At 43.2% G+C, this 136,093-nt stretch overlaps 1 protein-coding gene across 2 annotated transcripts; it reads right to left on the bottom strand.

Annotated features, from left to right (window-relative positions):
* Positions 1-62,577: 62,577 nt before the first annotated feature.
* On the bottom strand, positions 62,578-135,402 carry DNAAF11 (dynein axonemal assembly factor 11). 2 transcript variants are annotated; one of them, XM_044244931.1, is made up of 12 exons: positions 135,294-135,402; positions 126,282-126,449; positions 122,328-122,405; positions 114,127-114,299; positions 111,550-111,752; positions 105,273-105,464; positions 102,487-102,564; positions 96,860-96,925; positions 93,324-93,393; positions 92,109-92,204; positions 69,641-69,726; positions 62,578-63,354 (listed from the first exon to the last, which is right to left on the bottom strand). In XM_044244931.1, exons 1-12 carry the CDS (start codon positions 135,301-135,303, stop codon positions 63,177-63,179), a joined length of 1,398 nt encoding a protein of 465 aa, XP_044100866.1. In that variant the 5' UTR covers positions 135,304-135,402; the 3' UTR covers positions 62,578-63,176. The 2 variants fall into 2 exon arrangements, with proteins under 2 accessions (XP_044100866.1, XP_044100865.1); XM_044244930.1 differs by lacking the exon at positions 62,578-63,354 and adding an exon at positions 77,201-77,318 and having other exon boundaries at positions 69,636-69,726.
* Positions 135,403-136,093: the final 691 nt, after the last annotated feature.

The raw sequence follows: 136,093 nt of genomic DNA, 5'->3' as shown, positions 1-136,093 counted from the left end.
ACACGCAAAGGTTGGGAGTCAAGACAAAGCATGAGGCTTCCAGGGCAAGATATTTGGAGGCACCCATGAATGCAGCGGGGGCCACGTGACGCAGGCTTGCCTAGGTACCAGGCTTATGAACTTAGGGACCATGAGGTGCTTTAAGCATACAGTGATGTGTCCCAGGTGGTTTCAGAAAGGGCTTTCCATGACTCAGTAGGGGGCAGACTAAGAGCGGGAGAAACAAGTTCAATGAGAAGAGCTACAAGACATTGCCCAGCTGAGATGTTGAGGTCTGGAAGGAAAGTGGTGGGGGATCCTGGAGACAAGGGAGGATGATGGCCAGAGGTATTTAGGAAAGATAGCCCCCAAGAATTGGTACCTGGGGAAAAAAAAAAAAGGCAGGGCTGGGTCAGAGGTCACTTGGTATGTTAGTGGTAGAAACAAATTCACCCAGTGCCCTGGCCTCCCTGCGTTCTGACCGTGGGTTCCCGAGGCTGAGCATCCATCCTGTGGCTCCAGTAATTGGCTCCCTGGGCAGTCTGTTCTTTTCTTTCTACCAAATTAAGCTCTTTCTCTCTGGGTCTTGATTGTTAAAACACCCTGTTTGCCCATGCCATTTACATATTCCAATTACCCACTGCCATTTCCCTGCTAATGAGCCCATGTACCTGCTTTCAAGAGCATCTGGCCCGGAGCCTGCTTGTGCGGGAGGGCTGGATGCTGTGGGCAAAGACACTATTCACGGTGTCTTCAGACAAGGAGTGCCAGGGCCATTTTCTCACCTCCTTCCAGTCCTGATGGACTAGATCTTTTTGCCTCATTACCCACCCCCACAGACATTGCGATGCTCCGTTTACCTTAGTGACAAGAAGAAAAGCTCCATGCCAACTGGAGAAGTGCTCGGTGTTCTTACTGCATTCATCAAAGGCCCATTGTACCCTTAGCCAATCACATGCACAGAGCCTATTAGTCCAAGGTCTTCCTAATTTCCATCACTGAATTCTTTGCAGAAGGGAAGCTGATGCCTGGGTGCTAAGTAACTGGGCAGAGGATTATGGGTAGCTGCACAATGATGCCGAATAGGGAAAGCCTATTTTCAGAGAGCGTGCTTTGGGCAAGAATCCTGTCTCTGAAAAATGGTAAGTGTTTGACCCTGGACAGGTTAAATAACCAGTCTCAGTCTCACCCGTAAAATAGGAATGACAACTACCTTGAAGGGAGATTTCAGGAGTGAAAAAGATAACATTTGTAAACCTTTGGCACTTGGAGGTACTCGCTACGTGCTAACTGATATATTGTGAATACTTACCTGTTAATTATCATCAGATTAGAAGAAAAGTTTCAGGTGTCAAGTCCAATGTTGTTCCACCTTTAGTGACTGCCAGTTTATATTCCAGCCCATCCCACATAATATGACAAGACATATAACTAAAATTACATTCTCCTGACATGGTGATACCTTCCAATATGTGCTGTTGCATATTTTATAAGATACTGATTTCAACCTGTATTAGTTTGCTAGCACTGCTTCACTAAACCCCACAGACAGGGTGGCTTAAAGAGCCGAAACTCATTTTCTCACAATCCTGGAAGTTAGAAATCCAAGACCAAGCTGTTGGCAGGGCTGGTTTCCCCTGAGGCCACTCTCCTTGGCCTCTCACTGTGTCTTCACATGTTTTTTCCCTTTGTGTGCGTACCTTGTCATCTGTGAGTCCAAATCTCCTTTTCAGGGACACTAGTAAGATTGGACTAGGGCCATCTGAACATCTTCCTTTTCATCGACCCACCTGTTGAAAGGTCCTGTCTCCAAATACAGTCACATCTGGAAGGACTAGAGGTTAGAGAGTACACATATAAATTTGGGGAGTAGGGGAGCCAATTTGACCCATAACATGAACCCACCACAAAGACTTCACATTCCACTAAGGGATCATGAACCTAACCTATAAAATGTTCATCTGTTTCAATCTCTAGCCACATTCTCTGGTCTCTGCTGAAATACGGTTGGCCAATTGTCTTCCAACGGATGCCTTTACCGTGCTACTGCTCTACCAACCACTTACTGAGTGCATGCCCGTGGCAGGGCCCTGTACTGAGCACCTTTCCTTCCCAGCCTAATTCAGTTGTCAAACCACCCAATGAAGTAAGTTCAACACAAATATACCTTTAAGAACATATGTGGATTGGGGTGCCTGGGTAGTGCAGTGGGTTAAGTGTCTGACTCTTGGTTTCAGCTCAGGCTGAGATCTCAGGATCCTGAGACTGAGCCCTGTGTCGGACTTCGCACACAGCGTGGAGTCTGCTTGAGTGTCTCTCCCCCTCTTCCCCTCCCGTTCATGCTCTCTCTCCCTCTCTCAAATAAGCCCTTAAAAAAAAAAAAAAGTGTGTGAATTGCCCAAATGTGGATGTGTGGATATCTGTGGAATGTATGTAAATCAAAGGATGGTAACTGAGCAAAGACTCAAACCCAGATTTTTCTCGAAAGCCCAGAAGGTGCTATCCCCGTTACTGGGAAGTTCTTCATGGCAAGATGAAATTTTCCTCAGGGAATGGGAAAATATCGTAAGATGCTACAATTCTGGTGTTTCGTGGGAGGGCAGTGACAGTCCAGGGCTATGTGTTGCAGGATCTATGTTTTGGTCCCAGCACTGGCCCGCCATGGCCATTGGCCTTGGAGAAGCTGTGTCAGTTCTTAGACTCAATTTCTCCTTCAGGAAAATGGAAATGTTACTAATATTTTCCTCACATGGTTGTGGTGAGGTTCAAAGCTAACTCTAGAGACCCAAAGGATGTAATGTCACATTACAGGTAGATTTGAGGACCACATTATTATTATTTTTTAAGATTTTATTTATATTTGTTTGGGGCAGAGCAGAGGGAGAGGGAGAGAAAATCCTGAGCAGACTCCACTCTGAGCACAGACTTTGACACATGACGTGATCTCATGACTCTGATCATCATGATCTCATGATCAGAGTCAAATCAAGAGTTGGTTGCAACCAACTGAGCCACCTGGGTGCCTCTGGGGGCCACACTATTACTACTATCCTAACCATTGTTAATCTCTTTGAACCTGATTTCCCAGTTTTACTACCTCTGACTGATATATTAAATATTACAGTCATAATGATAATTTCCTCAGAAGCTTACAGAAAGAAGAGCTCATTTAATACATGTACAACACGACGTTATTTAGAATTCCATTGTTTTGACTTTTCTTTTGATGCTACAAATTGATGAAGAAAAACTGCAAAGACTACATCAGCCTTATTCCTCCAAGGAAGCACCCTGTAAATTTTATCAAACGACCTCACACAGGCTTCATAAGTGGAAGTTCCAGCCAGGATTTGCGAACCATTGTGTTTTGGGGGAGCAGGCCAGTGACCCAAAATCAGTTTCTGGAGAGTGTAGTGCACAGCACCTGCCACCAGAGGGGGCAATTCATAAATGGTAGCAGCAAGTAGGCTTGAGGCCATGGTGGCCAGAAAGAGGAGGAAAAATGGAATTAAGAGGAGGAGGAGACCTCGGGCCACAAACTGTTCCCCATCTCCTAGGCTTCACTGAGGCCACACTTGGACACAGCTCTACTCCAGGAGGAAATTCCGAGCTCTGTGAATCTGTCATTCCCGCCCTTGTGTCAAACTTTCTCCTTGGGTGATACCCCAAACGGTTGTCCTTCTTCATTTTTGGTTGTTGACCATAAGGTGTCTTTTCTGTGAAATAAACAAGAATAAACACCATGTCAAAATAATTCATTAAACATTATATTCCATCTATCATTGTGTGTGCCATATTAGAGCTGTTATCTTCTTTTAACTTAAAATATTTCTCAGAATTCTTTGACCAAAATCATGCCATGACTGTAAGTATTATGTCATTTTACTTTACTTACAAAAGATGCTATTTTACCGCTCCGCAGTATCCCCCCTGCAGCCCCGCCCAGGCATGGTTCTGCAAACCTAAAGGGCTATGCCATGTCCTATTTAAGAAATGTGTTCTTCAACAGACTTTCAGTGCTAGCACTCATTTGACACCACAAGTGAGCATAAAATATCTCCATGAGAGTCCCACCACCACTGACAGATTATGTCACGAAACCAAGCATCAGCATGAGCTCATTTCCAGACTTAACCTTTTGTTGGCCAGAACAGTTTTCTTTCACTTCTGGAAAAGGGGGCAGGTGGTCACAACTGATCTCTACACTTAAAACACTTCTAGTCCTGTGTGTTTGCATAGTGCCTCCCTGTCCACATTTTTTTTCTTTCAGATCTTAGCACAACTTGATATGGATGGAAAATTAGGTGAATGATCACTGTTCAACAAATATTCATCCCCCACAACCTTGGGAGCACGACATTTCCCACTAATGTTGGGCTTGTTCCTATGACTTGCTTTGGCTAATGGAATATGGGCAGAAGTGAAAACTCACCATCTCCCAAGTCAGAGATATTGCACGTTTGAGCTTGCTTCTCGGGAAGTCCTGGCCTCCACTCTGAGAACAGCTTGCTCCAGGAATCTGCTGCCCCCTTCAGTCTGGGCTCCAGAAGGAGAGAGGTGGAGCAGAGCCATCCCACAGCCTCCAGACCCGTGATGGATGAATAAATGCTTATTACTGAAAGCTATTAGAATTTCTGTGGTTTTCTATATTGGGAAAATTAGAAATCAGGAAAAGAGATTACTTGGAGTCATTTTGGTGGAGTGCTGAAAGCCCCCTGGGGATTTTCCGACCTATAGACATCTATACTTTTGACTGATGTCCTGTGAAAGATGCTATTTTACCATTCCACAGGGTTAAAAGTTAACTTGAAAACTGGTATCAGGGCAGATGAATTTTGTGCTGTGGAGATATGATGTATTTGTGTCCTATGGAAAAGATAACCCCAAACTTTAAATTTTATGGTCTGTTGAGTATTAACCTGTTTTGCATTTTTCAGAAAATCCATTTCAGCATTCCAATTGTCCATATATCCCTCTGTTCAAGATCTCCTTCGAACTGGTCTCAACGTCTTACTTATTCTCTTATTAATGAGTTGTATAAAAATCTTTGACATGTATTCAGTTAAACGTGCATGAGAGTTATGTTTTAAGTTACAATGAACTCCAGCCATTGTTACAAAGCATTAGCTGACTGATACACTGGGGTTCTATGTACAGTTTTAGTTATTAATTTGTTGAGCAACTTGGAGAAGACACCCAGCCCATCTAGGCCTTAGAGTCTCTATCTGTAAAGTGAGGGTTTGGGACAGTTCATTTATCCATTCAGTCCTAAAGTTGGTCCTCCCAAGGTCTTGAGGGGGGCCAGGTAAGGGAAGGGAAGTGTTATAAATCCATTTCACAGGTAGAGATGCTAAGAGTCAGAAAGGTTTAACTATTTCATCAAGGTCACAGGATACCTCTGCCTCCCATGTTAGTTCACCATCTGCTGGACCACACCAAAGGGACCACAGATAAAAGGCTTTCAAGAGCTACTATTTAAATTCTTGCTTAGAAAAAAAAGCAGTGTGCAGAGTCTCACAAACTGAATGTGACTCTTTGCTTCACTAATTAGTAGTTGCTTAACTTTGTGCAAACTGATAAATAACATTGAATCTCAGTGTTCTGTGAAATGGGGATAAAAATGTGTACTCTATAATGTGGCTGTGAAATGACAAAAGAAATGATTACTGTCCACTCCAGATCTGACACAGAGGAGGAGCTCTACTCATGCCAACTTGCCTTCCATCCCTTCCAGCAGAGCCAGAAGAACACCAGCTCTAGGGTCAAACCAGCACAAGGCTCAACTCCTGTCTCTGCCACTTTTTGGCTGTGACCTTGGGCAGGTGTTCGATCACCCTGTACCTTCATTCTGCCATATATAAATTGCGAGTACTACTTCTCAGTGCTATTCTGAAGATTACAGAGGTTCTGAGCATGGAAGGGTGCAATTCAGATGCTAGAACCATTGTTCTTGTCATTAATGGATGTTAAAAACATGCAGACAGAGTGAAGGTCAAGGACAACACCAACAAAGACTTTTGTATGGGATTCTGAACAGAACCTGCTTTGCAAGCAGGATTCACATCAACAGGGATTCAGACCAAGGACTATAGATTTGGGGAGTCCTGTTATCAGCTGAAAGGAGCAGAATTACCGGGTGAAAGAACTCCTGCCTCATCAAGAAACTGCGTAAATCCTAATTCCAAAAAATGTTAATGGAAAGTATTATGTATTTATATGCAGTACTAAAAGATTTATGCCAGTCTTAATGGCTGGAGATGTCCTTCAAATTTTCCATCTGCCTTGGAATAGGTCTAATGTGATAACAAACAGGAAATCGGCTGGGCTAAAAGACACGCAGTTCTGTTTTGAACCATAAAATATATGAGGCTGCTGACATTGCATATTAATTAGCTGATCTTTTCCTTTCCAAATTAAGAGCTCAGTTTTGTATTACTTGCACGGACACAGCACTCGGCCCTCTGGTTTTGGATGCAAGGAGATCTCATTCACTAAATATGTTTGGAGCACCTAAATGTTTTTAGGATCTTCCAGGCTTGGCAGGGAACAAGGTAAGACAGCACTTAAACCACGGAACATCTCTCACTATCTAGGAAGGTGATGGAAAAGGATGAGACAAAAGAAAAAAGTGATTGCAGTCGACTGTGGCAGAAATATGGAGGTTTTTCCAGGCTTTTCGAAGGCGTCCGGTGTGACTTTCATCTGGCCGTCCCTGGGAACCGCGTGAACCTCACATTCTGTCTTTGCTTTGGCCACGAGGAGACGGAGAGCTGGTTCTTCTGTGTGCATGTTTGAAAACTCATTTATTGGGGCGCCTGGGTGGCTCAGTGGGTTAAGCCTCTGCCTCCGGCTCAGGTCATGACCCCAGGGTCCTGGGATGGAGCCCCACGTTGGGCTCTCTGCTCAGCGGGGAGCTGCTTCCTCCTCTCCCTCTCTGTGCCTTCCTCTCTGCCTACTTGTGATCTCTCTGTCTGTGTCAAATGGCGCCTGGGGGGCTCAGTGGTTCAATCCTCTGCCTTCGGCTCAGGTCATGACCCCAGGGTCCTGGGATCGAGCCCCACATTGGTCTCTCTGCTCAGCGGGGAACCTGTTTCCTTCTCTCTCTCTGCCTGCCTCTCTGCCTACTTGTGATCTCTGCCTGTCAAATAAATAAATAAAATATTTAAAAAATATATAAGTAAAATCTTAAAAAAAAAAAAAAAAGAGAGAGAGAGAGAAAGAAAGAAAACTCATTCATGCATCTCCCAAACTACTAAGCAACCGCTGTAGGCCATGTTCTCTGCGAGACACCAGAAAGAGTTATAAGCAAAAGAGGCAAAAATTCTGCGCCGGGAAAGCTGGCGCTCAGGTAAGGGAGGCCAACCGCAAACCCGCAGACATGGAAGTAGGGGCTCCGGCTCCTGCCCCGTGTTCCTCAACTGCTGCCGTGGAGCCGGTCGCCCCGAGCGCGCTGGGCGCAGCGACAGCGCTTTCGTTACGCTCGTGGATTGGAGTCAGGAAGTGCGACGCCCCGGGCGGCTGGCCGGCTTCTGCTCCGGGAGGTTAAGGCCCCAGAAGAGGAGACTCGGGGGAGGCGGCGGACCACCGCGGACGCGAGGATCCACTCCCAAGGCGGCTTCGTCCCGGGGGCGCTTGGAGGCTGGGGGCGCTGCCGGCCGGAGCACCTGCTCACGGCCCCCCCGGCACGGTCACCTCAGGGAAGTTGCATTTCTCACGGGGCAGCGCGGTCCGCGGGGTGAGGCAGAAGCTACGCGGCCGTTCGTGACCGGCCTCAGGAGCCACCCGGGGTCGCTTCCAGTGGGCTCCATCGGTTGGAGTCGTCAAAAAGCCCCTCGGACTTGGACGGATCCTGACTCAGCGGAAGAGTGTGAAAGAGTCTGTGACTCGTTTTCACACCACCCACCCCTTTAGGGTCAGTACACGATCATCGTGAAGCGCTTCAGACGAGGGGTCCATTAGACCAGGAGCTCAACCCTGACTCAGCCACCTCTCAGCATTTCCTTACCGCACGTGATTGGATGCTACAGCGCACGTGATTGGATGTTTTGCACGTGATTGGACGCTTCAGTGCACGTGACTGGATACTTTAGTGCATGCGATTGGATGTTTCAGTGCACGTGACTGGATACTTTAGTGCATGTGATTGGATGCTTCAGTGCACGTGACTGGATACTTTAGTGCATGCGATTGGATGTTTCAGTGCACGTGACTGGATGCTTAGGAAGCGTTAGTTCCTGGGCGAGGCGCTGGGGACTCGGTGTTGAATGAGGAAGATGCAGTCCTCCTGCTCCGCGCGCTCGCGGCGGGTAGCAGAGCCGGGTGGCTGCGCTCCCCTCGGGAATGCCATTGATAAGGGCCGTGGCAATGGGCGTGTGGTGCCCATGAGCCCCTAAGACCCTCCTTCTGAGGCTGAACGAGGCTTCGATGCGACCAGTAGCCCGAAGGAACGCCCGGCCGTGCCTTCACACCATCTTATTTTAGGAATCTGGAAACCACGCAGGCTCTGCGGCCCCTCCCAGCAGTGTCTGCTGGTTTCCTTGCCTCCGGTCTGGACTTCAGAATCCGGCAGGTCAGAGAAGCGGTCTCGCGTCCCGGCAGCGGCCGGATCGGAAGTGGATACCCCGGCCCAGGAAGCCCGTCCCCTCTGGCGTCGTGTGACGTCACGCCCCCCACTCCCCCACCCCCGTCACTAGAGTTGCTGAAATGTTGCCTGATCGCTCTGCTTATGGTTGCATCTTGTCAGCCCCGCCCACGGCCTGATGCTGTTCCACCTTTCCTGCCCCGCAGCACTGACCCCTCTAGCGTCCGCGGTAAGGTCCGCGTTAATTCCGCTGCTAGAACGTGAACTCCGCTGGGGCAGGGCGTCTTTGGCTCTCTCTGATGTTCCGCACAAGAAGTAACGGAATAAATGACTGCCTTGGGATTGGGGGGGGGGGCAGAAAGGGATGGGCAGGGGTCTTTGGGAGCCAGGGTAAAGAATTTTATTTTTTCAGGGTGCCCGATGACACAATTGTTAGGCATCTGCCTCCGGTCATGGTCCCAGGGTCCTGGGATGAAGCCCTGCGTCGGGCTCCCTGCTGGGCTTGAAGCCTGCTTCTCCCTCTACCACTTCCCCTGCTTGTGTTCCCTCTCTGGCAGTGTTTCTCCCTGTCAAATAAATAAAATCTTTTTTTAAAAAGTTTTATTTTTTCTTATATCTCTCTGATGCACATTGTAGGATTTTATGACATGAACTGATTAACATTTTTTCTTTTATTCCGGCTGGAATATCCCAGATGGAATATCCCAGATCCGGATGAGATGGAAAAAAGGAGTGAGGGGCCATCTCAGGTGCTGGGAGACATGCTGGTGGTTTGGACCACGGAGGTGATACTGGAGATGATGCGGTATAGACATAGTTAGGGTATGCACAGCAGGGAGAGCTACAGAACATGCAATGGGCTGACTAAGGTGAACAGAAGAAGGATATTGAAGACAACGAGGAGGTTTTTGATTTAAGTAATTGGGTATAATGTGGTGTCACTGATGAGTAAGACTAGGAAGAAACAGAAGGGGTGTGTGGGGGAGGTACTGGGAGGGTGGCAGAAAGTCAAGATTATATCTTGGCCTTGTTAATTGTGAAGGTATAACAGGTATCACCTAGAGAATTCTCCATCTAGAATCTATCTTAATTTTCCTAAGGAAATAATCAAAGATGCCCACCAAGATTCAAACAAGTTCTTTACTTCATTATTTGTAAGTCAAAAAGCTGGATGCTATCCTGATGTCCAGCATTATAAGGCTGGAGGACTAACCATCCTTCAACGTGTTGTTTATGAAGCCTATAATGAGACCAGAAAATTCTCATTTAAATAAATAAATGAATGAATGGGTGAATGTTTATTGCTGTGTATTTATTACTAGTTTGATAAGTGTTAGGAGAGAAATGACCAAGAAATACTCATACTGTAACTCATGTAACTCATGGAAATTCAGAATTGGAAGAAACCTTAGTGGGGCACCATTCCAGAAAACATGTTCTCGAAGGATCAGTGAAGCCTGGAAGGCCAAAAGGTCCTCGCTGAGGCTACGAAACTTGATTCTATTAGCGGGGAAAGACTTGAACTGAGAAGGAGCCATGTCCCAGTCCCTGCTTCTGTTGCTGATAGTCAGGGCTGGGTGATCTTGGGCTCACCCCTGAACCTCTCTGAGCTCAGTTTCTTCCCAGCTGAATAAAACAGTTGCTAATCCTTGGATTCCTTACTTCTCAGAGTTTCAATGGTTTAGATGCCACAGACTTCCTATATAGTATAGAGTATTTTGGCTGGAAGGAGCTGTGGGGTTCCACCTTTCCAGCACATTCATGATGCAGCTGAGGGGCGGAAGGCAGGTGACCTGGCCAAGGGCACACAACTCTTCCCTAAATGTCAGTTTATAAGCTTCAGCAGAAGAGGCTGATGCAAACAGAGGGCATAGAAATGGGGCCACTAGAAGAAAAACTAGTGACAGGGGGAAAAAAATCAATTAACTTTGGTATTAAAACATTCAACCGTAACTTTAATTTCAAAGGAAATATTTCTAGGTTCATTTACGAGGTCCATTAGACAACTGGAAGATATATGTGCGTCAGTCATCAGGATTTACTAAGAAAACTAGGATTCTGTGAAATTTTTGCTTCCTACCTCCTGCTTGCCCCCAACTACCGGTCCATCCTCCGCAAAGGGTGCCCAAAGCGATCATCCAGAACTGCAAATGTAACTATGTCCACACATGTCTCTGCCTTCCATCCCTGCTCAACAGGCCCCCATTTTCTGTGGGGTAAAGACTCGGGTCCCCAGACCTGGCCCTCTCTACCTCCTCCAGCCCCTTCTCTTGCCGTCCCTCTCCCAGCCTTCTGCTGGTGCCTGCCCGACCCTGCACGTGTCAGGGGATATTTCAACCCTCCCAACTGTGCTTGTGCACTTGTCTTGTCCTTGAGCGCCTTTCCTTACCTGGCTGTCCAAGCAAACATCTACTCATCTTTCCAGACTCAGCTGAACAGTGTCCTCTATGAAGTCTTTCTGACCGCTCTCACTCTGGGTTGATTTTTGCTGCCTTTCCCCTTTGTGACTGTTGAAACTGTGCCCAAACATGCTGCCATCTCCCTAGCATAGCAATTCCCTGCATTTATCTCTTCACTTGTCTAGGTCCCAGAATCGACTAAAAGTTCCTTCAATGCTAGGGACTCTGTTATTTCATCTCTGTATCCCCAGGACCTATCAGGATATTTTCATTAACCCACAATACAAATTCATTCAGTTCCTTCTAAGTTCCCTGTGCTCTCTTAGGCACTGGGATGGGGGGAGGTAGAGCAGAGTGGCAGAGACCGTACTCCCCTTCTCCCATGGTGGTAGGGAGTTAATCTCTGTACCTACACATCCAACTAAGGAGCACAGTTGTCAGCCTCTCTTGTACTTATGTGGTCATGTGAAGAAGTTCTTGCCGTTAGGACATGGATGGAAGTGATGTGCTCACATTCTGGGTCACGATCTGAAAGGGGATGAGAGTCTTCCTTCCCCCACCTTTTTCTGCTGGTTTGAGTGTTAACATGATGGCAGGAGCCAGAGCAGCCATGTAGGGTCATGAGATGGAAGCTGCATGCTGAGGTGACAGAACAGGAATTAGCAGTAGGCTCCCATACCATCCCTGAGCTGCCTCTAACCTCACAGGAGAAAGAGTCATTAGTATGTGGCTTGTTTATAATAGTGTATTTTGAGGCTGTCGGTAATTTTGGCTGCTATAAAAAATAATCTGGACTGGGTGGCTGATACACAGCAGATATGTATTTCTCACTGTCGTGGAGGCTGGGAAGTCTAAGATCAAGGCACTGGCAGACTCAGGGTCTGGTGAGGCTCACTCCCCTGTTCCTAGACAGTCGTCTTCTTACTGTGTCTGCACATGGAGGAAGGGCCAGGAATCTCCCTAGGGTTTCCTATATGAGGGCACTAATTCCATCATGAAGGCTCCACTCTCATGACCTAATCACCCTCGAAATGCCCCGACTCCCAATCCCATCACGTTAGGAATTAGGTTTCACCATGGGAATTTTGGGAGGACACAAATATTCAGTCTATAGTCGGCTCCTCTGCAACAGCACCCTACCCTGCTCCTTGCTCATATAAATGGTCGTCTAAAGCGGACATGATCTCTTCGCCGACTGAACACGTGGCTTAACAAGTGAGCAAGTGAATGAGTGAGTGAACAATAGAGTTCAGGGTCTAAGCAGATCCAGCTAGGGAAAAAAAAAATTCTTTGCCACAATAGGCAGATAGCATCATATGCTATGATGCGTACATTCTTTGGAGCTGGTGCGTCAGACAGCGGGCTAAGCGTTCCTGCTTCACGACTCCGTCTGCCTTTCCTTCTTTCTACAAAGCTACTGTGATCCTTTCATTCTCCCTGCACACATTGTCCTTACTCGGTTCCCTCCTCTCCTTTCCCTAAGCCAGAGCTGTAATTCGGGTGCTCATTGCCTCTTACCTAAACCGTGGCCCCAGCTGCTGAACCGGCCTCTCCACCTTCAGTCCTTCCCCAGAGCTGTTGCCATGGTAATTTTCCCCTGGCACAGCAATGATCAAAACCTTTCAGGGCTCCCCATGGCCTTCAGGTAAAAGGCCAGCCTCCTTCAATTAGCTCCAAGCTTTGGTCTCCCGCTCACCGATGCCGTTTTCCTGTCCCACAACATACTTTGCCACCTCCTCTCTGGGTGCCTTTTTCCAAGCCGACCCCTTCCCTAGAAGGCCTTCTTCCTCCAGCTTCACTCCTCTCCCTGCCTATTAAAATCCTACCCTTCTTTCAATATCCAGAAAATTCTTTCTCTTTTTGAGGTGGGGTTTTTTTTGTTTTGTTTTGTTTCTGTTTTAGGGTCATAAGTACTCTGTTCTCTCTGTGGACATTCCCAGCCTGTGGATTCCCTAATACAGCATCTCTCACACTGGGATTAGGATTGGATGCAGGGTGCACAGAGGGGAAAGATAAAACAAGCACTAATGTCACAACAATGACAATAATGTCATTGCTGAGGGCTTTTGCTACGGGCCCAGCTTCTCCCAAGTGCATTAGCTACCTTAGAACATCAGCGGCCTGCATCAGCCCTGGGTGGGGGCGGAGGTAGGGGCTGGGGTGGGTGGGTAGGTACCATCTTCTCCACTTTAGAGACGGGGAAGTCAAAGATGCGAAGAAGTTACCTGCTCAGGGTGACACTGCTGGAACTCTGAATCCAGACCTGACTGCTCACCAGTCACGTGAATTTAGGCAGGTCATTTCAGCTCTCAGAGCGTTAGTGTCCTCACTTCTCAACACAACATTATACAGCCTGACGTTCAGGGTCATGCCCAGAAGAGCTCCTGGGTGTAGGGGGCACTCCAGATGCCCTCCTGTCTGCAGGATTATGGCTCAGAAGTTGTCTATCCATGGCTGTTTCTCTATGCCCCTGTTGATGGTAGGTCCCTGCAAAATGTCTGCTTCTGCAGAGCTTGCTTTGTCTTAGGTGTCACCGTCCTGGTCATACTGTGTCCACTACCTCTCAGTACAAGACACAGTAATGGAGGGACTGAGACGGGGAGTGCCAGCTGTCCACCGATAACTCCCTTCTTTACTGTTACCTTAGTAACAACATTACAGTTTAATCTAACACAGGCATTTGCATGCCTCCCTCGGTGCTAGACCAGACCTCATAACCCAGTTCAGGCCAATGTTCTAAGAGCAGAAGGGATGCCAAGTGCCTCTCCCCCAACCCCACCACCCCTGCCTTCCTGCCCCGGGGGTGAGGGTGTGGCAATGAGTCCTGAGGCACCCTGCAGGTGGGGAGGCGTAATAAGAGTGCGTGAAGACTGACGCCAGACAAAAATTAACTCATGAATTCTTTAAACCCCTGTATTTGGACCTCTGTTGCAGCCGCCAAAACTATACCCCAACTGGCATTGCCCGGTGAGCCCAGGGGAGCCCAGCTGCCCTGCTTGCTGGTCGGGTGACCTAGGGAAGGTCCTTCAACCCTCAGGGCCCAGTTCCTCCATCTCCACGTTGCCACAGCAAGGGCACCCATGCCATGGGGTTGTCCTGAGGATACATGAGGTCCCATGTGCAGGTTGCTTAGCACAGTGCTGGGCACACTCCGAGAACGCAATAAAATGTAGTGATTATTGTTGTTAGAAGTCAGGTAAAATTGTAGCTTTCCAGATACCTACCCTGGATCTAGCTGGGGTGCTGCTCCTGCTCTTGAAATAGATGGTACAGTGATCTCATCCTCCGATGTTTATAGAATCGACTGCCCAAATACGTTTCTCTCCAGTCCCTCCTGCTGGCGTTGTCATGGCCCTCCCTCCCCTAGCCTTGTGTGGAGCGAGGCAGGGCTCATCTCAGTCCCAGCAGGAGAGCAGGGGAAAGTCACACCCCTGTTTCCAAAACATAGCTCTGAAGGGCTGGTGGGTCTGCAGGGTGGATAGTCGGCTCAGCAGGGGCCAGTGCTGGAAACGTGTTCTTAGGGAGAAGCTCCCATGGGGATGCCTGCGTGGCTCAATTCATTAAGCGTCTGCCTATGGCTCAGGTCATGATCGCAGGGTCGTGGGATCGAGTCCGTCATCAGGTTCCTTGCTCAGTAGGGAGCAAGGCTTCTCCCTCTGCCTGCCATTCCCCCTGCTTGTGCGCATGCGCTCTCTCACTCTCTCTCTCTCTCTCTGGCAAATAAATAAATAAATAAGTAAAAACTTAAAAAATAAATAAATAAAAGGGGTAGCTCCCGTAGCTTGGTGCTCTCTCTTGGCACAACACTCTGTGCAGCCCATGTAATCCTCATCCTGCCCTCTGGGATCCGGGCTCCAGATACAGTTACACGGATGTGTAACGGTAAGGGTGAAGGATGTGAAATGATTGGTTCAAGGTCACGCATCTGGACAGTGAAAGACTAGGGTCGTAGGGAATGCCGGAAGAGCTCTCCAGCTTTAATTAGAACAGCTTGCTCCCTGAGGAGGAGAGAGCGCCAGTGTGCAACATTGATTTATTTCGGTTTGGGGGGTAATTCTCTTCTGAATAGTATTTCTGCCCTCTGCTACCTGCCTTTAGCGATGAAGCCCCAAGAGACATCACTGCCCCTGGCATTCCCAATGTGTGCCTCCTGGGTCATCTGATTTCTATCCTGCGAATGCTGCTATCCTGCCAAGCCACAGGCTTTCCCACACCACAGATTCTATTTTGCTCGCAGGTCATATTCAGGTTTAAATAAAAGAGAATCCAGATAGTAGGAATGGATATTTTCTTAAAGAAATAAAAATGGAGTGCTGTATAAATTGTACATCTGTGTGTAGGGCCTCTGGGGGACAGCACTGGGTCCCATGGTTTGCACGCCCTTGTCCCAGGGCCCAGGGAGGGTCACAGGCTCACAACAGGTGAACACAGGAGGACACCGGGGTTCAAAGAGGTCACTCAGGTAAGGTTCTGTGGTGCTGGCCCCATCTGCTACCTTAAAAGCTTAATTACAATCTGTTTCGGATGTGGAAATTGCATCTAAAACTGCATCTGGGGGAGAAAAAGCCTCTGCTGATAAAAATAACAAACAAAAATGTGCCCAAAGCAGTGTTATATTAGAAAAATCATTGATAAGGAATCGAATGATTCTTGGTTCTAAGCCTTGATCCTCAGGAGATCTTAGGCAAATTTCCTTACTTCTCCTTCTTTACCTACCCTCAGAAACTCCGTGTCCTCGTTTGCAAAATGCAAACCCTGAGTCTCAATTTGGAGGATTGTTTTGAAAATTGAGATTACAAGTAGCTGTCATCATTAGCCCACATTCGGAAATCTGGGAGCCCATGTGGGTTCTCACCCTCTCTCCTGGCAGGCCGCACCGTGAAGGAGCAGCAACAGCAACCCACAGATTACACAGCACAGATTCATTTCAGCCGGCATTTCTCAGGATGCTGGCTCAATGTAATGAAGTGCTTGTTAATAATGTAGATTTTTGAGCTTGACCCAGAACCACTAAATCAAAACTCCTGCAGATGGGCTATGAACTTTGAATCCACACTTTGAAGGAACAGCCCGAGTAGTTCTTACGTGTACAAAGGTAAAAATAATCCTGGCTTAGGTGATAGAAATCGATGAGACCTGCGTAACCCAGGAACAGCTCATGTTAAAAAGCGTGATGCCACCAAGTGTCGGCAAAGAAGAAGCGGGACCAGTTGCTTAGAGTTTGCGCTCAAGCTCACGGTGAGCTTACAGTGGTAGCACCGCTGTGGAAAACCATTTGGAGTGTCTCCTAAAGCAAAATGTGCAACTTTTCTATGAAGCAGCAGTTCCTCTCTTATGTATCTACCCAAGAGAAGTGAGTACCTGTGTCCACAAAAAGATGTATCAAAAACCGCCCATGGTAGCTTTACTCCTAACTCCAAACTGTGAAGAACTCAAATACTCATGCACAAGCACATGGATAAATGAATTGAGGTCATGTTCATACCATCGGGAAATATTTTATAAGACTTGGAAAGAAGCCGAGAGACCCTTGGGAGTCCCCCTGGCATAGTGCTGGGTGTCATCTAGGGACCCTTTGAGGGGTCTCTGAGTACTTAGAGTGTGAAACCTTTTATGGCCGATGTGACTTCACAGCTCTGGGGGGATAGAGGAGAAGTTACAGAAAACCAATAGCAATGCAAATGTCTCCTCTTCTGAGCAATTAAAATGATTCCTGTTCACAGCGATGCCCACACATTTGATCTTGACAGTATAAATCTCAGGAAGTCAAATTTTCATCAGAGCCTGTTTTTAATGTTTTCCTGATTCCGTCAACAATTAATGAGTTGAATAAAATCTTTGATACATGGTACATCTACATTTGTGTCAGAGTCAAGTTGTTAACTTTGGGAAATTATAACTTAGATGTGTGCCTAGAGATTATGCAGGTATAAAAGAATAAACTGCTGACGTACACGAAAACGTGGGTGAATCTCACAGATCTCACACTGATGAAAAGAAGCTAAATACAAAAGCGGGCTTACCCTATGATCCCATTGATACAAAGAACAAAAATAGGCAAAACCATCATACGGTTTTAGAAGAGAGAGCAGTGGATTCCTCGGGGGGTGGTGGGTGCAATGCCTGGGAAGAAAGTGTCCAAGGGAATCTTGGTGAAATGTTTGAAATCTTGATTTTAACAATGGTCACATGGGGATGTACATCTATAAAAAATCATCAAGGTGTACGTTAAAGATGTGTTCCCTTTTCCAGACGAAAGCAAAACCTCAAATTTTTCTAAAATGCCAGACATTTTAAGGAAATTAAAAGATGGTACTTAGTCCTCTCGGCCATGATACGGCGTTGTTCTACACTGTGCTGGCCTCCTCGCTGGAGCTGGGTCCAGTGGGAGGTGGGGGAGCCGGATGGCCCCCCAGGGCCCCTGGCTTCCTCTCAGGGCGTCCGCTGGAAAATGTCTCCCTGACCCAAGCCTCCTCTGGAGCCCTGGCTGGTGACTCACTCTGTCACTCTAACAGCTTCATTAAAGCGGCTGAGGGCAGAAATAACCCCACGTCCAGACAGCTGGAAGCAGATAGATGTTACTCATTTTAAAGCTCAGCAAAATGTATTTTAGGGAAGCCCGGAAGAGCTTTACAAGGAAAGTCTGTCAAAAATTATCGCAGGCATCCATCTCCGAAATGGCCCTATCAGCAACATCTTTTATACGAAATCAAATCAAAACAGAGTCTTTGCCTAGAAAGAAAATTTCAACGACATCCTAAGGCTCCTCGTTTGGAAGAATCAATCCTTGACTCCTTCTAGAACATCTGCACCAAGGGATTGTCCAGCTCTCATTACCGACAGGGCAGCCCTAGCCTCTCAATATTTACAACTAAAACTCACTGAGGACTTATTTAGTTGGTTTCATTTCATTTAATCCCTACGACAACCTGGGGAAGTAGGTACTATCCTAATCGCCATTTTACAGATAAGGAGGGGAGATTAGCAAGTCTAACGAACTTGCCCAAACCACACAGCTGATGAGGGGTAGAGCCAGGGTTCATGCCCAGCTCTGCCTGTCGGGGGCCAGAACACAAAACTGCCCTGGGTTCCACTTCCATGGAGGCCAAATGCACCCTCAGATGACTGTTCTGGTATTTAGAGAGAGTGTTCTTTTTTTTTTTTTTTAGGTAAATTTTTTTTTAAAGATTTTATTTATTTGACAGAAAGAGATCACAAGTAGGCAGAGAGGCAAGTAGAAAGAGAGAGAGAGAGAGAGAGGAGGAAGCAGGCTCCCTGCCGAACAGAGATCTGGATGCAGGACTCGATCCCAGGACCCTGAGATCATGACCTGAGCTGAAGGCAGAGGCTTAACCCACTGAGCCACCCAGGTGCCCCTAGAGAGAGTGTTCTTGTAATAAAGACAATCTGTCTGTTAATATTCTCACTTCCACAGACACTGCTGAGATTTTCTGCCTCTACTCTCTGGGACACATAGAATCATCTCTTTTTCTCATACATGTGAGAATATTTCAGAATTTGAAGATGGCCCCCATTGCTCCAGTAATCTTCTCTTAACATGAATTTTACCTGATAACCACAATTTGCCAGGATTTGCCAGAGACTGAGGATGTGGGACTTCCAAGGCTAAAACCTGGATGGTCCCAGCCAATCAGGCAATCGCTCACCCCACTTTTCAGTATGTCATGATGGTGTCACCTGTTGCATACACTGTATTTTTTTTTTTTTTTTTTGAGAAGGCTTGTTCTATATAACGCCCCTATCTGGCAAAACTCTTGTTGCAAATGCAGAAACAACTCAGCTGGCTCAAGCAAAAGAGGGTTTTATGGGTTCACAGAGCTGCAGAACTCAGGAGTTCCAGAACTCAGGACTCAAGCATTTTGAGCAAACCCTGGCTCCTCTCCACCTCTCAGCTCGGCTTCCTTCCATATTATTTTTGCTATCAGCTGAGCTCTGTCCAGGCTTTTATTCTCCCTGCCTGGTGGCCCCAGCAGAAATCCCCTCCTGCACCAAGCAATACACACAGTTTCAACAAAACTGGAAGAACTAATCCTATTGGATTAACTCAGGACACATTCCTGTGCCCAGGAGAAGAGACTATGGTGGTTGAACAGGGCTTGATCTCTTGACTACCTATGAGCCATGGGACAGGGAAGGGGACATTCACCTAAACCATTTGAGCTGATACTAAAAGACAAGTGTTTTCTACAAAGGATATCCTCATGCTGTTGTGAGAAAGAGGGCGAATGACAGCTGGTCAGCAGAGGACAGTGGCTGGCCATGGCACTTCTGCTCGGTGGGTCTCCTCTACCTATTACAACACTGGAATACCTGAAGGTGGCCTTAAGCCCTTGGGGGGTATGTCCCTTGCCCACCTCTCCAGTCTTACCTCCTCTTCTCTGCCCCTGTTAAGTTCAAGACTTACTATCCCTAGCCACGAGATCCCATTTCCCACTTTCTATTTTTGTTCACCTGTTTCCCCCATCAGACTGTTGAGACCCGGGCTCTGTGTTGTGTTTGTCTTCCTTACTTCCTTCTTTACCTTACACATTGGGGAGGGCTCGGCATCTGTTGCGTGAAGAAAGGTTGCTTATTTGTGTTAGAGATTCTTCCTTGTTATCCGATATCCATCCTACCCAAACCAGAATTGTATTCAGCGTGACAGGCACTCAGATAAACAGAGACATCTCCCGGCTTCCTATGCAGCTGGTGAGGCCATAATATGAACTTTGGGCCAAAGATTCAAGTGGAAGTGTCATAGGGAAGTTGGAAAGTTATTTCGAGGAGCTGACCCAGTCGAGAGAAGTGTTCTATTGTTTTCCAACAACACTTGTGCTACCTGCCTGGAACGGGGCTTGGATGTTGCACTTCCGCAGACTCTTGGGTTTTGACACACCTCAAGGATGGAAGCCATTCACTGAAGAAGACAGAGCAAATAAACAGTTGGATCCCTGAGGAAAGTTGGAAGCTACCATTTCAACCCTAGGGTGACTGTACCAGGCATCCTTGTGTGAGGGAGAAATAAGCAAGTATTTAAACTACAATTATTTGGGTTTTTCTGCTGTATTTGTTCTCTACAGAGGACTGTTAGTTGATAACCCATTAAACATTTGAATAAAGAAATACAAGTGTGCAGGTACATGAGCGTATCATTGGTTAAATGATGGAAATGAGATTGCTTTCAAACTGAAGCAATCTACTTTACCACCTAGAACTGCAACTCTTTCAGTTTCCTATTTAGAAGATTGTAAACCGCCAAGACTAAGGATGTATCAGTGCCTATAGTGGGTCTTCTGACTTAAGAGTGCTTGTCTTTGTTGGAGAGAAATGGGTGACCAGGGAATAAGAGCAGGTCAATGGTGGATCTAACTCATTTGACAGAGGGAAGTCTTCTTTCTCTTTTGTATGAAGTCTTTCTTTTTAGAGCAAGACTTAACTTCCTGATTTAGGTTGAGATAAAATCTGACCGTGGTTATCATCCTGAAGGTAATGGGGGTGGGGGGTGCAGATCATGAGAGGCATCCACTTCAGGTGAGGTCTTCATAACATCTCCATGGAAGAGGAGCTTCTTTTTCTTTTTCTTTTTTCTCTTTCAAGGAGAAGGAAGCTACTTCTCTTAGCCACAAGTTTAGGAGAAATTGGGGTTTGCGATTTTCAGTCACATCTGCCCAAATATCCCCATGCCAGGTCTCATGGTCCTACTCCTCCCTTATCATAATCTAGACTTTAACATAGGAATGCTGTCCAGATTATATACGATTTCCTTTGAAAACCTGCATTTGAAAACACTCACATGCTGGCCCTTATTTTCAGCAGTTTGCCCCATGACTGTTGGAGATGAGATACTCCTTTAGAAAACTGCCCTATGGATGGTCTGGCTTTAGTAGCGACTTTAAGTTGGTAATTAATTACTTTTATCATATCTTTCTTATTTTTAAAGCCTCAAATTTCATAAAAAGAGGTCACCTTATGCCATACTCCTCATAATCATCATTGTCCCCATACTGGCCAAACACAACTGCTGTTTGATTTCTCAAGCTTTGCATTCCACCTCAGTCCAATTTATGTAATGTGAAACTCTGGTAATGGTCATGCCACATCATGTAGGAAGATATTATTATTATTGCACTTACCAAAAGCAGTGGTGGTCCCCCTTGCCTTCAGACTCATGGGAAATTCAACTTCAAAACCTCATCTAGAGGGTCTGTTTTCTTGGATCACTTCCAGAACCCATTGTCTTAGCTTGGATTTCCCCAAAGGCAAAGACCTAGGCTAAACTGAATTTGATGGGTGTGTCCCAGGAGAATAAGCAAGAGGCAGGAAGAAAAGGACACAAATGCATGTTGGCCATAGCCTTTCACAGTTGGTGGAGGGTCATGTGGGATTTCTCTGGAGGGATTGTATGGCATCACTGCATCTCGGGGAGGAAGAACAACTGATATATATATTTTTTATTATTTTTATTAACATATAAGATTTTTTTAGTGGACTTCTGCTCACCTCATGTCTCTGTGGTCAAAATCCATCACATAGTGGTATCAAAACACCCAAACATTTGATTAGTGGTTTTTGGCTCCATTGGGCATCCACTGGGGAAGCCAGAGCTGGGATGGGTCTGGCTGGCTTGGACTCAGGCCATCCCCAAGAGGAATCTGCCCTAATGACCATGTTAGGATATGAAACTGTGGCCACAGGGGTTTCACAAATGGGAGTGGCATGAGCTATGAGTCTCTTGTGGACAGCAAACCACAAAGAACCTAAAGCATTGCATGTACGGGGCTGGGGATACCTATGCATTAGGTGTTCTACATCGGCTCCCCTAGACTCCCATTTATTCTTTGCCTCTCTCTGCTCTGTGCCCTGAGGACTGAATTACTTTTTCTACCTTTCCCTATCTCTTTTGGTTGGGGTCAGCCAGTGGGAGACATCAGCAGGAGATCAGAAAATAGAGCAAAGGGTTGTAAAGAATTTCTTCTCCCACTCTCTCCCCAACTATTGCTGCGATTTTAGTGGTAGCTGGATCTCTCCGTGACTGAGTGCCTGTTGGATGACCCTTCTTCCATGCCTCTAGTAACATGGGTTCTTCTCCTTGTCCTTATTAGCTGAGGGTTGGTAACAGCTTATTGTGACCACTACTTGGGTATCTTAACATTCCTCAGTGGTGTCCCTTATCCTGAGCACGACTTTGTACCAGCACCCTTGATTAAGCTGTCTTCAAAATCCTAGCTGAGAGCCTTCTGTTCCTCCTGGGACCATAAGTCTAAACTTTCATTTATCTCATGTTGTTTTTTTATTATTATTAATTTTTGTTTGAACTTTTAAATTTTAAGTTATTGTTATTAAGTTATTCTACAGCACGAAACAATTAGGACACATATCCTTCCCTTTTATGAGTTATGTTTTCTGGCAGGTTGGGATCTGCGTCTGACTTCTACACGCCGTGCTCATTTCCTAAGTATATTTATTTCTCCCATGCTGTATTTGCTTAGTCATTGTGCCATTTTTTTTTCCATTTAGCCCCTGTGCAGATGTCCTATTTCTTTGGTTACTGTGGGGCTGATTATTGACACTTTTCTCACTGTATCTGAATCCCTTTAAATTTTCCTCTAAGGTACAGTGTGAGTAAGGAATGTGTGCTCTCTCCATTTCTCCAACCTAGAAAGGATAGCAGATGCATGTGTGCATGCTCAAGTGTGTGTGTACACACACACACATCATGGAGAGTGTCTCTGAGGTTTTCTCATTCTTTCTGCCTTCCAGAGAAAGCCCCATGTTCTTTACACTTCCTCCTTCCTGCCTGGAATGCAGGATGCTTGTGGTACTAGATGTACAGCAGTAAATGTAAACCTATGAGAATAAAAGCCACATGTTAAAAGAAGGCAGGACAACCAGGCAGAGGGAAACTGGCTCTTTGACAGCATCTTTGAGCCACTGTACCTGTTTCTGGACTTTATAAAACATGAGAAAAATGAATCTCTTTCTTTCATCAGTTACTATGGTAGAATTAGCTATAACTCACAACTGAATACAACCTACAAACAGTGAGATCCTCTCTACATATTCCAAGCTCATTCCTTACAAACCTCAAGGCCTCCCTTCTTGTCCACAGAGCAGGAAAAAGCTTGGTGAATAAGTGCATATTCTGACCCCTAAGCACAACCATGTTGCTCATTCCTTAACTCCATCATTGCATATTTCTTTAATTACCAGGAGAAAGAAGGAGCAGTCATATTTAAGGAGAGGCTAAGACCTAGTGTGCACTTGTTTTTTTTTCACTTGGAGTAAGATTAACTCACCAATAGAGAGAATGAGGCAGTGAAACAATGTATTTATTATTTGTTTAATATAGAGTAAGCCACATACCCTTTCCAAATCTCAGCTTCCCGGTCTGTAAATTAGGAAGAAAACACTGATGCTCACTTTATTTGCTTCCTCTTGTCACTGTAACAAATGGCCACAAGTTTAGTGGCTTAAAACTATACAAACGTATTCGTTTACATTTCTGGAGTAAGAGGTGCACAAGAAGTCGTCTCGGACTAAGTGAGGGTTTGGGCAGAGCTGGCTCCTGTGGAGGCTCGGGGGGAGAATCCACTCCTCATCTCTCCCAGCTTCTCACTCGGCTGACATGCTCGCCCACGTCCCTCCCCTCTCTTCCAGTCTCTGCCTGCCTGCGTCACAGCACCTGCTCCTCCTCTGACGTCAGGTCTGCTTCTACCACCCCACCCCCACGGCCTGCCAGCGTCAAGACTCCCCCGGCTGCCTGCCTGCCTGTGTCCCAGAACTTTCTCCTCCTCTGACGTCTCCCCACCTCCCTGCCTGCCGGCATCACAGCACCTTCTCTGACATCACGGCTCCCTCCACCTTCCTGCCTGCCAGCGTCACCGCCCCTCCTCTGTCGTCACATTTCCCTCCACCTCCCTCTTTTTAGCAAGCTTAGGGTTATGCCCAGGGCCCATCCCAGTCCTCCAGGATTATCTCTTCATCTCAAGATGCTCGGCTTCATTGTAACTCTTGCCATATAAAGTAACATGCACTTATTTCAAGGATCAGGAGTGGTCATTTTTTTGGGGGGGGTGGACATTAATCAGTCTGCCACACCCAGGACCAAAGTAAAGCAGGAGGAGTACAGGAGAGGTCCTTGGAACCTTCAGGTGTCTTGAACTTGAGCCTGAGTGGCCTACCTCCTCAGGGACCCCAGCAAAGTCAGAGAGCATACGTCACTCCCCTCAGCTGTCCCACTCAGCAGTACAGGATGCTGCCCTGAGTCTACTTTGGGGGATTTGACAATGAATTAGGGAAGGTATTAAAGAATAGTGTGGGATGAGTAGGATGGCTGAGGAAGTGAACCGTGGAGGGAAGTCAGGGAAGAAAAGGTGACTTGCCACCTAATGAAGCATGGTCCGTGAGGGACCTATGACTCCTTGCCCATCTGGACCCTAGGGGAGCAGCGTAATCACAGCTGTCCCTTACTGAGCACTGCCTCTGTAATGGGCTTCCCGCAGGCTTCCTGCAGCCCACAAGGGAGCTTGGCTCTCTTGTTCATGAGCAAGGGAATGGACGCCAGATGTGCCCGAGGTTTCCGATTACCTGAGGGAGGGAGGGTGTCAGGGATTGGGATTCAAACCCAGCCCGCAGTTGGGGAACCCCAGGGAAGCTTGCAGCAGACAGGAAGGCAGGGTCCTTGGGGGCAGGGGGGGGACCCACATCTTCAGAATGCCTGTTGTGTGAGGTCAGAGTGGTCAGCATTTCTCCTTGGGAGGGCTCAGCTTCAGAACAGCTCTGGGGATCGTATTGTGGTCCCACTTCCGGAGCAGGAACCCCGGGCCACGATATTAGGCGTACCGCTCTGAGTGGAGAGGAGGGTAAGGGCACCCCTGGATTTGAAAGGAGAGGTAGTCTTGTGGAGTGAGAGGACATGATTGGGTAAGGAGAGTAGTACTCGGGTCAAGTCACAGCCCGGCTCCCGAGGCAGACGAGGCAGAGACCCTTTCCCCCAGGGGCAGTGCCGGCATGGGGGCTGCTCTGGCCAGGAGAGGATGGCAGGACTCCAAGCCCGAGGTGTAGGCTGGTTCAGACAGGATGAATTCCACCTGCCTCGGAGCTTAGAGGAGCAGATGGAGTCAGCCTTTGGGAACAAGGGTCCCATTCCACCAAGGATTTGAGAAGGTGACTCAGCCAGAAGCTGCTAGAGAGGCAAAGTCAGGGCAGTGAGAAGTCGAGGCCACCCTGCCTCTGATGGGGGAGCTGTGTGACCTGAGACCACTCTCCTCTGCTCTCGGACCTCAGCACCCCCTAACTGACCCACGAACCCCTGAGTTATTTCAGCTCTGGCAGTCTGGGAGCACCAGCCGTACAAGTAGCATCTGGTCATGGGGAGTGAGTCTGGGCAAAAGGCAGTTTTTGTGTCCTTCTAAGAGCATCTGGCTGTTCGACAATATTGACGAGGAACCTGTGATGTTCCTGGATATGGGGAGAGCCCCCCTCAGGCTGAGGTAATGACTTGGCACAGCTCTTGAATGTTGCCGAGATCATAATCTGATGACTTCAGGAGGGCCAAATTCCCCTTACAGACCAATTCTGATTAGCCAATACTGAGTATTGAAAATCAAAACCAGGAGGACCAGGGTGGCTTAGTCAGTGAAGACTCTGTCTCTTGGTTTTGGCTCAGTTGTGATCTCAGGGTCATGAGATCACATCCCAAAGGTGGAGAATCTGCTTGAGATTCTCTCTCTCTGCCCCTCCCCCCCTGCATGCACACATGTGCTCTCTCGCTCTCTCAAATAATAAATAAATCTTTAAGATACTAAAAAAGAGAAAAACAAAACAAAACAAACCCAGGAACCGCATGCCCTCACTGCCAGGTCACAAACTCACTCCCTCCTTTGTCTTGGCCCAGATGGCATTTGAGTCCCTGCCTACAAATTAGACACCTAATTTGCATTCCAGAAAGCTGGTCCAAGCCTCAATTTCTTCTTATCCTTTCCTGCCCAAGGCAGGCGGAGGGCAAAGTGTAATTTGTGGGCTGCCCTTTCACTGAAGGACAAGCAAAAAAATGCCTTCATTTTCCCTTGCTGTGCGGGGCCATGCCCTGGGGCCCGGAGCCCAGCGTGAGCGGGATTCTCTCCCATGCATTATTCACACCAGTGCTTCCCTTTCTATTTTTAATGTTCAGCGTAGAGCGGTTCCCTCCGCCGGCTATTTTTAGCAGCGCTGCTGCCAGCTGACGGCAGAGACAAAGGCACCCAGGCACCTTGAGAATGACAAACGGCAATTTCAGTGATGAAAATAGAAAGGCTATTTTTCTTCCTGGAAAGAAAGGGAAGAAAACGACCACAGTTGCAAAGTTGCTAGGGCTTGAATTGAATTTATAATTTGGAACACAGAGACTGCCACACACATAAAGGATTTCCTCTCTCTCTCTCTCTTTCTCTGCCATTCCCTCCCTCCCTGACTCCCTCCTGCCTCCCTCCTCCTTTGTCCTGGATCAAATACACCCTCCTCTGTGAAGCTCTCTCTGATGTTCTGCTCACTCCCCTCACTCCCCTCTCAGATGGGTCCAGCTCTTGCTAGATACAAAACCTCCCTCATGGCCAGCCTCACCTGGTGTTGGAAACTTTAGCTGCCCTCCAGGCCATGAAGTGCTTGAGGGCGGGACCTTGTCTGATCTCCCGGGTCTAGCACTGAGAAAACCTAGCAGCCCCTGCCAGCCACAATCCCCCTGGGCACTCAGGGCTGGCCCATTCCATCCTCCTGTTGGACACAAACCATCTCACTGAACCCCAACAGCAGCAAGGCTACTCTGGGACTCCATAAGGGTGAGACAAAACAAGGCCACTTAGGAACTTTGCTGGCTCCCCTAAAGCAAGGCCTTTCAACTGCCCACGAAATACCAGACAGCCCCTCTCTCTTGGCTGAACAGATTAACTGGGACTTCTTTACCAGCCAGTCACCCTAGTGCTGCTCAGGACATCCCCCAACAAGATTTAGTGAGATACCTGGGCATAGGATTGTGCCTACTTTCTGACTTCACCCAAACCAGAACTGATCCCGGCTTCTTTACACCTGCCCCCCATCCCCAAACAAAGCCCCAGTCCTAGAATCTAGCAATTCTTTGCAGCCCCTTTGATGGCAACTCCTTAGGGTTCTGTGTGAAGTGCACTGCCCGGGCTGTGAGGAGTGATTGTTCAATGATCGGGGTGTTCTTGGTGGCCTTTGCTGAGGGTGGAGGGCACCGGTTCACACAAATAGAAGGTCAGCTGTGCTTGATGAATCATATGAGTCCCGGGGGCTAGGCAGACAGAGGCAGGGCCATGAGGACCCAGGCATTTCCTTTGGCCCACCCTAGTCCTACCCTGCAAGTAACCATAATGTAGGAAAGACATTAGGGTTCAAAGCCAATGGCCAAGAAAGAAGTCCTGAGACATCTTTGGTGCAAAAAGTGACTTTATTAAAGCATGGGGACATGACCCGTGGGCAGAAAGAACTGCACTGGGGTCATGAGGAGTGGTCCATTAGAAACTTTTGAGTTGGGAGGGCATTAGGGATAGTGTAAGTCTCTAAGAAATTTGGAAGAAAGCTTTCCAGAACCTTGAGGGGGCTAGCTATGCTTGGAAAAAGGTCATTTATCACTGTCTAATAAAACCTTAGTCATGAGACCCTTCGGATGTATATTGGTGTGCCATATGCTTGGGGGATGATTGCCAACAAGCATCTTGGGGATTAGAGATAAAGGAAACTTCTAAAGGAATTTTTATATGTTAAAGTAGGTTTACAGGATCTGGGGGTGGGGGATGGGGGTGGGGGGGAGGGGCCCTCAGACTAGGATTGCCTTTTGCCCTTAGGTAAGTATTAACATCAAGGCAGTTGAGTCCTTAGAGGAATGTCACGCTGCCTGTTTTAAGGACTTGTTGGGGCTCTAGGTAGTAAGGAAATTTAATAATTTTTCTTCCACCTTTGTTTCCTACATCAGCCAGGCCTGAACCACTACTTTGTGCTACCTTGTACTGATTACCTAGCTCTGATGAAGGAGTAGAAGGCCAGCTGAACACAAAGCACAAGCTGGCACCCAGCAGCCTCCTCCCAACTTCCCAGACTCCTGGATGAGGTATGTGTGATATTCTTCCAGGAAGTTCCCAACCGTCTTAATGTTATTGCTTCAGGAGAGGGAAAAACAACCTTAACTCTACAAAGGCAAGGCCTCTGGTATCTAGTAGGTCCTCTTTGGCACATGAAAATTCTTTTGAAAATCTCCCTTTTCCTTACCACCCCCAACTCCCAAATACTTAATCAGTCACCCCTCACAACCCCAGAAAAGCAGCTCTTTCTGCCCAGGGGTCTGTCCCCAAGCTTTAATAAAACCACCTTTTTGCATCAAAGACATCTCAAGAATTCTTTCTTGGCTGTTGGCTCCGGACCCCACTCCAAAAACTCTCACCTATATTCCAAAACCATACCAGTTCCATCTCACAACAAGCCTGTGAGGTAGGCCCTATTATTTCCATCAATTTTTTGACCTTCCAAAAGATCCTTCAAGAGGCCAAGCAAATACCCTAGCTCGTCAAGGTCTTGGGTAGACTAGGGTCAGCGCCAGGTCTGGCTAAGTTCCCTCCCGTCATGACATCCTGAGATGTACTCCTGAAAAAGAGATGGACAAATTTAAACGCAAACATAAGCTTGAAAGCCCTAATAAGAATCTTCATTTGAGGACTCTACCTGTATATAAGCCGCTGGGCATGATATCCCACCTGCAGAGGTGTATATGTCAGTGGTGCCTGAATGGAAGAGTCCACGCTAATCACGTAATTCCACCCTCTCTGCCAGTGGCTGGTTCAGAAACAAATCTTTGACCTGCTTCCTGGAAATGAGGAAAGAGAAGGAAGCCTCTGGTGTGGATTCCGGGAAATGAACTCCTAGAGGCGCCGATCCTCTTCCATCTCTCTGTATCATCTTCTTGGGGTGCGATGCCTGAATGTTGCTGCAGCCTCAGTGCTCTGAGGCCGGAGTGAGGCCCGTCTGGAGCAGGGCTGAGCCAACTTCTCCTTCTGCGAGACACACGTCTCCTCATTGACGAGCCTGGTTCACACTGAAGGGGGGGTCTGGCACTTGCAGGTAATGGGCTCCCCATCTTGTTCATCATGGCTTCATCACCATCTTGAACAGTGCCTGGCACGGCGGAGGCACCCAGAGAATATTGGTGGGCTACGTTAACAAGTGGAAGGTGTTTGAATGAGTAAAACATGGAAGTCTTTTTGCAAAACTTCAGCAAAATCCAGCCTGGGATGACATTGTTCAGGGGTAGCTGCTGGGATGAGATGGACTAACTGGCCCAGAGGAAGGACAGGAGCAGCCAGGTATCCAGGCTGGGTGGATCTGAGTCCAGGGTCCCTTTTCTACCCACCTGCCCACCACCCGACTGGACACAAGGGGCTGGTTGTCTAGCCCCTGGTGCAGGCTGTGCTTTGGGTAGAAGGCACAGACTATTATTCAGCATTGTCCAGTCCACACAGGGAGTTGTGGGTCAAATTCTCAGCCCATGCTGTGACTGGGGGAACATGTTTGGAGCCCAGACATTCAGAGGATGAGGGGTCTTGAAAACTTTCAGGAAGCAAGGTATGTTTATGCAGGAAAGGGGGAGACTGCAGGGGTCAAAGGAGAGTAGGAGGGATGAAATGCGAGTCCAGGGCACTGCATTGCAGTGCCCTGTCCAGGGCTGGCTAAGCAGTCATGTTCTCTGTTACTAAAGGGAAGAGGGAGACCAGAGCAGGTTGTGTGTATGTGCACATGTGTGTGCACCCACCCACGTGTAATTTTAGAACCATAGAATCACGTGTGAGAAAATCTTGAGGTAGAACAAGGAAGTCTTCCATAAGAATTTCCTTTAGATCTGCTGGTTTTCACGTCAGTGCTTTCCCCATGATGTTGAGATACTGGTTCAAAGACTTACTTGTATCTACCTTTGGCCACCCCTTGCCACTATCCTATCGAATGACCTCCTACCAGCCTGAAATTCCTGGGTCCCCCATCAGCCTTGTGGTTTCCATCTTTCTATTTCTTCACAGTTGATTCAGGCTCCTGACTTGTATTCTTCCCTGACATCAATGGTCTGGTACTTCCAAAGGTGGGTAATTGGCACAGTCCTCTTATTTTTCAACCCCGAGGGCTTTTATCCTCTCACACTTCCTGCAGAGCAGCACGTCTTCTGGGCCTGCATCAGCCTGGCTCTGGTGGGGGAGAAGGGTGTGCCTGTGGCCTTATGAGGTACTGTCATGTGAAGGATGATTATAATTGTCCTCAGCAGACCCATGGGGTGGAAAGCCACAGAGAGACAGATTTCAGTTCAATATGAGAAGGAAGCTTCCCCTATTAGGAAGAGCAACTCAAAGATACATGGCGGACCTCTTTATGCAGAGGAAAGATGCCCAACACAGGGAGCGTACAAGCAGAGACTAGAAGGACAGAATGCTTGAGAGCACCATTGTAGGTTGTGGGAGTCTGGCAGAGGGTGTCAGCAGCATCAAAGGGTGACCAAATTAATTGCAGAGCCTGTATTGATGGGCTTCCTCCCCCACTACCCCTCCTAAGAAAACATATTGTGAAATGTACAGAAATGCCATTGTGATCCATAAGATAAAACTTTATTTAAAAGGGTTACTGGACTTGTAGTAGCAGAGTTTCTCCAGCAATGGATACTAAAAATACAACTACTGTTTTGGGGAGATCTGTGAGGGTTTTTTTGTTTTGTTTTGTTTTGTTTTGTTTGTTTGTTTGTTTGTTTGTTTTTTAAGAATTTATTTATTTATTTGACAGAGAGAGATAACAAGTAGGCAGAGAGGCAGGCAGAGAGAGAGAGGAGGAAGCAGGCTCCCCGCTGAGCAGAGAGCCCGATGCGGGGCTCGATCCCAGGACCCTGAGATCATGACCCGAGCTTAACCCACTGAGCCACCCAGGCGCCCCTGTTTGTTTTATTTTTTAATTAATTTCTTTTCAGTGTAACAGAATTCATTGTTTATGCACCACACCCAGTGCTCCATGCAAAATGTGCCCTCCATAATACCCACCACCAGGCTCATCCAACTTCCCACCCCCGCCCCTTCAAAACCCTCAGATTGTTTTTCAGAGTCCATAGTCTCTCTTGGTTCACCTCCCCTTCCAATTTCCCCCAACTCCCTTCTCCTCTCTATCTCCCCATGTCCTCCGTGTTATTTGTTATGCTCCACAGATAAGTGAAACCATATCATAATTGACTCTCTCTGCTTGACTTATTTCACTCAGCATAATCTCTTCCAGTCCTGTCCATGTTGATACAAAAGTTGGGTATTCATCCTTTCTGTTGGAGGCATAATACTCCATAGTGTATATTGGCCACATCTTCCTTATCCAATCGTCCATTGAAGGGCAACTTGGTTCTTTCCACAGTGAAGTTTTTTGACCCTACAAGTGACCTTTTATTCTCAAAAGATTTGAGAATCACAGTTTCAGTGGATTCAAATATCAGATGGGAGAAATCAGATCAGATGACATTTACTTCCCTTCCAGAACAGTTGTTAGATGGTAAGTAAGTATTCATATTTAATTAATATTTTTCCACAACAAAGAGAGGAAAAATAAACAAGCTACTAGCAGCAATAAGATTTTTATGTGTGTGACATATTGTGTTACCAAAAAATGGATTGTTAAAAAAAAAAAAAAATAGGTAAGGGGCATGCCCAGTTTAAAAAAAAAAAAAAGGAGATTGTACTTAGTAATTCAATTATCTATGTATTTGTAACTGACATTAGTTTAAGACTTAAAAAAAGATTCATTTGGACAAGCCATACAAACATCACTTATGTGGCCCTGAACTTCAGGCATCAGCTAAAGTGAAGCATGCATCACACCTGAGTCTACAGGAAGGAAAAATTCCTTAAGGAGACAGGTGCTCAGTCACTTTTCAAGCCCACTGAGGACCTGAAGCAAAGACAATGGCAGACTTATTCAAACCAGCCACAAAGTAGGACTTTCTGTCAAATTCCACAGCCCTTGTTGGTTGGGCTAAATCTTTCCTAAGAGATGGCATGGATTTTCACTTTTGTGGGGTTTGTGTTAGAGAACATGCTTGGCTTCTTACCTGGGAGATCCCATGTCATCTGCAGAAAGAACAATAAGCTTAATGAAGCAAAATGTTAATAGTATATTTAAGGAAGAAATTGCATAACCTGTATCTAAAGGTGCTGGAAAGGTTTTCGGGTTGAGCCATGCAACCTGTGTTCTTGGTTCAATTCTGCATTGAATTTCAGTCTGGAGCCCAGATCTCCGTGGGACTGCATTAATCATATTAATGTGGTGTGGTGAGGCCAGGTGCAGATCAAAAAAGAGAAACTGTTAAAACCCTAGGTAGAAACTCTTTGACCACAGCCATAACAATTTCTTACTAAACACATCTCTGGAGTCAAGGGAAACAAAAACAAAAATGAACTATTGGGACTTCATCAAGATAAAAGCTTCTGCACAGCAAAGAAAACAACCTACAGAATGGGAGAGGATATTTGCAAAAGATGTATCTGATTAAAGGTTAGTATCCAAAATCTATGATGAACTTATTAAACTCAACACCAGAAAAACAAAAAATCCAGTCACGAAATGGGCAGAAGACATGAACAGACATTTATCCAAAGACGTCCATATAGCTAACAGACACATGAAAATATGCACAACATCACTCGGCATCAGGAAATACAAATCAAAACCATGATGAGATGCCACATCACACTGGTCAGAATGGCTAAAATTAACAATACAGTAAACAACAGGTGTTGGCAGGGATGTGGAGAAAGGGTAACCTTCTTATTCTATTGGTGGAAATGCAAACTAGTACAGCCACTCTAGAAAACGGTATGGAGATTCCTCAAAAAGTTCAAATTAGACTACCCTACGATCCAGAAATTGCACTTTTAGGTATTTATCCAGAGGTTACCAAGATACAGATTCAAAGGGACAACCTGATGTTCACAGCAGTTTTATCAACAATAGCCAAACTATGGGAAGATCCCAAATGTCTACCTACTGATCAATAGATAAAGAAGATGTGGTACACGCACACACACACACACACACACACACACACATGCACACCCCACAATGGAATATTACTCAGTCACCAAAAAGAATCAGCCACCAAAAAGAATGAAATCTTGTCATTTGCAAAGACACGGATAGAGCTAGGGTGTATTATGCTAAGTGAAATAAGTCAGTCAGAGAAAGACAAATACTGTATGGTCTCACTCATATGTGAAATTTAAGAAAGACAACATGAACATTTGGGAAAGGGTGGCAAAAGAGAGAGGGGAAAAAAACCGTAAAAGTCTCTTACTGATAGAGAACAAACAGGGTTGATGGAGGGAGGTAGGCAAGGGATGGACATTCAGGAGAGCACTTGTGATGAGCACTGGGTATTGTATGTTTTTTATGTAAGCACTGGGTATTGAACCACTGAATTCTACTCCAGAAACCAATATTGCACTGTATGTTAACTAAAATTTAAGAAATAAATAAATCAAAAAAGAGACACTGCAAAAAGCAGACCCACAGCTCCCTGGGAAGATCACAGAATGTCATGTAGGGTCATGTGGGACACAATGGGGTCAAAGAAGAGGCAGAGAAAGAGGAAGGACCCAAGGGTGAACACCATTATTGTGGGCTCCTTAGGTGGGAATGGGTGAAGGCAGGGCAAGCAGGCTCTGGATTAGCTAGTTTAAATAATTTCGGTAGGCTCCAGGCATTAGGCTGTCCGTGTTGGTCAACCTGGCCCTGAAATATTAGGGTGGGTGTCAAAGCCTGGAGTATGAGAGAGCCATGAGCAAAGTGGTTGGGACTGTGGACTTAATGTGGCTGCTCAGGCAAGGATGCTCACTAGCCTCTGGCCAGGGTCCTGAAGCTAGGTCAACATGACCTTTAAAAACCATTGCATGACTCAGGCCTTGACCAAACCACCTCCCCTTTTGGGGTCATGGCTTTCTGATCTTTAAAGAATGGACTCAAAGGCATTCAAATTGCCTTAGAGTCTGAAGTGATTCACTTTGATGAAAGTGCTTTCTGTTGTCATTTGCAACATCTGCTAGAAATCCAGTGTTTTCAATCTCAGAAATGCTGAAATTCTAATTTAATATTAACAACATTCAAAATATTGCCAGTATTGTCTGGGATGCAAAACACAATAAATAGGACATGGATATTTGATTTTTAATACAATATCTGGAGCCCTGGGCCACAAATCATGCACCTCAGCATGATTTTCCCACCTAAAGTACAGATTGCAACTCCAAAAGCCGTGTCCTGGGTTTTCATTTGTTTTCTTACTCCCCAGGGATGTGCTCTTCCCTGCTCAATGGATTCTCCCTTTTTCAGGGATAATGAATGTCATTGTCCCTTCATTAACTCATTCAACCACCCAACACACATTTACTCACTCAAAAATCCTATTTATCAGGCACTGTGTAAGCACCGAGTATGTGAAAAAAGTCCTGAGGCTCTTAGAGACATATCTTGAAAGAAGTTGCTGTGACTGATATCGAAGAGGTTACTGCCTATGTTCTCCTCTAAGATTCTGATGGATTCCTGTCTCACGTTGAGGTCTTTTATCCCTTTTGAGTTGATCTTTGTGTATGGTGTAAGAGAATGGTCGAGTTTCATTCTTCTACATATAGCTGTCCAGTTTTCCCAGCACCATTTATTGAAGATACTGTCTTTTTTCCATTTTATATTTTTTCCTATTTTGTTGAAGATTATTTGACCATAGAGTTGAGGGTCCTTATCTGGGCTCTCTACTCTGTTCCACTGGTCTATGTGTCTGTTTTTATGCCAGTACCATGCTGTCTTGGTAATAACAGCTTTGTAGTAAAGCTTGAAATCAGGTAACATGATGCCACCAGTTTTATTTTTGTTTTTCAACATTTCATTAGCAATCCGGGGTCTCTTCTGATTCCATACAAATTTTAGGATTATTTGCTCCAGCTCTTTGAAAAATACCGGTGGAATTTTGATCAGGATGGCATTAAAAGTATAGATTGCTCTAGGCAGTATAGACATTTTAACAATGTTTATTCTTCCGATCCAAGAGCATGGAATAGTCTTCCATCTTTTTGTGTCTTCTCCAATTTCTTTCATGAGTGTTCTGTAGTTCCTCGAGAATAGATCCTTTACCTCTTTGGCTTACCTGATTTATTCCCAGGTAAGATATGTCTCCAAAGGCAAAGGAAACAAAAGCAAAAATGAACTTTTGGGACTTCATCAAGATCAAAAGCTTCTGCACAGCAAAGGAAACAGTCAACAAAACAAAGAGGCAACCCACGGAATGGGAGAAGATATTTGCAAATGATAATACAGACAAAGGACTGATATCCAAGATTTATAAAGAACTCCTCAAACTCAACACACACAAAACAGATAATCATATCAAAAAATGGGCAGAAGATATAAACAGACACTTCTCCAATGAAGACATACAAATGGCTATCAGACACATGAAAAAATGTTCATCATCACTAGCCATCAGGGAGATTCAAATTAAAACCACATTGAGATACCACCTTTCACCAGTTAGAATGGCCAAAATTAGCAAGACAGGAAAAAACATGTGTTGGAGAGGATGTGGAGAAAGGGGAACCCTCTTACACTGTTGGTGGGAATGCAAAATGGTGTGGCCACTTTGGAGAACAGTGTGGAGATTCCTCAAGAAATTAAAAATAGAGCTTCCCTATGACCCTGCCATTGCACTACTGGGTATTTACCCCAAAGATACAGATGTAGTGAAAAGAAGGGCCATCTGTACCCCAATGTTTATAGCAGCAATGGCCACGGTCACCAAACTGTGGAAAGAACCAAAATGTCCTTCAACGGATGAATGGATAAGGAAGATGTGGTTCATATACACTATGGAGTATTATGCCTCCATCAGAAAGGATGAATACCCAACTTTTGTAGCAACATGGATGGGACTGGAAGAGATTATACTGTGTGAAATAAGTCAAGCAGAGAGAGTCAATTATGATATGGTTTCACTTATTTGTGGAGCATAACAAATAGCATGGAGGACATGGGGAGATGGAGAGGAGAAGGGAGTTGAGGGAAACTGGAAGAGGAGGTGAACCATGAGAGACTATGGCTCTGAAAAACAACCTGAGGGATTTGAAGGGGCGGGGGTTGGGAGACTGGGGGAATAAGGGAGGGCATGTATTGCATGGAGCACTGGGTGTGGTACAAAAACAATGAATACTGTTACGCTGAAAAGAAATTTTCTTTAAAAGTCCAAAAAAAAAAAAAAAAAGTCCTGAGGCACCGTGCACATCCTCAGTGATTTTAACATCTAGGTCAGGCAGCTATTCATTTCAGCCAACATGTTAGGGACAGTGAGAGAGAAAGAGTGGAACTCCAAACATTCTCACAATTGTCAGTGTGTCCCAAAAGAATAGCTACGCAAATTTCTGTATGTATAGGAAGTAAGAAAACCTTCTGACATTGTACAAAAAAAAAAAATTGTGAAAGAAGTGATGTATGACATTCATTTTATGGACCCCCTTCTCTTTTGCATCTCTTTGCAACCACCCCACACCATCCCTCCTCCTATGTCCCCATGGCTGAATTACTCAATTTTGATGTGCCTTTCCCATGGGGGAGCTATCTCCTGAACTCCCGCACTTCCTCCAGCCACGGAAAATTTTACCAAGCCCATAGTTGGTCAACAATGTCATGTTGGGCAGACAACTTAATTAAATTAAAAAATCAGACTTGAGTCATCATTGTGATCTTCAGAAGACTAGTCTTTTCTTCTAAAAGTTCATTTGGGGGGCACCTGAGTGGCTCAGTGAGTTAAAGACTCTGCCTTTGGGTCAGGTCATGATCCCAGGGTCCTGGGATCGAGCCCCTGCTCAGGCTCTCTGCTTTTCCCTGCTCTTTGCTCCTCTCTACTCCTTTCTGCTCCTCTCTGCTTGGCGGGGAGCCTGCTTCCCCCTCTCTCTGTCTCTGCCTGCCTCTCTGCCTACTTGTGATTTCTGTCTTTCAAATAAAGAAAGTTCCTTCTTTCTTTCTTTCTCTTTCTTTCTTTCTTTCTCTTTCTTTCTTTTTTTTTTCTCTCTCTCTTCCCCCACCTCTCTCTCCTTCCTCCCTCCCTTCCTCCCTTCTTTCTTTCTTTCCCCCTCCTTTCCTTCCTTCCTTCCTCTTTCTTTCTTTTCTCACTCTCTTTCTCTCTTCCACTCTTTCTCTTCTTCCTTCCTTCCTCCCTCTCTCCCCACTCTCTCTTTCTCTCTTTCTTTCCTTATTCCTCCCTCCATCCCTCTCCTCCTTCCTTCCTTTCTTCCTTCTGTCCAATTCACAAAGGGAACCTGTATGTCCCTGTGGGACAGAAAGTGAACCGGAGCTATTCGCTGGGCATGTACTGTGCACAGAGGCCTGGGACGGGCCTGGGGAGTTTGCTGATCTTCCCAGCATCCTGATCAGGTGGGCACTCTCAGAGAAGGACAGAGTGGGAAATGGGGTTCAGAGAGGAGAACATTTGTGAACTGGGCAGATGCAGCCATTTCAAACTACATTAGCTTTAAAGAGGGCATCAGTTCAGCTAGGGAAAGACAAGTGGGATTAGCAGATGGGGCAAAGGGAATCAGTAATTTCTGGGAAGAACTTTATTCTGTGGGACTCAGAGTTTTGTTTTGTTTGTACCTGATTTTTATTTTCCCATACGTTTCCTTTTCCTCGGGTTTTCATATTTGCCACTTTAACAGGTTCGTAGCCCAGATACATAGACTTAGCACCCTGAGCCTCACAGCTGCCTCTGTGCCTGGAGCCTCCCTTTCCCAAGTCACCGTGGCAAGGATTTCCACCTGGGTGACTCGCATGCCTAGGAAGCTCATGTCCAAACCCCCCTTCCACCACATCTCCCACTCAGGGTCCACCCGATCTCCCAAGCCACAAAGGTGGAGGTGTGCTGGGCTCCTGCCCGCCTCCCTGCCTCTGTCTCCACACCCAGTCACCCCCTTTCTGTGCCCACCCCTCTTCTCTACCCTCCAGCACTGTCCTACCTCTGGTCCTCATAGCCTACCACTGGGATCCCTGTAGCCTTGCTCCACCCCGTGTCCAGGAGTCCAGGGAGAGGCCCCTTAATGACTGGTGTTTCCATTTTGGTAAATGCGTTTTCCTTCTAACAAAAGCAAGAAGCAGACACTGGCATGAGGATTTGCATGCAGATGAACTTAGAGGATGCATTCCCAGGAGAACCTGCGCAAGGAGCAGGGGAAGCAGAACAGGACTCAGAAAGAAGCCCTGCAGGGGGAGGCTACTTCAGGCTGAGTCTCCAACCTGATCCCACAGGAAACTCTGAGGTCTAAGGGGCACCCATACCGTCTGTACCACCAACTCAAGGAGCTGGGCTTCCCTATCCTGTGTCAGTCAGTCCTTGGTTTGGGACCAACACAGAAAGAAGTAGAGGTGAAGACACAGGGAGACCAATTAATTCCCTAATGCCCCACTGGTAGGTGGGGGAAGAGATGGAGCCCAGGCAAGCTGACTTTAGGCCCATAGCTTTGCCCCTACCACGTTAGCCACCTGCCTCACTGACATGAGGGTTCTGACACCCAGTGCAGCCTGCGGGGTTCACCTATGAATAATTGGAGGGTAAGAATTGGAAAAAAGTTCTCACTAAAGTATTTTTCCATCTATGACTCCATTTGCCAAAGCCCTACAGGCAAGTACTGTTATCCTCTACTTGACATGAGGAGTTCAGGGTACAGAGAGGCCAAGCAACTTGCCTGAGGTCTCACAGCCAGGTAGTGGCAAGATCACAGTTCAACCCCCAGGTCCTCTGACCCCGTTTTAGGACATGGCAGGTAGCACAGGGTACAACCCAGAGAATGATGCCATGGCTGGTGAAACTGTATGCTGACGAAAATTGGCGTTCCATGTGCCCCTTTAGTGTTTCCCTAGAACACCTCAAAACACCTCCTCCTCTCTCCTTCTCCCAGGAGCAGGAAGTGGTCTGGCTGAGTGTGGTCTGAGTTCTAGGGATGGGAATGGGTAGATCCTGGGAGCTGGGAGTAAAAGTCCCAGGAGAACAAATGAGTAAGGTCATATCTCCCCAATACCCCATGATGTGCCTGTTAAAAGGAAAGTCAGAACATATCTCTTCTTTGCTCTAATCCTCATGGGTCTATTTTACCCAGGGTAGAAGCCACATCTTTGTGAGGACCTCTATGGCCCTATATGGCCTGCACCCCCGACACCCGCCACTACCTTTCCCATCTTACTTCTTACTCCACCATGCCCACCTAGCTCTAGCCTCCCCTGCCTTCCTGCTAGGTTTCACACAGGCTCATCAGGGGTCTGCCTCAGGGTCCTTGCCATTGCAGAGGCAAGGGGCACTCTCTACCTGGGATGCTCTTTTCCCAGATAACCACTTCATTCTGGTCGTTATTTCTGAGCACTCCATCTCAACACAATCTCCCCCGTTACTTCCCATTATTCCTCTCTGCTTTAATTTCCCATTTCTACTGTAATTTTACTTACTTATCTTCATGATGTGTCCCACCTCCTGCCCTTTGCCCTTCCACCCTCGAAGCTCCCAAAGGGCAGATACTATTTCTCTCTCCTTCACTCACCACTGTATCCTCGTGTCTAGAATAGAGTCTGGCTCACACGACATCTAAGAGGTTTGTTGTCACAATGAATGAAGGGGGTCATGTCATGAAGGGGGTCTGTTGTAGGGGGTCATGTCTGTGGTGTTTCCTGCCCCTGCATCCCCCAGCAGGGTGAAGAGCATGTGCTTCTGCATCACGAAGACTAGGCTTGGATTTTAAGAGTTAATGACCCTGTGGCCTTGAGCCAAGAATTGCATCGCTGTGATTGAAAGCCTCATTTTTAAAGTAGTGATTCTTATTCATATCTCATGGGGTCTTGGGGAGACCAAGACACGAAACACTGGTACATGGTATGCACCAGAGCCCTGTGGACTATGTGGTGGGCTTCCTTGAGGATCCAGGTTAATTTTAAAACCAGGATAATTTTAAAATCTCAAATATTCACGGACCTGAGTACTTAGCCTCACCTCTGAAATTAGCCATTAAGTGTGAAAAGAAGCGAGCTGGCTGGTATTACAGCATGAGGTCTGAGATGTTGCCTTAACAGATAATTTTAGTAGACACATTAACAACATTTAAATAGAAATTTGGGATAATTAATGAATAAATGAGAAATAGCAGGTGGAAAAACTTTCCCTTTTCTAGGTTTTCTATCCTAAGCACCTTAAGAAACCCTTTGCATAGATAGTTCTCCTTCATATCTGAGATCCAGTTTCCTCCTGACCCCCTCTTACATTTATGTTGATTTAATACGTATATTCAGTAAGTTATATGTAATAAAAAGCCTACTCATATAAGGGGGCATCACTGACCTCTCACTGGCTCATTTACCCTGCTTCATTCATTCACTGAACAAATGCTTATCAGATACTACATACGTGCCTGGCCCTGCGCTGGACCCTGGAGGGTTGCGGAAGTAATTAATAGATTGCTTTCATAAAGCTCACAATTTAGAAAGGAGAGATATAAAAACCTGCATGCAAATACCAACCATCTAATACTGGAAGTGGTCCAGAGAGCTACAGAAAAGGAAGATGATAATTCAGACAAGAGGAGAAATTGCTTCCAGGTTGAGTCATCCAATTACACGTGATCTTCTTTGACAGAAATAACCCTCTCTCTGCTGGCACCGTGTTCAGTTCCAACAGAATGAGAAGAAGGAAAGCAGAGAATAGTTAGCAAACAGGAAGGCCTCAAGCTTCCCCCACCATGCTGGCTCCTCAGCCCGCTCTTGTGTGGGTCACTGTCATCCTCCTATACGCTTCCCCCAGAGCCTTCTCCAGTTCTTGTCTACATGGTCCTTGGACGCAACTGGCCATCTCCTCCGTGAAGCTGGTCTTGCCTCAGCTTCTCCTGGTTTGATCCCACCCCGTCCTCCGTCCTCTGGGGTCTTCAAATCACCCTCCTGAGATTGTGCCTACAGACCAGGGTCCCCCCCGCCCCCCCATCCTCGGTGTACCTCTCAAGAAAGAAATCTCTAAGATGACAGAAAATACTGCTTCCTCCACCGGACCATTTATCTCATTAACAGCAGTAATAATCACAGTATTTGTATTCCATAAAATGCAGTAAGATAAGACTCGGGGCACAGAATAGTGTAAATGGCTCCCTTCTGATGATAAGACAGGATGTATACCTAGCCATCACTTCCCGCCCAAAACCAGGGAGCCTGTGTGCTGTGAGTTCTAAAGGGTGCTTGTTCGAAGGAGGCAGAATGTGTAGAGTTTACTGAGTTTGCAGAGTTAGTTGCACTCAGGTGCAACTCTTCTGAGTCTAAGGGTATTTAACATCCTGCAAGGACCCAGGGTGATCCTGGAAGCATGGAAAAAGCAATACCTTACACTGACCGAAGTTGAAATGCTGAGATTGCCATGGCAGGTGGGGAAGACTCAGGAGAGGGGGCATGCTGAAAAAGATGGACTATGTCTACGTTGTGGAAGACCCATTCAGAGAACAAATCATTTACCGCAAATGTAAAGAATGCTCGTTGAGAGGGCACTAGCATCACAAAAAGTGGGAGATCTCCTCTTTGGACCAGGGCCAACAAAGGAGGGGCTATGAAAGGGCTTGACTTGCAAATAACAATGGGGATGATGGGATCCTAAGGCAGTAGAGGCCAGCTGGCAGCATGTAATGAGGAGGTGGTAACGACTACAAGTGTCCAAGCAGGAGGCCCTGACGCAGAGGACTAGGGAGACTATTAATGCAATGGGGCATCCTTGGGGGCAAAACAGATGGGCAGAGGATGAGAGCAATACTCAGCCGGTAGCAGAGGAAGAAATCAAGGACCACCATCTGGTAGCTGAAGGCGAGTCCTTTCTCCTACTAACTTCCCTCCTTTCTAAGTTTCTCCTTAGAAAGAGAAGCCCACCAGGATCCTGAAGGACTGAATCCCCAAACATATTTGGAGAAGTAGACCCAAACAGAGTGTCAGGAGGACTGTAGTATGTATGTAGGTGTGCTGCCACAAGAGCTTTTCCCAGGAAGAGCTTGCTGTCCATTATGGTGGTGTGGCCACATCAACCCTCCTACTAAAGTTTGCTCCTTCAGGGCTTGACTGAGCTACCCCCTCAAGATCACACTTCTCCTAGGGCTGCTAGTGACCAAGGATGATGGTCATCCCACAGTTAACTAGTCCTGGTGAGTCCTCCGTAGCTTTCTCACATCTTTATAAAAGTCCTCTGAAGAAGGACTTCTTGAGTTCTATTTTGAGAGCTCGCGGACTCTGATCAATGTAACGACCTGTACGATGGGTGCATCCACGGAGACACCCAAAGAAAAGATTCGGGGGAGGCACATTATGAAGTTCAGTTTTATTTAGCAGGTCAGCGTAAAACCAAAAAAGCTCAGATGACAAACATAAACACAGGGCTGTATTATGTATCCTGCTCGGAGGTTTCTGAAAGATTTCTGCATGTGTTCTCATCAGCCTATAGACGGGGGCATTGTATTCTCATTCCAAGCTGCTGGCTGCCTGTCTTAGATGTCACCCACTGAACATGGCACCGACTGGCCATCATCAATCAGCCTGGAGTCGATGTCTTTTCAACACTGCAGAGCCTGCCAGGCTCAGGAACGCATTTGTTCTCTGGGGGCTTCCAAAAATATTGACAGTTCTTGGAAGAGATTCAACACTAATTTTGGGGACATTCTCTTTTTCTTTTCCATGGTGACAGCTTTCCTGACAGCATGAGGCCAAGCATTTCGGCTGTTTAAATGGTGATTTTTTTTTTTTTTAAAGATGATGATGATCTCATCCCTGTAGCTCTGTCTGGGTGGGTATGAGTGGCAGAGACATCTCAGATGCCAGGCTGTGTAATGAGCTCTCAGGAGGAGGATGAGCTCATCTGATTGCTAGCATGACTGTGGTCTTGGGGTTGGGCTGCCTTCTGTGTAGCCATGGCATCTGGTTTCTTGCATATGGGCACCTTTGCTTCTGAAGATGACACAGCTGGCCTTTAATTTTCCAGCTGGTCATTGGCAGCTCTTCCCTGTAGAAATGATACTTGCCTCAGATGCCTTCTCAAGAGATGCTAGATAATGCCATTCATCCAACATGCCCTTTACTGTCCTGTCTCCAGACCTTTGCTGTTTCCTCCACCTGGAGTGACTGCTCTACCGTCTCCACGTGTCCAAATTCTAATTATTTTTTGATCGCCATTGTCGCCATGCAGTCTTCCCACAGTGTTGGATTTAATATTCCCCTTATCTGAACATCTGCAATATCCTACTTCTGTGATAATTTAGAAATAATATCTGTGTAGCATTTCCACTTTCTAGGCACTTCCCACTCACAGTAGTAATCCTTAAAACCTAGGATGTTATCCCATTAGTTGTTGAAGGCTTGTCCACTGTGGCAGTCATTGGTCCACTGAAATTTGCAGACCTTCTCTTGGCACATAATAGTGTTGCACTTTCCTGCTCCTATGAAGTTAAGTGAAGCCATATGGCTTGTTTCAGTCAGGAAAACAAAACCAGTAAGTCATCCCTGGGTTAAAGCTTTAAGAGTCAGGGTGTAGGGGTCATACTCTTTTTTACTCTAGAGCATGATGACCAGCAATGCTGGAGGTCATGGCTACTCTGACAGCCTGGATTCTTTGCTGAGTGTGGAGATCACAAGGTGGGTAAGATGAGTGCAGCCTTGGAGATGCTTGTGAGCTAGTGCAGAGTCACTCATGCTAGTGCATTACTAGAGCTAGTACATGGAATCCTATGTTTAAATGAAATAACTGTTATAATGGAAATATTTTCAGAATTCTGTAGGTAGGTGGGATGAAGATCCTAAACAAGGAATAAATGTTAGCCAGGTCCCAAAGTAAGAGTGGGCTATTTCGAGAAGCATGCTAAAGGTACAGAGGCAAGAAAGGAGCTTAAGATGACAGACAAGATAAAGTAAACGAATGGCCTCCCAAGGAGATCATAATGAAAGCTAACACTCTGATGCTTTTGTGTATGTGTATCTTTATTACAGTGTCTCGACTATTAATGGCACAAAGGAAGTACTGAGTAAGTGATCGTCCCCATGCCTCCCTTCCCCTGTCAAGCTCTGTATTGTGTTTGAGGTCAGGGATGAGGGCTATCTTCATTCTGTCTCTATAGATGTTGTACAAGGAGACCTGGGTCTATTCTCCCCAACAGCTTCTTCTTGCTTCTTTAGTCAATGCCCTGGTTTAAAACTGTCAATGGTGCCCAGCTACCTTCAGGAGGAAGTTCTCTCTCCTGGGGAGACATTCCAGGTCATCCCCAGTCTGTCCCTGAGTTACCTTTCCAGGATCCAAGGGCACTGCATTCCTATAGATGTATGTGTCCTGAACTTCTAGTTCTCTGGGTCTTTGTTGATCATTCCCCCACCTTGAAAACCCTTCATTCAAAGCCAAGGCCATCTTTCAAAATCCAGCTTAAATCTCGTCTCCTAGGTGGAGCCAGCCTCTTCCCTGACTCTCTGCCCTTTCCACTCCTGCAGACTAAACCCCTCCTCTCTGTTACTGTTCTTTGCTCTAGTTGTTTCCAAAAAGGATTTTTTTTCCTTTCATTTTTGGCAGTTTTCCTATAATGTGCTTAGGTGTAATTTTCCTTTTATTTATCCTGCTTGGGATTTGTAGAGATTCTAAGATCTCTAGCTTGATGTCTTTGGTCAGATTTGTAAACTTCCCAACCATTATCTCTTTATGTAGTGTTGCTGCCCCATTCTGGACCTTCTGTCTTTATGGGACTCTGTTACCCTGTTTTTTGTATTTACTTGTCTTTTCTCACTTTTCATTTGATTCTCAATGTCCCATTTACAAGTTCTCCTCTTGGCTTGATTTAATCTTCTGTTAAGAAGTCCATAGTGTTTAATTTTTGTTACTATATTTTTTTGGTTCCAAAATTTTAATTATCTGATAGTTTCTGATTTACTGCCAAAATTCTCAATCTTGTTTTTTATCTTCTAGATTATGTATCTTTATTTTATGACTCCGTTATTTTTATCACCCGTGGTCTGTTTCAGTTTCCTATTTTGTTTTCCATTCATATCAGCTTGTCTCCTGGTGTGTCTGGCTTTTTATTGAGTGCCGTACATTGTACACAAAGCAGACAAGAGACGTTGCATGACGATGATCCCCGAGAGACAGGAAACACTTGAGATGAGCCCATGATTGATCCAGTTTTCTGGCTTGGAGAACTTTTTAGAAGACTGCAGGGGGAAATGAAAACCAAAAAGAACACAGAGGTTTTGGTGATCTGGAGCGGCTCCTGTGGGCGGATTTTGTGGAACAGGCTATCACAGAGAAGAATGGAGCTTCACAGATAAGGAGCTCCGGAAATGTGCACAGGATCCACTGATGTCTGACCGAATATAACCTGTACTTGCACAGTGAATCTCTTAGGAGGGAATAAGTGCATTTTGCACGTGGAGAAATAATTATGATCACAAGAGGGACCTAAGTACAAATGGCCACAGATCCTCACACTCTGCCTATTGACCATTGAGATCATCTTCCAAGCCAACATGCCCTTCTGGACCTGTTTTATGTATGTCTTGGGAAACTTGGATTCAAAAGGGTCTCTCCTCTACTTGACATGTCTCCCCCACCCCCAGGGCTCTTGTCCCTTTCTTTGCTGATCTAGGTATAGGCCACAGTGTGCTGCAAGCAAACAGTTAGCTGAGGGATCAGTGTCTCCTTGCTGGCTTGCATCGGTTTTTATGAGTGATTCTTTAGGCTCTCTTTCCCTTGGCTTGGAGAATGGGAACCCTCCACATCTTCTGTTCCCTAGCTGACAGGTAGGTGTGGAGCAGGACAGGCAGAATGTAACCTCTCCATAACATTCCTGTATCTTCTCCTGTCGCCTCACAATTCAGTTTAGGCGGGGATCAGAGGAAGTCGCAGTAGGAGCTGTCTTGCTGAAGCAGTACCTCTCTAAGCCACCAGGCAGTGTCTGTTGAGAATGGAAGGTCTTCTGTTTTCACTGGTGCCCTTAATTTTCATTCTAGAAAGGAAAATGAGGTCCCATTCATGCCCTAACATCATCCTTTTACATATATATCATTTTCTCTGTATTCCATTAGTTACTAATTGATTTTAAAAATCACTGCAATATAGATTAAGAATATACCAAAATACAATGTCACATCCTGCCTCTTAAGACTAACATTTTAATAGAATCATTTTCCATGACTTTTCAAATTCTTTCCGAAAATAGTTTTTGACATCCCTAATTTAATTAACCCTTTATCCATTAGATATTAGATGCCTTAAAAAAAATCTAACATTTGTAAGTAGGGCTGTGATGAACATCTTCAAACATAAGACATTTTTGTGTGATTCTGATTATTTCATGATATTAGATGATCAGAGTTAGAACTTGGAGATCACAGGGTATGAACAGATTTAATATTCTTGCTACCTCTGAAAAATGTCCTTTCCCAAAAGGTTGCAGCAGCTGACACCACTCCAGCACCAGGCAGAAGAAGCCCCTGGGACAGGTTTGAAAAGGAATCAAAGACACACGGGTTTTCCCTGTCCTCAGAGAGTGACATCATCTCTTGGTGTCTCTGCCAAAAACAATTCTCTGTTGGGTGGGCTGTGAAGCATGACTGTGTTTAAAGCCAACGAAAGGCTCTCTGAAAATGGGATTTTACAGTTTTTTTAAGTGAGTGGGAGGCCAGTTGGCTCTGGATCTGAGCTACAAAGATTTTTTAAAAAATGAGACACACATGAGGATTTTCTCTTTACATCTAAAACCTCCAACAGAACAGGAAGGCACTTAGCACTAAATGGTGGTTTCCGAACTGGGTTCAAATCCTGACTCATTAGCTAGATGAATGTCATCATTTACCCCTGTAATTGTGTTTCCTTCATTGTACATTGAGGTGAATAATACCTCTAAGTGTTAGTGAAGCATAAAAAATAATATCTCCCACTCAGTCCTCTTCCCTGAATTCTGGACACCAACTGCCTACACAGCCCTCCTTGGGTCTCCAGTAGCTCTTTGCAGCTCAGCATGCCCAAGACCAGGCCCACCTCACCCCTGCCCAAATGATCTCCCCCCGCTCTTCCACACTTCTGTGTAAGTGGACTTATCTTTCCTGTTTCTCAGACACTCCAAAGCCACCTTAGACTCACTCTTTCTCTCTGTCTCTCTCTCTTAAACACACACACACACACACACACACACACACACACACACTCCATCTGCAAATCCTGATGTGTCTCTCCTGAAAATACATACAAGATGCAGTTACTTTTCTCAACCTTCCCCACCACCCCTTAATACAAGTCAGCATTGTCTCTCTCTGGATTGTTACCACCACTTCTAACAGGTCCCTGGCTTTTCCCATTACCCCAACAAAGCAACCAGGGTGGACCTTTCGAAAAGTCTTACACATTGCTCCCACTTTCAGCATCCTCCCCGCCCACTTCTGTCTCACTCAGAATGAAAGTGAGGACTTGGCAGAGCCCTGTGAGGTGCCGTATAATCTAGCTCCATTAACTCCCTGACTGTATCTCCCTCTGGAGTGTTCCAGCCATGGACCCCGCCCCACCATCCCTCCTCCAAGTTCATTCCTACCACAGGGCCTTTGCAGTTACTGATAAATCTACTTAAAAGCCTCTTGAGTCCACTCTGAGCCTAGCAAGTCAGTTTATTCTTTGCCCAAATGCCACATCATTTAAAATGGCAGCCCCCATGGTGCCCTGTAGGCCCCACTCTTATTTATTTCACTCCATGTCTCTTACACTAAATGGTTAGCTTATTTGCTTATTTATTTATTTTCTCCCTTTAGTGGAATATAAACTCCCTAAGGATGGAGATTTTTGCCCATTTTGTTTATTGCTATATCCTCAGGCTGGAACACAGCAAGTATTCAATCAATATTTGCTAGAATAAAGTATAGGGCATGCAGTGATACTTAATACGTGGTAGTTATTATTATTCTCATCTTTACAATATTAGATTAGCCTCCATTAACTGAATATGTCATGAGGATGTGCTGGTGAACTCAGTTTTCTGGTTTATTATGAATTAAGTCATTGTTGATGAAAGAACACATTTAAAATTGTATTTTACAAAATAAACCTTTAAAAGTAAGGACTGACTAAAATGACTTTTACTTGCTGGCTTCACATCCAAGGCTCATGGAATACCTCCATCAGGTCTAATGAAAAAACAATAACAGTTCTTTAGCCCCTTTCTAGCAAGAACTACTTCTGCCTCTCTCTTCTCTGGAGCTCTTAACAAAATCTTACAGAGGGACAGAATAGTGGGGAAGACATACTAAGGGAACACTGCTCCCTCAATATCTAAGAAGCTTGATTTTTCCCTTTAGATACAAGCAGATGCTGATAGTGTTCATATTTGTGCTGTGATGGCTGAGCTCCTGATGCATCATCACTATCACCATCATCATAATCTGTCATATCACCATGTCACCATCACCACCATCACAATCACCATCACCATTATCAACATCGTCACTACCCCAACATCATCATCAACGCCATCACCACCATCACCATAATTATCATCACTAACCTCACCACCACCACCACCATCAACACCATCATCATTACCGTCATCATCACCATCATCATCACCACCACCACCAGCACCATCATCATCACTATCACCATCACTAACAGCATCACCACCCCACCACCATCATCATCACCACCACCACCAGCACCATCATCACCATCATCATTACCGTCATCATCACCATCATCATCACCACCACCACCATCACCATCATCATCACTATCACCATCACTAACAGCATCACCACCCCACCACCATCATCATCACCACCACCACCAGCACCATCATCACCATCATCATTACCGTCATCATCACCATCATCATCACCACCACCACCATCACCATCATCATCACTATCACCATCACTAACAGCATCACCACCCCGCCACCATCATCATCAACATCACCACCACCACCATCATCACCATCATCATTACCGTCATCATCACCATCATCATCAACATCACCACCATCATCATCATCACCATCATCATTACCGTCATCATCACCATCATCATCACCACCACCACCATCACCATCATCACCACTATCATCATCACTAACAGCATCACCACCCCACCACCATCATCATCAACATCACCACCACCACTATCAACACCATCATCTCTATCATCATCATCAACATCATCAACATCATCATCATTATGTTGATAACTAGTAGTTATTAAGATGCTTACTACATGTCGGTCACTTTATGAGCCTTTAATTCTCAAACTAACTCTGTTAGATCACCATTATTATCAACCGTATTTTACAGATGAGGAGACAGAGACTCAAAAGGGTAGGTAGAATTTCTAAGATCATATATCCTGTAAGTGACTCACCAAGGATCTGTCTCATCTTTGTGGGAACCCAAGTCTGCCAAGGTTTTTACTGTACAATAGCGCTTCCGTCAGCTACAACCTTCTTGTCAATTATGTGGTCCCTCTGTAGCCTAGAGATGGCTGTTTCAGGTGTTGGACAGATGAACCTGACCTGAGTTTGCTTTACACCTGACCTGAGTTTGCTTTATTTTATAAACATCTGAATGAGTAAATTTTCTCAAATAGGATTTTTAAGCCTCATAAAGCTTTTAAAGACTGATATTGGCCACTTCGGGAATCACTGGAGTTTATACCAGTGAGGAAATTCACAATCCAGGCTGAGATGCCTGAAGACTTATTTAGAGAGAGTTCCGCTTGTAGGCCCCGTTGAGCTCCTCTTTGTTCCCCATACCCTTAGCACCTCTCCCATCCAGCACAGGGTTCTTGGCAAGTTAGACTCAGCACCAAAAGCAGGGGCAGTGTTTCCATGGTGCCAGGGAGTTGCCCTGACCTGTCCATTAACACAACTCACAATTGATCTAGTTGCTTGGAGATACAACGTGCTCTATGTAAGGGGTGAGTCAGGGACAGAATGATTCCAATTGGGAACAACTAGCTCTGGAAACCTCACACCCTGTGTGTTGGAGATAGTGCGGCTCGTGGGAGCACAGTGATCGGAAGGACACTGGTAGGCAAGGAGGACTTCCCTTCTCTGACCCTAGGATTCTGCTGATGGCTAATGCAGACCTGCTGATATTTCTGCTGAGTTCCCATTCTTGTCTGAAGTCAGCAGCAGAGGGGGTGCTAACTGCATTCAGGTAACACTTCAGAAGGTAATTTCACGCCCTGCCTCAGTGCTGATGAGGCACTATTAATTTGGGGACACTTTAACACCACTTCACTGTGCCAGCTTAGCAACCTGGCTAATTAATAGGAAAAAAAAAAAGAATAAGGGGTTGACTTAAAGAAACATTGCAATAAAAAATTAAAAAGTCACTGCAAATGTTTTTATACAAGGAGAGAGTTTGGGATTCTTTATATGTCAGTGGAAGTAAGGTTATGATGTCTTATTGATACACAAATATGGAATCTTGCATATTTTTCTTATAAATCAGTATGGTAGAGTGTAAAAGAATCATGTACAGTGGGAAGTGCATGGATTTGAGATAAGACAGATCTGAATTTCCATCCAGACTCTATTCTTACTGAAACAGCATGAAGTCCTTCAACCTCAGTGAACTCCACATTCCTCATCTATAACTGCAGCTAAGACTTCCAATACAGCAGGTTATTCTGATTGGAGACTGCTGTATATGATGTATTTAGTGTTGTTTTGGTCCCATAGGAGGTTCTTTTTTTTTTTTTTTAATTTATTTGACACAGAGAGAGATCACAAATAGGCAGAGCAACAGGCAGAGAGGGGGCAGGAAGCAGGCTCCCCGCTGAGCAGAAAGCCCTATGCGATGTGGGGCTTGATCCCAGGACCCTGAGATCATGACCTGAGCCGAAGGCAGAGGCTTAACCTACTGAACCACCCAGGCGCCCCCCCCATAGGAGGTTCTTTATAAACAGTCTATAAATGGTAGTCAAATATCAGAACCCTTCAGACTAGAGAAGCATTCTGGATGTGGAGTCTATGAATTCAGTTTTTTGGACATAAAACACTCCTTAATACCTTCCTGTACCAGGAATTAGCTGAAACTGCAGTCAAGAAGCTTGCTGGGTCTAAGTGATGCTCTCTTGGGCATCGGAGCCCAGTTCAGAGTCAGCTGGACCACAAGAGAACCAGGCTATCGAGTCCAGAATATCCAGACTCTGGAGGTTTTTGAGTAGGGCAATGATATGAAAGATAGAAACTCTGAGGTCACTGCGGGTGTGGGGGATTCCCTCAAATTGTTTATTATGAGCCAAGCTCTGTGCAGGCTCTGGGTAACCACTCATGGTTAAGATATGGTCCAGCTCCCAGGGAGATGAGGAGGAAATAAAGTGGAATAATTCAGAGTTCAATGCACACTAAAGCTTACCAACACAATAACCTAAAGCAGTGAGTCCTAACCACGAAGGGGATGAGGAATCTTAAGAGAATGTACTGTATTAGGATATGTGGGGGTTAGGATGGGTAGCACCTCTCTTTTTACTGCCTCAGTTCAGATGCAATGAAAGAGAAGCAAGAATGGACAAAGTTTTCCCTTGAACAATTTTCAGTGGGAAATGATTCTCCAGCCCAAGAGTGGAAATATTTTCTCTGCAAAGGATCAGAGAGTAAATATGGTAGGCTTTATAGGTCATGAGAAACCATGAAGCAGAGCAAAAGCAGTGATGGTCTTTGTGGACAGTGAAATCTGGATTTTCTATAATTTTTTTCATATCATGAAATGTTATTTTTTCTTTTGATTTTTTTAAAGCATTTGAAAACATAAAACCCGTTCTAGTTCACAGTTTGTACAAAAAAGTTGGTGGGCACTTTTGGCCTGTGGGTTCCAGTTTGCTGATCCACCTTCCTCTCTGCGCGTCCGGGAGAGTCACTAGCTCATCAAGGTGGCGCCCTCAAGTGGCCAAACACGGCTGGGTCCCTGTCTGACCAGCACAAAAAATGGCAACATAACAACAAAAACAGTGTGAGAAAATGTTTAGACATATAAAATTTTGCATAGAAGATATATATATATATTTATATCTTATTTATATTTATATAAAATGAAATACACAAGTGCATTTTATGCATGTTGGTGTGTGTGTTACTTGGTTCCACATGACCTTCTTATTCTTTTCTTTGGTAGAGACAATTATATTAAGTGTTTAATTAAATAAAGGAATGATTTAGTTCACATTTGGATTGAATTTTAATTTGGACTTTATATGTCTTTGTATTTAGCTGAGTTCCCCAGGCAGGAAACATCGTGGCAGGCGGCATAACCCACGTGCTATCTGGGATGTTAGGCATCTTCTCCAACGTTCTGAAATTACACAGATTGCCTGCTTCTCAGCCGTCCTTTTCTCCCTCAGTGTCCTTCCTTCAACAGCCAGGTCAAGTGTTCATAGTATGAATCAGGCACTGAAGGATGTAAATGAAAAACGCAGGTCTTGAATGAATTTGCAACAGGCTTTTTCTTTAGGGAGAGATGGGCATAAGAGTTCCTGCCCCTTCATGCCCTCCCCATTCATAAGGCCAGGCCTCGAAAGCAGCTTTGATTGGGGACAGTTTATTTCTGATAGTCCAAGACTTCCTGTCCTCTAGAAAGTAAGGTCTTAAAGGAAAGAGATCATGTTGGTCACTGGTGGCCCCAAAGGATTGGAACACTGCTTGCTCATACTAAGGGCTCCTCATATTTATTGGTAAAGATTTAAGTGATTACCAGTCTAGACTTTTCTGTTTCTAGTTGGCTGAATTTATTATTATTTATATTATTATATATTATATGTTATCTATTTATTATTATTATTTATATTTATTATTTCTCAAATTCTCTAAAAGCAGCATAAAAATGAAAAATTAATATTGACTTATTGATCCGCCTTCCCTTCTCCCCTGACTTAAGATCTAAGATTTCTGAAGAGAGTTAATCACATTCTTCAGCTCATTACACATCATTATCATGCTGTTCATACAAAGCCTCTATATACTATGTTTCATGTATGCATGTACATGTGTACATATGTACATATGCATGTGTATGTGTGTACCTATGTATGTATGTATGTATCAGAATTATTTTCTCTGTCATACCATGTCCCTAGACCCATTCCATGCCCCCATAGCATCTAATTTAGTTTACTTAGTTTATTTTATGCCTTTCAAGCTTTGTTCCTAGAGTTTATTTTGGTATATGTGTGTCCTTCTAAAAATTGTGTTTCATTGAGTGTGTCATTAAAAAAATTTACAAAGATCCTATGTGCTTTGACTTTCAGGCTATTTCTTACTTTTTTTTACTTGATTCTAATTTTCAAGATCTATGCTTCCACACATCCATCTAGTTCATGGGAAGAATGACGTTCGAAGCATTGGCATCATTTTATTCATCCATTTCCCTGAATGTTGGGCTCCTCCAACTCTATCCTACAACAAACATTTCTTTGTGGACCCAGGTGTGAGTCTTGCTGGGATGCATGTTGGAAGGATGACTTCCGATATAATTGATCAGGCACCTATTTTGATGGGCTGTTGCTCACAGGGTACCAACTGTCAGGTGATTCGACCATCACCCTCTCTGCACCAAGAGCTGCAGACAGGTTTCCAGAGGAGAGAGGGTGTTCCCATTTATCCACCTCTTTCTGGCAGTTAATAACAAGTTTTCCTACCTCCTTGTTTAATTGGTCTCTTCTGATTGCTGGTCAAGTGTGCTTGTTAGTGTTTAAATTTTGCCTTCTGTCACTTTCCTAGTCTTTCTTTTTCCCCCATCAGCATAAGTTCTCCACGTCTTTTAGACACTAATCTCTTGTTGTTTCAGAATTCCAAATAACTTTGGATAGGAGATGTCCTGTTGAAAACATCTTTACCCATCTTGAGATCCTAAATATATTTACCTATATTTTTTTCTATCTGTTCTATAGATTTATCTTTCACCTGCGCATCTTTAATCCATTTGGAATTTATTTTTATACTGGGAAGTAGAGACGCCCATTTTTTTTCTTCCCAACTGAAAATCCATCTTTCACCCATTTTTTTGTGATGCCACTTCTGTCACTTTCCATGTTCCCCGGGGTCTATATTTTTCATTTCTTTCCTTTGTTGCTATTCCTTTGTTAGAATCACAATACTTTTATTGTATTGTTTAATATGCATTTATGGTTATGGATTAAGGGAATATCTTTTTATAGAGTAAGGTAAGTCTGAAAATTCATTTTGATTTTTATTTTCCAATTTGTCTTGGCCATTGGCTGACCCCCAAGTTCTTATATTATTTTCATTGGAAGTGAATCAGATTAACTATTGGAGATCTGATACATTTGTATGTGTCATCAAGCCATCCATGCACAATGGTGTAGACAACCCTTGGTAAGAATTTCTTTTATGTCCTTTGAACAGAAGCTATTTATTTCTCTATTCTATATTTTTGCATGTTCAGGATAATTCCTAGGTACTTTATAGGTTTTGCTTCCAGATGGCAAACTTTTGTTTGTGAATAATAGCTTGTATTCTATTTTACTTTTAATTCACTATTACTGATGTAGAAGGACACCGTTAAAATTTGTATATTGATCTTAAAATTGGGAAACTTTACTGAACTTTTTTGTTCTAACAATTTGTCTTTCTCTGTTAAGCTCTACAAAAATAATCACATTGTCTAAAAGTAAGGATATCCCAATACCCCTTATTCCTTTTCTTGTCTTTTTTTTTTTTTTTTTTATCAGAACGTGCCAGAGCATGCTGAATCAGAACAGGGTAGGAAACATCTGTTTCTCCTCCTGAACTTAAGGAAGTGCATACAAATAAGTGATTTTCACTAAGTATCATGATTGCTATAGGTTTTTGGTGGGGAAATCTTATCAGGTTAAAGAAATTCTTTTTCTTAATACCTATAGTTCTAAGGGTTTTTCCTATTCAAAAATTGTAAATATTAAACTTCAGCAAAATTTTGCTATATTTATTGTGATGATATAATCTCTCTCTTACATCTATTAATGTGAATTAAATAGATTTCATAGCGTTAAACCACATCTGCATTCCTGAATTAAAGGTTGCTTGCTAGCAGTGTGTAATTTTTAATACAATGGTATTAAATTAGTTGATATTGCATTTAAGTTTTATATCCATTTTCATAAATGAAATGGCTCCATATGTTTTGTGAACTATCTTTATCTGGTTTTGTATGAAGATTGTTCTAGGTTGCATATTAATAAGCACTTTTTTTTTTTTTTTTTGCAGTGGGACCAACTGAGATGATAGAGATTGTTTTGTCCTTTGAAAATTTTATAGAATTCTTATAAAACTGCCAGGAGCTCAGAAATTTGGTGGTGGGGAAAGGTAATTGTGTAGGGAAATTAAGAAAAGTCTCTCAAATTTTCAAAGTTTTACTGGTTACAGATAAACTCGAGTTTTCTATTTTTAAATGGATTTTATTATTAAAATGTTTATTTTTTCCAAAATTCCAAGCATATCAGTGTATTGTTTCCTTAGTATTTTATTGAAAAATTTAAATTTCTATCTTTATAGGTCATTATTTCCCCCTTTTCCCCTTTCATTCTATATTTTGTTAATTGACATCATCATTCTATTTATTTTCCCCAGTCTTACCAGAGTTTATCCTTCAAGTCTTTTCAAATATACATACTTCTCTACTGTTTGTTGTTTTTCATGGATTCATGGATTTCTCCTATATCCTCACAATCAACTTCTCTTAATTATTGAGTTCCTCTGTTGTGTGTTTTCTAGTTTCCTGAGTTAAATTATAAGTTGTTTTGGTCTTTGACATTTTTCGATGAGTGTACTTGAAGTGCCAAGAAAAACTGAGGAAAGTTCTGAGCTGGGTAAATACGGATTGCTGGGTGGTCTGCCAGCACAGCTTCCTGGGCCATCGCCACTGTCCATCGTCTGATCCACAACTGCGCAAGCCGTAAACAGCTAGGAGTCCTGCAGGTGGTGTCCGGTGGACTGCGACTGACCGCTGCCCGGCGGGAAGACCAGTCTTGTGTCTTGTCTGTGAACTCGGGGCAGCAGGACCTTCCCGCTTTGCTGCTACTGACTCGCAAGTTCTCCTCAGGACCGGTTGGGACATCCTACTGGCTCGCTTATTGGTGAGTTAAGTACAATCTTTGACATTCATTTATTTATATCCGCAGGAGAGTTATAAATTTACATTTATAAAAAATTTTTTTAACAAAGTTGATACATTTTCTTCTAAGCATTGCTTTAGCTTCATCTTTAAGATTTTGACCTATGTTGCTTGACAGCTCATACTGAGATCTGGCCCCATCCAGAGCCTCGGAGAAGCCTGGTCTGCATCAGAAAGCATATAAAGGGAAGGCCAGAAAAACAGTCACTTTTGAGCAGCTCAAGTACAGTTATCACAGTTCACTGCTGCTCTCAAAGAAATATGTCCAAAGGAAAAGTTTTCCTATTTATTTATTTATTTATTTTTAGAAAGAGGACATGTGAGTGGGGGGAGGGGCAGAGCGGGAGAGATTTTTTTTAAATAAAAATTTTCTTAAAGATTTTATTTATTTGAGCAAGAGAGAGAGATTGATGGAACAAGTGGTGGGGAGAAGAGGGGGAGAAGCAAGCTCCCTGCTCAGCAGCGAGCCCTATGTGGGACTCCATCCCAGGACCCTGGGATCATGACCTGAGCTGAAGGCAGATGCATAGCCAACCGAGGCACCCATGTACCCTTAATTTAAAAAAAATAAGGTTTTATTTATTTATTTGAAGTAGAGAGTGAGAGAGAGTGTGCACGAATGGGGGGAGATGCACAGGGAGAGGGAGAAGCAGGCTCCCTGCTGAGCCCAGCCAAACTCTGGGCTTGATCGCAGGACCTGGAGATTATGACCTGAGCCAAAGCCACACACTTAACCGACTGAGCCACCCAGGCACCTGAGGATATTTTTTTTTTTAAAGATTCATTTATTTATTTTGAGAGAGAGAGAGAGACAGTGTGTGGAGGGAGAGAATCTCAAGCAAATATCCCTCTGAGTGTGGATCCTCACGCCAAGCTCAGTCTCACAGGATTCTGAGATCATGACCTGAGCTGAAATCAAGAGTCAGGATGCTGAACCATCTGAGACACCCAGGTGTCCTTGGCCATAGGAAATTTTTTAAAAACCCTCTTTTCTATTGTTATCTGCATGACCTAAGGAACATTAAATGGGATCTCATTCGTAACTCCAAATAACCCTTCTGGACTGCATCCAAGGATCTTCATTTGGCCATAAACATTAGTTTGTAAGTATTTTTTTAAGATTTTTTTTAAGATTTTATTTATTTATTTGACAGAGAGAGATTACAAGTAGGCAGAGAGGCAGACAGAGAGAGAAAGGAGGAAGGAGGCTTCCTGCTGAGCAGAGAGCCCGATGCAGGACTCGATCCCAGGACCCTGAGATCATGATTTGAGCCAAAGGCAGCGGCTTAACCCACTGAGCCACCCAGGCACCCCTAGTTTGTAAGTATTTTTACTCATAGAACACTTCAAGGAAAGGAGAGGCAGCCAGTGGCACGTGTGATGACAATGGGGTGACTCCAGCCTCCAGATTTCAAGTTATCCTAGGTTATCCTAGAGAAAAGTTATCCTAGAGAAAAGACAAGCTGTCTCCACTGTCTGTATTTCTGACCTACAGAAAGTGGGAGTGTGATGAAATGGTTGTTCTATGTCACTAAATATGGAATGATTGTTCTGTAGCAATAATAACCAGAATGGGCATTCTAATCTTTTATTCCCCTTTGGTGGTAGAGATAAGCAGACTCCACAACTCAGTTCTTGATTACCCTGAGTTCTGTCAAGGGAGATCCTGGATTTCTCTGATCAGTGATTTCTCCCTTCAATAGACCAAGGACAAGTGCACTTTCCCAGAGCAGCTGATGCAAGACGACGGCCTATCAAGTTGGTCTTAATTTCTCTCTGAAAAGGGCCCCATTTGTTTATAATGATCTCAATAACTGAGACTCTTATGAAGGAATAGGTACTGGGTGCTTGGTCCTGCCTTTCCCCCAACCAGTAGGGTCTCCACTCTGTCCTGGGGCCTTGGGAACATCAAGCTGCTCCCACCCAACCCTGAGAGGGCTCACCTGGGTCCTCAGATCCAGCCATCACCAACCTCAGCTCAGTGACACCACAACAGAGCATCTGGGCATGTGTAACCCCCACATGGCTCTCATTAATGGAGACAACTCTGGTGTCATGGGTGGGTTGGTGCCCAGGGACAAGTGGTGGGAGATGTGGTCCCACAGCAGGATGGGGTCCAGATCTTATCCTCTGGCCAACAGTCCAAGGGGTATTTAAGTTGAGGAGGCATGAGATGGGGATCATGTTGACAAGTGGACGATGGGAGATTGAATGCAAACAGTGGAAATGGGTTTGGAGGACATAGGAGAAGCTCTTTGTGAAGTAGAATGGACAGGATTTAGTTACCAACTGAATGCTGAACACAGGAATCAGTGATGATGTTTTCCAATCTGTGTGATGGAAAGTGAAGGCATAAAACAAGAGCCAGAGGACAGGAGTCAGAATAAGGTGAAGGGGCAGGAAAAGAGGAAAGAAGTTGATGGATGACCTGAATGTTGGACCAGATGGAGTCAGGTGAACTTTAGGAAAGCACTAGAGGCCTGAGACGGGGATTTCAGGGGACATCAGCCTGGAGCTGCCAGCAGAAGGCACGGGAATGGGTCCAAGTGTCCCAGGACAGGGGGAGTGTGTACCCACAGGAGAAGAGGATGGGACCGAAGGGGCCACCCTGGGTGGAAGCCTCATGTGAAGGGTGAAGGGAGAAGTCATGGACAGAGGACGAGAACTGGGAGAGTTGGCTCTTGGAAGAGAACTTTCCCTAGCACCTAACATGGTTCCTGGCACCTAGCAGGGGCTCAGTAAAGGTTTGCTGAGTGAAGAGACCCATCCTCAGGGCCAAGGGAAGCTTACCTCTCACACACAGAAAACACCAGACCAAATGAGAAGAGCAAAAGTTAGGGAGTGAACTTGGAAATGAACAGCTACTTTTGGCTAAGGTCTGTTCTAGGATTGTCAGACACATTGGCCTGACAGGCATCAACTGGGTACAGGCTAGCACTTTCCGTCCAAATGTGTCAGGCAAGCTGTGACAGACTGCAAACGGTGACAGACTCGTGCTGCATGGTGCAGCCCCCATTATCAGGTGAAAGGCAGACTTTCTGTGCAGGGTGGAGGGGTGAGGGAAGGAGGGCACTGCAACCTAGGCCCTGGGGCTTGAGCCACATTCCCCACCTCGTCCCTGTGACTGCTGTGGTCAGCAGTCTCCTGCCATTCACAGGCCACTCATAGGAAAGGGCCCCACTTCCAGGAGTGGGATGCAAAGATGGGAACAGCTATGCCAGGCACAGGGGTACGTGACGGTGGAGAAGGGACAGTTCTTGCTGTTCAACACCACCTACAGAAAAGCAGGGGGAAAAGTTTGTGGACCTAAGGGCATCTGGGCATCAGGCAGAAGCTGGCATCACGTCAGTGAGCTTTTCTCTTTCCTGGGGCCTCTTGTGCCCCTGGAGGAGCAGATGTGGGTGCAGAAGCAATGAGCTTTCCAGAAGTAAGAAATGGGCAGAGGTGAGGAGGATGGTGCAGGGAAGATCTGCAGAGAGCAGCTAGAGCAACGGATTCCATAATCAGAATATTTTTGCAAATAATAATCTTGCACCAAGAGATCAAAACAATGCATTTGTGCCTCCCACTCTGCCTTTCCGCCTTCTTCAGTGGAGTGGCCCTGCCCTGCCCTGGATGAAGATGTAGGCAGGTCCTATGACATTTCCTCCTGCTCGTGGAAAATAGATGACCCTTCAGTGTTCCCAGTCTCTGCTCAGTCAAGTCACCATCCCAGCATTAATGTTCTCCACTCCTCTCCCTCCCCTGCCCCAGTCCTTGTCCCAGGCTGCTGAAGAAGAGGGGACATGTGGCTCTTCTCTCACCCTACTCCTCTGCTCCTCCACTGGACTTCTGGGTCTCCTGCTTCATCCTGGAATCAGGAAGGCAGGGGCAGGCGAGGGAGGAGAGGTGAGGGGAGTGTGTCAGCTCTGTCTACTGCCACCCAGCTCCATCCACTGTCGCCCTCCACCATCCTGGGGACCCTGGGAGTGTGACCTCTCAGGGTCACATGGACAGGCTCCCTTGCCCCTGGCTTCTGGTTGGATTTGGCCAGTAGGAAACTCTATCAAGAGATTGGAGCAGAGGAGGAAAGTCAAGTCACAATGTTTATTCCCCCAGCTTGTCCCTGTGGGCTGTATCCCTGGAAGAAGGTCCCAGTTCCTGCTGGCTGTCTATTGTCCTCAGCTGTCTCTCTGGGTCCAGGTAGCCACTCCCTCTCTCCCTCAAGTCCAAGGCGAGGAACTGCCAGGACCTTGACTGGTACAGGTTGGATGGTCCTCACATGGCTTGGCCTGTCTTCTTTCTGCCAGCCTAGAGGACAGATGAAACTCACTATTCTCCTTCTTGAGGACCTTTCACGGACTCTTCAGAGGCTCCCTGTTTGTCCCTCAACTACATCCCTGGTCCTGGACAGTCCTCTGAGCTTCCTTCCTCAGACCTGCATGCGGTGGCTTGCCTCCACTCTCTTCCCTGGGCTCCTCAGCCCTCCGGATAGCCCAAATAGACAGTACCCACAACAAGCCACATCTGGTCCTTAGAAAAGGCTCAATTTTCCCTGCCCCCAGCCAGCTACGGGAAGGGGCCACACTCTCCATGCCTCTGGCAGCTTTTCTCTGGTCCCAAGGATGGGACTTCAGCCCACTGTCAGTTTCAGGTTTCTCAGGCAGGAGTCAGGCACTAGCTTGTGTATCACTGAACTTCAGGAAACTCTTCAAAACTCCCCCATACAACCCTTTGAAGGCCCTCTTACTAAGCTTGGACTATAGAGGAGGAACCCCAAATTGGAGGTAGAGTTCACATGAAAGTAACAGCTCTCTCCAAAGACATGTGTTCATCCATCTTTACCCCCAAAGACATCATCCCCCACAAAACCCCTCTACCTCATACTTCTTTTTATATTTTTAAATGGAGTGAGTTGTTACAAGATTCATAAAGTAGGTTTGTGCCTCTTTTCTTTGAAAACATTGCCATGTGAATCATCTCATTCACTTTGGTCAGTAAAAATCTTTCATATTAGATATTCAGTCAAAAATGACTTATTGAGAATCTCATTCTAACATCCTATTGGGCTAATATCTTAGGTCAAGCCCCCTGATCTTTGGAAGTCTCAGTTGTAAAACTAACAGTGGGTTCAGAAAAGTTAGCTCAGTTTGTTAGTATAATTGTTCTGTATTTGTTTGCATCATAAAAAAATATAAGTTCAGTGAAACCCAAGTCATGCGCTTTGGGTTCACCATTATAATCCCTGCACTAGGTCCATGGTAGGCATATTCCTATTGAATGAAAAATAAACAAATGCTTAGTTGAGAGGATTTCTCCAAAGATAAAAAATGAGATGGGTATAGGAAAATATTTGAAAAAAAAACCTACAAAATTCAAAGACACTCTTTTGGGAGAAAAATGATTGTCCAGTGGTAGGCTTGCCTTTTAAGATGGAGCATTGTCAGGGCCAGTTCTCCGTTAAATCTCCCACCCATTCTTTGATACTCTGCTTTGCTCAGCCTCCTCCAGTACACCCTGGCTTACTGGTTGTTGCTGAAACCATGTGCTACCTCAGGCCCTTTGCACCTGCTGTTCTCAGTTTTTAGGACACTCTGCCCCCAGGTATGCACATGGCTCACTACCTCATGTTTGGATCTCATTGGAGATCCCTGCTATGCTGCCCAAATTTTATCCTGTAAATCTTCCTCCTAGCCTTCTGTTAAGAGGCCTGCACATACCCTGGGTGATTGTGCACTGACAAACAGAGTTTTCAGGGTTACTAGACACCAACTCTAAACTGTAGTCTCCAGGAGACCCAAAACAACAATGTGGTCCACAGTCAGGGGGAGGTTGTTTTTTATTTCAATTGGGAGAGACTGGAATGAGAAAGTTTTATTTTTGAACCTAGCCAATTTAGTTCCTTTATATTTTCTCTTAAGTGCTACCTAAAAATGGACTAATTATTTGAATCTTTTGATTTGGAGCTAAAGGCACTAGTGGTCCTCTGGCATTCTACTTAGAAATCTCTTTCCCTACACCTACTCAGGCAGGAGGTACCTTTATAATGTTTCCATGTTACCCCAGGCAACAGCTCTGTTAACCTTTCCTCCTCTATGTCCAAGGGTCTCCTTTCCCCATCACTGATGAGTATTTCTTTTCCATAAGCCCTCAGGACAGCCTCCTCAAGGCTGGCGGAGCTTCTATAACCTTCTTGTGGAACAACAGAGGCACCCCGTTTAGCTCTTCCCAAGAGAGAACCTGCACAAGGAGTGCAGAGTACCAAAAGCCTCCAGCCCCAGCTGCCTTTCTCTGGTCCTGGAGCTACCTGCCAAGATGTAAACATGGCAGGGGAAGCTGGGCTTGGCCATCTTGATGCAACAGGTTCATCTTATGTGGACAGCCCTGTGCTAGAGCTCCTGCTGGGCTGGCTGGGTTCTCTCAGAGCTGCACTGTCTCCTGAGGCTCCATTTAGCCCATCCCCCTTTCCCCTCCCTCCACCTTTTTCCCCTAATTTTGCGGATGTCAAGCCTATATCTATAGCCTTACAGATTCTCTCTTCCTACCCCTGCTCATTCTCCTCTTCATCATTCCAAGGCATTACCCCAATAATCATGAGAAGAAAATTGAAACACTGCTAAAATCATATTAAAGCATTCCAATTTGATCCAAAATTACAGTTTTAACTTCTGAGCTTGACCAATTTGCTGAAGTACCAATTTAATAATCAGGCCTTTTATCTCTGACTTCATCTCTCTGCATTAGCAGCCAGTCCTGTGATAGAAAATCAACGTCTTAATGTAATAGTTCTGTGATTTATGGAACATTTGCACTAGCTAGCATTTTATTATAGACAAATGAGTTACAGCATTTTAAGGTATACATTTGAATTTTAAACTAGTTTAAAAATATTAGTGTATAAAGTAGAAGCTAAAACACTGGAATAGTAACGTTGATAAATAAGTCTGTGTTTACTCCATAAATGGTCTGCACACACTCTGCAATGAACAGAACGGGGTCTGGTGGGTCCGTCGGTACAGCTTGATGTTTCAAATCAATGGAGGCACTTCAGGGTTGTCTTCAAAGTCAGGATCTTCGTCACTTGCTGTAATTTTGGGTTCAGATTGAATTCTTCGGGGCCTGTGTTTTTTCTCTTGAACTATGCTAGCCACATCAGGGAAGGAATGCTTGCTAGGATCTACTTCTAATTTCTCAATTTCCTTGCTTCTACAACAGCAAAAAGAGACAAAAGGAAATTAAGATGCCATTTTAAATGAAATTTCAAACTCATTCATTCATTTATTCAGCAAATATCGGCAAGTGCTATCATTAGAGCATAGAGAGGCCCATAGAGCATAGAAAAAGAATAAGAGACTGTCCGTGGTTTCAGGTAGCTCAGAGCCTTGCAGGACCAAGAGTGGAGAAGTAAAGTGCTATTGCACAGACAGTGAGGGGAGGTCAGCTAGGAGACTCTGCTCACTTGAGAATCTATATTTATTTACTTTTTAAAATATTTTATTTTTAAGCAATTTCTACCCCCAGCATGGGGCTTGAACTCACAACCTGAGATCAAGAGTTGCATGCTCTACTAACTAAGCCATCCAGGTGCTCCTCACCTGAGAATATCTAAATGATACAGCAGGCAAACCACACAGCCAGGATCGGTAACAGACCACTGTGGGCAGGTCTTGTGCCTGACTGTAGCTAATCCGGCTCCTGGGCCCTGCTGCTTTGGAGGATCCAGCCTGCATGCAGGGGCATTTATACGCATTTGGGTGCCCAGAAAGCTCTGTCCACCAGCTTCCCCAACAAGATCCCACTCCTGCTGTCGGCACCCAGTCCTCTGGCAACAGTTACATGAAAACATAACAAGAAAGAGTCCCACACCACCATGGTATAGAAAATTCTAGATAATACAGGTCACTGGGCTGCTTCCCTGGCATTTTCAATCCATAGGTCTGAGGTTGGGTCCAGCACTCTCTATTTATAGCAAGTTCCCCCAGTGATTTGGATAATCAGTCAAACTATTTTGGAATCACTGTACTGGTCATCCAGTAATCATTCTACAGAATATATTACATGTCTCCTCTATTCCAACCCCCAGCCATCCCATGGTCTGCACAAATAGGTTTGCTTCCTGGTAGCATCTCACAGCGCAGCATAGAGCTTGAATAGAACATTTATCACATTATCATGTAATTGTCTCATTATTGGTCTGATCTCCCTACTAGACCAGTATTCTTGAAACAATTATATTGTCCTTTTCATCTTGTGTCTTTGGTATATAGCTTTACTAAATACATGTTAAATAAATTTAAAAAAATATGGTACTGTGCAATCCTAAAATTAAAATCTTTGACCTACAGAAAATCACAGTTGGCCTCATCCAGGAGCCCCACACTGATGTCCTCAGATGCAATGTATGTTGGGGGAGGGAGGGTCAATTCTCTCAGGAGACTGTAAACTCTGTTTTTCTTGTAACCCTTCCACCTCTTTCTTGTTGGTTGCCCTTGCCCTCAAACACTTGAAGGCACTTGAGTTTTTAATTTTCCTCAGTATTTTGATGAATACGCATGGACCCACTAAAGGAAAGTGTAATGTATACAAAGAATATAAAGCATAAATATTCCAAAGACTCAGACTATACACTATAGACTATGTAGAAAATTAGTTTCCATAGTCAATAAGTACAGCTTTACTTTTTAATTTCCATGCTCTTATTTAAAAGGCTATCATATCTATGGCATAATTAAGTAGGTTATCTAAATTCATCTATTATAATTATGTTGACTTTGAGGAAAAGCAGCCTATCTTACTTCCAGGCATGAACCTCTTGGCCCACAACTTCTGGATCTTAGCAATAAACACTGAACCTAGTTAGAGGCAGTTATCTGCCACTCACCTGCTTCAGATGTTGTGAGAAATAATTTGCACGCAGGACTTTAATTGGTCACGAGTCTCCAGGTAATAGACAGTGAGCAGATAGGCTAGAGGCACCTGCAGATCACACTAATCCCAAAATAAAGAGGAGAGGGATTTTGTCCCCTGCTGCTCCTCCCTCAATGTCAGATGCCAACAGATACCCATCGCCAGTTTTACCCACTATCTGACTGTCAAAACCAGATCCTCTGGAGTCCAATAAGAATAACAAGGCAAAATGAATATTCTCATTACCATGGAAGAAAACAAAAGAAAAGAAAAGGTCTAAAATCACTAGGCATAAAACACATCAAAGATTGATTCCTTATATTAAAGAACATAAGCAAAGGACTTGCTTCTGGTAATATGGAAGGCCAGCATATTTGGACCAAAGACTCCCGCCTCCCACGGAAAACTTCAGGGAGATTATGAAAGATGTGATAAGATAATAAAGAGCCATAAGGGCAGAATTCAGTAAAAGGAGGAAGGAGGGAGGAAGTGGATCCTGGAAGCCACCTTTGCCCTGAGGGTATTTTCTGAGCCCCTAAAGTGGCCTTATAAAGTCTGGGAACAGAGGTCAAGGCCCTGAGTGTGCCAGGTTGGCAGTCTGACAGGACACCTTCTCAATCAGAAGGCTTTTCTGTCATGTAAGAAAGAATGAAAAGTAAACCCACTCCACCCACTGCCCCAGGGGCTGTGAGGAGAGTGGGAGAGAGAAGGGCTGAGTTGTCAGAGTCATAGTTAAAAACCACTGATCTTGAATTCAAAGTGAAGTGGTTCCAAACTAGCGGTGCCTTCAGGTAGGATCTGCCTCAAGCACATGCCAAAGCTCCCTGGCTCAGCACCTCCCAGGCTTCTGAGAAGCCCCTAAACTATTTGCTGAGGCAATGGAGCAGCTCGCCATCAAAATTAACAAGCACCCAAGGAAAAGGCGTGTTTTGCATGAGAACCAGCAGAAGCAACAAGGACACAAATAGAAACTAAAAACTTCAGATTTTGAATATGAAAATATAAATTATGAAACTAATAAAAATGTTTCAGATTTAATAGTATAATGTTGAACTTTTCCTCTGGGATTGGCAATCAGATAGAGATGCCTGCTATCCCTCTCCATTCTACATTGAATACCATACTTAAATACCATACACTTAAAAAATTAATACAATGTGGGTATATTTAACATGAATCTAAACACAGGCCTTGCAGCCTTCATAAGAATTAACTCCAAGTGGATCACTGACCTAAACACAAAATGCAGAACTGTAAAATTCCTGGAAGAGAACACAGGAGAAGAGCTAACCAACTCTGGGTATGGCCATACCACTATTGGTACAATAGGAAATGCATGATCCATGAAAGAAATAGTTGACAAGCCGGATTTCATTAAAATTAAAAACTTTCGCTTCATGAAAGACAATTTTGGGAGAATGACAAGACAAGCCACAGACTGGGAGAAAATATTTGCAAAAAAACATCTCACGAATGACTCTTATCCAAAACATACAAAGAACTCCTCAAACACAACAATAAGAAAACAGTGTGATTGGAAGACGGCCCAAGGACCTTCTCAGACACCTCACCAGCGAAGACTAGCTGGCAAATTAGCAAATGAAAAGATGCTCCAGACCATATGTCATCAGGGAAATGCAAATTAAAACAACAAGGAGATGTAAGTACATGCATATTAGAATGGCCAAAGTCCAGAACACTGACACCACCAAATGCTGGCAAGAATGAGGAGCAACAGGAACTCTCATGCATTACTAGCAGGGATGTGAAGTGGTACACCATTTTGGAAGACAGTTTGGCAGTTTCTTACATAACTAAACACGCCCTTAACCATGCGATCCAGCAGTCGCACTTCTCAGTATTTGCCCAAAGGAGCTGAGAACTTATGTCCACACAAAAACCTACACACTGTGTTTACAGCAACTTGATTTATAATTCCCCAAAACTGGAAGGAACTAAGATGTGTTTCAGTAGGCAAATGGATAAATAAATTTTGGTCCATCCAGATAATGGAATATTATTCAGCACTAAAAAGAAAGACACTACTGTGTCATGGAAAGACATGGAGGAACCTTAAGTGTATATTACTAAGTGAAAGAAGCCAATCTGAAAAGGCTACATACTATATGATTCCAACTCTAAGGCATTCTGGAAAAGGTAAAACTAAAGAGACAGTAAAAAGATCACTATTTGCCAGGGGTGCTGGTGGGGAGTGGGGAGAGGGATGAATGGGTGAAGCACAGATATTTTTAGGACAGTGAAACGACTCTGTATGATACTATGACAGTGGATACACGTCATTGTATATTTGTCAAAACCCACAGAATGAACAACACTGAGTTTGAATCTTAATGTAAACTATGAATTTTGGGTGATAATGATGTGCTTCAATGTAGGTTCAACAGTTGTAACAAATGTACCACTCTGGGCAGATGTTGACAGTGGGGAAGCCTGTGCATGAGTGGGGGCTGTGGACATATGGGAAATCTCTGTGCTTTTCACTCAATTTTTCTGTGAACCTAAGACTGCTCTAAAGAAAAAAAGTCTATTAAAAAAAAAAAAAAAAGACACCAAGCCCAAGAATCGACTAAGATTTATAACTCTGGCTCTACTATCACTTAGCAACTTTGTAATCTTGGGCAAATAAATCTCTTTGAGCCTCAGCCCATTAGGAATAACCCAATTTCTCCTATAGTTATTTTGAAGATGAAAGACAGGTGATGGAGAGTATCATATAGCACAGACTAGGCACTCAACACTCAATAAACCCATTTTGAGCAAGTTATATGTCCCCCTTGATCAGACAGTGTCATGGGACCACAAGAGTTCACAGAATCAATTACCTTTCCCACAAAACCTGATGCCCTCTGGTGCCCGTGAACACAACCTTACTCCACTGATCTTCCTCTCCAGTCACTCTGTCTGCAGAGCAAGAGGAAAGTGCCACTCTGGCTTTGAGAGGTGTATCTCTGGGTCTGGCATCCTCCTCTCCCTCAAAGTCACAGCTGCCTGACCCCGTTCCCACTTACAGCCTCCATAGACAGCTGTTTGTTTCATGGGATCACCCATCCAGGGGCTGAGGTGAAATGGATGGTGAAGTTTGTCAGTGATTAAGGAGTGCCATGAACAACCTTCACATAGATATGTTATGCATAGTTGGAAGGTGATTATTTCTCGGAAAAAAAAAAAAATCAAGAGAGACTTTGCAAATGTAATACAGGAAGTGATCACCAAAAAGGTGATCTCCCCAGGATCTGAAAACGAGCTCCATGCTGTTTGTCATGACTTGGCTTCCTATTCCTGCAATTCCTCACAAACTGGATTCGCCCTCCTTACATGTGTGTATGCTGCTGGAGATCAGTTATGACCATTCATATTCATGATAGCATAACATTCATTTATTCATATTATTCATAATAGCATAATATTCATAATAGCATAATACCCCTGAATCTCTGTAACTTACACACATATCTGACAATGGAAGCCACTAAACTAGGAAATACAAGAGTGGGTCTCCAAGGTTAAAACCAGCAACCCACCTTTCAAAAGGATTCAACTCCACACCTGTTGTTTAGACAAACCCCATGTGTGAAAGTCCACAAAACTTCCACAGTTGACTCAGAATATATACGAATGCCTGAGTGCTTGTATTATGCAAGAAGTAAATATAGCTCTTGTTCAGGTATTTTTGTGATGATAATTTCAGCATATACATTTGTATCACAAAGATAGTTTGCCTGAGTTCAAAATAGATTTTGCCATCTGGATGGTAAGAGTCTGGAAATCATGACAAGCAGAAGGAAAGTCGAAAGGCCTGGGATGTGCATTCTAAGGAAGAACTAAAATGAGGAGGGCTTTGTCCAGAATACTTTAAGAGAGGTCACTGCTCACAGGAGCTGGGTGTTGTTCTGAGGGTCTTCAGGTGGCAGAGCTAGAATGTTCAGTGGGAATGGAGGAGAGGCTTCCTGCCACTGGGGAGTATGGAGATCAGGGAGGGAGCCAAGGGAAAGAGGCTTGGCTCTTGACCTGTGAGTAGGAGGTTGACAGGAGGGCACATGATGGGCCCTTTTGGCCCTTGCAGCCCTGAGAGTTTTAGGACCTGTGAAGTGACATACAGACCATGAATGGGAAGCCTGAGCAGCATTATGAACAGGACTCAGCAGAGCTGTCCCAACATGTCACGGCTACCCAACCTTCAGACATCCTAAACTTCTCTTCCCCATTTCCCCATCTGTAAACTGAGTATGAAACTGGGGAGGATGGAGTGTGTTAATATGGGTGAAGCACACAGAACAGTGCCTGATACAAGGTCACTCAGTCAATATTAGCAGTCACTGGTGCTGACATCGCCACTCTTAACATCGTCACAAGTAATTGGGGCCCGTACATACACAGATTTGTTTTTTAGGGATCAAGAGCCCTATAAATCGAGAGTCTACATTTTGGGAATAAACATTAAAATTCACAGCAGGAATCGTTTGTAAACTTTAAATAACTCTATCTTTAGGGAAGGTGTATTCTAGACAGCAAGTGACAATGAAGAGAACTATAATGAAGCTTAAGAGAGCTGGGGAGGTAGTACCTTTGGTTTGGGCACTCTCTGCTGCTGTCCGAAGTACTTTTCTCAGATTTGGATGTTTGTCGCCGACCTGTGATTACTCCGTCTACCTGAAATGAAAATACAACACGTGCTAAGTGATACATTACTCTTTGATATATCTTCAAAAACATACACTATCTATATATTTTTAAGGAGCTAAACATTTTAATTTTTGCTACATATTCCATAAAAGAGTCTAATTTAAGCCCCTGTATGTGGCGTAGGAAAGTTGTATCACAAATTGAATCTGTGTACAATACTCCTGCAAAGCCACAAGCAGGGGGAATACAGTGAATTAATTCATGTAACAAATATTTTCTGAAAGCAACATGCCAGACACGGCTTGGGAGAGTGGGTGAGGATAGAGATGTGGCAGAGACACTGCCCCTGAGCTGCCCCACTTGCGCACACATGTTGCAGCAGGAAGCACACTGAGCTGGAAGCTCAAATCCCTACCTTCCCGGCACATCGGACCCCATGAGGTATGAGCTTGAATGCTCATTTTTGGTACAAAAAATTCTGGAAAAATTCTAGAATTCTTCCACTTCCTTTAAACCAAATAAGCTCAGTGCTAAGCATGTTGGGTTCTCAACAAATGAAACTGATTGATTTAATTTAAAAAACATACAGCAAAGATTATTCACACCTAGCACCTTCCCTTCGGAAGCTCAAAGGCACAAAAGTGTGGGGGCAGAAGAGAACATGGGACCACTTACTAGACCCAGACACCACGCTGGACATATGCCTGCCAACATGAGGCAGTTCACGTGTTCTATTTAACCCCTACCTCCAGTACTCCTGAGAAAAGGATTATTTGTAGGTGGAGAAAAGGAATTTTAAAACTCCTCTACTCGTGTTGTTTTGGTCCACTAACCAAGATGGGGGCCTCTGCCTTTTCTTTCCAGGGAAGGGAGGTCTGGCATATGTACATTCCTCCTCCCAACCTAATCATTTTTCTTTAGGGAAAAAGTACTTCAACTTACTGTCCACATTTCACTGGTGTGCAGGGTCACTCCTCCTCTGCAGGTGAGGGACATCTACTGTCCTTTCTCTTTGGGGCCTGAGACTTTTCTTAGTGCACAGGAGTGGTCAGATCCATGAGGGAACAGACTAGGCTTGGAGTTCGGGGTCTGGTCACCATCCCACTCTCATCTGCCGGCTCAGGCAAGCATGTTGGACTCACCGTCAGCGTTTGGGAAGACAATCAGGAGCCCTAAGGTAGCGTCAATCTTAAGGCAGATTCTCCAATCCAAGTTTTACCAAACCTCTGCATCAGAGTGCTGGCCACTTAATCCAATTACTAGATGAGGTAATCTGTTTCCCATTTGACTAGCAATTCTTGATTGCGTGTCCTATTGGTTAGAGTTCCAGAAAGCCTATCCCATTGTTTTTCACATGAATGTTTTATGGGAACATAATGTTTTAGGAAATGTTCCTAAAACAAAATGTTTTAGGAAATGTTCCTAAAACAAAATGTTTTAGGAAATGAATGGTGAATGAAGAAATGTAGTAATGAATCCTAACCCAAGGGATGATAGAATCAAATTTGGGGAGGTGAATGCTTGAGGGAGAACCATCTCTCCCTTCTATGTTTTGGTATAAGAACCAATGTTTTAGACAGTTGTGTATTTATCTATCATATTTGACAACAATTCAATCCATCTGTGGGTGTGTTTTTGTGCCGCTCCCTTACGCAGAGGAGGATAAAAAAGGTTTGCCCTTAGAACTCATATGAGGGAGGACCTCTTTGTGATGCAGAAAGGAGAGATCTGGTAGAACCCCACCCTTTTGGTGTGTCTACTGAACATCTGTCCAGAAAAAAATACCTGTAAGTACCACACATGGCCAGTCTTGTGCTGAGACCCTAGGAAGAAAGAGCAGTGACTACTGCAGGGACCAAGGACACTACATTTCAAGTCTGGAAGAGTTTGTTAAAAGAGGTATTCTGAAGAACAAAAACTTATAGAAGAATACTGTGGAAGAATCATCAACTAAAGCTACCAATGCAACACTTACTGAATAATTACAGGAGGTGACTCATGGAAAGTTTTGCCCAATGAAGCAGATTCTATTATCATCAAACACGTTTTTTGGTTTTGTTGTTGGTTTTTATTTGTTTTATTTTGTTTTTTGAGGAAATTGATTCTAACATGGTTTATTTGCTATGTTTTAAAATCTATTAATGTCAAAATTTTGTCTTCCATTAATTTCTTGTTGGCTAATGACTGATGCCATATTTTCAGATGTTAATGTTGGCAAGGTATGTGTTTACACTATTTTAATATGAAAGCTTAACTGAGTTTTCTTCTTTTTCTTTAACTGAACTAGTGTGATGAATACAAATAGTTCCCCCACCTTCCTGGCCTATCCTTGAGGACACGGAAACGTTTAGTAGCTACTGAGCCTGGTTCTGGTTTATTAAGCCATATTAATATCAAAAATGAAAGAAAAGACACAACTGAGGGCATTAAACAGAGACAAGTCCAGTTGAGGGGAGCAGAGGGAGAGGTTGCAGATGTTAGGGTAATGAAACTGGCCCCTTCTTCCTGCAGTGTCTTAGGGAGGCAGGAGGCCCTCTGGGAGATGTGGCTGCACCATTGGGTGGAGCAGCACTGTCCACTGGAACTTTCTGCAGTGATGGAAATGTTCTGTACAGCCCAACATGTTGTTCCCAAACATTTGAAATATGGTTAGAGCACCTGAGCTTAAAGGTTCAATTGTATTTGAATTTCAGTAATTTTAACTGACCAAGCCAGAGAGAGAGGAACACAGTTACTGTAAGCCCTAAATGCATATGTGGACTGCCCAATTCTTCTTCAGGGTGAAGGACATCCATCCATACCAGTTACTCCTAATTCATCTCTGGTCCTTGACTATGTGGTCTTTACAGTTCTGGAAGTCTCCGCCCCTTCCTCAACATGCCAGAGAACTGGTACCCTTATGAAAGTGGGAGAACTTGGAGCCTAGGTCCCAAGTTGATCCTGCTCCTGGCTCAGCTCTTCCTTCCCCCTCACAGGAGGCTGTCCCAAGGCATGCCCTCAGAAACATGCTGCACACTCCTCTCCATCTCAGATCTGTTCCCAGGGAGCAGTGACACCTTTGCAATTTTTTTAATTTTTTAATATTTTAATTACATTAAATGAGGCCAATGTTAGTTTAAAAAAATCATTAAATTGTCAGTTTTAAGAAAAAAGCTCTTGAGCCAAAAGTACAAATTTTGTATTGCTTCACGTTGTAAATGCACTAACAAGAATGGGAGCATATGCATAATTAGAGTCTTAAAACACCCCATTTCTAACACTGTTATTTGTCACATAATAAGCTCAGACAAAGATTCACTGTGTTTATGGAAATGCAAATAGAATCACAAATTTGGAACTTTTCTTCACAGAGAATTTGCTGTGCACCAGAATCTAAATGTGTTTCTTATTTTTAAAAGATATTTTCAGCTTATTTAGTTCCAAAGATTCTTTTAAGTTTAAAAGTTAGGAGGAACTAAGAAATCAGTAAGAAAAATATTGACCCCCAACATTCATATTAACATGAAAATTCATCCTAACACCAATATTATATTAACAGCAGGTAAAACACTTCTGATCTTCCCCAGCAGAGGATCACAGGTTCAGGTCCTGAAAACCTGCTGGTTGTTTTCCTACTGTACCTGCATTGCTCTTCCTCTAGGAAGTGATGTTCATCAACACTAACATTTTAATCATTTGTACTAAGTGTGTTTAGGGATAACTGATGGACAAGCTGTAAAGGCCAAAATATATTCAATAAATTAGATCATGAGGAATAATGGTTTCCTGAATCCATAGAAAGAAATGTAATCAGCTTCCTGAAAATTCAATTGTGGGACAGGCACAGAGGTACAAATTAATGTTTTAATGATGTGATATTACTTTAATTCTCATAGAGTCATGCAATTTCATGCAGTTGAAAGTTGAGAGTGAACATGGAGGTAGTAACCAAGTCCCCGTTTCTACAGAAGGCAAATGTCCTTTCTAAGGCTTTCCTGGCAGATGACTTTCCAGCTTTTGCTGAAATCGTACCCTGGGATGGAGTCTCATAACTTCCTGGGGCAGCACCCAGCACTGAGGCAATCTCCCTCTACTATTTTTATTTCATTTCATTTCATTTCATTTCATTTATTAAAGAAAGGCAAACTGCCACATGCAGCACCTCATGTGGATATGTCTGGAGTCTTGGAAACATGACTAGCCTATGTTCTCCTAAAAATGGGCCTTGAGAGCTTGTTTGGAAGACCCAGCAGGGGAGCACAGCTATTCCTTTACCCTCTCCTCTATCAGGGAGAGTCATTCTCTTCCACTGAGCCTGCAGCTTTGGGAGGGAGGCACAGGGAGCAGTGAGTGAGGAAGGGAACACTCACTGGCCACCCAATCAACCCTGGCAATAAATGGAGTGACAGATGTCCTAGTCTGATCACCCTCACATCCTTTGTTTGTTTTTTTTTTTTAGAATAGTTTATTTTTTGTTTCAAGATTTTATTTAAATTCCAGTCAGTATAATATTAGTTTCAGGAGTAGGATTTAGTGATTCATCACTTACACACAACACTCAGAATTCATCCCAACAAGTGCCTTCCTTAATGCTCTTCCTCCCTCTAGCCCATCCGCCCCCTCCTTCCAGCAACCCTCAGTTTGTTCTTCAGAGTAAGAGTCTGTTCCATCATTTGCCTCTCTTCCCCCCACAAGTTCATCTGTGTTATTTCTTAAATTCCACATATGAGTGAAATCATATGGTATTTGTCTTTCTCTGACTGACTTATTTGGCTTAGCATCACACTATTTCCATCCATATCACTGCAAATGGCCAGATTTCATTCTTTTTCATGGCTGAGGAATATTCCATGATTCAGTTTTTTTTTTCCACATACCTCTACTTTAACAAAATGCATATCATTGCTTTCCCAACTCTAGAAAGTTTCATCACTAAGATGATGAAATCCAGACTGGGTGTGCTGGGTAAAATTCAATAAACAGACACAAAAGAGAGAAACCCAGCTCTCAATTCTTATCTTCAGGTTGAACCATAGAAATTACAAATACCTAACTATTTTTGACCTACCAAACAGTGATTTCACATGGTTCAACTTGCTATTTATACAAGGCTGAATATGAATGAGTAAACAGTCACTCCACTTTAGATGAAGACTTGATAAATTAAAAGAGCACATGGATGAAGAACAAGTAATCTAACTAGAAATAATTATCGAGGAACAAAATATAAAACAATCAAACTTCTAACTTTTTCTTTTGAATTTACCCTGGATTCTTACAGTCTTTGGGAAAATCAGAAGTAAAATTCTCTTTTCTTATATTTTCACCTGTACCATAGTTTCAACTATTACCTCCATCAAATCTTCTCAAGGAATATTTACTGAGCATCTACTATGTGACAAACATAGGATTAAGTGGTAGACATGAAATGATAGATTGAAAAATTATCCCTGATCATCTCAGGTTCGATAAAGACACATAAGCAATTAAAACACACTGGAGAAAGTGCAATTGATAGATATACTAGTGTGGAAGCCCAGGGGAGGGAGGGATGTATCCTGATGACATGGGGAAGGCTTCCTGAAGGATGTGAGCTTGATATGAATTTTAAAGAATAAGCAGGAATTTGCCAGAAGATGGAGATTATGTGGGAATGAAGAACACTAGAGGGAGAGAAAGAAAGCCTGAGTAAAGACAAGAAGATAAATGACCACATAAACTAGCACAGAATACTGGGCAGATAATAGCTGGAAACAATGTGAAGAACCAGGCAGAGGTCAGGTTTCAGGAGACTATTTTAAGGTGCTTGAACTTTGCACAGGAGGTGATGGAAATCTCTGCATTTTTCCCCCCAACTCAGCAAAACAGAAACATTCTTAATGTACTCTTTATTTTCATTAGTCAAAGCCTGTGATGTTAACAAAGTTATTAAGTCCAGGGGAGTGTTAGTTTTTGAAAGAAAGTGTTTCTTTCATCATGAGATAAAAATATACTTTTTAAAATATTACCCCGGGGATAAAAACATATGTTTATAAAAAAATAAAAAATTAAAAAAATAAAAATAAAATATTACAGTTAAATTTCTCCCTCCCTCAACCCAAACTTTATTCTGAAAGTACTTCTAACATGCAATTTTGTTGGGAACTCTGTAAACATGTGTCTTGGTCATCCAATTATTGTCAAAATACTGCCATGTAAATTATTGTCTAACTAATCAGTTCTTCTGGGCTTCTGTTTGCCTGTTTACTCCAGATGTGTGTACATTTCTCTAGCTTCCTGCTGTCCCCCATGAAGGAGGTCTTAGACTCTGCATTCAGGCTCACAGAGCACTTACACATCCTCTTAGAAGGCATCATTTGCACGAAGCACAATCCATTACTCACAATTTGCCCCTGCGTGGGAGAATAGGAAAGTTCAAATGGAGATTGGCTGTTAAAAGAATTTAGCGTTAATAATTGACTTTCACACTCTTCAGGAGAGGCTTCTGCGGTATTTTCGTGAGGCTGTGATATGGAATCCAAACTCACCACACAGGTGCTGAGCCTGTTTGCTGTTGTATGCACTTGTCCTGTTTCTGCTCTGCTCTCTACAGTTCAGGGACATGGACCTCCAGGGTTCATCACTCAGCTTCCCATGTCACATGGCTTCCAGCTGAGTGCGGCCAAGGGGAAGCACAGAAGGGAAGCTGGCAGACTAAGGAAGAGGCCCCAGGTGCCTCCCCCACAGTCCCTGTCTGTAACAATGACTTGTTCAGCAGAGTTAGAGTCTCCTCTGTGGTTGCCCAAGAGGTCTCCACAGGTCTGGTTTCCTCCAGGTGACACTGGTGCATGGTTTCCACCAATAGCACCTCCTCCCTCTGTCCTGGGAGTAGAGGTAGCCACCTGATGTTCCATGTTTCTGGGTGGTCTTACTCTCCCTTCTTTGGCATCCTAGATCTTCTGTCACCCATGTAATACATTTCCTGATTTACTCCTATAAAGTACACTGCTGTATAAATCTCCTGTATACTTTTCCAGTACTTAAGTATTTCTTGATTTTTTATTAGACCCTTAACTGATTTATTCCATGTTTCTCACACCTCTAGGTACTTGTTACAACACACATTTCCACAACATCTAATTAGAATCTTCAGATAGTGGCCTGGGAATCTAGTTTTTTAATAAGCTCTCTCCAGGTGATTCTTAGGATCAGACAAGTTTTGAAAACAGACTTACTGATCCCACACTGCTTTGAGGCTTTTCTGGATGCGATTCATTTACACAAGCCACATTTATAGGGAAAGCCAGCCATTGGTGGGTTTTAAGCAGAAGAATAAAATGATCTGATTCATGTTTTTAAAAGGTGACTTTGGCTTTTGTATGAGGAAGGAATCAAAAGATGAAAAGCACCAGAAGCAGGAAAAAGAGGGAGAGGCCTGTATGAAGTGGTCCATCAGGGAGATGACAAGGGCATGAGCAAGGGTGAGGTGGGGAGACAGAAGGGAGTAACAGAATCCAGGATATGTTTGGGTAGTAGTTCTGACCAGGCGGATGTGTGACGGCAAGAGGTAAATCGGGGATGACTTCCAATCTTTGACTTGGGCAACTGAGTATATGCTGGTGCCATCTTCTAGGACAGGAATGACTATGGGAGGAGCAAGTCTGCAGAAAGAAATTAGGGGTTTATTTGGCCATTTGAAATTAGTCATGCTGATTTATGCATTCAGTTTGGCTTGTCATTTGACAGATTCACATAAAATGTCTTTGATTCCAAAGCCTATGCAATTTGCTAAGTTTTACATTTTTTATTTTCCTTTTATTTTTCCTTTCCTATTTTTTATTTCCTTTGAAGTTTAATAATATTTTAGGACAGCATTTTGAGTTTCTCAATTTATTTATTGGTTTACCCTGTATTTTATGCTTAATATTTTTTTAATTTATTTTTAATTTATTTTCAGCGTAACAGTATTCATTATTTTTGCACCACACCCAGTGCTCCATGCAATCCGTGCCCTCTATAATACCCACCATCTGGTACCCCGACCTCCCACCCCCCACCCCTTCAAAACCCTCAGATTGTTTTTCAGAGTCCATAGTCTCTCATGGTTCACCTCCCCTTCCAATTTCCCCCAACTTCCTTGTCCTCTCTATCTCCCCATGTCCTCCATGCTATTTGTTATGCTCCACAAATAAATGAAACCATATGATAATTGACTCTCTCTGCTTGACTTATTTCACTCAGCATAATCTCTTCCAGTCCTGTCCATGTTGCTACAAAAGTTGGGTATTCGTCCTTTCTGATGGAGGCATAATACTCCATAGTGTATATGGACCACATCTTCCTTATCCATTCATCTGTTGAAGGGCATCTTGGTTCTTTCCACAGTTTGGCGACCGTGGCCATTGCTGCTATAAACATTGGGGTACAGATGGCCCTTCTTTTCACTACATCTGTACCTTTGGGGTAAATACCCTGTAGTGCAATTGCAGGGTCATAGGGAAGCTCTATTTTTAATTCTTGAGGAATCTCCACCCTGTTCTGCAAAGAGGCTGTACCAACTTGCATTCCCACCAACAGTGGGAGAGGGTTCCCCTTTCTCCACATCCCCTCCAACACATGTTGTTTCCTGCCTTGCTAATTTTGGCCATTCTAATTGGTGTAAGGTGATATCTCAATGTGGTTTTAATTTGAATCTCCCTGATGGCTAGTGATGATGAACATTTTTTCATGTGTCTGATAGCCATTTGTATGTATGTCTTCATTGGAGAAGTGTCTGTTCATATCTTCTGCCCATTTTTTGATATGATTGTCTGTTTTGTGTGTGTTGAGTTTGAGGAGTTCTTTATAGATCCTGGATATCAAAAAAAAAAAAAAAATGACAAGAGAACAACCACCACTACTTAATATTATTTTTAATGACTGGTAGTTAAATGTAATTTCTACAATTTTTTCTTTTGGAAATGAAAATGAGGTTTTCATAGGTTTTGTCTATTATGAGCTTTTAAAGTTATCTTAAGTATATTCAAATAATAAATGGTCTCAAGTTTTTGTTGATCATATTTATCAAAGACAGAATTTGGTCATAAATCTTCTAGTGGAGCTGATTCTGTTTATCTGTCCTTATGTTTATAAGGCCTTGTGCTTTACACACTTAAATAATATACAGTATAATGAATATAAGGAAATTGGATCTTTATTTTATGCAATATTTTTATTACTATAGAATTCTTATTCCATTTTGTGCTTCTTTGCTTTAAATTCTATCATGTCTGATAATCATTTTGCCATAAGTAGTCTATAAATTTTGCTTACATTCACTTACTAAAGCTGTGTCCATTCTTTTCTTTACATATATCTTGGGTCTTTTAGTTTCAGGTGTGTTCTTGTGAACTAGCATAATATATTTTTTTTTCCAATTTATTTATTTTCAGAAAAACATTATTCATTATTTTTTCACCACACCCAGTGCTCCATGCAAGCCGTGCCCTCTATAATAACCACCACCTGGTACCCCAACCTCCCACCCACCCCCGCCACTTCAAACCCCTCAGATTGTTTTTCAGAGTCCATAGTCTCTCATGGTTCACCTCCCCTTCCAATTTACCCAAATTCCCTTCTCCTCTCTAACGCATAGTAGATTTTATATCTGTTACCGTCTTACAAATTTTCTGATTTTATGTTTCCTTCCTCTGTTCCTAACTGTTTTGACTTTTGTTTGCATTTATTTTCTGTGATGCTTTGTAACTTACACATGTTAATTCTACTAATTTTCCATGAAAATATTTATATTAAATTTCAACATGAAGACAGTGTACTGTTGGACCTAAATGTGAGATCTTAAAACATAAACATCCTAGAAGACAGCACAGGCAGTAATTTATCTGACATTGGCTATGGCAACATTTTTCAAGATGTCTCCTGAGGTAAGGGAAACCAACAACAGAAGTAAACTATTGAGACGTCATCAAAATAAAAAGCTTTCGCACAGCAAAGGAAACCATCAACAAAACTAAAAGGCAAGCTACTGAATGGAAGAAGGTATCTCCAAATGGCATATGAAGTAAGGGGTTAATACCTCAAATATATAAAGAACTCATACAGCTCAACACCAAAGAAACACACAATTCCATTTAAAAATGGGCAAAGGACCTGAATAGATACTTCTCCAAAGAAGGCATGCAGATGGCCAACAGACACATGAAAAGATGCTCAACGTCACTCATCATCAGGGAAATACAAATCAAAACTACAATGAGCTATCACCTCACACCTGTTAGAATGGTTGAAATCAAGAAGACAAAAAAAAAAAGTGTTGGCCAAGATGTGGAGAAAAAGGAACCTTCATGCACTGTTGGTAAAAATGCAAATTAATACAGTCACCATGGAAAACAGTATAGAGTTTCCTCAAAAAATTAAAAATAGAAATGCCATATGATCCTATAATTTCACTATTGGGTATTTACCCAAGGAAAATGAAAACACTAACTTGAAAAGATATGTGCACCCCTATGTACACTATAGTATTATTTACAATAGCCAAGGCATGGGGGCACTTGGGCGGCTCAGTGAGTTAAATGTCCTACTCTTGATCTTAGCTCAGGTCTTGATTTCAGGGTTATGAGTTCAAGCCTTGTGTTGGGCTACATACTGGTCATGGAGCGTACTTAAAACAAAACAAAAAGTACCCAAGACATGGAAGCAACATAAATGTCCATCAACAGACAAATGGATAAGAAAAACATGGTATGTATACATCATGGAATATTACACAGCCAGAAAAACGATAAGATCATGCCATTTGAAACAACATAAATGGACCTAGAGGATATTATGCTAAGTGAAATAAGTCAGACTGAGAAAGACAAATACCATATGACTCCACTCATCAATGGAATCTAGGAAAGAACACATGGATAAGCAAACAAAAAGCAGAATCAGACTTACAAATACAGAGAACAAACTTATGGTTGCTGGGGGAAGGTGGGTGAGGGTTTGGGCAAAGGGGGTGAAGGAGAGTGAGAGATATAAATTCCAGTTATGGAATGGGATAATTCAAGAAAATAAAAGACACAGCACAGGAAATACCATCAGTGATACTATAGTAGTGATGTAATGGGAGAGATGGGAGCCATATGTGTGGTTAGCATAGCATAATGTATAAACTTGCAAAATCACTAAGTTGTACACTGGAAACTAATGTAACATTATATGTTAACTATACTCAAAAAAGTTCAAGATATATATTTGGTGGCTGTGGAAATGTTCATATGCTTGTTCTACCCACTCCCAACTTCCCTATTTTCATGTTTTAATCTATGTTTTAAAAATCATACAGCTTTCTTTTTATATCATCTTCATTGCTTCTTCCAAGGAAAATAAATTCTTGACCCATTTTAAAACCTCATTTAAAACAATGACAACTGTTTCTATAAGACTATTGAAATACAGGAGAAAGATGACAGCATCTCAGTAGCAGAGGCCTAATGGGTGAGGGGGTAACAGAGATAACGAGGACTGGGAAATGAGAAGGGCTCTTTGGGTTTTCAGTTCAAGCAACATTACAGGAGGTATAACAGACTCAATCCTATTTCTGTAAGAAGATACCCTTGAATACGTAATGCAGTGCAAATATTCCTTTCTCTTTGCATTTCTAAGAACCTAGGAGAACACAAATATATTTTAATGAGGTGCTCATTAAAATATATGGAATGTCTGAATGAATGGATTAATGGGTGAATAGATGGATGGTGACTGCAGAACTAATAGAACTAATAGAAAAGACCCCTAGAGACGACTGTTCCCGTCTCATGTCTACAAATGGGGAAGAGGCAGGAGTTCTATGAGAGCTGAAGCTTCATGCATGCTGGGCCCTGTTGGTGCTGGGTCTAATTGGAGGAAAAGGCATTTGGGGAGCCTTAGGAGATCCCATAGTTATGATACTAGTCTCTGAGTCACAGAATTTCAAATTTAAGCAGAAGGATAGGGAAGCTAGTTAAGAAGAATCTGAGCCTGTTTGAAATGGAGACTCAGGAACTGGGGCGAGGGCAGAACTGGGTGTGAGGAGGTCAGACTCAGCAGGGAGGAGACAGAAAGAGGGCCTTAGGAGACCCACTTCCTTTTTTGCCTCTTCCATAATAATTCACACAGTGCTTTATTCATACTAAGTGCTTAATAAATCTTTGATGAATTCAATAAATATTTTAATTGATTAATAATCCAGTAATTGTCTGAAGTTTTTCATAATTTGGCAGAAATTTTTCAGAGTTCTAGTGCCTTACTTCCACGTGTGGCAACAGATACACGCTAAATACTTCCCTCATCTGATATGAATAACTCCAATATAATTTATTTATGGGTGTAGCATGTCTTTTCTCTACCAGCATTGTGCTTAAATATATGCATGTGATGTCTTCACCCATGCCTCATAAGTAATTTCTGAAATGCCTAAGTCCATTAGATTCCAACCCACGGTGACGTGAACCACTTGTCTGATCTGGAAGGGAGGGGAGTTGAGTCCAGTTACTGAGGGAGAAGTACTCAGCAATGAGGCCCCAGCCCTCCACTTACCCTCTACCACTCCTAAATCAACTAAAGAGGAATTGATCACCTGCAAATTTTCCACCTTCTAACATATTCCTGGTGTTTATAATTATTAGTTAACCATAATTCTAGTATTGAACATTTGAAAATGTGAGGTTCAGTCTCCCAAAAAAGATTAATATAAACTTCAGAATCAATATAATTTTTAATTTTCCTCTAGCATTAGAGGAAGTTAATATATGTCCAAATTCGTTGTTGATATTTTAATAACTTCATTATTTCTCTACTGTGCTCTATTGACTTTACTAAGGGAAGCATGTAATTCTCTGAGTCTAATAAAAAAGATTTCTCGAAAGAAAACAAGATCTTTTTTCTATTTAAAGAAAGATGATTAATCTACAATATTAAAAAAATTACTTAAATTACCAGAAGCATATTATTTAAAAACCTTTGAAGAGATGAAATAACTGTATAAGTTAAACATTTTTGAACTATCATAGAGATAGAACTACATTCTTTCTCAAATACTACCTGGCCAAAAATTAAAAAAAAAAAAAGAAATTATATTCTGGAAAAAATGATCAGAAAAATAAGGAGGATAAGAATACTGGCTTTGATTCCAAAGATACCCAAGTAATCTGAGGAAAATTTTAGAAGGTGCAATTACTGACATTTATATGTAAAATCAATATGACAGTTGCATAAGACAGTTACATGGCTTTGAAATAAAAGTAGAATAAATCTAACTATCAAATGGTTCCTCCAAAATTCTTTTATACTTGTTAATGCAATCTTATCTGACAGCTCCCTATGGATGATCATCTTCACACAACAGCCTAAAATTGAAAATGATATTTTATTAAGTTAGGACAAACATCAAGGATGATAATGATGTTTCAAAAGAAAAGAAAATATTCTTTTACAATCTTGCTAGAGATAGTCTCAGTGGGAAATATCCTCCATTGACATGAAAGAGTCATGGTTATTCTTGCCAGCAGTAGTTCAGAGTGCTGGGGATTAATATCACCCCTTTCCTCCCACCCCCATTACAGGGCACAGCCATCAACAAAAGGTTCTCAGGGTTAGTGTAGTGCTATCCTAGATCATTCCCCCTTTAGGCAGAGTTATTTGCAGTATCTCCTAGAGCTTTCCCACTGGGATAGCTAGCTTGATAAAGCACTCTCTATTGACTACCTTCCCTCCCCTACTTCCTAACTGGCAGACCCTTACCACCCAAGTAAACTGCTGTACTGACATCCCTATATTGAGTTCCACTTCTGGGAGATCTCATACCAAAACAGTATTTTATAATCTGTGTCTCACAATTTAATATCTACAATTACTGTGGTAATCATAAGGTTCCCCTCAAGGAGGAAAAACAGCAATCTGGCATAACCAGATTCCAAAAACACTGGTGGTGTTTCTACTGGATCCCATTCAGGTCTCTGTGTGTGCCTTATTTATCTTTGACTGGGTGCTTGATACTTACTAGATAGATAGATACACACACACACACATATCCAGGCATGGTACTCATCTGGGACTACCTTCACTTAAGTTCAAGGCTCAGTTCTAGAGCCATTTCAATGACCCAATGATCAACAGACTGCTAGATCTTCTAAGGATTAGCTGGCTTCTTACACACCTTACTCCTAGGTTACAGTCCTTCAGGGTCATAATCTAAGTGGGTGTGGTTTACTGGACTCCCTATGAATGGACTTGGACTTTTTTCTTCTCACCCCTGTGTGGCCATTGAAAGATATTTCTTTTGGATCAGTGGATAGTAACCATACATTATCATATTGGTATTATACCATTAATATGTTTAAAATAGATAGTCCATCTTCCTAAATTTTGCTTAGCGTGATTATTGTTCCCAATTACCATGTTGGCAATCAGCAGATGCTGTAGCTCTAGATGTCACTTAAAATCATAAGCTGAGATGAAATTAACACAGGAAGTGAGTATACATAGAGAAGAGAAGGGGTTTAGTAACATGGAGGTGACTAGAGATCTCAAAGAGATGTTTCCATGGAAGGGTGGGGGGGGAGATGAATGCCTAGTTGGAGCTGATATTAGACATTAGACATTATGAGGAAAGAATTAAAGCTACAAATATATGTCTGTTACATGAGTCTTGCTGTAAAGCAGATGAGGGCACTAACTAGAGGGAGATGTTTTTATTTTGTTTTGTTTTAAAGAAGGAAGATGTATAAGCATTTCTTTTTTTTTTAATTTAATTTTTCAGTGTTCCAAGATTCATTATTTATGTATCACACCCAGTGCTCCATGCAATATGAGCCCTTCTTAATACCCACCAACAGGCTCACTCACCCCTCTACCCGCCTTTCTTCCAAAACCCTCAGTTTGTTTCTCAGAGTCCACAGTTTCTCATGGTTCATCTCCCTCTCCCGTTTCTCCCAATTCACTTTTCCTTTCTTCTCTTAATGTCCTCCATGTTATTCCTTATGCTCCACAAGTAAGTGAAACCATATGATAATTGACTCTCTCTGCTTGACTTATTTCACTCAGCATTATCTCCTCCCGTCCCATCCATGTTGATACAAAAGTTGGGTATTCATCCTTTCTGATGGCTGCATTATATTCTATTGTACATATGGACTATATCTTCTTTATCCATTCTTCTGTTGAAGGGCATCTTGGCTCTTTCCACAGTTCGGCAATTGTGGCCATTGCTACTATGAACTTGGGGTACATATGGCCCTTTTTTTCACTGCATCTGTATCTTTGGGGTAAATACCTAGTAGTGCAATTGCAGGGTCATAGGGTAGCTCTATTTTTAATTTCTAAAGGAATTTCCACACTGTTTTCCAAAGTGGCTACACCAATTTGCATTCCTCCCAGTAGTGTAAGATGGTTCCCCTCTCTACACATCCTCTCCAAAACTTGTTGTTTCCTGTCCTGTTAATTTTGGCATTCTAACTGATGTAAGGTGCTATCTCAATGTGGTTTTGATTTAAATCTCCCTGACGGCTAGTGATGATGAACATTTTTTTCATGCGTCTGTTAGCCATTTGTATGTCTTCTTTGGAGAAGTGTCTGTTCATGTCTTCTGCCCATTTTTTGGCATAATTATCTTTTTTTTTTTTTTTTTTGAGTGTTGAGTTTGAGGAGTTTTTATAGATCTTGGATATCAGCCCTTTGTCTGTAGTGTCATTTGCAAATATCTTCTCCCATTCTGTGGGTTGCCTCTTTGTTTTGTTGACTGTTTCCTTTGCTGTGCAGAAGCCTTTCATCTTGATGAAGTCCCAAAAGTTCATTTTTGCTTTTGTTTCCTTTGCCTTTGGAGACATGTCTTGAAAGAAGTTGCTGTGGCCAATGTCGAAGAGGTTACTGCCTATGTTCTCCTCTAGGATTTTGATAGATTCCTGCCTCACATTGAGGTCTTTTATCCATTTCGAGTTTATCTTTGTGTATGGTGTAAGAGAATGGTTGAGTTTCATTCTTCTATACATAGCTGTCCAATTTTACCAGCACCATTTATTGAAGAGACTGTCTTTTTTTCACTGTATATTTTCTAACATAAGATGCAGAAAGGGGAAATTCAATGAACAAGTAGAAAGAAGGGAAAATCGTCAAAGAGAAAAAAGAAGGTCTTTTAAGAGCCAGTGGAAATGGGATCCCATACATACTTGGAGAATGGGGATAGACAGCTCGTTCATGAATCAGTAAGGCTGAGGAGACCAAGGAAGGGAAGATGTGATGGTTGGAGTGTGTGGAAATGATCTTTTCTTGCTCCTGTTTTTTCCATGTTGGAAGTTTGAGAAATGAGCTGAGGATAAGAAATAATGTTCTGAAAAAGTAGAAGAATGGATGGAACAGGAAAACCTAGCAAGATGAGCATAGCACCCTCACTGCAGACCCACTTGAACTTAATAATCAGAGAATAAAAGTGAGTTTATATTGAGTATATCATAAGTACATTTGGGTTGAGAAAAAGTACAGAGAAATATGTGTCCAACTAATAAGGAGAAGGGAGTTTGAGGCTGTTTTTTAGGATTGTGGTCTGTAATATTGACCTTAATATGTGACCTTCACCTCCAGGGCTCAATACACCAGAATCAAGGAAGATGTTCACCAACTGAAGCTGTAAATATAATTTGCTGTTCAGTTCAGATAGAAACTTCCTTAATCTCAGTTAATTATTCTGAAAAAAACCCCAAAGGAAATCATGAAGCGTATTCTTGGAGTGCTCCTGTAACTTGTCAATTGAGAGTCTAGATGGGAGTTTAATTTAATGACTTGAAGCAAGCTTCTCAGTGAATACAAAATTTCAGTTAAATCTTATTAAGCTGGACTGTAATGAGATCATGTGCCAAATATTCCCAGGCTGATTGTGGTGGTAAGATTGTTTATGTATGTATAACTTAGTCTGACCACACATTTAAGAAAACATATTGAAAACCAAGCATACATCCATAGAAAATGTGATGGGGAATAATTCCACTCAAAATAGGATGAGAACAAAATGTATGGTACTTAAAAATAAACCTCAGAAAATATGTAGCAGTTCTGGAAAGAAAACTACCAAAAACAAAAACACAAACACAAACTTCTGAGGGACAAAAAGTAAGAATAATAAGTGGAAAAACATACATTATTGGAAAAATATAGTTTTGATTATGTAAATACATGAATTCATTCCCATAACAATCTACAAATTCAATGAAATCTCAATAATAAAAATGTTGACTAAAAGAGGGAGGAATACTATTAATTAATGCAACATCAGTCACCAATAACAATGAATAACATGAATTAACAGTAAACAGGAATGCAGTGTGTGTTATGTTCCAAGCTCTTCTAACATATGTAAAGATTATATGTTGATTTAGATAATCCTCAAAATAACCTTTTGTGGTATGAATTATTACTAATATCATTTCATGGACAGGGTGTCTGAGGCACAGAAGGATTAATAATAATAATTAATACAACTCTTGAGTAGAAGTACCAGGGTTTAACTTGGGTTCTCTGGCTCCGGATCCCCTTCCCTTAATCACTCACCCTGCTTCTAAATTTCAATGACAACAAAAATCCCAACAGCATTTTTGGAAGCCGAATTAGATAAAATTTTTATTTTTTTAAGATTTTATTTATTTATTTTAGAAAGACAGAGAAAGCAAGCATGTACGATGAGGGGAGGAACAGAGGGAGAGGGAGAGACTCTCTAGCAGACTCCCTACTGAGTGCAGGACCTGATCCCATGACCCTGAGATCATGACCGAAGCTAAAATCGAAAGCTGGACACTCAACCAACTGAGCCGCCCAAGCACCTTGAAATTATTTTAAAGTTAACCTGGAATGATATGCATGGAAAAGTAATGAGGAAATGGCTGGGGGAGAGAATAATCAGGGAGGAGATTCATGTTCCAAATGCTAAAATGGATTTTAAAGATGCTTTCAAGGTATTCACTCATTAAACAAAAACTTACTGAACTCCTTCTCTTTGCCAGGTTCTGCTCTAGGTGCCAGTGATGGAGTACTGACAAGAACAGACAAAAACTCCTGTCCTCATGAAATTTAGATTCGTGTTTTGGGAAACAGACAAAGAAATAGAAAAATATATAGGCTGTTAGAGGTCATGATACATTCTATGAAGAAAAATCCAGTAGCACCAGGGATAGAGAATGCTGGGGTAGAGGAGGAGATGCTTTCTAAATATGGGAGTCAGAAAAGACTCCATTGCTAAGATGACACTTGAACAGAAAATGGAAAAGTTGAGAAAGCAAACCATGAGGGTATCTGGGGAAATGGCATTCCAACCGAGGGGACAATAGGTACAAAGGTCCTGGGGTAGAAGGAGGCTTGCCATATTTGTACAATAGTGAGGAAGCCAAGGTGGCTGGAATGACCAGAAGGTAAAGTGGAAGAAGATGATGTCAGAAGGATAATGGCAGGGGGAGGTTATCAGGACATTTTGCCTTTACCTCTGAATGAAATGGGAAATGTTACTTGGTCTGACTTACATAGATTATAAAATGATCATTCTGGATGCTGTTGAAAAAGGAATTACTAACTCTTCTCCAAAAACGAGTGAGTTCCTGGTTGACAGATGGCACCCAGGGGCCATGTTTCTTGACTGGATACATCTAATGTGATAAGAGGCCACACACTCTAGAATTGAGATTCTCTCCACCACTCACTCCCCAGAGCTAAGACTAGTGAATAAAACAGTGTTTATTTAGTTTAGTGAATAAAAAGAAATGCCACCAGACGGTGGAACAGGACTGAGAAAAAACCTGATGAAACAGAATGTTCCCTATTCCACTGTTACCTGGGCAGTTGATCTTCTATTTACTGCCTGATGCTACCCTTCTGAGAGAGCCAGCGTATGTTCTCATCCACTATCCCACTCATCAGTGCTGGCTGAGACATCAACACTTGAAGTCATGGTGAAGGAGGTAGAGTTGGGGATGGCATTCTGGGAGACATAGTCCCCACAAGTTAGAGCATGAGATGATGGGTGGAGTCAGAGGAATTCCAGCAGCGTGCTAGGGATTGTGATATTTGTGTATTAATTACATCAATCCACAGGATATGGACTCAGTGGCAGATGTTGGGAAGCATCTGGTGTTGTAGATAGCATGAGAGGAAAGCCTCTGGGAAATGTGGAGCTGAGCTGAGAGAACCCTCTGGCATGTCAGTAGCAGAAAATGTCACGGTGACCCCTGTGGTAGGGGGCAGATTTGGTGAAACTTGCCTAAAAACACTGGGTCTGCATGGATCCAGCCTCATTTAGGAGTAAGAAAGGAGAAAAAAACACATCAGTTTGACATCTATGACAAAATGCTGAAGGAGGTGTGTAATAAGAAACATCTTAGCACTTTGTAGATTCAATTCTAAATGTTATGTCCTTGGAAAATGTATACAAAGCTCATTCTTGAACTTCCAAATAAACACACTAGAATCATCACAGCATAGACACAATAAAAAAGGTCAGCTCTTTGCAGTGTTCTTTACAAACATTATCACAAAATGGGACAACTAAATATCAAATCTGATCTTTTCATTCATTTAGAATATCTGAATATTAAAAACTACTGAAGGGCCACAGTAGAGATTTCTGGAAGTACTGGGTTATTAATATGTTAAGTATTAGCAATGCTATTTTATGAACAAATCAAAACTGTACTGAAGTGTTTACCTGATTTTTATAAAATGCTTTAAAATTCCAAGATGCTGCCTCAATAATTATATAATGCAGGTCAGACTCCACAGTTCTACAGTAAATGAGAAGCCTGGACATATAAATAGCTGAGTGGTTTGAACTTCAGTACTTCAAAAGTTTCTGTCTTTAGGTAACACATACTTTTAATAATAAGCATAAATAAAACTAGAGTTTTGGCTTTTTAACTTCCAATAATTTTTAAGAAAAAGTTTTTGTTCTTTGAACTTTATAGTCCTTGCAAATATCTAATTCATAAGTGAAAACCAACTAATTTGGGACAAGGAATTATTCTCCAAAGGTTGTTTTCACTATCTTTGAGTTTCAGGTGTGCGATTTAGTGATTCAATAGTTAAAATCCCAGAGTAGAACACAGGCAGTAACCTCTGACATTGGCCATAGCAACTTCTTATTAGACACATCTCCTGGAGGCAAGGGAAACAACAGCAAAAATAAGATATTGGCACTTCATCAAAATAAAAAGCTTCTGCACACAAATGAAACCATCAACAAAACTCAAAGGCAACCTACAGAATGGGAGAAGATATTTGCAAATGACATATCCGATAAAGGCTTAGTATCCAATATGTATGTACATATACATATAAATAAAACTTGTAAAACTCAACATGCCTAAAACAAACACTCCAATTAAAAAATGGGCAGAAGACAAGAACAGGCATTTCTCCAAAGAGGACACCCAGATGGCCAATAGACATATGAAAAGATGCTCAACATCACTTACCTTCAGGGAAATGCAAATCAAAACTACAATGAGATATCACCTCACACCTGATAGGATGATTAAAGTTAACAGCAAGGAAACAACAGGTGTTGGCGAGGATGTGGAGAAACCCAAGAGGGTTCCCCTATCTACCTTTAAAAGTGATAATGATGGGATGCCCGGATGGCTCAGTGGTTAAGCACCTGCCTTCAACTCAGATCATAAACCCGGGGTCCTGGGATCGAGTTCCACATCAGGTTCCCTGCTCAGCGGGGAACCTGCTTCTCCCTCTGCCTGCCGCTCCCCCAGCTTGTGCTCTCTCACTCTCTGACAAACAAATAAAATCTTAAAAATAAATGTGATAATGATAGCAATATATAAAGGAATGACAAAAGGAAATAATTTAATAAATAATAACTTAAATGAAATGACAGAGATAATATCAATGTTACTTTAGCATAGTAGTCTAAAACCTTAAAAATATGTACCTCCAAGGGAAAATGTTATTCATAGTTTATTACTGAGAAAAAAAAATAGAACCATTCTGAGTTCTTCTATGTAAATGATCTCATTTTCAACCAACACTTCCAGAATTTTTTCTTTAATGAGCTATTTTTTATACTTCTTTACGTGTATTTAACATGACAAATTTAGAAAGATACAAAAACAAAAAGGATAATGGAAATAGAAGGCTGTTGGTATTTAAAAGATTCATGAGCAGGGACAGAGGAGGCTTTCTCATCAATCGCCTGGCACCCCGCAGAAGGCGCATAAATCACAGATCTTGATTTTCTTTTAGGAAATAACAGTTATCATTTAATCTTTGGTGTTTTAGTTAGAATAGAAGTTTCAAAAAAACAAGAGAGATTGCTGATCATAGTGTCATAGAAATGTGTCTATCAAAGCACTGGGGTAATTAAGTTATCTCTTCTACTCCCCTATAGGCTATTCTAATTAGCATGCAACCACTTCCTTAATTCACTGTAGTCACCAAGGACAATGTGATTCTGACCATTGTGTTTATTATTTTACTGCCTGACAGCAAATTGTATTTGCTGTTTTTATTGACTTGGGACTAAAAATGCATTATTGATTACCCATAATCAATCTGTTACAAATCTGGCTATGGGAAAAAAAAGAATTAATAAATCATTATAGAAACTTATTGGTTAATCAAGTTTATTCTCAGCGGCAGACACCCCTGCCCCTGTTCTCCTGCAAGGGCAGAGCCTCATTTGACTGCTTCTCTACTCTTCCCCTTTGAAACCTGAGTACTGGGGCAAAGCTGACCCCACCCCAGGTCATGGAACGAGACAACAGTAACCAAATATAAAATAATAGAAACCAAACAAAGTACTACCATCCCTTTGGCCAGATATTGGTTTCACTGCCTAAGGTTAAGCTAATCAAGACTTAATTGGGTGTGTCAGCTAAATTGGCTAATTAGTCCAGAGGAACTTCCATTCCATAGTAATGGGAAAGCTTCTCTCTCTCGTTCCGGGACTCTCTGATCGTCTGTCTTAGTGCAAGGTAAGGACGAGGAAGCTGCCACCCCAGTGGCTACTCATGCTCTTGTCAGGAAGGAAGCCAGCTAACATACTGGAAAGGCCCTGACCCTCCCCTGCCTTCTCATGTCTGTTATAAGAGATGAAACACTTCTTTATGGTTAAAAGTACCGATCCCTGTGTAATAGGTGTGCTGGTGGTGCCTGCCCCGCTTGGAAGGACACTGGGACTCACACACCCCAGCTCCCCACAACACTCTGGCTCCAGAGGCAAGAACCACTGGTGGAGGGATGGCAGGATGAGCCCCCGAAGGTCCCACCTGCATCCGAGTCTCAGCTCTCTGTTCACACAAGTCCTGGTTCTCCTGCCTGGGCCGAGGTGAGGAGATTTTCTGGTTGTTTCAACCAAAAGAAGTCTTATTAGCCCTGCCAGGTCAAGTTCCTTCAGGAACCAGTATCTCCAGACCTGAATTGATCCACGTGACCTTGCCTACCTTGGGCATGCAGATCACCAAGTGCCCTGTCGTCTGAGATCGGCTGGCGGAGCTGCTGTCAGGCTTGACTTCTGCAGGGAGGACAAGCTGGAATGGCTGAAAATAAACAGGAAGTGTCCCGCAGAGGGAGGGCGTATTACATGAGAGGGTTACTTCGAAAGGTATTTTCAGTACCAGTTCAAGATTCTCCATTCCATTTTTTTAAAAAGATTATTTATTTATTTATTTGACAGACAGAGATCACAAGCAGGCAGAGAGAGAGGAGGAAACAGGCTGCCCGCTGAGCAGAGAGCCCGATGTGCAGCTCGATCCCAGGATGCCGGGATCATGACCTGAGCCGAAGGCAGAGGCTTTAACCCACTGAGCCACCCAGGTGCCCCTCTCCATTCCATTTTTTAAAAAACACACTTAGACTTAGTAGAAAAAAAATATGTCTGGGTGATGCTTGATATGCATGAACTATTTAACCTGTTTTAATAAATGGTCCAAAGAACAGTCATCAATCACAGTGAAACAGTCACTGGTCCATTTATGTTAACATAGCTAATAATAAAGAATTTATAGATAAAACTTCTTGTCATAAACCATCAACATATTTCTACTTTAAAGCCTTCATATGACTCCTATGAATGCTCATAATCAGCAAAAAATACTATTTTGGGGCATTGGGGTGGCTCAGTCAGTTAAGCATCCTAGTCTTGATTTTGGCTCAGGTCATGATCTCAGGGTCGTGAGATTGAGCCCCACATTGGGTTCCATGCTGGGTGTGGAGCCTGCTTAAGATTCTCTCTCTCTCTCTCTTGCTCTGCACCTCCCCTGTGCTTTTCTCTCTCTTAAAAAAAAAAAAAAACTATTTAAAAAATAATAAAATTACAGTGGTATAAATGAAATCACTCACAATTTAAATTGGGCATATGATTTGAATCTAAGTTCAAACACAGGCTATCACACATATAACCACCTTATCAGCTCTGAAAGAAGTACTAACACAATAGATACAAATTAAAAATGTTAATTTTATGGACCTACACAGTGGTTAGTCAACAACTAATCTTGTTGTATACCATTCCCACTGTGTAAAATCATGTGTAAAAAACAGCTCTCTGATTGGGCTTCTTTTCTTCTCTCTTCATGTTATGTTAACGATTTTCAAGGCAACCTAGCTTAGTTTGAGGCTTGGCTTTTGAAACTTACAGTCCACCACATCACACTCACCTTTCCTTTGACCATGACCCGAACATAAGTTGGCTGTACGTCAACATCAATTAAAGAGGTGTCCAGGTACCTGCAACACGAAATATACCAAATCTTACCATTTTCAAAAACATTAAGTTAAAAGAAGTGCAAATAAAAACTACCATTTCCGGGATCATTTTAAATAAAATAAGCTTCCAATTACCCTGCTCAACAGGTCTTAAGTCTTACATTAATCCCTAAACCAAAGGAAATTCAATATATCAGCAATTTCATTTTTAGACCCGCAAGTACTCTTGGCATTGATTGCCCCTAACCTAAAAATATCTGCGGCCTGAAACACCAGAGGTTTGCAAAAAACAGCTTGCCATGTTCTTTCATGAATATTTTATTTTAAGCCCCTACGCCTGACATGAATAGCCAGGAACGCTGAATCCACGACGCTTGGGGCTTGCAACCAGCCGCTCCTGCTTCCTGAGCTGTTCTCCCTCCCCTGCAGCTGTTCTGCCTGGAAGACTAGCTCTGCTTCTCCCTGTGAAGCCCCCTCCTGCTGAACAAGCACAGCCTTCCATCTATGGCTGTGGTCCCAGGATCAGGGTGACAGTTCTCCTCGACTTGAGGAATGAGTGAAAGAGTCAGGCTTCTTCTCTCTTGTTTAGACAAATAGTCAGACATTGTAGAGTTATACATTTAACAATACTGATCGTAAACATAAGCAAACGCAGGGATGATTCAAAACTCACACACGTTAAGGCAGGTAGAATGAGACCAGGGCTACAGGCACAGGCTTTAGTCCCACGGACAGTGAGGAAGGTTCTGCACCCCCTCCTGCTCCTTGGACCACATTCCTCAACTGCTCTAAGCCCAGGTTCCCCATCTGGAAAAGAGGATGCGAAGTGCGTGTCCTCTAAGATTGCTGTGAAGACACAGGCTGAGTGCCTAGTGCAGAGTTGGGGTGAACATAGTATGGTTCTATTTTATTTAATAACAATTCCTGTCAGAGTAAAAAGCATAGGCAAGGTTTCTTAAAACCTCATGTTGAGTATCTACTCTGTTAATGGATCACATCCTCTTGCCCACGCACAGAGCTGCTTAAAGTGTTCATCTGCCCCTACATCCAAGGTCTTGGCCTGTGCTGGTTTCCTCCACCTGAAATAATCTTCTGCTGGTTCTCGGAGACCACTGCTTTTCACCTTCAAATGTCAGCTCATGTCACCAGCTTCAGTGACCATCCCCAACACTGCTGACCACCAGACTGCTCACTCACACTGTTGGTCTCCACTCCTGAACGCTGGCCCTTCCTGTACAGGATGCTTCTCTCTTTGAAATTACTTATTAGATGTTTGCCTGTTTATTGTCTGTCTCCCCACAGGGCCATAAGCTCTAGGACAGCAGAGACTGTGTTCAGAACATGCCTATTACAGTCTCCCCATGCCTGATACATAGTAGGTATTCTAAGATATTTGCTGGATAAAGGCAGTAAATATATATGAATGAATGAATGAATGAATGAACTTAACTTTCATACATCCATGTGCCAATGAAGCTAACAAGGAATTTTAGTGTCATTAGTTCAGACAGAATCATGGCAAGGGAAGGATTTTACTACCTAGACAGGAGAAATCTCACCCCTCCTTGAAAAAGTACATGATGGGGGATGGGGAAAGTTTTCATGTGAGGACTGAACGTGAAGGAACCAAGAGAGCTACAAAGAGAAAGGGGTATACATTCATTAAGCTCTGGAAATACAGCCTAAACACAGAAAGGACTTAGAAAGATGAAACAGAATGTTTAATGAAACACAACAGAGAAGGAGCTTGGGTTGCTGCAGGGACAGAAGACAAGGGATCAGCTGGAGAAGAGCCACAAGCCTTTTAAAGGCAGGTGGGCTGGCAGCACCAGGGGCAGAAGACTTAACAGAAGGTATAACAGGGTGTCTCAGCATGAGAAGGAAGAACACACTAAGAACTAGTCCTTCCTCACAAGAGCCAGAGTGGAAACAACCAAATGTCATGTACTGGTGAATGGATATACAGAAATGTGGTCCAGCAACACAATGGAACATTACTCGGCCACAAACAGGAAGGAAATTCTGGCATGCTACAACACAGACAGACCCCGAACACTTGACACAGAGGCATAAGTGATTCCACTTATATGAAGTACCGGGAATTGGCAAATCCAAAGAGACAGAAGGCAGACTCGTGGTTTCCAGGGGGAAGGGAAATGGGTGTGGATTTCCTTTTTGTGGTGATGAAAATGTCCTGGGGCTCAATGCTGGCAACGCAGCACAGCCTGGTGAAGTCACTATGTGCCACCAAATCTTGTCCACTTGAAATGGCTGACCTGGTGAATTTTAAGTGACCTGTATTTTACTACAATTAAAAAAACAAAGAGTTGGCCCTTGGCCTATTGAGTACACTTTCTCGCTCCTCTGATTACTGTATTTACTCTTTCAAGATTCACCCTCTGGAAATTTACTCCCTTCTAGATAATTTCAGGATAACAATCCCTCTGTTATTCATAAAAATGTCCACTGGGTTTACTGGGAGATTGGATAAGATAGAGCACACAAAGAAGGGCTTCAAAAGAGAAGGGACTTTATTATCATTCATGCTTGTAAATGTCCTCTGGCTCCCATGACAGGCATTCATTCATTCATCACTCCAGCATTCATTCATTCCTGAGCTCTCAGCACTCCAGGTGTGAGGCATTGGTGTTGGCACTGGAGAGACAAGGAGGGAGGAACAAACAAAGTTCCCGCCTTGCCCACACATTTTTTAAAAATACAAGGAAATATCTTTCTGGTCAGGTAGAAATCAAAAAGCAGGAGACGTGAAGGAAGTGCTGGGGCAGGGATAGGCGCGGTCTTAGATCTGATGGTGAGCAGAGGCGCGCAGGAAATGAGGCAGCAAGCCTTGTGGACGCCTAGCGTGAAGGCACACGGGCAGAAGGATGCATGGGAGCAAAGTCCTGAGGCACTGGTGGGTCCCAAAGAGCTGGAGAATTAGAAAGACTCCATAAGTGGTCACTGAAGTCAGAAGCATGAAGGGCAGTGAGCCAAAATCTAAAACCCTCAAGGAATGAGGCAGGATAGGACACAGCCGGGGAAAAAGTTGTCTGCTAGAGATAAAGAAGCTGCAGGTCTCTAAGGTGGGACTGGAAGGGGGAGGCACCACCTGATGCTCACTATTATATCAAAGTGTTTTGGAAAAAAGAAAGAGAACATAAAAGTACAGTGGCAGTACTGAGAGCCGAGGGGGTCTGCGGTATCAGCATTAGGAAGCAGCAAAGCTCTGAGAGTTATTTAAACTCTGCCTTGGAAGAAGAGATCACAGAGTTTTTAGCCCTGGGATTGTGGGTTTATTTACTTCTGCTTTTGTTTTCATTTTTATACTTTTTAAAATTATGGTATGTTCTTGGTCTTAAAAAAAGAAGGACGTCTTCACTTGGTAAACAAAACTCCATTTCAAAATACTTCAGAACTCAAGAGATGGCACTGAGTACGAAAACAGGAAAAAATGACATTAAATAAATCTGTAATAAAATGTCCTTACCTATAGACAGCAAGGTCCAAGATGATCTGGTTACGTTTTTCATCATCTTTCAAGGAGAAGTCAATTCTAAGGAGCAATCCGTTTGAGGGGAAGAAAGATGATGTCTTTAGCAATATTGTATAGATGACCCACTCCATTATCAAAGAAACTTGGTAATAATTATATAATAATCTCCAATGACAAAGTTATTTTGGTAGGTGAACAATAAAATGTCTATGTTATTTAAAAAATTCAACGGAAACCTATAATATATTCACAAATTATTTGTTTACATTGTTAATGTGTGAGAATCCTAAGGTAAATAACAAAAAAATTAGCATTGGTGCAGACACAGAGACATCTGGTGGTTAAAGCTTTCTTTTCTATTTCATTCAAGTTTGTTAGAAGCAAGCTAAAACACTGTAATTATTTATGGGGAAGTAAATGTTGTATTTGCCTCCCTGTATCCAGCATTCTATCCCTTTGGTTTGTTTCTTTATTTGATTTGTTTGTTTTCTTTTTCCTTTTAGATTTTATTTATTTTAAAGGTAGGGAGAGAGAGAGACAGCATGAGCAAGTGAGCATGAGCAGGGCGAGGAGCAGAGGGAGAGGGAAAGTAGACTCCACCGTGATTCCAGAGCCCCAGTGCAGGGCTCAATCCCAGGACCTGAGATCATGACCTGAGTGGAAATCAAGAGTCAGACACTTAACTGACTGAGTCACCCAGGCACCCCGTCCCTTCTGTTTTAAATAGTCCTGTCTTCCTTCTTTCTCCTTGCAATCTTTCTTTTTCTCCTTTCATTGCTGACCTTTGCGTCACCCTGGAAAATGCTAAGACACTGCCCATGATCTATCACCTCCATACAGATGATGAAACAAAGGTTCAGAAAGGTTGACCCAGCTGGGAAAGAGGCCATGTGAGCCTGGAGAGGCAGGATTTCAAAGTCCTACCTCTGGGGTGGCTCAGCTAGTTAAGGGTCCTGGGATCAAACTCCTCATCAAAGTCCTTGCTCCAGCAGGGAGCCTGTTTCTCCTTCTCTCTCCCCTTCTGCCTGCTGCTCTACCTATCTGTGCTCTATTAAATAAATAAATAAAGTCTTTAAAAAAAAAAACAAGTCTTATAATTTTCAACTTCCTAAGTATAACTTCCATAGTGGCAACATACCATTCAGAATTATTTGGTTGATTTATTTTGAGCACTTCACTGGTCATATTATTCCATAAAATACATAATCCAACAATATTAAAGAATGTAAGCTAAATTGTTTGGAACGATTTGGCCGTCAGCAGAATGTCTGTGTGTGGCCATCCCTCTCGGTGCTTTCGACAACCCAGCCATGCAGGACTCCTTCAGTTGCTCAAATGACCCACGCATTTGTGATCTCATCTCAGGAGCTTTCTTATGTGTTGGCCCCTCTGCCTTGATTGCTTATTCCCCAATTGTCCAGCCAGCCAACTTGAACTCTCCCTTCATATATCACTGGAAAGGCAATTTCAGAGAGTTTTTCTACGGCAGAGATTGCTATTCATTCCCCACGGTCCACTTCCCCTTTATTCATAGTAATAGGACCCATGATTTTAATGAGGAACATGCTATGCAGAATAAAGACAACACTCTCCAGCCTCCCCTGCAGCTGGATATGGTCATGTGATTTAGCTCCACGAAGGAGAGCACTGTATGGTGCTCTCTAGGAATTTCTGTAAAGAGAGGGAGTGTGCGCCCTTTCCTCCCTCTCTTCATCTTCACGCAGCTGAACAAAGAGATTATAGGAGACCAAGAGAAGAGCCACAGAGACTACCTGGCAAACTGTTGTAACTGCAAGAGGCAGATGACAGGTTCTCAGATGGTAAGATGGAGTTAGTGAGAAGCAGTTGGATTCAGGTAATATTGAAGGAAGAGATCGTAGAGTCACTGATAAAATGCCAGAGAGAAGAATCAAGGATGGATCCAAGGTTTTTGGACAAGCATGTTGTGAGGGAAAGTTGTAGTGGGTATGGGAATTAGGACTTCTGTTTCTGTCATGGTAAAGTTATAATACCTACTTTATATTCACATGGTGAGGACAAATAGCTAATTCAACGTCCAAATCTTGAGTTCAGGAAGGAGACTGGTCTGGTTATAATGTAAAGATAGTGTTTAAAGCCATGGAATTTGGTGAGAGCCCCACAGCGTCACTGTGAAATAAGAAGGCAGCTGAGGAGTTGGCCTGGGAGCACTTAAGTACATCACAAAGAGAGTCCAGCAAAGCCTGTGAAGATGAGCAAGTAGGAAGGTCAAGGAATCAGAAGCAAAGGGAAGAAACTTCTAGAAGAAGGAAGGTAATGATGGAGGTGCCTGTGTGGCTCAAGTCATGATCTCAGGGTCCTGGGATGGAGCCCTGTGCCAGGCTCTGTGCTCAGTGGGGAGTCTGTTTGAGGATTCTCTCTTCCCCTCTTCCTCTGTCCCTCCCACCTCTCAAATAAATAAATAAACCTCTTTTTAAAAGATTTTATTTATTTATTTGATATAGAGAGAGAGACAGCAAGAGAGGGAATACAAGCAGTGAGGTGGGAGAGGGAGAAGCAGGCTTCCTGCTGTGCAGGGAGCCTGATGTGGGATCGATCCTAGGACCCTGAGATCATGACCTGAGCCACCCAAGTGCCCCTAAAATGAATAAATCTTTAAAAAAAAAAAAAGGTAGGTAATGATCAATTTGGCCAAATTTGCTGGGTCAAGTATATAGAGCCTGAGATTTGAAATGAAGTGACTGAACACAAAAGCAAAGTGAACATGGAACATGGGGACGATGTGAACACTGAACACAGAGATGATATAAACACAGGACACAGAAGCGATGTGAACATACAGAAATGATGTGACTACAAAAGTTTTAGGTGACAGAATATGCAGACATGGTTTCAAGGAGAGTGAAGTGAGGAGCTGGTGACCGAGTCCAGCATCTAAGTGGCTTGGCTACTAAGTGGGGACAGAGAAATAGGATGGTAGCTGCCAGGGGAACTAGAGAAAGGGAGCTTTCTTGTTTTTTAGGATGGATGATATCACAGTGTCTGTAAACTGATGAATGGATCTAGTAGGAGGGAGAGAAATGATACAGAAGAGAAGGGGGTCTTTGCAGAAGCAAGTCGTTGACAGGAAGAGGGGTGGGATCAGCATGCCGCAGAGAGAGTGACTCAGGACGGGAAGTTCACTGCCGCAGGAGAACAGAGAATATGTGCTACACCCAGAGACACTGATAAATTGGATGAGAAAACTTCTAACCGCTTCTTTTTCTCTATGGAGTAAGAAATCAGTTCCCTAGTTGGGACCACACAATGGAAGTAAGAAGGGAACAAAAGGAGCGAGAGCAGCCTATGGGAGATTGCACGAGTGAATTACCAACAAAACCCAGTATGACCACCGGAAGTCCACTTGAGGTCCAGGGTAGTAGATTTCCAGTAAGACCAGCCAAGTGAGCTGGGATTTTTCCTCCAGGCATGCATGAGGGCAAGTTCAGGAAGGCATGTTTGATTTAAATGGGGTTGAAATGAGGAGGGAAGGAAAGAAGGACAAGAGAGTTGAAGATCATGTCAAGAGCGAATCTCTGTGACGAACGATCAAACCACAGCAGAGTGACAGAAGGGGAGAATATGAGGGGCAGGGGGCAGGCAGAAAGCCAGGAGATGAAATGATTCTTGAGCTTCATGGGCCAGGTGATTACTGGAGTGCAGAGAGCTCCCCAGGAGCATAGGGGATGGTGCCCAGTGAGACACTCAAGGGAAGATTCCAGAGGTGGAAGAGATACAGAAGATGGCAAATCTGAAAATAAAAAGTGAATTGTGTGGCTGGACTGCAGAGGAGATGATAGCGGGGAGTGAGGTGGTAGGGGCCAGAAAGGCCAAGGCTGGGGTGGGTAGTCTATAGGGAGGGCGAAGTCACACGACTGACGATGGGAGGAAAGGCAGAGACAAAGACACTGGTCTGCGTGCAACAGTCTTCGGCAGTGAGGGGGGTGGAGGGTAAGCGTAAGGATTGAGCAGTAGTCCACGGCTGCAGAAAGACAAGGGTGGTATATCCAGATGGTCTGTGCTCCAAGGGGCCTGGGAATATCTGGGCAAGGGAAGAGAAATGGTCTGAAGGTGGCTGGGAGGTACAACTCTCCTAGTGGTAGATGTCATAAGGGAGAATAAGGAAGGCAGCTGTCGAGGCAGAATCCTTAGTTGCCATTCATGAAAGAGGGTAAAAGGCATGCTGAGAGAAAAGGCTGAGGATCCAGGCTTTGCTGATGAGGCACGAGTTCCAGAGGGCCCGGGAGCAGGGAAGGACGGGTCAGGTGGAGGAAGAGAATGAGGTGGACGGAGAGGTGTACAGAGCCATAGGGGACTAACTTTCTGGGAGGTGACGCATGACCCAGGACGGGGAGGAAGGGTGACCATGGCAGGATGAAAAGTAGGTGGTAGTAGGGGCAGGTGGTAGGTATTCAGTTCTTCACGGATCCCCCTAAGTAGAGTTAGCAGTAGGGGCAGGTGAGTGGTGAGTGTGGTGTGAGGCGAGGTGGCCTCACCAGGGGCCCACAGCGCTCTGAGAGACTCCCGCAGGCCCTGCCACAGGCTGAAGGGACACTGTCTTCCAACTAGATTTCGGAGCTCGATGAATGTGGACACCTGTCACAGTCACCGCCGTGTCCTCATGCCTGACACCGTGTCTTACGCTACATTAACTTCTGCAGGATAAAGAAGGGAGGTGTTGTGTGGCAGATATAAGCTTCATCATGGAAGTCACTAGAACTGGGTTAGCATGAGCAAGCCAGACACACCATCCATTAGCTTGGGCAAGTCACTCCACCTCTCTCAAGCTCAGGTTTGTAACCCATGAAAAACAAACACTGCCTGGCACACGAGATCGCCAGGCAGACGGAATAAATGATGCCTGGGGATGATCAAGACAGTCCCTTTCTCCTGGGCCTGACATAGAAAATGAAAGGGAAACAGACAGCCTTTGAGCAATGAAATGAAGCCAACGAGATTTAGTCCAAAGATTTTTTTTGGTCTGTATTTTGGCCACGAAAGGCTATTTATTTATTTATCTATTTATCTGTTTATTTATTTATTGGCCTTCTTTCTAGTTTTAACTTTTAAGAGAGCCAGACAGGGTAGATATTATTAGACCTGCGGATTTCTGGTTTGACTATTTTCCTTCTCTAATTAATGTCATTGAAGTATCTATATCAGATTCTTTCCTTAGCCCCCCAGTGCTTTGGAGACATATCCCAGAGTGGAAAGCAGACACACACAAAGGAGAGGTACCATAGTCCCAGCCACCCTGTTCAGGGCGGAGCTTTAAACATCAATAAACATAAGAATAATTCACTTGGAATTTTCAGGCAGAAAACTGGATATGGTCCAAAGTTTCAGGGGATCCATAAATAACTAGGATTTCCATATGTCAAGATCACATTTGGAGTGCCAAGAAAATAAAACATTATGTACTTGAAAACATCATAGATGCTCTGCTTTCAAATATATGCGCAGTGACATTCTTATTAGGCTCATCAGGCTTGTTAAGAGCATTTAAGATACATTCTCAACACAGCAAACCTGCAACTGAAAATCATCATAATGACCACCACCAAACGTTCTGCTTCTTACAGTATCTCTTTGGTCTCACGTACTTGGGATCATTTACGTTCAAGGCCTTCCCATCTTTAGTAATCAAAATCCTGGGTGGTTTCACTTTCTTCTTCTTTTCACTTGGATTGGAGATGGATAGAACAAGGGGCAATGGGGAGAGAGAAAAATAAAGAGAATTAAAAAGAAATACTTTTGTGAAACAGTTTAAGAAAATTTGAAGAGATATCTGTGAACACATCAACAATTCACTGTTCTGAAGCCCATTCTTTTAATGTTATGCTGGGAATTGATAATCAAACCAGATTTCTGGATGATTGCATCTATATCTGTAAAGCAAAAATGTGACCAAGACAATTTGGCAAATAATTAAAAAGGGGGGTGGTGGAATCCCTACTTTTTGTGAAATATCCATGAATATTTCAATCAGTCTACATTATGATTATTTTCCCAGATAACTGACAATTCTCCGTTTGTGTCTACATCCTCTGCGTTAGTTAAAATGGTCATTTTTAAAATGCCAAGTAGATTGTGTTCTATAAAAGTAAAAATACCAATACTTTAGAATCTATGCAAAAGGATGTTTATCACAGTCTTAGCAGTGGCAAAACCCCAGAACTATGATGAATGCCCATCAGTGGAGGAGTCATGGGCTCCACTGTGGTATTCAAGCTATAAAAGAGTTTGCAGCTGTTAAAAAATGTGTTCGCTCTTTATCTACGGCTCAAAAAATTGATGGAAAATGTTGATGATGTATTTAGTGAGCACAAATTCATAAAATATAAGTCCATTTTTGTTTTGTTTTGTTTAAGAATTTTATTTATTTATTTGACAGAGAGACACAGCGAGAGAGGGAACACAAACAGGGGGAACTAGGAGAGGGAAAGCAGGCTTCCGGTGGAGCAGAGAGCCCAATGTGGGGCTGGATCCCAGGACACTGGGATCATGACCTGAGCCAAAGGCAGATGCTTAGCGACTGAGCCACCCAGGTGCCCCTCCATTTTTTTTTTTTTAAAGATCCCAAATCATACATTTGCAGAGATGATGTATACCATTGTGGAGGGCAGAGAAGGCTCTGGTGGGAGTGAACCCAGACTGTTAACACTCATTACCTAAAGAGGTATAGACAAGAAGAAAAGAAATGGTTTAGAGAGGAAAGATTCATGGGATAGCATGAAAGAAAAGTTCAGAATGTAAGTTCTAGCTATTTAAACATTACCGAAGATATATACAAACTTCCTAAAGCATACATGGACAAGCTCTGGAAGACCAGATGGAGAAATGTGTTTAGTAAATGGAACTGTAGGCAATTCTTTGCCTTGAATTTCTCCTCTTTTAATACAGATTTTGTATCAGTTAACTTTATTTTAAAATGTAAATTTATGCACATTTTTCTGCATCTTAAACTGGGTCCCCAGGTCCAATAAGTTAATATGTCCATGCACTGCATTATTCTCCATGACCCAGGACAATTAAGGGACATCCAGGAGAGGCAAACATCCCAGAGACCAGGGGGACTGAGTACACTACCGCATACAGTATGGAGTGACTTGGATTTCTACCCAGTTTAGCTGTACTTTATTTTAGGCTGTTAGGGGAGAAAAAAATGTTTCCTGGTTTCAGGCTCAATCCAATGTATTACACAATATACTTTAATATATGTACATTTTATCTATGCACACATATATAAATATGATATGTATATATGCATGTACATTGCATATATGTTGGAAAGATACTACATATTATTAAAAAAAATGTCAAATTTTCTTCCAGAACTTTCTTAAGTCTACACATTGGCTCATATGATTGTCTTAACAACACAGCAGGGGAATTAAGGCAGGGATGAGAATCCCTGTCTAGCAGATAAGGAAACAGATGAGAAGTTAGGTGATTCCCAGCATCACACAGACAGTAAGCGGCAGAGTCAGCACGTGAGCCCACGTTTTTGGTTGTTATTCCAGTGCTCTCCCCAAAGCATGGGGTGGCCTCTCTGTGTACAGACTACCATATTTTATAAACAAGCATTTTGGGTAAAATTCAATTCTCATTTTGATACCTCCCTATCATCTAGCTAATGAACAAAATGGCATGAAAGCAGCAGTGATTGCTAATAGTCTTTTTTAGTCTTTTAGGTTCTCGCTTTCAGTCGATAATCACAGGGAAAGACACTGTGCTCCGCTGTCGTAACTGCCACGCAGACAGCAGTGTATCAGAGTTAAATGATCCCATTCCCAGGCACAGGAATTAGAAGTATTTCCATAAGTGGCACATTTTATATACTAGGCCTGAGCAATGACATGAAATGACATGAAAAGTCTCTCTGAGAATAACAATGTAAGCATTCTAGCTTCTAACAAATCATCAAGCTATATCTAAACAATTCAGAAGTGAAAGCATACGGTGGAGTGCCTAAGAGAGTTGTATTAGGAAAATAGAATGCCCAGTGAAACAAATTTCTAATTTCGCAAATTATAAGATGCAAAGGAACTTACCCCACAAACTGCCCTTTTTCTCGGTGGTGTGATAATCATTATCTCTAACCCAGGCCATACTTGTATTTGATTCACTGAAAGTTGTTAAAAAAGTAAAGACATCCAAACAAAACTACCTAAAATGCCATCATTCATGACATCCTAAGGAAGGGAGTCTGATATTAACAAATGTTAGTAGATACAATGCAACAGGGAGCTGAACTTGGAAGCAAAGTCAATGTGTGATGGCTAGCAAAGATTGAATGCAGTTAAGGAGTAAAATCATGTACAGTCATGAAAATATAATCCCTTGGAGAGCATTGCATCTCTCTCAATGATAGGAAAAAATTAAATACCTTAATTTTTCTTGGTCTTTTCGCTGTTTTTCCATATGCCTAAGTGTTTCCAATCGAGATTCAGGAGTAAACAAAGAGGGCTTGTTCCAGAATTCCAGGTCATCTTCACTGTCCTTGGACTTTTTTTGGTTGCATTTCCCTTCTTGTCCTTCTGGTGCCTGGACATGGCAGCTGCTCTCTACTGAAAAGGGGCTGGAAGAACAAATAGATCCAGAGCATGTAAGACCAATAGTGGGTATCACAGAGTTTTGTGCTCAATACTGCCCCTTAAATCTCTTACACATTTTTCATAAGTTATCTTCTTACCTTTGAATGACCAAACATCTCAGAAAGAGTGCCTATGTAAGCCAAGGTAGACAAAGGTACTGCCCCAAATGGGGTAAGTCCTTATCATCTAACACGTGTCACACTGCAGTGATCAGACAGAAGGGCTCCCAGGTCTGGCTGACCTGGGGAGCCTTATGAAGAGTACAGATATCTAGACTCCCACCAGAAAGTCAATAGATGTGGGATTGGGCCCAGGAATCTGTGTTTTATGATGTTTTGCAAGAGGCTCTGATGATCAGACAAACTCAGAGACCACTGGGCCTTCCCAATGACCCCACCTCCATTCTGGCACTCCTCAGTTCCATCCCCCACACTGCTCTCAGAGAAATCTTTCCAGCGGGCAAATTAGATCAGATTATGCCCAGGTTCTTTATTGATCCTCTATCTCCAAAATTGCCTAGTGGGATATATAGGCTCTTCCATGGTATGGCCTTTTATGGATCACTTCTGATGTCATAGCTTTAGATGGTAACAGTGCTGTGTTCTCTTTTTTATTCATGTTCTGTGGATTGTCAGAGTTAAATGATGTCTCTATATGACATCAAATGGGGGATATGGCATTCATTCAATGTAGATTCAAGAAATATTTATCGAGCACCTTCCGTGTGCCATGCACAGAAAATGACACTATTTTCAAGAGATGCTACTCTAGCAGAGGAAAAATGACACCAGTCAAACAGTAAACACTGAGAGATTCTCTCCCTTCACCTTGCCCTGCAACATAAACTCTGTTTCAAAATGACATTACATGAAAAAATCCACACGAAGCCTTCAGCACCAAGTATGGCAAACATTAAGTACTCATAAATGTTACATTTTATTGTTGGTACAGAAATGAGATGACATCAAAGGCTCATTTAGTTGACCTTCAGATAAGATGCTATTTGAAGAGATGGACCAAAAACACTAGAATGGGAAATTTAAACAGTATAAACAGAACACAGAGTAAGATTCTGCTTACACTTTGTTACATATTACAAAATGTAACTATATAGTTTAATAAGCAAAATAATGCAATTTGCTGAAAACAAATGCTTTGCCGTATAGCTATAGCTTTTTATGGTGTTGAAAAGCCAATCTATTAAGGGGATCTATAATATTCTCCAGCATTCTAGGTAATCATCACTGAAATAATTGATTCCATTTTCAGTTAAAAGAATTTGTTTCTGGGATGCCTGGGTGGCTCAGTTGGTTAAGCAGCTGCCTTCGGCTCAGGTCATGATCCCAGCGTCCTGGGATCGAGTCCCACATCGGGCTCCTTGCTCAGCAGGGAGCCTGCTTCTCCCTCTGCCTCTGCCTGCCATTCTGTCTGCCTGTGCTTGCTCTCTCCCTCTCTCTCTCTGATAAATAAATAAAATCTTTAAAAAAAAATTTGTTTTTGCTGGAGAGTGACTAATTGTTTCACTTTTATCTTTTGCGATGTAAAATAAAATAGTAAACATAAAAATAATTGCACTTAAGGAAAACTATAGAAATATCAGCTAAAGAACTCAAGTCTCCAAAAGCAAAATGCATGTAAATGCACACAGCTGGGTGATGAAGCAGACTGAGCTCATTAGGATACGAACAAACAATGTGCTCTTCAGCCACTTCCTTCAAAGCTGTGCCCTCAGAACTTTCTTCCCACTCCCGAGCACATCCCACAGCCTGAAGTCCCTCCCAAGCACAGTTCCATCTCAGCTAAAGGTATTAAAGGCCTCCAGTTTAAATTAAACTTTACTTCCATTCTTATTGAAGCCCTTCCCCTCCCTCTCCAAACTCCTCCCCTCATCCAGCTTATGACTGGCCTACGCATGGGGAAAGGGGCATAGGCTACTCCAACCCATCATTGCTCATCTACTCCTTCCCCTTGTTTCCCACCTCACTGGCTTCTTCAGGTCCCCCCGGCCTCAGAAATTTGGGCCTGGGACAACAGATAGGGAGAAGGAGGCAAATACATCTTCTAAGACAGATGCTCTTAGACCTTGGCGCGGCTCCCTCTCCAGGACTGATGCCCACTTACTGGCTTTCTCTTATAGGCACATACATTGGTTCTTGGAGACATTAGAATAGCCTTCCAAGTTCATATTCCCTATCCAGCTGGTCATGTGTGACAACGCCTCAGCTTCTGCCACTGACGTCCACCCCACACTCTCAATCCTACCACTCTCTTGGACAGCAGCCCTTCAGAGACAGTTCAAGTACAGTTCCTTCCACTGTATGTACTCGGCCCATGGGATAGCCACAAACCCTTGTCATGACAGATGCTTGGAGTATAAACTGAAGCCATTAATGCCCACTTTCTTGACCCTTCCGCTCCAGGCTATTCCAGGACAAAACTCCTCTCTTCAGTTCTCTTGAGGCTAGAAACAGGCTTCAGAACTAGTCAAGGGATGAGATGCATGTCTTCCTTCTTGCAGCCCTGGCATCTTTATGGCATTTCTTCATACAGTCTTGAAAGTGGAGTAGCCCCCTACTCTCTCTGACTAGGCCAATGATTCACTATCTTGAGGACCTTCCTCCAGAACCTCTGGGTTTCTGTCCAATAGGCAGAATGCAGTCAGAGGAGCAGTGGCTGAAGGAGGCGCCAGTCAGTCCTGTGGGGAAGCAAGTAGGCACTGCAAGAACCTCAGCTGTAGGCTTCTACTCAACACAAGCAACAGATCATTTTAAACATTTGTGAACTTGTATAAACCAAGAAGAAGAAATGACCCCCCAACACATTTTATGTGCCTATTATAGCTTTGATGCAAAACACTGGGGAAAATACAATGAAAAAAGAATATTACAGCATAAACTCACTTATGAACATAGGTTTAAATATTATAAGTAAAATATTAGCAAAACGAATGCAGAAATCTATTAAAAATATGCCGTGGACAAAAATGAATTTATTCTGGAAATTCAAGGATGGCTTAATATTGGAAAATTTATTAATGTGAGTCAACACATTAACAGATAAACATGGCTATCACAAAAGAGGCCAAAAAAGTACTTCGTAAGATCCAGGATCTGTGATAACAGATCTTCATCAATTTGTAATCAAAGGACACCTACTTAACTCTACCAAAACCTCACAGTGAACACCTTACTTATGATGAGAAATTGGAAAGATTCTTTTTACAGTCAGAACTAGACGGATTCTCACTCTTATTGTGGCTATTCCATTCTATATTGGAGGCCTTAGCAGGCATCATAAAGAAAATAAAAAAGCAGAGGGATAAGGCTTGGAACATTTTTTAAAGTTGCCATTTATTGGGAAAAAAAGTGTGTTCTTCTATATAGAAAACACAGAATCACCTACAGACTAATACCACATCTTTTTAAAAAGGTCAGCAAGATTGCTTAATACAGTATCAGTATACAGAAATCTTTTGTCTCTTTATACAACAGCAGGAACCAATTACAAGAGTATTTTAAAATCCCATCTACAAGATACTTGGAAATAAATCTAATAAAATGGTGTAAAACCTCTATGGAGAAAATTACAAAACCTTATTGAAGGACTCAGAAGAAGCTCTAAATAAACAGAGAAAGCTATTCAAAGTTCAGCAAGGAAGGATCAAAGTCAGGAAGATGTCAACTTTCCCCTAATTAACATATAAATTAAATGCAATTTCAATCAAAATTACACTAGGGATTTTTAGGGAATTTGAATAGCAGATTCTAAACTTACAGAAAACTAAAGAGCTAAGAACAGCTGAGATTAATTTGAAAAATGGGAATACCTCCTACCAAATATCAAGATTTACCATAAATCTACAGATATTAAAACCATGTGAAGGTGCATCCATGATGCAGTCTAGGGAGCCCAGAAATGGACCCATGAGTACATGAGTAGAGGGTACATGGTAAGGGTGGTGTTACAGATCAGAAGAATAGCATCTTTATAATGGCGCAGACACCTGGCTACCCAGATGGAAAACAACTGGTACCCTACCCCACACTGTAGTCGAAGGTTAATTCCCCATAGACAGATAAGACATTGGAGTAATGGAAATTTTCCACAAATGAGTCCAAAAAATACAAAAATAAACAACTACATTACTATTTTTGAATTCTATAAAATAGAAGCATTTATAAAAATTAAAGATAATTCAAAGGCTGGAAGAAGATATTTGCAAAACATGTAACTGCTAAAGAATTTGCACCTAGAATATAAAAGAACTACAAATCAATAAGGAAAAAACCTTACAACTTACTTAAAATAGGCAGAGGACCTGAAGAGAACAACTATGGATAGCCAATAAAAACAGAGGCAGACATCTAAGATACAGAAACTCACTAATAATTTTAGGAATGCAAGTTAAATAAAATATTAAGTGGTATTTGACAACCAACACGATTGGTCCGTGTTTTAAAACATCATATTATCTAGTGTTGGCAAGGATTAGGAACTCTCCTATACTGTTGATATAGGCGTATAAATTAATGCTGTTTAGAAAATTGGGCAATGAGGGGCGCCTGGGTGGCCAGTCAGTTAAGCAGCTGCCTTCCGCTCAGGTCATGATTCCAGGGTCCTGGGATCAAGTCTCGAATCAGGATCTTTGCTCAGTGGGGAGCCTCCTTCTCCCTCTCTCTCTCTCTCTGTGTCAAATGAATTTAAAAAATTAAAAACAAACAAGAAAATTGGGCAATGAATATACAGGGGGGAAAAACGTTCCTAATTGAGGATGTGGAAACGTCTCTGCTGAACACGTTAGAGAAGTTTTAATACCTGCAGGAGGAGACATGTGCAACATTATCTGAAGGAAATGAAAGCAGGGAAACAATCTAAATGACCATCTGATGAGGGATGGCTGGCCGGGGCTGATCTCCTGCTTAGTTCCACCAGGAGGGCCACGCAGGCAGTAAGAGCCAGTGCACATTCTGATCCGGCAGGGCCAATGGGTTACCAGCTGTCAGATATTTTGAACATCACCATCGGGGATAAACTGAGTTATTCATCCAGTGGAATGTTATTCCCCAGTTAGAATGAATCAATAGCTCTACCTGTCTTTCTGTGCAAAAATTTCAAACACGTTACACTGAAGGAAGAGCAAAGTTGTAGAAAGATATTGTTTACGCCAAAACAAAACAAAAACAAAAACACACACACAGCCACTCTTGTTCAAGGAAGCATAATTACACTGTAAATATATTTCAAATATATATACGGATAGGATCACATATACCACATATGCACTTAACTTTCAGGATGGCAGACCCACTGAAGATGAAAAGAAAACAGCATAGACTCTCGGGATATTTTATTTCTTATTTTTAAAAAAAGATCCAAAGCAAACATGTAAACTATTGATATTTATTAAATCTGGGAAGAACTATAGTGTCTATTAATTTTCAAAACATTTATGTATGCCTCAAATATAATTTTCTAAGATTAAGAGATTCTGTTTTCAAAATATTTAAAGCTTTCACTATATGGAATCAAATCAACTGACTATAGCTGCAATTCATTTAAAATAAACGAGTGTGAAAAATTCATGCTTGTATAAAAGACCAATTTAGAGGCTTATTAATCACATTAAAATATATTCATTATATAATTCACAAAACAGAATATTTTATGATGCAATCAAAATTATTTGACTTATAATAATGACTTACATTTAACTTTTCTAAAATATCCCCACTATTATAAATCAAAGTACACCTGTTCATTCATCTTTCCTGTACATCTTATAGAGATTTGTCTGCAGGATAATTTTAAATGCAAATTAAATTTGCCATCTTGGAAAGGCATTTTTTTCATAAGGAAGGAAAACCTCTGAGAATTGACCCAAATAATGAGATGTTCCCACTCTTTCCTCCAAAATTCACATCACAATTTACTCTTCAAATCAGTCATCTGAAATATGATACCGTGAACACTTTGGGAAGTGAGAATAGTTTGCTGCTTTTACCCAAAGTCGAGGAGAAAGTAAACTCGCATACTTCGGTTGCGCATAAAGTAGCACTGATGTCTGCATACCTCCGTCCCTCAAAGCCCGGGTAACTTCCCGCCTTCGCTTCCTTTTCTTCCTCTTCCTGCAGGTTCCTCTGAGCCTCTTCCTTGTCTTTGGCTCTTTTGAGGCAGTAAGCTTTCTCTTGCTCTCTGATTTGTTGTTCAATTACTGGAAAATTCTGCAATGCCTGAATCCTTTCTGATCGCTCTATTTCCTTACCATCCAACCACTTGAATAAAAAGCAATGAACATGGTACAATTATTCAAAAGTCACAATTTGAATCAGCCCCAAGTTGACTTTGATTGGAATATTGTGAATTTAGAAACAATAAGTAGTATACCATAGTGATAAGCACAGTAATTAATGGGAACCATCAGGAACTTTGATCAAAATCATTTATTTAGTTCAATTAACAGAGTTACAAAGTATCTTTTTTTTAAGATTTTATTTATTTATTTGACAGAGAGATATCACAAGTAGGCAGAGAGGCAGGCAGAGAGAGAGAGGAGGAAGCAGGCTCCCTGCAGAGAGCCCGATGCGGGACTCGATCCCAGGACCCTGAGATCATGACCTGAGCAGAAGGCAGCTGCTTAACCCACTGAGCCACCCAGGTGCCCCGAGTTATAAAGTATCTTTACTGGTAAAATAATAGCTACGTCTTCTGTTGAAACCAATTATTAATGACAAGCTCTCAAAATATATTGATTTTATAACTTGGCACTATATGAACAACGCCAAATCCTCAAGTCAAACCACAGCTCCAAGTATAACAATGACACTTCGCAAAAGCTCTCTACAAAAAAGGACCTGGTATGTTACACAAAGTTGGGCTCTAATACAAACAGGCACGTGTTCTAACCTTAACAACAAAATCGCACACACTATATTGTTAACTGTTACAGTCATTATTTATATCTGGAGTTTTTATGGTGATTTTCCAAGCTGAAATATTGGAAAAACTATATGGATGGGCCCAGTGTAATCACAAGTGTCCTTACAAGGGAAAGAAGAAGATCAGGAAGAAAGAGTCAGGGTCAGAGTCAGGGAGAGCTTAAAAGACATACACAGTTGGCTTTGTAGCTAAAGGTAGGGACTATGAGCACGAAAAAGTAGATGCTTTTAGAAGCTCAAAATGCAGGGAAATGAATTCTCCCCTGAGGTCAGCAGAAGGAACACAGCCCTGCCAACACCTTAATTTTAGACATCTGACTCCAGAATGGTAAGAGCACACATTTGTGTTGTTTTAAGCTACTATGTTTATGGAAATTCAGTACCACAATGGTAGGAAACAAATACAAAAGGAAAATCATACAAAGATTGGGTAAAACACAAATTTTAAAAAATTAATCAGGATCAGTGAAATTATATGTCAAAATTATAATGTTGATATTTGGAAAAACAATTGGCAGGTATATTCTGGATATAAGGACTCACATGGGCTGCAGGTTTCAGGCACCTGGCCAACAGCTGTCACAGCTGCCGGCTTGAATGCACAGCGGCAACAGGGGCCCCTGCACGCTTCCAGGGAAGTGGCTCACAGTGGTAGGCTACAGGATCCATTTCTATGATATTCTGGTTCTCATCATTCATGTTTTTAGTACGTCAGCATATAATGATGATCAGCTTGGGTTATGCTTGAGCTGATATATCATTTTATTCTAAATGTATATTCCAGATTCAATTACCTGAGTCACTCATTCTCTTAATAAAAAAAAAAAATTACATTAGAAGAAATGTGTTCCATAAATCCATCAACCTCGACTATGCAGAACACAGCCGTCTAAAACCAAACGTCCTCTGAGAATAAAAGAAAATGTCTATCACGAAGTCAACCATTCTTGCATTTTCTTGCAGAAGCATATGGGACTCATGCAGGTCAGAAACTCTTGGAATTACATGAAAATTAGCATTACTAGAATCAGGTACATGATTTCTCTAGAAACCATCTGTTTTCCCCCAGGTTTCAGAAACATTAGGTGAGGGGAGATACGGCATAACAGGTTAACACATAGAGCAAAGGCTCTCCACTGAAGTCCCTGGACCAGCAGCATCAGTGCCAGTGGAGATTTTGTTAGAAATGGAAAATCCTTGGTGCTACATCATACCAAAGAATCAGAAACTCTGGGGTGTGGCTCAGCAAACACCTCCGAAGAATTCCAGAGAGTAGCAAAGTCTGAGAACCACTAGCAGAGAGAATGAGCTAAGCGAAATCAATGCAAGAAAGTTGTAGAAGCACAGTAGTTTAAGAAAATGCAATCCAGAGGTACACAGCTCATCACCTCAAAAACTCTCAGCTCTCAGTTTGCTATTAGTAATGATGAATGCCCTCCATGACTATGTTTGCATTCATCAAGAAATAGTTCAGCTAAGCCCTGTTGTGTTTTGAATGAGAAAGAAGAAATGTATTTATTTTCCAAATGTTTATTAAATCCATTAAACCAACTTCAAAGTTTCAGTAAACGGAAGGATCAGTTCTGATTTTCTGTAATATTCCGTTCTCTAAAACCACACATTCCCTGACAATGCTGTGAATAAACAAGCATTATAACACGTTGCTTGTTTTCATTTCTCTGAGATTTCTGCATCATTAATATGAGCATACCTTTAATTGCTCAAGAGTTGCCACCACGAACTGCCTGTAGCCGTCAAAGTCCGCACACGGGTTACCCATGAGAAAGAGCTCCTTCAGGTGGATATTGTGCTGTAGGGTTTTAATGCTGCTCAACTCTCCAATGAAATTTACAGTCAGGTCGAGTTTTGTCAGCCATTCGCATCCTGTTGAAAGAAGTGAAAAGAAAACAAAGCAAAAAAAAAAAAAAAAATCACACTCGTAATGAAATGTGTACAACAGCTCAAGGCAGGAACAACAGTTGCAATATTTTAAGAATGATGATTAATTACAAGGCTTACCAAGAAATGCGTTTTCAGAAATACCAACTCAAAGGGTAGCCCTGACTCACTTTTCTATGTGCAGTTCCCCTTGTCTCTCCAGCCAAGGGAAATCACTTTCCCTGTCCGTATCTGCAAGCCCTGGGCTGGGTAACACGCGGATGTGGTCACCATGTGCTGCTAGAGAGGACACAACATCAGAACAAAGGTCCTTCTAGAGAGGATACCAGCACTCTGTTCTAAGAATTTTGCCAGGTGGGCAGGACACATCTCTCCAAGGGTGATGGTGGGAGAGGTTTCCAAAAGGCATAGCATTGCATAAGACTTAGGCATCAGAATTAATATTTACAAAGTCACACCGAAGGGACAGAATGACTCCAAGACCACTAGGAACTGTACTGGAGGTATCAACAACAGTAAAGAGTTAGAGTTTGGTCCTCAGAGAAGTAACAGAAACAGGACGAGTCACGGATGCAAAGATGGTAGATCTGCCCCATCCGCCTTCGTTGTAGAGAGGGCTGGATGCCACAGAAATCTGAACCAACTCCCTTCCCTCACATCCCATGGGAACCTGAGAGTTAGGAATGCAGACTCTAGCATTAGGCAGATCGGAGTTCACATTCCATCTTGGTCACATCCTTGCTGTGTGATGTTGGGTAAGTTACAGGCCGCAGCCTTTGCCTCTGCAGTTTTACAAACAGCACTGGTACCCAACTCAGGGGTTGCTATAAAGACAATGTAAGATGATTCAGGTGAGGTACTTAGCACAGTACCTGGGACCTAGAGAGCTTCAGCAAACATTAGTTAGGATGAGAAATGACCCAATAAGCACTCTTAGGATAATGCTGGACAATGTAATTATGGGGGAAGAAGGATGCTTGCTTTCCCATGAGCAAAAGTTTGCAGTTCCTCGCTGTGGATTTAGGAAGAGTTGATCTGGTTTACACAGCAGCCTCTGCGAGCTAGGTTCAGTAGAAGGCTGTCTTCCTGTGGCTGGCTCATGCTTGTCGGATCCACCTGGCAGATTTTGCATCCATTAATACCTAGAGAGCCATCTCCAGCTGAAAACCCAGCCCTACCTTGCTGTGCACCATTTCTTCAAACATCTACATGCTCCAGCCCTCCCATAGGCTTCCTGATTCTATCTTGCTTTTCTGTTGTTGTTTTGTGGCTGTGTAACTTAGGGCAAACTTTGGTTCCTGATACAGTAAACTCACCAGTATGATCTTGATTCAGATGGGTTCATAGCTCTGCAATCATGTCACCTTGGGCAAGGTTCTTATTGTTAAAGGCTATACGATGGAACCAGCTTCATTAAATGTTAGTGTTCTCTCTTCTTTACTCTTTCTTGCTGCTAGCACCTGACTCCACCTTGTCCAGAATTCCATGTTTTCTTCCTATCTAGTCATATCCCAAACCAGAATCTTCCAAATAAGATCGTTCTGCATTAGTGCTTCCAGATGTAGGGCCTCACCCTTGAGTCATCTATCCCTGTGTTCATTCATCCATTCATCCAGGAGTTATTCCCCAGTACCTGCTATGACCAAGTTACTGAGCCAGGACTTCAGGATAAAGTGGTTAAATATGGAGAAAGCCTTTGTCTAATATGGAGAAAGGAGAAAAAAGATGGACATTCCAGGGAAAAAAAATTGGGGGCAAAGACGTGAATCTGTAGAGGCAGGCAGAATCAGAAGTAGGCAATGCCTATTGTTATAAGCCAGCCTACATCGATATGCTCTGGTTCTTTCTCCATCCCCATTCATTGTTCAGTCCATTGGTTTTGGCTTCCACCCTCAATATCCTACTAGATTTGCTCCTCTAAAGGTGACAAAGGAGATCTTCATGTTGATAAATCTAACAGACCCCTCTCAATCCATTATGTCACTAAAACAGTCTGTGCTTATGGCATGACTGATCATGAATTCTTTTTTTTCCCCAAAGATTTTATTTATTTATTTGACAGGGAGAGAGAGATCACAAGTAGAGAGAGCCAGGCAGAGAGAGGGAGGGGGAAGCAGGCTCCCTGATGAGCAGAGAGCCTGATTCGAGGCTTGATCCCAGGACCCTGAGATCATGACCTGAGCCGAAGGCAGAGGCTTAACCCACTGAGCCACTCGGGCGCCCCAACCATGAATTCTTTCTTTAAAACTTTATTTTATTTTTCTTTTTATCTTTATTTTTAAGTTCTCGTTTTAATTCCAGTTAGTTAACATACAGTGTTATATTATTTTCAGGTGTATAATAGATGATTCAACAATTCCATAAATCACCTGTTGCTCATCATATCAAGTGCACTTCATTTTTTTAAGATTTTATTTATTCATCTGAGAGAGACAGAGAGACAGAGAGAGAGAGAGAGAGACCAGAGAGAGAATAAGCAGGGGAAGAAGCAGAGGGAAAGGGAGAAGCAAACTCCCTGTTCAGTCAGGAGCCCAACGTGGAGCTTGATTCCAGGACCTGGAGATCATGACCTGAGCCAAAGGCAAACACCCAACCATCTGAGCCACCCAGGCATCCCATGTCAAGTACACTTCTTAACCGACCATAAATTCTCTTTGAAATGCCTCAGTGGTCTTGGAAACAATGATACTAATCTTTCCTTGTTCTCTTTTATAATTCAGCCTATTACTCTTGGTCCCTTTTACAGACTTTCCACTCCATCAATGGTAACATATCCCAGATTTCCATCCTTGACCCAAAATTCTGTCTCATGTTTCTCTTGATGACAACAGTCATGTTCCCAATTTCTGATGAGTCCCGAACAATAACCTCACATCTGACCATTGAACTGAAAGTCATACTCCTATTTCCAAATGCCTGCAAGACATCCTATTCAATGTGTCTAAAAATGAACTCTTCATGTTTTCTCTCACTCTCCACTCCTCAAGACAGCTTTCCTGCCTCCTTGATGTCTACATCCTATTAATGTCATCACCATTTTGGTGTCAGATGCCAAAAGCCAAGTCATAACTAACTCGAGTGTTAACCTAAATTGTTCTCTAAGCCCCTTCATTTCATCAGTCACCAATCCCTGCAGATCAAAACCCCCACATTCTTCCCACCTACTTCTTGTCCACTGTAATCCTATTACCAACAGGCCAGCTCAGGTTCTTGCCCTCTTGTGTATGCAATATGGCTTATATCCTAAGTCATCTCCCCATATTTTGAGAACAGGAAGGAAGGAAGGACAAAAGGAAGAAAACAGTGACACTTAGAAGATCCAACATGTTCAAAAATTTACATATTTTTGATTTTGCTGTAATGTTGTAGATGAAGAACCTTCCAAATGTTCATTATATTTTTCAAAATGATAAATTTTAATTGTTCTTCTGCTTGGCCTATCTATAAGAAAGTAAACCCCGGGACGCCTGGGTGGCGCAGTTGGTTGGACGACTGCCTTCAGCTCAGGGCGTGATCCTGGAGTCCCGGGATCGAGTCCCACATCGGGCTCCCAGCTCCATGGGGAGTCTGCTTCGCTCTCTGACCTTTTCCTCGCTCATGCTCTCTCTCACTGTCTCTCTCTCTCTCAAATAAATAAATAAAATCTTTAAAAAAAAAAAAAAAGAAAGAAAGTAAACCCCATCTGTCACCCTAACAAACAATTCTTGCTGAACTGGGCAGGCTTGAGAAAGCCTCTTCTTTGGAGTTAGGTACTCCTTCCTTCAACTGAGGACCACAGTCCATCTGTTCTTCGACGATCCACCTCAATGGCTCATGGTGGTGAGAAGGTCATCAAAACTGACAGTGCTGATTTGCTCAGGGGGAACCTCACACTATTAGAAACTCCACTCTCCTTCCAGGTTAGAATGGGTAAGGAAGAAGGATAGAAAAAGAAGGCAATTTATTATATCCCAGTGAATCCAAAACAGAGGAGAAAGTATGCTAGCTCGTTTTTGCCAGCCAGCAAAACAAAAAAATAAGCAAGCAAAAATCCATTTTATCTTTAAAATTATACTGAGAATCACTCAAGTGGGTAAGACGAGTCATCTTCCTCCTCTCACCTTAAACCTTTAAACAGAGTTCATACTTACCAGCAGATAGATATGCAGCATCCTCCCTCCCTACGGTCCATCCCCTCAAACACATCCTCAAACTACCCTGCACCCAGTGCCTCCTTCTTAGAGCTGTAAGGTGGCGCTCTCAAGAAGTGCCCAGGTAGAGGCCAGCAGAGGGCTGTGGACTCCAGTTCCCAAAGCTCAAAAAGACAATAGTGACGATGCTGCCCTCTCGTGGCAGAAGAGCAAAACACAGGAAAACAACCCAAAAGAAGTCCTGGACATACCAACTAAGAGTGAGAGTTTTAATTATTTCTCTGACATTACAGACTGACATTTTACGATCACAAAACATGCATACACAATAAATTTTGTTATTCCACTTGTTCACATGAGACTGCAGCATTGGGCTATAGAGTGGCGGCTAGAGGAGAATGATGACTCCATTTCTAATGCAGAAAAATGCCCATCATGGACAGAATCTTCCCAGTTCCAGCACTGAAGATGGCTTTGGGGCCTTTGATCATGACAGCATTTTAGGTTTTGAGGATGAAAATTCGGAACGTATGATGAATACCTATATCTTGTTGCTGTATAACCTTGAGAGTCACCAAAATACCCATTTCTACACTAGGAGGCAAACAGGCTAAAATCCACCATACCCTAAGTAAAGTCTTCCTAATTTTAGTTATTGGCAGATGGGAGTGGGGTGGGAGAGCAGCTCGCCTGGCTCTGCTTCATGCTCTTGTACTCCAGACTCAAGCCTGCCAGTGGCCATGACCTACCCACGCTCACAGAGCCCCCAGTAGCCTTGCCAGCCGAGAGAGAGGCCGGATGTGGAAACAGAAGCTCACAACCACAGAATGAGCCCACACCAGACACCTAATCAGCCAAATCCATCATGATTATGAACAGACACCAAGTGTTACCAGGCATTTAAACAAAAAATAAAATAAAAGCACAAAATAGAAGCCTGCAAAGTAAAACATGAAACCTTCCAGAATGTAGAATAACAAGACAAAGAGGTTTAAATAAGGAATACAGAGTAAGAGAAATGGAAGATCAATCTAGTACAAGAAAAATCCATTTGAAAGAGTTCTAGGTGATATGAGATTAAAGAGAAGTGATGGGTATGTCTATTACCTTGACCGCGGTGATGGGTTTCACAGTATGTCCATAATATCCAAACTCAACAAACTGTTTACATTAAATACATGCAGGTTTGGTATATCAACTATACCTCAATAAAACTAATAAAACACCACTATGCACCAAAGAACACCATCAGAATTGACAAGAAAACCCACAGAATGAGAAAATGTATCCACAAATCATATATCCGACCAGATTCTACTATCCCAAATATATAAATAGGCCTTACAACTGAACAGTAAAATGACAACCTAATTAGAAAATGGACAAAGGTTCTGAATAAACATTTCTCCAGATAAAGTATACAGATGGCCAATAAGCACATAAAAAATGCCCAAGCTCATCAGTCATTAGGTACACACAAACGAGAACCACAATGAGACACCACCTCCGCCCATCAGGATGGCGCCTATAAAAACAAAGATATAAATACAAACATAAAATAACAAGTGTTGGCGAGGGGGTGGAGAAGTTGGAGCACTTAGTAGCCATTGGTGGGAATGTAAAATGGTGCTACTACTTTGGAAAACAGTTCGGCAGTTCCTTAAAAAGTTAAACAGAGGGTTACCACGTGACCCAGCAATTCCATTTCCAGGTGTGTAGTGAATTAATTAAAAATACACATTTAAGCAAAGACTTGTACGTTAGTGTTCATGGTAACTTTATTCATAACCAAAAAGTGGAAACAACCCAAATGCTCATCAACTAACAAGTGGGCAAACAAAATGTTGTGCAGCCACACAATGGAATGTTACCCAGCCACAAAAGGGGAGGAGGTACTGATACATGCCACAGGGTGGATAAACCCTGAGAACATCACGCTGCAGACAAAAAGGACCATATATTGTCAATTCCACTTTCATGAAATGTTCAGAATGGGAAAATCTATGGAGACAAGGAGTGGATTGGGGCCAACACATACACATACACAGGGTGTGGTATGGAGTGATGGAATGTTCTGGAACTAGATAGTGATGATGGGTGTACCATCTTGTGAATACACTAAAAGCCACTGACTTGTATATTTTAAGATGGTGAGTTTTATGGTATGTGAATTTTGTATCATTTACAAAATAAATCGTTCAAATATTTCAATTAAGAGACATTTTGGGGAAAAATACAATTTTCCACATTCACCTTATTTTTTATTGAGATATAATTGACATACATCATTATATTAGTTTCAGGTATACAACATAGTGACTCAATGCTTGTGTAGATCATGAAATGATCACCACCGAAGTCTAGTTAATATCTGTCACCTTACTGAATTACAGAATTTTTTCCTTTATGGTAAGAACTTTAAAGATGCACTCTCTTAGCATTTTCAAATATGCAACACAGCATTACTAGTTATGGTCACCATGCAGTGCACTACAGCCTCATAACTTGATTATTTTATAGTTTTAAATTTTGTACATTTTTACTTCCTTCATCCATTTTGCCTGAATCCCCAACTGCCACCTCTGGCAACCACAAAATCTTCTCTTCTGTGTATCTCTGAGCTTGGTGTTTTGTTTTTTAGATTTTGCATATTAGTGAGATCATAGGGTATTTGTCTTTGTCTGACTTATTTCACTTAGTGTGATACCCTCAAGGTCCAACCATGTTGTTGTAAAAGGCAAGATTCCATTCTTTTTTATGGCCGAGTAATATTCTGGTGTGTGTGTGTGTGTGTGTATCACATTTTCTTTATCCCAAAAATACATTGGTTCCTTCTTTTGTGTGATAAATTTGAGATACACTAGATAAATTAAATGTAAAAAAATACAATAACTAAAACCAGAACATAGAATATATTTATATTCATAAACTATAAAGAAAAAAGACTGATAAAGTTGAGTATACTAAAATGTAAGACTTCTGAACAGTATTAGCATCATAACTGTAACAAAAGAAAAGTAGTCAACGCAAGACAAAATTCTCATACATACATAAAGGATTAATATCTTGAATGCGTTAGAGCACATTTAAAAAAAAAGATAAATCAATAGATGAATGACCAAAAAATATGAAATACAAATACTCAATAAAAATCAGAAGGATATGGACATTCAATAATAGTGAGATCCAAATTTTAAAAATTATTTGATAACAATGTCTTCCCATTTTAAAAAAAAGACAGCTTATAAAAAGTATTAGTGAGCTTGAGTACAAATGTGTCACATGGACTACCAGTACAAAAGTAAATTGATACAACCTTTTCAGTGAAAAATTTGGCATTATTTTTCAAAAGGTGTATATTTAAACCCAGGAATTCCATGTCTAAGTGTCTGTCCTATAAAAAAAAAATACACATGCACACAGATTGAATTGTAAAAGAATCTTCATTGTGGACATGCTTATTATAGCAAAATGCTAGAAACCACCCAAATGTCCGTCTACAGAAAATTTGGGAGATAAATCGGTGTACCACCCTGGCAGAGAGCCCCCACATTTCCTGGATATCAAAGAACAAGGTAATTTCATAGACGAAATCAATTTTCAAATTTTCAAAACAATACTCATAGTATGATCCCATTGATACAAAGCAAATGAAACAAAACTACCTTCTACCCTTAGGAAGGAAGCTGGGTTGGGAGGGGTGAAGTGGACTTCCATTTTCAAATTTATGTACCTTGTTATTGTTTGAATTTTTATCACAATAATTAATAAACAAAAGACTTAAATATTAATTTGAAAAGTATGCCTATTAAGTGATACTTTTTAAATTTAGTTGCAAGTCTCAATTTTAATTCATAATAAAATATCAGAAGAAAATTCTTACCTTCTAAGTTTTCAATTTTTTCGATGTTGTTTAAAGCTAAATTCAAATATTCAAGTTTCTTGAGTTTGCCAACGTTTTCTGAAATATACAAAAATGTAATTAATTAACCTTCAAGATAAAAGCTATTTTTACATAATCTGCTGTGAAAATGGTATCAGGAATCTAAGCATTAGTATGGTTATCAAAACCATGTTGCTTTTCATGTCTACACCAGGTCATTAGACATTGTTGGTTATCAAATGCAGTATCATTTCTGCCTCCATCCTTCCTAACAGAATACACTTCTGCTCTTGTCTCTAGCCAGTTGTAACTCCAGGGAGTTTGACTTAACCAAGCTGAGCCAGTGCAATAGCAGGTCCCTTGTGAAGGCCAGCTCAGGAGCCTAGGCTTCAGCCAGCCACCCCACAGCCGTTTCCTGGCAGGTAAGTGATGGAGAAGAACACATGCACATCAATGCTCCCAGTCAAATGAGAGGCACTGATCTATTATACCCCATGCCTGGGGACTGCCTTTTCCTTTCTCCTGCTGGATGTGAAAAAGGAAGAAAGTTATATCCTGATTGCTACCAGAGTCATCCCACAGACATGAGGAAACCGACTGTAGGATGGAGCCCATACTGGGACTGGTGGAGCAGAAAGAAGGAATCACCCAACATTTAAAAACGCTCATAATACCATAGCTCATATTGTCGAGGGCTTATTATGTGCCATGTACTTTTCTAGGCATTTTGCATATATGACATCATTTCATCCTTATAATAACCCTAAGAGGTAAAAATTACTGTTGGCTCCCTTTTACAAATAAGAATACCAAGGTGCAGAGACTTAACCCACTTGTTCAAGATTAAATGGTGAAGCCAGGAAATTTGACTCCAGAGCTTGGCACTAAATCATTACACCAAACCCTAAAAGAACCGTCCTTTCTAAGAGGACACGAATGTGGGGAACCCTGCTAGGGAACGGGCGTGGAAAGGACCCCTCACTTAAATAATGCTCCTTCTGCCCATTTTTCATTGATATGAGGAAGATCAAACAGGATGGCTATGGTCATCATCACCCTTACCATCATTACATTTCATTTAAAATTTATAAAATATCATGTATTTCTTCACATAGACCTAAGAATAACACTTCACCTCTGAGCCTCAGTTGACTCATTTTCTAAACTGAGGATTTTAGAATAAATTACTAACATCTCTCTCAGCAATTAGATGATTTTAAGTAATCCTGATGTTTCTAGAAGGTTCTCCAGGCGACACCTGAGCATTCAATCGTCAACAGATACGTGGAGCTCTATGTGCCCAGGGTTATGACCAACAGAGTGTGCAGTCTGTACCCCCGAACAAAAATATCTACATTTTTATGTTATTATCGTTAAAATTGCCAGCCTACAATAAAAGACCTGTTCCTTCCCCACATTGGTTATATGTATATCCCTCTAAATGTGAAAAGAGTCCTTTGGTAGGAAAAAAAAAATTTTTGTTTGGGAAGGATTTCTTAAATTATCCCTCAAGAATAATGAGCCAAATTGGTCAGGGGAAAAAAAAAAATGGCTCTACAGATAAAAATGTACAGCGCCTGTTGGACGCAGGAAGGGAGTCTGCCAAACTATGGTTCTAGCCCAAACCACCCCGGAAGCAGTTCTCACCAACTGCTATCACCAGACCCACAGACTTGAGGTGGAACAAGTCATCCCCCAGCGTAAGCAGCTCTGCTCTTACCTTTAGGCCTTGGGCTCCCTGGGAAGCCGTTACAAATGCAGATTTGGGGAACTGGCCCCCACAGGTTCAATCAGTGGGTACGGGATGGGGCTGGAGCCCCACTTTAACAAGACCCCGGAAGGAAGGTCTCAGCTCAGACTTGGGCAAGCACAGCCCCGCCTCCCACCACCACCTGCCAGCCCATCTGCATCTCCCAGCGAGGAAGAGTTTTAGGAGAGCCAACTATTCTGCAAACTTCTACCTCAATGGCACCAGAGCAAGTGTGAATCCTAGAGAAACACTTTTGCTTGCTAAATGAGCGCCTGCATGCCTATGGGTGGAGCGGCACTGAAAAATCCCATTATTAGGATTTAAAAGAGTGTTTAATTTAAGAATACTTTGGAAGCAAAAATTTAAGCTTTCTCGCAGTTCTGAAAAGGCCTGAAATACTATGCTACTAATTAGTAATTGTGACGGACCCAGCTGTGGAGATTAAAATTTCGGGAACTCTTTTAGATCTGTACAATTAGGACGGCTCGTTAATGCCCCCTTGCATAAAAGCTGGTGGTTTTCTGTAACAGCCTTTTTAATTGAACAGTATGCCAGAGTTTCTAATTTCTGGTAAAGTGAAAGATGCCGAAAATAATTATCTGAAGAAATATAAGGAATTGTAATAAATCTTCAAAAAAAAAAAATAATGCAAATTCTAGGCTTTTTGCAACCCGAGGACCAATTTTCAATTACCCACCAAATCAGGGGCAACCACTTCCGCAGGGTTTCTCACCCTCAGGGATGAGATCTCAGGGGTATCAGGGATCTCCTATCCCTCAGTCTCAGGGCTACTAAGGCTGTGGGCGGGGAGTTCTTTCTCGTGGGGCCGTCCCTGCACTACAGGAGGGTTAGCAATGTCTCTGCCCGGTGTAGGTGGTCGCACACCCCCTTCCCCCCAACACACTTGTCACAACCAAAACAGTCTTCAGAGGTTGCCAAGCAGCCTGTTGACAACCACTGCGTATCACAAGGGCAAGTTCAAACACAACCTAAAAGCTGACCTCTGGCTCCAGTGCCTTGGCCCAGAGGGGTTGGCGTTCTTCTGCTTCCTAGACCCTAAGCCCATCCCTTTTCCCCCAGCTCCCGCCCCTACCTCCATGTGTCTAGCCTGGGTAAATGACAGGTTTAACAGCAATGGTAGCAGCTATCATCTGAGGGACGGTTTCTCGTATGCTCCTCGAGGCTAAGTAAGTGACCTCACCTAACTTCACACAATCTTTAGCAGCTGAGGGAGGGATCAGGCCCATCAGGACCTGTGCCTCCTCTTGCCACTAAACTACAGGTTGCTCTGTTGAGTGTGGGAAATGCTCCTGTATCTGGTGGCAGGACACCCTTGGAGTGACTCCATAGGCCTCCCTTCTCTCCACCACTTAACTCTTTGTTCCCCATGGAATTGTGGGGCGGCCCCACCTGGCTGACGGATGAGCTGGGAGAAGGAACTAGGCCTGGCCAGCCACACTCCTACCCCCTCCCTGGCTTCTGGGGTCTCCCTGCCTGCAGAGAATACACACTCTCGTCCCCTATGACCATACTGCCCTACGCAGAGTCCACATACTGCCCAACCTGCATGCGACCAGGTGGACAGATGAAACTTGAGGGCAGTTTTAGGAAGCCCTTTTGGCTGAAGGCTAAGCCACTTTCTCCAAAAGGTTTTGTCAGTTTAATGCTGATGTTTTGATCCGTCTACTTGTCATTTCATTCAAACTGGAGCAGTGAGCAGGGGTTAGGTGTGGCATCCCTTCGATAACTCATACACAGCACAAAGCCTTGCACATCCATGTTCACCGTAACCACGGCAGAACCAGCCACCCCAGGGAACCTCTAAATGTGGTCTAACTTGCCCACAACGCTTCGGTTCCATGGACCAATACAAAACTATGATGAATGCTTGGCCTCTATTCCACTTTCAAACTTTGACAAAACCAGGCTATAAATGAGCAGGTCAACAATCATGCTCCCACCCTTAAGGGCCCCTTGGCATCTCCTCAATGGCATCCCTAGCGACCCTTGGGCAAGGGGACTGAGCAGCGTGGGAGCCCCAGGAGAGGGTCCACGCACAGCTTCCGGGAGCCGCTATGTCTATTTTCCCCTGTATGGCTCTTTTTCACCCAGGTTGTCTTCTTCTAAGAATCATACTGCCCTCCCCAAAGTTCTCCCATTCAAAATGTCAAAGAAACTGTGAGCACAAAATCCTGAAGACTTACCAATTTTTCCAATGAGGTTATTTTGAAGATAGAGGATTTTTAAATCCCGGCACCATTTGTCAATGTGTTCTAGCCTTTCTATCTCTTGCTGATGCAAGGAGAGTTCCTCCAGGGAAAAAATTACACAGTCATTGTGTTCGGCATTCCGTCTAATAAGATCTTCTGTGACTGAAAGAAAATTTGGTACGTATTACATCTCCATCCCTGTGCACATCATGAGGTTATTACATTACCAGTTAGATGTCAGTCCTCCAGGCCCCAGGGGTTTTCAAAGGGGAGGAGAACAAAGAGGAGCTGCCTCCCGCTGGGGACACCATGGGGAATCAGAGAGCTTTTGTTTTATTTGTTTTCTGTTTTCGGGGTGTTTTGTTTTGTTTTGTTTTGTTTTTGCAGAGGGTCTACCTACATTTAGCTATCTGCACCAGGACAGAGTGGGAGGGTAATGACCGTGAGAATGTTGATATGGAATCCCATGGTGGTATCATGTTGAACTGGATGAGACCCACTAAGTAGACCAAGACAGGACGACTTGGACAGAGTGGCAGGGTCTGGCTGCCAGAGGGCAAGACTAGGAAGGCATTGCCCACCATTCAGTAAGGAAAGGTCCATTCATTCAACTGACATTTATTAATCTCACTAAAAGTGAAGAGAAAAGATAGAAGCACCCTAGATACTGCACTGTGATCTTATACAGCATCTACCCTGCGGTCTGTCTCCGGGAGGAAGAAAAGGAGCCTTTCTCAGGAGGAGGGTGAAGAGTCTCTGGTCCTCTGGCTGGAGTGTACTGCAGCACAGGGACTATCCTGTTAGGGGGGCACCAAGAAGCTGAAGACAATGCCCGGGTCCAAGGTTGGAGCCAAGAGCAAGACAGGAATCCCCTTCCCAAGGCACACTCAAGTTAAAGACGTGATGCCAGTGGACAAATCCTGTGTTTTCTGGTGCTACTAAAACCATAATTAATTCATTGTAATGGCCACATGTTAGGTGGACAGTGGAACACTGCATGTCCAGCCAGAGAAACAATAAAGATTCATTTATTGCCACTTATGAGGTGCCAGGCACTGTCCGAAATGCTTTGTGCGTGTTCATATATGAGTATTTACACTCAGCAGATGAGTTAAATAACTCGCCCAAGGTCTTGATGGGAAGTGCCAGCGCCGAGTTGTGAGCATAGGAGTCTGGTGTCGACCACCAGCTGTCAGCCACTATGCTACACCGCCCCAAACAGGAGCAAGGAAGAACGTCTCAGGACGTCCCAGGCTTCCTCAATGGTACAGGTTCCTCTAGCTAAGACAGAGTTCTTTACAGCCCCTCACCTGCCCAACTTCCATGCCCCATCCTGAAAGGGGGAGTTTGCCTTTAAATAAAAAATGTGAAAACAGGTACGAACTCGATCATTTGTGTGCAGCTAGCTGAACCCCTGCTATTTCTGGTGGTAGGAGACAGGGTTGCATGACAACCCTTTGGAAGAAAGACAGGGGAAATGTAAAGGTCCAGAGATTCAAATACAGTACACGGGGAATGTCCCTGCTGTTCCAAGCCTTGGCTCAACTAGCTGGCAGAGCTGGCTGCATGCCAGGTCCTGGGGAGGGGCAGGCCAAAGAGGCAGGGGGGGAGGCTAATAGGGCAGCCCTGCCAGCCCCAGCTCACTGGGGGCCCTACTGCCTACTGTTCCCTGCTGCCTCTGGAGGCCATGGCTAGCAGGCAAGCCAGCTTCAGCAGAAAACAACTTTCTGAAAACCAAACCTGTAAGAGAAGGGCATTAAAACTACTCTCCACACATCTCACTACCAAAGTTGGTTCTAACAGCTTAAATCAATTGACCATGAATCTATGGGTACAGCCAAGTTGAAGGCACTGCAAAGCTGCTGTGTAAAGTCACATATATTAGCTGTCTCTGTAATCATCTCCAAGAATTCTCTTAGTAAGGATGTGGCAGGGAATGGGGGTTGGGATGGTACAATCGGTGTTATTTAAGCTACCCTAAGGAAATGCAGGAATTATTCACTACTCCAAATAAGACTCTCAGTGACCAGTGGGGTATATGTAACTTGAACTATACTAATCCATGGAGTAGAGGGTTGGGTTTTGGGGGGCCTCGATGTCATCAGACTGGAGTCAAAGGGACCAGAAGGATGTGTCCGTCCAGAGTCCATGCCTTTCCTTCTAGAACATGTCCCAGGTGGAAGAACAAGAGAATTCTCTCCCCAGTGGGCCCCAAGCCTACCTCCATGCCCAACACTGGCTGTTTCTCCAGGTTCATTCCTGAAGATATCCCTACATCCTGGAACATCCAAGGAGTAGCTCTTTTCTGGAAATGTGGATGGGTATGTAGGCAGGAATATCCACCTTCACACAGGGGCTTGAGGGACAGGATAAAGCCAGGAATGGGAAGAGAAGGGAGGGGTAGGCCAGGAGTCCACTCTCCCCAGATGCCCTGCCTACCCCCACCAAGCTCTGGCATGGAACCCAAGGAGTAAACGTAGCCTTTTGAGTTGTTATAAAGATACACTTGTCAAGGGAGGAAAATGCATTTTATCTGGCTGTTTGATTATAACTTGGCACATAAGCATCCATTTTATTCTTTCCCTGGGTCACCAGTTGCCCTGGAAGGCCTAGTGGAACACTCATATTGCAGATATAAACCCAAGTTGAATCCCACAGCAGCTGTCATCTGTAAGGATGGTTCAGTCCGATGTGTTCAGGGGAATTCTGAAAGCATCTTTTTAAAGCATCATAGTGTCCAGCCTGGGACGGCTACGTAGCATCTGTGCAACCCACTGGGAGTGGCTGGGTCTCAGAAACACTAAAGGGATCACGGGCCGCTCCAGCTCTACATTCTTAGAGGCTTTTCCAATTTGTCCAACCCTAAATACCAGCATGTTCCTCTACAGACACCAAATATCCTTCCTATGTTCTCTTGCTACACCTTTCTTAAAATTAAGAAACCTTTCCCACTATGCTACTTTCTGTGTAATTTGATCACTTTCATGCAATTGTCAACTCCTCCCTTCAGGGGCATGTAGATATTAGGAAGGAATTACATTGATCTGTATCTCCTAACCACGAGAATTAAGATGATAAAAATCACTATCAGTTAAAAGGGATGGGAGTAGAGGAACCTTTGCATGAATAACTAATTTGCAAACACACACAGGAGAGGAGGGTCAACAGATGATTCGGCACCAAAGGGAAGCTTGTCCAACAGCAACGTTCTATGCAATTAGGACAGATGAAAAAATGGAGAATCACAGTGGACAAAAGTCTGGAGCTCCCTTTCCTGAGCTCTTTGATAGAAACCACTTTCCTGGGCTCTTCTAAAGAAACCACTGTGTGACCCCCCATTTATAGCACTCGGGAAACTGCTGTTTTACAACACTGCCCCACCTGCAATGGCAAATATCAGCAAAGAAACGCGTCCCGAGAAAGAAACGTGAAAGACTATCTACGTGGTGGATGGGAATAACGGCGTTCCAATGCTTGTCAACAGGAAAGCATTTTGCAGTTTCACACACCACGACATCTAGACCAAACTCTCCTTTACTCACAGGAGCACTGTTCACCTTTAGAAAGTCCTACTCCACATAATACATCACTGCATTGATAAGAAATCATTCCAGGGATTTAAAGCTGCTTTGGAAGCATTAGGATGTCACCCTAACCCCGTTTCAAGAGAGACGGTATTGCCACGCCTACCCAGTGGTAGAAGAACATGCCCAAGTACTCTATGAAACACAGCGCTTTCACTTCCTTATTTTGGAAAAATTCCAATAGCAAAATCCTGACCCGATCTGGCTCTGAGAAGCGTCTCACCCACAGAGGGCGCTAGCCAAGACCTGCAGGAGTGGACAGAGGCAACACCGACACTTGAAACACAGATTCATATTCATCTCACTAATTGGAATGGTGCCGAGGAGTCCAACCAAAGTTTGAATCAAAACTCATTAGCCAGCCTACGCTTCTTTTCAATGCCATGGGATGGCTGGGTTTTCAATAACTTAAGGGAACGGCAATAAAATGACTCTTTGGGGTGGGGTGAGGAGAAGGTTTCTGGAGTACTGGCGGTTGTCAGGCCATGTTGTTTCTACGGAGCTCTTCAGTGTATTGAGCAAAGTTCTCAATAATGAAGTATTGCCAGAGCCAATCATGAAGTATTCATTCATTCAAGCTTTATACTACTATGCTTTGTAAATAGCCCTCTATTTCTCACTGGGTTCGAATAAAATAGGTAGTGTATATTTAGGGCAGATTTCACAGAATTTGTAAACACCCTGAAATATATCTGTGAAACAGAAATGTAACAGAGATAAAGGGGTGACAAATAGGAGAAGGTCACCTCTTGCAGCATTTACTTTTTTAATGTTTTCAATGGCCACTTTTAAAAATAGAATTACTCATTCGCCCTGCCTTTCGTGACGGACTCGGGTCATCATAACAAAACACCGCTAGCCATATTAGACCCAACCCAGTGATTCACGTAGAGTGCCATGAAAGAACATGGGTGCAGGGATATGGGGCCGTGACAGGAGAACACAGAGAGAACAAGGAGTGTAAAGAGGGGAGTGATCAGTGTTACTGAGTGGCAGGAGGAGGAAGGTCACAGAAGAGAAGAAGCCTGAGCTGAGTTTTGAAAGGTGAGTAGGTATTTGTCAGATAAATGGATGAGGAAGGGGTGCTCCAGGCGATGGCGGATGCTATGTTGCCCAGTCCCCTCCTTTAAAACTGAAGGACTAGTTCTTCTCACGCTAGGAGCTGTGCCAGCAGACTACCCTCAGCTGCCCACTGTCTTCGTAAGCCCCTCGGCTGAAAAGACACCTCAATCAACGCTGTGGTCCCTCCCAGGAAAGCCTGTATCCAATGACAGTTGATGTGGGCTCTAAGAGCCCAGCCCTCTCTCCCCACCTTGGGAAAATCAAAAGGTCCATTCCCAGTTTAGAGGACCTTCCGTTTCCAGGTTGGTTAGCGATGGCCTTTGTTAAAATGCACCACAGCCCAGCATCCTTCCCTACCCAGTCTTGCTGCTGCCTTCCCTAGCCACTCCACCCACACTCCCTAGTGAACCTCCTGCACACTAATCTCCATCGAAAAGTCTGCTCCCTGGGGAACCCAACCTGGAAGGGTGGACACTGAAAGTGGAATGTGAATGCAGATACTAACCAAGACGGGCTTCTGCAGTCAGAGTCTGCCGCCTGAGGGGCGATGGGGACACCACTACCGGTGGGAGAGGGAGCACAGATAGTGTCTGGCACCAGGTAGCTGCGGGATGTTTAACACTTGCACTTGTGTTGCAAAGAGAAGTGTGTCAATCCGTCTGGAATACCGTAACACAAATACCATCAATTAGGTGGGTGACAAATAAGAAATATTTATTTCTCACAGTTCTGGAGGCTAGAAGTCCAAGATTGTGGCACAGGCAGATTTGGTGTCTGGGGTGCCCGCTTCCCCACCGATGGGAAGCTCTCATGGTAGAAGGAGGAAGCTAGGCCTCCGGGGCCTCCTTCAGAAGGGCAGTAATCCCAAACATGAGGGTTACCCCTCATGACCTAATCAGCTCCCACGGGCCCACCTCCTAATACCATCACTTTGAGGGTTAAGATTTCAACACATGAGGGGTGCCTGGGTGGCCCAGTCGGTTAAGCATCTGACTCTTGGTTTCAGCTCAGGTCATGATCTTAGGGTTGTGAGATGGAGCCCCACGTTGGGCTCTGCGCTGGGTGTGGTACCTGTTTAAGATTCCCCCCACCCCACCCCCCCCACCCCCCCCCCCCCCCGCTCCTCCTCCCCACCCTCTCTAGGAAAGAAAGAAACAAACAAACAAACACATAAACAGAGGGAGGGAGGGAGGAAGAAAGACAGCGGGAAGGAGAGAAAGAGAAGGGAAGGGAAGGGAAGAGAAGAGAAGAGAAGAGAAAGAAAGGAGAGAGATTTTGGCATATGAATATTGGGGGACACAAACATTCAACTTATAGCAAATAGAATACTAATGAAAGAGAACCCCCCTGTATGGTGTGACACATCAGGCAGTAGAGAACTATGGGGATAACCATAACTTAAAAACTCAAAGGACGGGGTGCCTGGGTGGCTCAGTTATTAGGCATCTGCCGTCTGCTCAGGTCAGGGTCCTGGGGTCCTGGGATCGAGTCCTGCATTGGGCTTTCTGCTCTGTGGGGAGTCTGCTTCTCCCTTTCCCTCTGCCACTCCCCCTGCTTGTGCACACATGTGCTCTCTCTCGCTCTCTCTCTCTCTCAAATAAATAAGATCTTAAAAAAAAAACCTCAAAGGACAGTTGTATTGGGTGTCTGCTGCTGAACAAGTGATAAGGAAAGGCTGAGTGTGATTAATTGGTCATTAAAAAAAAGCCAGGGTACCATACTGGCAGCATATAAAGAAGTTTGCTTCCTGAAACCAAAGAGTAGACAGGGCAGAGAACAAGGACCAGGACTTAATCGTAAGAGGAACATGGACTTCAGGTTCTAGACATGATGGAGTCATAGGGACAAGACTGAACCTCCAGCCCAAAATGACTAAAATCCAGAAAAAAAATATGGAAAAAAAACTGGACATTAGGAAATCCAAAGGGAAATAAGAAAGTATTTTGAACAGAACAAAAAATGAAAAGCCATATCAAAATGTGTGGGATATGGCTAAAACATAAGTTGGAGGAAAATTTACAGCACTAAATGCTTAAAGAAAAGAAACGGTCTCAAACATTAGCTTCTTCCTTAAGAAACTAAAAATGAACAAATTAAACCCAAAGTAAGCAGAAGAACATAAATAACAAAGATTATATCAAAACTAAATGAAATGGAAACAGAAACAATTGCAAAAAGTCAATAAAAATACTTTAAAATATAAAATCCGTAAACTTCTAGCCAGACTGAATCAGTGAAAAAAGAAAAGACATAGACTGCCACTATTAGGAATGAAAACATGTCATATAGATTGTATAGTATTAAAGGCTAGTAAGAGAGTAATATAAATAAATTTATGCTAATAAATTCAGGAACTTACATTAAATGGGAAAATTCCTTAAAAGTCACACACTGCCAGAGCTCACATGGGAAGACATAGATAAACCAAACAGCCCTGTATCTACTACAGTAACCGAATATGTAGCTCAAACCCTCCCACAAAGAAACCCATGGCACAATGTCTTCACTGATAAATTCTACCAAGCATTTAAGGAAAAATAATACCCAGTATACCCAAACGCTTCTATAAAACTTAAGACAATTTAAAAAAAAAATTAAGAATACTTCCTGAGATAATTCTACGAGACCAGCATCACCCTGAGTTCTAAACTAGACAAATACAAGGTCAAGGCTGACCATGGGAGATGCTGTTCTAGACCTGGGCTAACTGATAGAAACTGGGATGTCAGACTCTTGAAACAAGGAAGGCAAGGTAGCATTTAACTTTAGAAGTTAGGTGGACAGATGTTCTGATGAGACAAAGCTGGAGTTGTGGCCGGTGGTCCACATCCATGGAGGGCTTTGGAGATGGAGAACAGAACATGACATTCCTGAGGACAATACAGATGGGCGGCCAACAAGGACACTATGCAATCTGTACAAGGACTGATGCCTGGAAGGCTAAGGACAATTGCCTCGATAAAAATTTACGATTTCTTGCCTAGTTTCCAGACCTCAGTTTTTGGACCTGAAACTAGGATTGCCAGATTTAGCAAATAAAATACTGGATGTCCTGTATTTTTTATCTGATAACCCACCAACCAAAAGAGAGTCTGGGCCCCCAAGAGTACAGGGCAATGATTCACCGAGTCCTTTCCAAAAGGCCTGCTCGCCCTTTCCTTGAGTAACAGTGCACTGTGGAACGGGGAATACCAGATCACGTTCACACCGGCTGGACACAGGGTCTGAGTTGTTATTAATATCTGGAAACACAAAGCATTGCCAAGTATTCTTATCAGAGTGAGAACACAGTGAGAACACGTTAGGGCCGGGGAATAAATGGCATCACGCCGATGTCCAGCTCACAGTTCGTTAATCCATTAACAAATGTCGACGAATATGTGGATTGTTTCCATTTCGTAGCTACTGTGAAAGCAGGTGCTATAAATGTTCATACACAAAGTCTATGCGGACAAAGGTTTTCATTTTTCCTTCGTAATGTCTAAGGATTACACGGGTGGGAAACAAAGTTTTCCTTTAATTTTTACTGCTGTTGGCCCAATTTTTTTTGTCTCTTGCTTTAGAGAAGAGGGAATACTGGTAAGTAGACCCACTTGGGAATGGGGCTTTTACTATTTGCAAATCATCTGCCCCTTCACCGGACTGTCCCCTCTTCCTGGGCAGAAACCCCATCATCCAGGACAGTCTCTGGATTTAAAAATGTTAATTAGGACACTTTTACAGTAAGTGGGCAATTAGGCTGAACGGTACAAAACGGTCACCGTTGCGAGGAAGATGGGAAACGGTGCTGGTGGGCAAACAGTTCAACCTAACGCCAGTGATCGTTAATCCCATCACTCTGCACAGAGGCGGGGTATTTGTAAGCATTTTGTAAGCAGCCAGGTCAGCAAAACAGGAGTGTTACTGCTTCGGTTGTGGAGATGAGGTTTAGGCCCAAAAGGGTGAAGACGTCTCGGGCTCTAAGTCTCCAGGCCAGTGGGCAGCGGGGCTGGCTCTGGGGCGGGCTCCCCGCAAGCCCGCTCGGACCGCAGCCCGGGGAGACCGGGACCCGCCCGGGGCCGCACGGTGAGCGGCGAGGCGCGCGGGCCGCACCCGGCCCTTGTTGCGACGCCAAACCCTGCACCTTCCACCACGCCCTCGCATGAAGCCCCGCGCCTTTCTCGCCCGCCCCATTTTAGAGCTGAGGAACCCGAGTTTCGCCGGAGCTGAGCCGCCCGGCCGGTTGGTGGAGGCAGAGGGCCCAGGGGGCCCCGGGGGCGCGGGCCGGGAAGGGGCGGCGGTGCCGTGTGTGTCCCCCGGGCCCCGGGACGACGCCGGGAAAGGGGACAATCGAGGGCGGCTCGTGGGAAGGGACGCTTACTCCGGCCCATGGCACCTCTTCGGTTCGCGGGCCCGGGAAGCTAGATCCGGACCCTGAGGGCTTCTTCGCACTCTCAGTCTCGCCTCTGCGCGTCCGCTCCGAGCCTTGGTCGCCATGGCAACGGGCGCTCTACGGCGGCCGCGCGGGGCCAGGCTCGGCCGCGTTTCTCGCGCCTCGCAGGAGCCGGAGAGAGAGACTCGGAGAGAGAGGGCTCAGCGCGTAGACGCAGGCTGTCCCCGGACACCTCGTTCTCTTCCCCGTCCCCTCTCCACCGTCCACAGACTGCTTCCCTTTCCGCCAAGTCAACATCGCGGGCTCGCTCTCTTCCTAGTGGATCTGCCTCCCGGGCGAGCCTCTCCGCCTTCTCTGGTCTGTGGGGTCAACGCCCTCCGGAGCCGGGGGTCAGCGAGTGACCCCCCAACTCGCCCCGCGAGCCGCTGGCGGGCTGGCCTTAAACTTCCTTAGCCAGTTTCCCCCTCTGCAAGACGAATGATAATGACTTCTAAGGATCTTTGTCAAGATTTTCAAAGACATGATGTGCGTGAACGAGACACATTTTGAAAACTCAGCCTCCATACACAGGGTGGTTGCGTTGTTGGATTTCATGCCCTTGAGGTCACAGCCCAACAAGGATTTCCTGCTAACAAGTGTTCCAGAAACGCGACCCTCCATCCGCTTTCCCTACCCACCACTTTCTTAGCTGTAAAGAGTAGAAAGTGCATCTGCAGTAATTCCCACGACTCCTCCCTCATTTCCCCAGACCCCTCCCCAAAAATGCCTAATAGGCTTTAACTGATTCT

Source organism: Neovison vison, chromosome 4 (genome assembly GCF_020171115.1).
Source record: "Neovison vison isolate M4711 chromosome 4, ASM_NN_V1, whole genome shotgun sequence".
Lineage (NCBI taxonomy): Eukaryota > Metazoa > Chordata > Mammalia > Carnivora > Mustelidae > Neogale > Neogale vison.
The sequence above is the reverse complement of the archived record's forward strand: the minus strand, read 5'-3'. Positions and strand labels throughout refer to the sequence as shown.

What these genes read in the sequence shown, in the direction of transcription:
- DNAAF11 (XM_044244931.1), bottom strand. An exon ending in TTGGACCTTGCTGTCTATAG is followed by an intron (nt 93,394 to 96,859) that starts GTAAGGACATTT and finishes TTCGTGTTGCAG; the next exon opens with GTACCTGGACACCTCTTTAA. An exon ending in GGGTCATGGTCAAAGGAAAG is followed by an intron (nt 92,205 to 93,323) that starts GTGAGTGTGATG and finishes GTTTATTTTCAG; the next exon opens with CCATTCCAGCTTGTCCTCCC.